Source organism: Python bivittatus, unplaced genomic scaffold (assembly GCF_059951505.1).
Source record: "Python bivittatus isolate LINGU-HERP-01145 unplaced genomic scaffold, Pbiv_v1 ctg000480_np1212, whole genome shotgun sequence".
NCBI lineage: Eukaryota > Metazoa > Chordata > Lepidosauria > Squamata > Pythonidae > Python > Python bivittatus.
This window is the reverse complement of record NW_028277075.1, coordinates 50,914,945-51,059,123: the sequence shown is the minus strand read 5'-3', so window position 1 is coordinate 51,059,123 and position 144,179 is coordinate 50,914,945. Positions and strand designations below refer to the sequence as shown.

At 36.5% G+C, this 144,179-nt stretch overlaps 2 protein-coding genes across 2 annotated transcripts; one reads left to right on the top strand and one right to left on the bottom strand.

Annotated features, from left to right (window-relative positions):
• The first annotated feature begins 7,806 nt into the window (after positions 1-7,806).
• CUNH11orf91 (chromosome unknown C11orf91 homolog) lies at positions 7,807-11,243 on the top strand. The gene is made up of 2 exons (XM_007442693.1): positions 7,807-8,212; positions 11,158-11,243. The coding sequence occupies exons 1-2, from the start codon at positions 7,807-7,809 to the stop codon at positions 11,241-11,243; spliced, it is 492 nt and encodes a 163-aa protein (XP_007442755.1).
• A 13,348-nt stretch (positions 11,244-24,591) lies between these two features.
• Positions 24,592-139,041, bottom strand: KIAA1549L (KIAA1549 like). Its single transcript, XM_088145092.1, has 20 exons — positions 138,699-139,041; positions 135,273-135,869; positions 133,398-133,510; positions 127,185-127,404; positions 125,336-125,469; positions 120,711-120,873; positions 115,050-115,109; positions 113,048-113,199; positions 111,706-111,877; positions 105,084-105,247; positions 94,255-94,445; positions 90,667-90,794; positions 74,831-75,009; positions 69,991-70,205; positions 58,707-58,836; positions 48,737-49,087; positions 46,424-46,521; positions 44,955-45,103; positions 36,050-36,201; positions 24,592-26,247 (listed from the first exon to the last, which is right to left on the bottom strand). Exons 1-20 carry the CDS (start codon positions 139,039-139,041, stop codon positions 25,966-25,968), a joined length of 3,993 nt encoding a protein of 1,330 aa, XP_088001218.1. The 3' UTR covers positions 24,592-25,965.
• Positions 139,042-144,179: the final 5,138 nt, after the last annotated feature.

Below are 144,179 nucleotides of genomic sequence, written 5' to 3'. Positions count from 1 at the left end.
ATCCCACCCTTCCTCCAAGGAGCTCAGGGAAGTATAGATGGATATTCTCTTCCTTCATTTGTTATCACCACAGCCTTGTGAGATAGAATGAGTGGTAATGTCATCTGCTAATTTCATGTTTAGATAGATAAATAGATAACTTTATTTCAGTCAATGACCAGCTTGAAACAAGGTATAGGAAGATCCAGCCAGAATGAAATAACGTGCTTAAGTATAAATAAAATAATGAAGCATTGAACTCTATTAAGACTAAATTTAAAACCTAAAAGTAAAGTTTAGAGCTAGCTAAGAAGGGAAGGAAAAAAACATAACATTAATTATAGGTGAAGTCTAAAACTAGATGCTCGATCAATATTACAACTGGTTAACTATGTGCTATAGTATCTAATAAACTAAAATACTGATAATAAGTTACCATTTATTTTTCAAAACAGATCCTTTTGAAGTCCTAACCCAGCACTCTAAGTCTGAGAGCTCTACGTCCAAAGCCAAACCTTCCGTATCAGCCAACCCTGTTCAGCTTCTCAGCCTAACACTTCTCACCACAGAAAACTGCTCTGCACTCATGGAGTATGTGATGTCACCAGCATGACTTAGAGAGGGAAGGGGCTGCCCAGGGCTACCAGACCATGCTTTTTACACTTCTCATGGCAAAAGGTACCTAACAATGCTAGTCTTCAGGATGTCCCTGAACTCTTCATTGGCTAAAATAGTAAGCAAGCCAAAACAGGGAAGGAGGAGGAGGAGGAGGAGGAGGAGGAGGAGGAGGAGGAGGAGGAGGAGGAGAAGGAGGAGGAGAAGGAGAAGGAGAAGGAGAAGGAGAAGGAGAAGGAGAAGGAGAAGGAGAAGGAGAAGGAGAAGGAGAAGGAGAAGGAGAAGGAGAAGGAGAAGGAGAAGAAGAAGAAGAAGAAGAAGAAGAAGAAGAAGAAGAAGAAGAAGAAGAAGAAGAAGAAGAAGAAGAAGAAGAAGAAGAAGAAGAAGAAGAAGAAGAAGAAGAAGAAGAAATAATAATTACTTTCTGGCACATAGTAAGGTGATTTTAGGTAGTATCTAAGATTCTTCCCAAGGGCTGCCCAGGTGAACAAACATAGGTTGATCCCTTCTTCTTTTGAAAATAGAAATGAAGCTGTTACTTGAACCCATCTACATCCATCTAATATTTCTAGTTTCCATTACAGTGTGATACCTCCAGGTGTTACTTCCAATCTGCCTGCAAATTTGAATTGAGGGACTCCCTTAGGCTGGCATATTTTAATTCTAGCTATTCTCAGTTCCAGTGAATCATTTGATTAAAGAAGAAAAAGAGAAAGAACTGAAGTTTTTTGATGATTTTTTAAAAAGTATTATTACGTCCTCTCATCTTTCAAATTTCTGCTGGTACACCAGGTTCTTCAGCTAGAACTACATTTCAAATAAAGACATATCTTTTTAAACTGATTTTAATTAGCTTTCTCTTTAACCAGCATAGTTTTAATTAGTTCCTCACTGCTGATTTTAAGTTCACTAGCATTGTGCTTAGAGACTCTGTAAACAGCCTCAACTACATTGTTCCACATCATTCTATTACAATAATAAAATTAACATACAAGGGTAGCAAATCTCAACTCACATGTTCCAGAAGTAGCTTAATCCCAATGAAAATTACAGGAACATGAATGCCTTTCATGTGCTGCAACATGCCATTGCACATGACAATACAGCTAGAATGTAGTCATGTTCCAACAGAAAGCCAGCTGATGCTTGCAGAAGAGTAAAAAGCAAGCACAGCTTCCTGGAGATTCTGGGTATTGTTATTCCAGTACATCTGGAAAGCACTAGGTAGGAAAGACTGTGAAAGACCAGAGTTGTGATTTTCAAACCATATCATTTGATCAAAGAAAGTCATCTAGCAGATAAACACTCACAGCATTCAGGCCATTCTGAAAAAATTACTTCCTCTGGAACTGCATCAACATGCATTACCATAGTTTTCTCAAGTAAAGGTATTACAACATAGAAGAGTTATTGTTAGCTCCTTCAGTGATGAGGACCAAGAACCTTACCACTTTGATCAGGAATTATGGTTTTGAAATGTCTCAGCTGGGGCCAGCAATAGGCCAGACTCTTCTGAGCTTGGAAACTACGTGAGGCTGCACCTGAGTAGCAGTTAGAGGGAGACTATCAGGAATGCCAGGGCTGTGGGCTAGTCTGAAATGTTGACAATGGCTGGTTATCACCTTTAAAGCCCTACATGGCATGGGACCAGGTTATTTGCAGGACCGCCTCTCCCTGAGAGAGTATCTGCCCATCCTACTAGCTCAGATAGGGTAGGCACGCTCCAGGTCCCTCCCCTGGAATCTTGCCATCTAGAGGGACCTCGGAAGCATGCCTTTTCTGTGAAGCATTGCCTTTTCTAGAGGGACCTCGGAAGCATGCCTTTTCCCCTACCTTATGGAACACCCTCCCCCCAGTGATTTGTCAGGCCCCTGCTCTTTTAGCTTTCTGGAAGGCATCAAGACTTGGTGTTTCACCCAGGCGCTGGGATAGAATGGGAATATCTGGAGCTGGTTGTGGGGTATCCCAAAGGGATGATTGAAGTGCCAGGTTCTTGTTTTTGTTCTTGGTTTTTTTTGTTTTGTTTTATGGTTTATGATTTTATAGTTATTGGATTTATTGTTGTGAGCCACCCAGAGTTGTGTTTAAGAAGGCCAACCATACAAATCTTTTAAATAAATAAATTAATAAATAAATTTATCTTGGAAGAGGGCAGTGGCAAACCAAGAAAAGGGACATGTGTGTTCATGAAGTCATCAGGAATTGAGCTTGTCTGAAGGACATCGTCACCTTATTTTGTTATTAAAATGTTCAAGGGGAATATGGTGAATAACACCAGCTACCCTGGAAGGCATTTTCACACAAGGACTCTGTTCCATTTCAAAAACAGCTCTGCATTTCTGGGATCCCATTTGGCTGGTTGTATTTGATGCCAAGCTAAATTTCTGACCTCAGCTGCAATGTATTTGAAGCTGCAGCCCTTTTTAAAAAGCTCGACAGCCTTGTGAAGTTTGTGGGCAATCCATTTTTCTATTACCAGAAATTCCTGCTAAACCACATCTTTTGGCTCCTAGATATAAGAGCTAGTTCTCACATGGCCAAAAATAAACAGCCTGATACCAGATCTGTCTGTTACTAAAAGAAGAGGTAGATGAAAATCTGTAATCCAGAAGAGAGGGGTGTCCAGCCAGTTGTACAAACAGGCATAAGAATTCTGAACCTTGATTTCAACATAAGTTGTAAGTTTTAGTTTTGTGCACTGCCCAGAGCCCACTGAAGATGGGTTGCCAGTAAATTTAAAATCATCTACTTGGAACAGCTTACATCCTGCAACGATACCTTTAACATCATCAAACAACAACTTCTGCCTACCCCAGGTCCTTGGGAAGGACTCGATAGGTGGATAAAAATGCCAAATCCAGTCTAAACATCTGGCTGACTGTGCGACCAAAATAATAAAAAGTAAGGGTCACATTTGATATTCAGCAGACTCTGGAATTATTCTGTAATAGTTTCTTACTTACGTATCAGTAGTTGTAGTTGTATCTTGAGCGTGTATTTATCTGTTTTCAGTCTAGTTTTTTTTTTTTTTTTTGACTTGTATGCTGCCTCAGTTGGGAAGTGACAGTTTGCTGGGAGGAGCCTGCTACTCAAGGAAAAGTGATTTGATAGTTTTTCAACTTACTATCACAAAAACTTCTATTTTGGGCAATGTGAAATATGAATTTTATTTTCCTTTTCTATGGACAAGGAGAATGTTTATTTGTGTGGAACATGGAGCAGTTCATGATGGAACAGTCATTTCTGTTCCTGGTTCTCAGTGTTTCAAGGTTGGCAAGTTTGATCCCAACCAGCATTAAGCTTGTTCTGAGAATTTTGGATCCCAACACATCTGGAGAGCATTAGGTTGGGGAAGGCTATCTTAAAAATATCCTTCTACATGTATTTCACTCATGCCCTTTATTCTATGAAGGAAGGATAACAGATACAAACATTCTTTAAAATTCAACATTAGAGCAGATTCATTCTTTTTCCCAGAAATAATCCTTCCCAGGAGTGCCATGGCTTTGCAGAGCAACTCCCACCTTGTTTCAGACCACAAAAGACCACATCTAAGCTAATGATGTCTTTGATTCTAACTATGAATATTTGCTTGTCCTTATAGACATCCTGACACTGAACGTTAATATTAGGTCTTCTGGTGGAAATATCTAAATAGCTTGCCAAAGCACAAACATTTTGCCTGGTCTGATATCACAATGCTACCTTCAGTATGAAAATGTACACTGAAAGGTATCTCCTACCAAGTGTGTTACAAAAAGAGGCTGAATTTATCTCCAAATGACATAATTTCTTGTAACCTTCCTTCCAATCTTACAGACCACTGTGGTTTTTAAAATTTTTTTCAAGTTGGCAAGAACTGGTACGTCTTACACGAAATGCAGAGAGAAAAGTGACAGCCAACAGCTTCATATGCTGGTGATTGATGAGTGCTCCATTTATCTTGTTGGCATTTCAAATAAAAACAGGTAGATTTGACACTTCACTTTAAACAAGTAAGATTAATATATTTCTTAAAGAATATGCAGTCATAGACCCCAAAATAAGTAGGATTTATGCATTCCTGAGCAATTATTTCATAGTGGTTTTTTGCATATTAATTTATAAGAAACTACAAATGCTTTAGAAATAACATGTTTTGTAGCTATTGATAAGTCAGCCAGTTATGCAAATAGATTCAGCACTCTATTTAATGTCCATTGAAAAAGTAGAAAATAAACCAAATTAAAAAATTAAAGAATAATAGAAATAGAAATACCAAAAGACCAGATATGTCTTGCTAAACACTACTCACATAAAGCAATTTATCATTGTTCTATTGTAAGTAGATTAATGACCCTCTCACACATAGTCCCAATATTACCACAATCCAACAGTTCAGCTACGATGTCATGATATCACCAGGTTAGGCGTGGCTAATTTTTTTTGACCCAACTGTTTGCATTTTTAGGAAGTTAGAGGATTCAAGGAACAAAAGTCTTCTGATTTTGAGAGATTTTATGAACTCATCTTTCTTGCCTGAACAGGAACATTTCTTCTGATGCTTTGTAGAGGGCTCAGCATTTAACCAATTACTTGTAATTTTTTAAAACTATGCCCCTATTCCAAAATAAGCACTTTTGGGGTGCCTCAGGCTCTCACTCCTTCTGTTTAAGATCTACAGGAAACCACTGGATGAGGTCATCCATCAGTATGCTGATGATGCCAAATTATACCTCTTGCTCCCAGGCTGACCAAGTGATGCTGTCAAAGTTCTTTCTCAGTGTCCTGAGATTGTGCAGGTCCAGATGGGGAGGAACAGGCTCAGTCTTGACAAGATTGAGTGGCTGCAAATATTTAGGCCTGCTGGCTCTGGGGATCTTCCATCCTTGGTCTTGGATGGGGTTCACTTCCCCATTCAAGGCCGGTGTGCAACTTGGGGATCATCTTGGATTCACAGCTCCTGCTCAAAGATCAGGTGGCAACTGTGCACCAGCTGCACCAGGTTGCTGTTCAGACAGTCATTCAATACCATTGGCACGTCACACGTGGATTACTGTAATGTGCTATACATAGTACAACCCAGTGTTAGGCATGTCTCATTAAGCCTGTGTAACCTCACTGCTCTGCAAGCTTCACTGATTAACAGTTGGCTTCCAGGTGCAATTCAAGATACTAGTTTTTACCTATAAAGCTGTCGATGGCATAGGGCCTGGTGATTTGAGGGACTGCCTGTCTCTGTTGCTTCTGCTTGTCCAGTGTGAGGCCCAGAGCGGCATTCTCCAGGTCCCACTGATTAAGCAGTGTCACCTTGTGGGACCCAGGAAGTGTGCCTTCTCTGCCTCAGCATTTACCCTCTGGAATGATATCCCCCCAGAGATCTGGATCGCTCCAATCCTGATGATGTTCAGGAAGCTATTAAAGACCCAACTATTCTCCCAGGCTCTGGGACAGAGTAAAGGTTGAGCTGCTGCTGGATGGGTTTTCTTTGTTTATATGTTGTTTTGGCACCATCCATGGTTCTTTTTTCTGCTTTGTATTTTGTTGTTGTTATTATAATAATAATAATAATTATTATTAACTGTAAGCTGTCCAGAGTTGTTGGAAGTCAATAAATAAATAAGATGTTACAAGCCCATAGCTTCTGTTATTTTCTGAAGAATCCTAGCTGATTCTTGCCAAAGAATGGGGAGTCTACAAGCAGAATAATGAAGGTAACTTCTTTCTTCTGGTAAATAAATATGTCTCTGAAAATAGAGGCAGTGTATAACCACCATGACCATAGTGATTAATAGCTTTATCCTCCATGAATTTCCCAAAGTGAATTCCACAGTGTTACTGTGCAATGCCTGCAAGAGCTACAGCAAACTATGTAAAACCTTAAGCAATCTCCCACTTAACACACCACCATACAATTCCCCAAACAATATATGTTTAAAATCCCAGTAGCACATCAGTATCAAAGTAGCCTAACTGTCTCACTTCCCACAAACAGTTATACTTAATTTAAGTCAGTTAAAACAATGATTAACCAATGAAAGCCTTTTGTTACTTAATTTCCTGATTAAAAAGTTACTGCCCTACTTCACATATTATTTTTCCCCAAAAATCAACTTGAGAAAAAATATTGGACGTTCTTCAGGCATGTTATGCCCATATTTTTTTCCTACAATAGAGATTATGTACTAGTGGGAGAAAATAGGTAGCATATTAAATACAATGAGCAAGCACAGATATAAATACATACACGCAGATGGCCAGATTGTAAGTGTTTGATTCCCTCTGCTGGATGAAAATCAGTTCTGCAAGTTACTCTCAAACCTGTATCATCTAAAAGTACTTTTTTCTGCAATAAAAATTTTGCTCCTGAGAATGCTAGCAAAACTAGTGTTGGTGACTCTGTTGGATGAGGAGTGCTTAAAAAGATTATTTATATTTTTTATGGGCTTCTTGTGTGCAGTGACATATATTTCTATGTGCTTTGCACACTAACACATTCCACCTTCTCACTATTAGTCTAATGCTAAAAGTAAAAAAATATGGAAGAAAAGTAATTACAGCCTAAAAGAAAACCATAATCCCCATGCCTGATTCTCCAATAATTTTGGCAACAGCAATCACATGCTTTTCTCACAGAATGTTTTGAAATCCATCACTGCTAAAAGAATTGGGGAAAGATAAGGTAAAAAAATAAGATAAAAAGATGAGCTGAGACCTCCTTTGTAATTAACCACTGTCAGAAGGTGTATTTCAGTTTTCTCCACTGTGATAAAAAGTAAAGGGGAAGACCTGGGAGAACAATACTTTGTAGTCTATGCCTACTCCTTATATCCAGGGACTCCAGTTCCATTCTGGATTCTGTTCTTTAATGCTTCAAGAGAGGCATAGAATCTGAGAATGGTCCAACAGAGAAGATAAGTGGATGCAGATACAGATAATGACTATAACAAATCAACCTTGTCTATTTTATTAAAAGTGAACATAAACCATCTTCTAGTTTAAAACTTAATTGCTCAAGCCTGCTATGAAATTAAAGCCTGCAGAAATATGAAAGATGCCTGCCACCAAGGCAAAAGTGGAGCAGAGGAATTCTGGAAGTTGAAGTCCACACATCTTAAAGTTGCTGAGGTTGAGAAACACTGCTCTAGAACACTAAAACTCCATGACTCCTTCTAGATTCTGGGGTTTCCATGGCAGCAGCAGTGTAGTTGCTGAGCCATCAGGAGCAGCTCCATGAGCCACCAGCAACAGCCCCCTCCACCCCCTCAGCCACCACCCCCTGTATTCTTCCCTTCCCTCTATGACCGAACTACCCACAGCACTAACCTAGCCGATTGCGCCCTCTGGCGGAAGCTTTTTGTGCCATTGCGAGGAGGGGAAGCAGCACCAGCTGGGCCTCAGCGCCCTCCCCCTGGACTTGGGCTCCTTCCACTCACAAGTGAGCGTTGCTGCCCCCCTCCCTGGCCAGCTGGCCTGGCTCCCATTCCCTATGAGCCCTTGCGCTTCTTCTGTCCTGCTTCAGAGAGCACTGAGGCACACCAGCAACAACAGCCAGATGGGGAAATCTGTGAGCTTGGCATCCGTCTGAAGGAGCTGGAACTGCTGGCCCTCACGGGGGATGGCTCAGACCCACAGCAGTGTGAGTAACTGAAGTCTGGCTCCTCAAACTCTTGCTTGCTAACAACTTTGCTACCTCAAAGTATGGAAAGGTGCAATTCAAATGGCCCATTATACTACCAGAAGACCCTTGTCTTCCAAACAGTCCAATAAGTCAATTTATATATTTAGCATCTCTTTCCTGAACCTAATACTTTGGCTTGAAAACTTCGGTATTTCTCCTATAAGTACCAGAAAAACCTTCCCCACAAGATTACCAGATTACATTTGTGACCTTTTTTTTTTCACAAATAAGAAAACCTTCTTGTTCAAAAGCAATACCATTTAAAGAGGAGACACAATTATCTACATTTTCTCTCCTATATAAATTATTAAAAGTCCTACATTTTTATTCAAGAAACTTGGCAGTTCCAATCCCAGTACTTTCACATAACAATTTTATAAATTCAACAAATCATTTCTATTAAAATGACGGTGTTAATCTGCCAGCCCCAGATCTGCCCAGCTGTAATCCCAAATTAGTCTTGAGTATATGGTGGAGAGGAGGGTGACCTGCACACACAGATTCTCCTGGCCATTATTTTCCCAGTTATGTCCTGTCATTCAGAATTGTCACAGAACACCAAGTTTACCCCAAAGTTTATCCCAAAGTAACAGAAAGCTAAAGTTCTGTAATAAGATAGTGAAGGGTTAGCACAATAGCTAATTTCTACTACAGGTAGTCCTCGCTTAACGACCATTCATTTACTGATGGTTCAAAGTTACAATGGTCTTGGAAAAAGTGCTTTATTTGTAAGTGTACTCACACTTACAACGGTTGCAAACCGTCACACCACCCCCACAGTCATGTGATCATGATTTGTGACTTTTACAACAGTCATTAAGTGAATCACTGTGGTTGTTAAGCAGATCACCATGGTCATTAAGCAAATCACATGGTCATTAAGTGAATTCCAGCAAAAAGGTCCATTGGAGAAGCTGGCTTTGTTTGATGATCATGTGATTTGCTTAACAACCAAGTGATTCGCTTAATGACTGTCATGAAACAGATCATAAAATCAGGTCTGGTCACATGATGACTTGCTTAACTACCACCCCACTTAACAAGCAATTTTCTGGTTCCTACTGTAGTCATTAAGACTACCTGTACTGGTTTACAGATTTTGAATACACAGGGCAGTTCTCTGGATTGTGACCTAGCAGTCCTTTCAGCAATTGATCCAAGGCCCAAAATCTAGAGTCATCCTACCCTGAAGATATTTACATCTTAATAAGCTTTGCAGACTAGAAATACCACTCTAGAGTCTCCAATATCCAAGCATATTTGAAACTTCAACGATGTTACAAATAACATCTCACATTTTTCATCCTTATGTCTATGGATTTATTAATGAATATCCAGATTGAATGTTTCCACTTTTTCCCTCCTTTCTAATATTATATAATCAATCAATAAAGAGATGCTTGAAGTTGTGGCCACAGCTGGATTTGAAGAACCATTTGTTTAAAGTAAATGCAATATGTGGTCCATGTATACACATGTCTGTGGATAGAGTTAAAGGTTTGTTATATAGTTATAACGGATATAGTTAAAGGCAAACTTTCCAATACAACATCTGAATATTTTGACTGAGAAATCATATATTCCATTGTGAGTATACGCTCCTTAGTGGGAGCACCTTTTAAAGTAAGTTCTACTCATGGATACTCCAAGTGTAAAGGGGGAGGCAATTTTCATAATTTTTCTTTCCCCTTGCAGGCTTTTGTGATCTTACAAATTTGTTTTAGGCAGCTAGCAGACCACATGGGAAACAGACGTCAAGAACCCCCCCCCCCTTCCATTAACAAGATCTTCTGCTGGATCTTGACAATTCATAAACATAGCTTGCTTAGAATCCAGACCATGCGCTTTGAAACCGGGGAAGGAAGAAATGTCTTTAAAGTAATTTACTTTTTATAAAAGTGATGCTTCTATGGTGGGAAAGTATTTCTAAAATAACTTCTAATCTTTGTGATCTTCTTAATCAGCCTCCTCTACTGATGTATTCCAGAAATCTTGCAATGCTACTCCCATCTGTCCTGGCTGAGCAAAGTGGAGTTTATAGTCCAACACTCCTGGCGGCATCATGCTGGGGCAGGGCTGTTTTGATCATTCTTAATGCAAATAGATAACAGGTTTACTCCAACAAATTTGAACCAGTCATTTGGAAGTTCATCCGGGGTAAAATACCAATGCCTAAACTGATGGATAAAAAATAAAATGACATTTTACAAAGTAAATCTTCATCAAAATGATCGAAGGCAGATTACTTGAAAGAAAGGAATTATTTGTATCAGTAGAAGATTGCATACTGAGTGGGCAGCTATAAATGTATATTTCTGCCAGAATTGTGGAGGAAAGGTAGACACTTGATTTTATTTTATTTATTTATTGGGGGGGGTTTTGTTTGTTTGTTTGCTTGCACTTATTGGTGATCCTTTGGGAGATTTAAGCTGTTAAGACATATTTCTAAGGTCAATCCTGTTCCATTTGTAGTAAAGGAAGCAGGATATAATCACTCATCTTGGAAATTTGTGAACTGCAAAAAGCTCCAGCAAACATCAGCAGTCATAAGGATACCTTGGGGAAAAATACTGTGTAATTTTGATGTAACATGCAAAAGCATGACACCATCACTGGGCAAATGAGCTATAGAACAATACAGCCACCACCAACAACAACAACAACCTGGAAAAAGGTATGAGAGGTCTAAAATCTGTTCTGTCACAATTCTTGTGTGTGTTGCAAGGTACAACAACCTATTCCTGTTAATAAAGCCACTTTTCCAAACATTAACTTTGAATAAGCTCACCTTTTCCAAAATCATTTTCAGTGTAGTTGTGACTTGCTGTTTGCTATTATTAGAGAATCACATGCCTTTGCATTAGTATCTGTACATTGCTAATGTTAAATTCCACACTTTTCAGATAAGCTTCTGAAGGCACTAAAAGATGAAAAGACACAAGATGTAATGACAGGACTGACCCTGAAGAAACATTCGCCTGCATCATGAGAGTTATTTACGTCTGAGCTGGGAAATTTGGTGGTGTGGCAAAGCTATAGGGAGAGACACAGGGCCCATAGTCTGCTGATTGCCTCCTCATGGATTGTTTCTACAATATTTTCAGTTTGACAATAAAAGTATTTTCATCCACACTTCTTGGAGATGGTTAATCCTGAACTGGAAATCCCCAGCTCCTTTCAACTTTTCTCCAATGTTCATCTTGATGCCTGGTCTAGACCTTCTTTCCTGTATCATCATCTATGTCAGCCTGGCCCTGGGCATGGATCAGATATCAATACCATTACAGAAAAAATTGCCTTGGAGTTCCTCACCTATTCCTATGCCATATTTCTCCTCCAATTTTCTGCTTTATTAGAAGAACTGCAAATGTATTGTGCAGTTCTGAAAAATAATAAAGTTTGTAGAGAATTATCATTTTTTAAAAAAATGATTTCATCCCACAAGATGGCAGTATGCAACAGAACTTCTACCTTTGAAAGTTTAAATTCTCTTTTAAAAAAAAAAAAACCTTCCTACCCAGCCACTGAAGTTAGGACTCATTTGCCACAAATATTTGACATACTATGCCCTATTTTTCATTGGCCACTTACCGCCTGCCAAACCATTGGAATCAGAGGCTTCACAGTTACATCAACCGCTCCTCAGCACCATAGTTTTCATTCAGAATCACTAGATCGTGGAAGAAGTTCAGCACAATAAGTATCCAATTCTGGAATCACATTAAGCATTCTAGTAGCTGCCTTAGACAAGGTCAGGCTAATTGTTGGGCACTTCATGGATTGCCTTCATCCCAGAAGCTAATCTATTGCTAATAGGTGTAATAAAGGGTGGAGGTTGTGTGTGTGTTTGTGTGTGCATGCCTTTGAGTTAGTGTTGACTCCTGGCAACTGCCTGGACAAGTCCCTGCAGCTTTCTTGGCAAGATTTTTGGGAGTGGTTTGCTATTGCCTTCTTTCTAGGGCTGAGAGAGAGTGACTGGCCCAAGGTCACCCAGCTGGCTTTGTGCCTAAGACAGGACTAGAGCTCACAGTCTCCCAGTTTCTAGCTTGATGCCTTAACCACTACACCAAAGTGGCTCATGATAAAGTATTACCCTCCCAATTCTGATCATGTAGACTGTTTCACTTGCAGATTTTATTGGGTTTCTTTGATATTAGAATAGAAATTGGTACTTTTTTGTGTTGTGGTGCTTTACCTCAAGTAACCAAGTGCCTTGGTCCTGAGGACATATACAGAATCTAAACTGGGATTAATCTGTTTGAACCCAGATAAAAAAAACCCAATTAATCATAGAATCATAGGTTTGGAAGGGAACTTGGAGGTCTTCTAATCCAACACTCTGTCCAGGTATGAAACCTTCAAGGAAGATCAGACTAGGAATCCAATGCCATGTAGGTCAGTACTACTTTTATGGTAAAGCAATAGTAACAGAATGTTGTAAGTCTGAATGCCCTACTCCCCCCCCCCCCTTTTATCTTCATGAGAACTAGGGAGGGGCTAGTCTGAGACGCTTACTCAGACTATTACTATTTCTGCCCTGGACTCAGACCCCTTTTACATGACTGTTGCTTGGTAGCGGCTCTTCTTCCTGTCACTCAAGGCCATTATTTCTGCCCCACACACCAGGACAAGAATCCTCAGACCACCCCAGGCAAATGGCCATCCAACCTTTATCTGATAACCTCCAGTGATGGAGCACTCATGACTCCAGGAGAAAGGCTGTTCCACTGCTTAATAGTGTAATAGCTGTAATGATTATTCCCCATGGCCTTTCACTCAGTCCCTAATTTTAAGAGAATGATACATAACTGCTCAGGAAGGAGAAGAGAAATATCCACTCTCTTCCTACACTCCCCCTCCCTCCAGGGTCAATTGATCCACATCCTGATACACAATTTTCTGAAACAACCCATCAATCTGCACTGTAATTGAAGGAAAGGCTTTTGCAGAAGATTAAGTGTAACATTTTAAAAAATGTCTGGGACCTACTTGCTTCATTTCAGGATGCCTCATAATTCCTATTCTTTTTTAAGTCCTATACAAAGCTATCACTGTAACAGACACTGAGATTAATACCTTCAGGTATAGTATGTCTATAGTGATATTCATGCCTTCCCTCCATGGAATGCAATAAATTATTCTACTTCAGAAATCTAATACTATTTTGGCTCCTTGTTGATGGGAACAACTAGATTTGAAAACTTTTAGAGGCAAAGTCTTTGAATTCAGTTTGTTGCCAGAAAAATGGATGGGCTTTGCTAATTGGATTGTTCTACTGTCCATATTCCTGCTTTTTTTAAAAAAAACATGCTTTTAAAATTATTATGTTTTTTGAAGGTTATAACATATTAACTCAACATTACTTCTGTTAATAAAAGAAATTTCACAGGAGGATATACAGTATATTTGACTGTGAAGATAATAACATGACAATTTATCTCCTGTAAAAAACATTAAGGTTATTTCATAGTCAAAAACTACCACAAATATTTTAGAAAAATGAATATGCAGTCTTCATTATGTCCAATATTCTCAAATAATGTACAGTCTTTTGAGTGCCAGAAAAGTGCGCATGCTCTCTCTCTCCCTCTCTTTAAGTATATCTGGAAAGAAAGATATCAACAGATCTAACTGCATTTTTTTTCATTTACAACCACTTGGGATCTACTGAATTTGCACTGTTTCTTCTGGAACAGCCTTAAAGTAAACATGCTGGACAGACTATTCATTTTAACATAATTCTGAGTTCACTTCCAGGTAAATGAAAAATTCAATGCCTTTGAAGGTGCAAGACTTTATAAATAACATTTTCAGATACGACAAAACCCAAAAATAGAAGAAAAACTACCTCTAGGGAAGCCAACTATATTCACGATATGTATTATTTAAGAATTCAGCAGTAGGCAACTTGATGTCCTCAAGTTATTTTGTCCCACAAAACCTGGGTTGCTTGGTGCCTGGGTTGCTTGGTGCTGAAATCCAATACAAACAAAGGACACCAGACTACCCTTTCATGAACTGAACAGTGCAGAGTGGTAAAAAGATGTTGCCTTTTTAATGAAACTCCTATAATCTTGTAATTTTATCCATAAACCTAGTAATATAGGAGGCTAAATGAATGACTCATGTGCCTTAATGAATGGCTTATTGGTTGGATTTCAATTTTGTTGTTGTTACCAATCTGTTCTTTGTGTTTTGTAAATAAATATCCAATATAGTAGTGCACAGACACATAGACAATAAATGCAGCTGAGATAGACAAGCTGGTTCCTCCAGCTGTTTTGGAGAATTTTCAGCATCCCAAGCCATTCTAGCACTGATAAGAAAAACACAGGCAAAATGTATCCCCTGTTGATCAGCTGGAAGTTCCTACCATCTAGAAATCAGATAATCCAAGAGTGCTAGGAGATACAATCTCTTGAGTCACAAAACATTGCACCTGCCATCACTAGGCATGGTATAGAATTTGCAACCAGACACATATCCAACAATCACCTTGCAGAGCCTCTTGCTTCTGTCTGGGTCTTAAACTCTGATCTGAGGCAAAGGATAAAGGAAACTGAAGTTTGAGGCAGTGAGGGAAAAGGAAGAGATGCAATCTCCAGGTGCTAGGTATAAACAATTTTTAACCTGAAACCATCTGGGCTTCTTTCTCTCAAGTGAAAGTCCTTGATTGCCTAGACCAGAACTCCAAGAGGAGAAAAGACAGCATATTTGTCCTTTCTGCAGACAAGTTAGTATGATAGCTTCTTCTTGCACTCCACCTAAAGAGAATCCACACTTTCTCCTTGCCCTGGCACATGGACAGCCCATTAACCATTTCTTGACATGCCTCTGTCTGTATCTCTGTCTGCTAAGGCTGAGGCAAACTGATGACCTTAAGATGTCCTATGATCTAGAAGTGGTGTTTTTCCCTTAATATCCTGCTTCAAGAAGCTGGATGCAATCAATATAGGGCACATTGGTGTACATCAGAGAAGCAGCGTAAATGATATGCTTTTATGCCAGCAATCTTGTGGCTCCAGTTCATTCTGCGTTTCTTGTGGGATTCCTCCCTTCAGGGTGGTCTCTACTTCTTCACTCATGCCTTGGTCTTTGTTTGCGACAGATGGGGGCTGGATCCCTGATGCCTACAGCTCCCCTCCCCCCTTTTGTAAATAGGTTATTCAAGTAGTCATCCATTTAAAGTGCAGAGCTCACATCTCTGGCACTGACTACAATGAGCCCAGTTTCACAAACACTATGGACTGAAAAACTTAATTCTTTAAGGTCCTTCATATCTTCTCTGTTTCATTGTAGAGGTGACTACAAAGAGATACAAAACCTCCAGCTGCCACTTAATGATCAAAAAGTCAAACTGTCAACCAGTCTACCTACAATACAGAGTCCAAACCCCTGAAACTGATTTTCCCATCCTTGGTTTAAGGCATGTAACTGAAAAGGACCCAGCTGTTGTACTTCTGTAGTCAGTGAGGTGGGGAATTCCCTTCCCAATGGCCAGTGCTCACTTCTGTTCATGCATTATTCTTGCAGTGCCCACATTGATCTCCATAGCAAAACCCATTTTTCAAACTCCAACATTTATCCAGCAGCTGCATTTCATCTGCACTGGATGACTACTAGATGGCAGCCAACTGGTACAATGAATGACAAATCTTTGCCACCACCTGTTTGGAAAGTTGAACAATCAACCCACAATCACAAGGAATTGTAAACATTCAGTGGATAGTACCACAGGAAAAAACAAAGGAAAAAATGCAGTGCATGGAGTAACCTGAGCATGGTGTGTGTGTTGTACCTGGTGTATCTTGATCAGGGCTGGAATTTCAGCTGAGGGAACCCCAGTCACAAACCTTGGGATACTGTGTGTTAAGGCTGTATCAACAGAGGTATTATATTATGGAATCTCCTGCATAATACTTTTGTCATATGTATAGTACTGCAAGCCTGCTGTTGAAAGAATAGCCAACTACACCTTCTACAGACTGAATCATGCTTGTGACATGATGAAAACCACTCCCTGGGGCAGTTTTGCAAAATTTGAAATTGAATCACATGTATTGAAATTGTAATTATTTAAAAGCACAACCTGCTACAGTACTTTAAGAAAAATTAAAAAATAAATTTGCATTAATTTCAGCTGAAATAAATGCAAACAGGGACAGACTAATGAGACTTATCTTTAAGCATGAACTCTAGATGAGGTATGAAAATAGAGGAAATATAGGCTGACCCTGCAAGTTATCTGGAATGAATTCTCTGGAAAACTCTTTGTTGCAAAACTCTACCAAATGTTCAGTTTTTGATTCAATTCAAACAGCCTCAGTTAAAAAGAAACTTACTGTATTAGAGAAGATGCAGTGTTCCAAATCTGAAAGTATATTGTCGGCCATTTCAGCTTAAACACATGATCATGTTTTAACAATGGAAAACCCAAATAGATGCTGGGTATGAGAAAATATTAATGTAGGTTGTAAACTTTAAGTAAAACAGTACTTCTAGAAAAGATTTGCAGTCTTTAAAACAAATAGCTAATAGATTTACTCAAGGTAAGTTTAAGACATGGAAGTCATATATAGATATTTTAATATTAAATGTAAATCCTCTATTTTTTAATAGAGACAGGATGAAACATATGTTGGCTGCAAAGAGAAAAGGCTATGACTTATACAAGTTTTTTTATATAAATTGTATTCCACTGTCTAAAGCTAAGACAGAAGATAGAAAAAGCTGAATGAAATTGATTACAATGGATGCAGATAAGACTGTTTTTGGAAAATCAGGTTTTTATCTAATCCAATAGACCATTTACAGAATTTGAACACATGTTTAATATATGCTTTAAAGGTACAAAGGGATATTCTTGAAAATGTATAAAGTATTAATGCAATCAGACATTAGGAGATACACAGTCTTTGAATAAAATAGGGGAAATAGATTTTGAGAGAAAAATATAAGATTAATGGAAATATGCATGGAAAACCCCATTCCTAGGTCCCCCCTCAACAACTTTGCAGGAAACATAATAGAAGAGAATATGTGTAGCTCAGGGTTGAACTGTGGAGTTCTTGGGGTTCTCTGAGCTTGTTTTCTTGCAAACGTTTTGTTACCCAGCTAGGTAACATCTTCATTGCTAGAGTGGAATGGGGTTTGTTCTCTGTTTATATACTGTGGTATGCCCTGCCAGTGTTGGTGGGGGTGTGGGTTTTGTTTTGTTTTATTTTTAACTCTGGTAGTTCCTTGATTAAGGTATTGTTTACTGCTTGATTGTATGTCTGGTGGTAATCTTGATGTTAATCTCTGCTTATCTGAGTGATGATTGCTGGTGAGGAGATGTTCTGGTCTTTTCTTTTCCTTGTTATTGTCTCTTTCGAATAGCATGTAGATGTTGTTTATCTCTATGTGCCTGTTGATGGCTGCCTTGTCTGAATACCAAGCTTCCAGGAATTCCCTCGCGTTTTTGGATTTAGCTTGGTCTAAGATGCTGACAGTTTCCCAGTTGAAACTATGGTTAAGTCTGTCCATGTGTTGTGAGATTAAGGAGTTTTCATCGTGTCTTCTGACTGCTAGTTGGTGCTCATGGATGTGCTCTGCTAGCCTTCTGCCTGTCTGTCCTACATAGTGGTTGTTACAGTCCTTATACTGTATGTTGTAGATGACTCTTTTTTTTCTTCTTGGGCTACTGGGTCTTTTGATTTGCTTAAGTTATTTTGGAGGGCTTTAGTTGGTTTGTGTGCTACGGAGATGCCATATGGTTGTAATAGTCTGTTGGTAGTTTCTGAGACATTTCTGATATATGGCAGTGTTATCCTTTTCATAGCTTGTGTTGGTTTGTTGTAGTAGGTTGAGTGGTCAGACACTTTTTGATAAAGTTGTGTGGGTATCCATTTTGTTGGAAAATGTTGTATAGGTGGTTTGTTTCCTATTTCTGCTGTTCTGGGTTGCTACAGTATGTTTATGCTCATTTGAATAATGTTCTTACACAGCTTCTCTTGTGGGAGGTTGGGTTGTTACTTTGGTAATGGACTACTTGATTAGTGTGGGTTGTCTTCTGATAGACTTGGGTTTCTAATTTGCTGTTGTTTCCTCTGCTGATGAGGATATCCAGGAAGGGTAGTGTGTTGTTGTTTTCTTCCTCTCTGGTGAATTTTATTTCTTTGAAGATGTTGTTGATAGTTTCATGTGTCTTCTCTAGTTGTTCCTTTTTTATTATAACAAAGGTGTCATCTACATACCAGATCCATACTTTAGGTTGTATGTGTGGAAGTGCTAGAGTTTCTAGGCATTGCATTACAATCTCTGCTATGAGTCCTGACAGTGGTGATCCCATGGGTGTGCCTCTGATTTGTTGGTATATTTGTCCATCAAACTGGAAATAGGATGGCTGGTGTGGGTCTTCCGGGCTGTGTGGCCGTGGTCTTGAAGTCACACAGCCCGGAAGACCCACACCAGCCATCGTATGCCGGCCGTGAAAGCCTTCGACAATACAAATTGGAAATAGATAGTGAGGCAGAATCATGGACCTCATCAACCTCTGCCTCCCCAGATAAGCAGAGATTACCGCCAGGCACACAATCAAGCAGTGAACAATACCCTAATCAAGGAACTACCAGAGGAACAAAAACCCCACCCCCACCAACACTGGCAGGGCATGCCACGGTATATAAACAGAGAGTAAACCCCATTCCATTCTAGCACTGAAGATGTTACCTAGCCAGGTAACAAAATGTTTGCAAGAAAACAACCAAGCTCAGGGAAGCATATTACCCCAATAAAAATGTCATGCATAATAAAAGCAAATACAAATGAATATTGGAGGGGTTATCAGGACGGTGATATCTTTTTACATACCTGCTGACCATGCCCAAAAATACGTTCTGGGATGTAGCATTTCATTTATTACTAATCAAAGAATATAGAAACATCATATTTAGGTCTTTTGTCATTTGCCGATAAAAATACAAATTTGAAATGGCACTATTTTTTTTTTTATTATTATTAATGACTACTAGTTTAGTTATAGCAAAATATTGGAAACATCTAGAAAGAGCATCTAAGAATAAATTGATATCCTCAAGTATGGTATATGGCTTTACATTAACATATAAATTGAAATTGGTTTAAGAAAATAAGGGAGAAAATTAATTTTTATGTATATGGTTATATACAAATCATAAATTGAGTTGTGTGTATAGTTAGATAGCATATTAACATTATTAATGCCTTTCTTTTGTAACATGTTAAAATGAATTGATCTGAATTTCTGTTCTGTAATATTATATCTACAGCCGCTAACTTAAAATTTAAAGAAGAACATCTCTAATTGCAGTGGAAACGTGATGACAAGAGCATTTTTAGTTATGGGTATACATCTTCAATTCTTGAAAGGTTCAAATTCTATAGCATCGAGGTACTCAAAGTCTATGTAAGAAAGCCAAAGTTAGCAACCCAGGGTGTATTGGAGTATAGCCACCCTCTTCTGTATAGGACTAGCTTACTCTCTGACTCTACCCAGACAATGCAATGGGACAATTCACAACACGTATCTTTATTTTGCTATCAAGGTTTAACATTATTTTCTTTATGAGTCTGTCAAAAATTCTGACACGCACATACCGCATAGAAAAATTACTCAGAGGCCTGAGTAACTGGCATCAGAAAGGATGTGCAGTCATGTGCACAGTTCAAAGGCCACACATTTTACAGTCCTGTGCATTTTATTTCTTCTTTATTGCAGTGCTGCAACGTATAAAAGCCAGGAGGCGGGTGCTTGCAACACACAGGGAGATACAACTCTTTTTATTTGAGAGAGAGAGAGAGAGAGAGAGAGAGAGAGAATAGAGCTGATGTGAATAGAAAGGAGATTGAGATCTTTGAGAGGTCTGCAGTATATCAGCAAAGATGTATGAGCTCAGTTGTATACAAAACCTAAAATGCACTTCCTAGCCTGAATCATGGGCCAGTTTTACCTTTCTAAGCTTCATTGTCCTCCAACTGTTAAACGAGATTAGGTGCTTAAGAATGCAAATATAGGTGGTTCCTTATAGGTGGTTCCTTAAATAGCTAAAAAGAGATTCATTTTGGCAGTTGTTTATCACACAGTCTTTGTGTTTCTCACCTGAAAAATGTATTCATTATTTCCTTAGGCAGGTCATTGTGAAGTTCTCCTGATCAAATTTAGTGTTAGAATCCCTACATTATAATGTTATGTTATATACATAATAAAAACTCAAGATGTAGATATGAACTTATATATAAAAGCTGTACCAGAGAGTAGGTTATTGGGTGTCTTGACTCCTCCCTGAAATCTTATCCTAGATCTCAGGATCTTTCTTCTTAGGGTCTCTATATGACTGAGGCCTGACTATTTCTGCAAGATCACTTAGTTCTTCTCTATTCAGAGAATGATGGAAATAAGTTCAATTGCTATGAAGCCAGTGGAAATTCAATTTAAAGAAAAATCTCTTTCTTGGGAGGCATTAAGATATAAAGGGCTGGAAACAAGTGAGCTGGAGGCATAAGCTAGCTAAGGAAGAATGATACAGAACACTGGTGCAGCGGAAAGTGACAGAAAAAAGGGTATCATTAATATTGCTTTTTTGCAGCATTATTTAAATGACTGTTGACTAATTATATACTAGTTGACAACTAATGCAATTCACAAAGTTAAAACACTTGTTGCTAATCGTTACTGTGTGCATAATTTCAGGGAGGATTTTTTATTTGTTGATTTTTGACAATTTTTGCTTAACTTTATGAAATAGATCAATACATTTTTACCTTCATTAACAATATTAACTTATGGAATATGTGAGGAATAAAGGAATTTCCAATGTTGTTCTACAGTAGAATGTGCTTCCAGAAAGATTGCTTTTTTTGGAGGATGGTGGTGATACATTAACTCTTTTAAACAATCCAAACTGAAAAAATGTTACAATAATTTCTGGACAAAATATTTAATATATGGTTATTTGTATGTGTCTTTTTTTACTACGCAACTTCATTGTGTTCATGGATTCTACATGTAAGAATATGGTTTCTCTTTCCAGAATTTTCTTCCTTAGTTTCAAACCAAATTTCTTATTTACAACTTCTGCAAGCATATTATAAAGAAAATCAACTGCTGAAATTAGGGAATCAGAACACTGCTGTCTATATGGTGTACCACAGAGGTCGTCCTTATGGCATGTTAGAGAATTCCAACATATGATGCTACATGAAATATAAAGCATAGAGACACTATGAGCTAAAAAAAGGCTTCCCTTACTTGTCCTCCAAATATGTTGAATTTCAACATCTATTCTCTCAACAAGTTAGGAAAAGGCTTTTCCTTTACAAGCAACTATATGAATCAGAAACCAGTGTAACTTGTGTCTCCCACTGAAATTATCGGGAACTCAATATATTACTCTGAATCTGTAACCATTTACCTAGTGAGGAAGCCGAAGTCTTTTAAACATGAAAAGATTCACTTAAAAATGTGCATGCCTGAGGTTCAAGATCCCAAAATGTAATAGTGATGTAACATTTCTACAGGCATTCTATTACTTGTGATTAATTAAAAATACCTTTAAGTCAGTATAACTGAAAGATTCCCAGCCTGGGATTCTTACTTTAGGGCATGCAGAGAAAGAGGATGAAACACAAACAAGCGTGGCATTAAGACATGCCTAGGAAGAAGGCCTTCAATTCTACTGAGTTTGTCTTTTAGAAACGCCGGCTCTGATTGCCCACTTCCTTTGAATGATATGGCAGTGGCTTCAGTGATAATAGGAATCTGCATGAATTGCCACTAAGCTTTATACATTATAGTTCAATATTGATGGCTGCTGGATTTTTACATACACACATACATTCATACAGCCATACATATTCATTTAACATTTTTGCAGCCCAAATACCATAGCTCTATTTTATAGAACCTTCAATCATAAAATTGGTATTTAATTATTTTTTGAAGTTCATTTATGATTATCTACTATTCTTGTAGGTTGAATATTTACATACTATTTACATAGTGATTAGAAAAATACATTTTATTTTGATTATATTTGTAAGATAATAAAAAGCAAGTACAGTGAAAGGTTTTGCAATTATTAAGACTTTTGATGAGAACATAATGTGTATCAACATAATAAGCAATCTTGAGAATATATATATTTTTTAAATTTCTAATTGCTTTGCTTAAAAATATGTGCCTATGAATTTTGAGCTTCCTGGCTCCCTAGCTTGTAAAACTGGTTTTTGAACCATACATTACATTTGTGTCCTGAGTGTCACTAACTGCATATATCTATTTGGTGGAATGCAGAATGTATGTTGGCTTGCAAGTGGTCAATAAACTAGAGTTGGGAAAAACTGGGCTTTGATTGCATTAATGACATATGGCCAAAATATGTCTAAACTAATACTGAGCATACCATTAGCAGAGCATGCTGCATGTGGTATGGATGCAATTATGGCTGATAACATAGTCTATATCACAGCACACAGAACACTGTAACTTGAAATGTAAGAGGAGTAAATATTCAAGAACATGAAATGTAAGAAAAAAAAATAGGTGTGTTATTTGTCTGTAAAACTAAGAGGGGGAATAATGAATGAAGATGGACTGATCTTGTGGAATGGAGTTGATGAATACACGTAGGGAAATGAAAGAGACTGAAGATGAATTAAAGCAATATTCATTGAAATAAAAATGTGTTTTGGAAATGAGTGAAAAGGACTAAACAAGGCATATATACCAAATGTTTGCCCTTCAGCAGCTTATATGAATGTAAAAGGGATGTTTATTGTACATTTGTTTATTTAGAGAATGCTTATAATAAAGTGTATAGTTTTGAATTATTGAGTTTTCTATGAGTATGGTTACCAAAGGTGATTACGGTTGTTTATGATGGATGTAAAGCATGTGTGAGAAGAATTGGACTGCTTACTGAATAGTTCAAAATTGAGCAGGGAGGAACACAATGATGAAGGTATTCAGCCATGTTATCAACTGAAAACATGAATGATTTGCAGCAAATAGATAAATTGTATGACGGAACAAATATAGATTTGAAAATTAAGGCATTTGAGCCTAAAGTATTGGTGTCTGCAAAGAAAAAATGAAGACTTGCAATTTATGCATAAATGGCAAAAAAGTAGAGCAGGTAAATCAATTATAGGTAGTCCTTGTTTAGCGACCACAATTGGAACTGGCAACTCAGTTGTTAAGTGAAGCAGTTGCTAAGTTTGGAATGCTCACCTGGTGCTGAGATAATTCCCAAGAGAATTGATGTATTTACATTCATTGGAGAGGAAGGGATTACAAGAGAGTAAGCAGGCACACAATGGGGAATACACATCAAAAGGAATGTGCTAGCACCAATCTTTGCCTAGTCATCTGCTTAGGAGGCAAAAAGCCTTTAGTTGAAATTGATTAAGGTCTGGTCAATTTCAGGCAGCAGCTGTGAGCATGGGAGGGTTCTAATCAACTAATTTAAGGTCACAGAGCTGAGCTTGTTAACTTCCAGTTAGTGCTTTTTAGAGAAGCAGTGCAGTGTGCTGCAGAGAAAAGCAACTCAGGAAAAGATACCATGTTTAGGGAATCTCTCTGCTCTGTGGGGGAGGGGGAGAAAAAAAAGGGTCAGGCACAGGACAACACATTACTAATTGACTGTAATGGTGAACATGTGATTGAGAGAGACTGCAAAGGTCATAAATATGGGCATTGGTCACAAAGTTACTTTTTCATCACTGTAGTAACTGAGAACAGTCACTGTCCGTGGCAGTCACTAAAAAAGGACTACCTGTATGCACCTTGGTTGAATGTTTGCTAAAGATGGGGAAAATGGAGACATTTTAAGATGTGCAAATACTGGTAGAATGGGTATTATGTGATCTGTTCCCCCCACCCCTAATAAAAAGCAAAAATAGCTATGTTTAGGAGTATGCTTTTCCTTGGTTTATTCTATGGAAGTCAGCTGGGTATGTCAGAAGAAAGATAAAAGTTAAGTCCAGTGGCAATGGGATACTTAAGTACATGTTAAAACAAGAATAGGCAGGGTCAAGCTCTATTTCCCTTTCTGTTGACTTACTATTTCTTAAACATTTGAGCTTACAATTTCTTATTCCTCTTCTATGCTTTGCATAATACTGCTTACCCCAAAAGAGAATAGTGTGATGGTTATGTTTGTAATGTTATGTACAACTACATTACCCCTTTACCTGCTTTAGTAAAGGTCAAAGAAAATAACAGAAAATGAAATGATCACAAGACACTACAAAGTGGAAACTGAAGAAATGAGTTGGCTAAAACGTATGTTTTATTCAACAAAAATCTGTTTATCCATATTGTTATCCCATAAGCAATCTCAGTTCTTTATAAGATTGCATTATAAATAACTTTTTTTCTGTAACAGTCTGCCATTTTTGCAGCTACCCTAAATGAATCAGCATATAGTTGCATTCTACTTTCATTCCACGCGTTGTTTTCATCACACTGCAGTAAAACAGTGAATTACATTTATCTTTCAAAATATATAACTCTAGATTTGGCAAAATCATTTTTAATATCAACAGTTTCAGCAGAATGATTTGTTGAAATCATTCAGCAAAATATGTACAGCATATTATTTTGTTCAACCAATAGACTTGTTTACTTATTCACACCTTAATATTGTCATCAGGCTATAAAGGTAAAGTTCCCTTGAGTCATGCTCAGTGACTACATGGCCAACGCTATGGCCATGTTTTCTTGGTCACAATACAAACACGGTTTGCATAGCCTTGTCTTTATTCAAGAAAAAAGAATAGAGCTCTGTGTTAAACAGAGATTTTCTCATAAAAGGAAGTACATTCATTATTCCCAATGAGTCAGACTCAAGGTTCTCAAATTCACCATTTTCACTTTGTTCAGAATGAAATCCTTTTTGAATATAGGGCACACACAGTATTTGCTTTCATTGGAAGATTCCAAGAGCTTTTAACACCTGTTTTCTTGTCAAGTTTCTTTTCCTTTTGACAGTCAACAGAGACACTATTGAAAACCCTTCTGTGCAACTCAAAAGTAACATTACACCAGCACTTTAGTCACTAATTATGCTAGTATACTTCTTACCGGTTCTCTTTTTTCTGGTTTGTGGATTATAAACAAAGATCAGGCATTTGAGGACATTTGTAAAGCACTCTGTGAAGTTCATTCATATCAAATTCTTGTGGTCCAAATGTGGTTTCTAGAAAAAACTGAGCTCTATTGCTTTGTTGTATTCAGTCTTTATACTGTGTTCCAAAACGTAACTTACTTGACTACTAATGAAATAATACATGGCCCTTAATTATCACAGTATTAGTTTCCTCTTGACCCAGAAAGATAAAACTTACTTTTTACATGCACGTGTTGCTACAGAGTGATCTAGATTTGTGCTTCCCCAGCTCCTAGTATATTGGAACAATAAACAGGCAAATGGTTTAACTAATGTTTCCAGTGGTAGAGACATCATCAAACAAGAGATATGTGATGGACAATTGCTTATAATATAGCAATGTTTCACAAAGATTGCCAGGGAATACTTGTCATAACAGGCATGGGACTGATGTTATATTTGCTATCATTTTAAAAGGTCCAGTATTGACTCTGTCAGAATTGGAAAAATAGGGCATTCCTTTGACAAGTCTAATTTAAAAGCTAGAAGCTTCCTAGTGATGAAAACCTACAGAGCACAAACCCATCAGACCTGAAACTCAAACACGTCGGTCTGCTTCTTGGCTAGCTTTGCTACTTCTTCTCTTATTGCCTTCACCAGGGCAGTTGTAGAAAGGTTGGGGAGAGGGTTGTCTGAAGCATCGTTTCCTATTATGCTTTGCCGAGATGCAGCTGCAGCAGGACGCAGAGCTTGCTCCAGGCTTGGGTGCATATCTGCTGGTTCACCATACTGAGGAGGAAGCCTCGAAGGACAGTTGTACTGATAGCGTGGACGTGAATATGCTTCTATGTAGCCAGGGAGTGGAACCTACAGAAGATTTTAAGTAGAACATGAACTCCTCTCACTTAAACAACAACACAGAACAGCTGCAATGCCTGCCTCAGAAATAAATCACTTGGGAAGAAAGTTGTAAAATAATCGGTTTAATTGTTCAAAATAAAAAGCCATTTTTGAGTGGAAATTATTGAAGGCATTTGTTTTTGTTAGAAATCAGTACCTTCCTTGTCAAAACAATGCTTTTCTGTGACTGAATGATGTGATGGGAACATGGTGATGTATTCTGAGCCACACACATAGAGGTACTAACTTCTCTAATTGCAATGAAGGAAAGGAGACTTCTCCAGATCTCTGATCTTTGGACATCAAGGAACATGCCCCACCCTCAAAACAGAAAAGATCTCTCATTTCATTACCAATATAGGGAATCCTCTTTCACTAAATTAAAACAGATATATCTTTTCCCAAAACATGAGACTATCCAAAGATAATAAGGCTTTGAATTCCTTTCAAAGTAGAACTGATATTCTGGGTATTGTTCTGTCAGATTGTTGTTGTTAATTTTTAAAATCTCGGCATGCTGCAGAGGCTGTGTTCAAGTAGAATTTGAAGACATTAATATCTATTTTTAAAAATAAATTTACTTCCATTTTAATAATTTTAAAAATAGGGTATATCATCAAATCCCACTGGTGCAAATATTCTGCATATACTTCTAGTTCCAGATAGAAAGTATCTGCTTCATTATCCTTTATATATCTCTATATTTCATTAACTCCATGTGAGAAAAGATGTTTAAGACATGGGTTCCTATCATCTAGATTCTGGTTTTGCTTTTAAATGATGTTCCTCAGATTTCTCAATGTGTGGCTTCTTTATCATTCTTATGAGCCAACTTCTTTGGCACTATAGCAATTGACTGTAATGGGGATTCCCACATTTAACATGGTTACTCCACTATTCTCTCAGTGGAGGTTAACTTGATTGCTCTGCATTTTGTCCTGTATAAAGTTTGTATAATAGTAAATGACTACCCATTTAATAACCCCAAAGCTAAAGCTTGAAACTAGCAATAGATTATACCCTCAAAAATAAAACTGTCCATCTTTTCCTAATAATCTTACTAGTGAAGTCAACAGTTCCTATACATGACAATTTTGAGGGATATTTTATTGGAAAGATATTAAGTTATCTTTTCTCAAAAATTATAGAACAGCATTGTCTTTCAAAGCTGATGTTCCACTCCATTGATATAATACACATAAAAGAGGACATAATATTTGTTTAAAGTCCAAAGCAAGCTAGGCTTCTTCATAGATTCTGTAGCTCTCTATGATTTTTTTTTCCCAAAGCAACCAAATCTGAATCTGGACCTTCCCAAAACCTTTTAAGTGACTTGGAGAATGGTAGAAAGGCAAACACAGCATCCGCAAAAATTAGCTTATATGCTTTTTCAAATAAGGAAATTGCAGAAAGAGGAGAATTGATAGAACAAAAGGTTTATTTTCTATTGACATGATATTAAAAAGTATGCAAGGAAATCTTCACACTAGTTTGGAGAAGAAATACTGCTTACAATAGGGCTACTGGATATGGACTATAAAATCTGGAAAACTACTAGATGATACACAGACAACTCCACCTCTCTGCTGTAATCTAGTGGTCATCCTGGTGTTTGCAGCACAGATGTGGTAGCCACTAACTTAGAGCAGTTCACTTTTCTATCTCATACATGAGTCAATATTTGAAAAGCTTAAGAAAAGTTATTTGTTAAAAGTGTGTATGTATATGATTTCTTATCCTTTCAATCAAGGATTTCAATCAATTTTCATTTTTCCAAACAATTTTTTCCCCAGCTTTCCAATCCTTTGACAGCTATCTTCCTTTTCCATTATACAACAATTTGGACAATTTAAAGTATTAATTTCATTAACTCCAATAACAGATTGGAAGCAGTGACTCTGTTATATTTTCCTTCTCTATTCTAAAAGGATTCTTGGCGATGCTTAGCACAATAAGCATCCTCCTGAAATTTTGTAAAGAGAGCTTCACAAAGTCTGCTATTTTCATAGAAACTGCCAAAACTAAGAATATTTATTTACTTTTATTTATTATTTGTTACTTCAATTTTGAGGCCACCTGACTCTGGGTGGCTTACAAATAAAAAGAAAAAAAATACAAAATATATCAAGAGAAGAAGACAACTGATTGGAAACAACCCCCCCAAAAGATAAATAGCAAAAACAAACAAACCAAACCAAACCAAACAATGGGGTTCAACCACCATCCTAGCCTGCAGTCTGGGAGAATAACCAGGTCTTAAGCAGTTTGCAGAAAGTCAAAAAGGCATAACTAACAACCACAACATACATGTACATATATGTCTAAAACTGGAGGCATGATCCCCACAGAAGGAGTAACTATGCTTACAACTGTTATCCATCCATCCATCCATCCATCCATCCATCCATCCATCCATCCATCCATCCATGTAAAGACTAACTTTATTTCAATTTTTGAAATAAAAGTTTTCAATAACTTCCTTAACTGATTGTGAGAAAGCTAGACATCCTCATCCAACTGGAGAAAAATATTGATTGTGTACAAGAAGATGCAGTCCTGGACCTTTCAATGTTTTTAATAGTGACTCAGATGAAGAAGTAAAAGGAATGGCCAAATATACAAATGACACAAAATAGAGTCGGATAGCTAATACCTTAGAAGGCAAAAATAGCATTAAAATGATCTTGATTGTTTAGAAAGATGGGCTGAAGTAACACATAATTTTAACTTAGATTTAGATGAATGCAATGTTTTTAACTTAAAAATCAAGATACAATACGGGAGACACTTGGCTTGGCAACAATAGTTGTGAGAAAGAATGTGGTTGCAAACTGACTCATGAGAATCAGCACTGTGATGTGGCTGTGGAAAAGAGAAATGTTATTTTACACTGCATCAACAAAAGTACAGTTTCCAAATAATGGGAAGTAACTATTCCAACTGATTCTGCTTTGATCAGATCCCCCCTAGAATAGTGTGTCCCGTTCTTGTATTACACTTTTAAGAAGAACTCAGAGAAACTTGAATGGGATTAGTGATGCAACAAGGATGACAAGAGGAACAGAAATGAAATCCTGTGAAGAGAGATTGAAGAAACTGGGCATATTTAGCCTTCAAAAGAGAAGACTAAGGGAAGATGTAGTAGCTCTCTTCAAGTACCCAAGAAGCCATAACCTCTCTTCCCATGTAATAATCTATTCCTCTTATTGTGTTGTTTCATTTTTTAAGTATTAAAAGTATTTTAATTTATTTTTATTGGTTTCTCTTATATATTTTAATAATTGTAATTTGCCCTAAGATTCCTAGATAGTGAGTGGAATATAAATGCTTTAATAAATACACAACTATCAAAAAATCTTCATTCTGTTTGCAGTTTTGTGTTGGATATTAATTTAGAACTCTCATCTTTTATTAAACTATTATTTGAAACTTAAGGGACACCTTTTAAAAACATAGTTCGAAACAATGAAAAGCAGTTGCAAGATACTTTGGAACTTTATTTCTATTTAAATCACACAGAATCATGTCATTTTATTATTCAACCTTGCTCAAGACTGCAACTTAAAGTTAAAATTTACAAGATACCTAATTTTTTTAAAGATAAAATCCAACTACACTCGTATTACTCAGCTAACTGCAAGTCAAACTCATAAAAAATCTAAGTGTTAGAATAAAGCACTAGAGGCCAGTATTTCTCTAGTTTAGGTTCCTAAAAAAAATGGTAAAGCAGAACTACAGTGCTGAGAAATCCAGAGATTCAAACTCTTTTACCAACCAAAGCATCTGCAAATCCACATTCTCTCATAAGATCATTATTGCCATTGTAAAAAAAGCCCTCTATTTTTTCTAAATGTGAATGGTGGTGATAACATGGCTTCCACAGGACAAACAGTATTTTCCAAAGGAAGGTTACCTGATTTGAAACTGTATTTTGCAGCTTGTTGTTTGATTTGAATAAAAGAATGGGTGTAGTTGAGAAATAGAAGATTCTTAGAGTTAGAAGAATATGACCTGAGATTTGGGTGGCATGGATATTTGTGATAAGATAAAGTCGAGGTTAATGTAGATTTCAAAAATCATTATGTTAGACGTGCCGTATTGAGAATATGGAATAGATACAAATCCAGGCTGTGCCCGAAAACACCTTTATGGTTCTCAGCATAAGAAGTATTCTAAAGATGAGAAATAATAGGCAAACACAAATGGTTAACATATCATGGGATATTAGAATTCTTTTAAGGAGGATATAAAATAAAATCAAGAGAACAATTGATGGCAGAGGGACACAGTTGTAAATGTTTTTCTTATTTACAGTTATCAGAAAGATTTCCCCTTCATGGATCACTGCCTTGTCGTGGCGAAGGGGCTTGCGTAACTCAGTGAAGCCATGAGCTATACCGTGCAGGGCCACCCAAGACAGACAGGTCATGACAGAGAGTTCTGACAAAATGTGGTCCACTGGAGAAGGAAATGGCAACCCACTCCAGTATCCTTGCCAAGAAAACCCCATGGACAATGTTAAAAGGCTAAAAGATATGATGCCGGAAGATGAGCCCCTCAGGTCGGAAGGTGCCCAATATGCTACTGGGGAAGAGCGGAGGGCAATTCCAAGTAGCTCCAGAAAGAGTGAAGCGGCTGGGCCAAAGCCGAAAGGACGTTCAGCTGTGGATGTATCTGGAAGCGAAAAGAAGGTCCGATGCTGTAAAGAACAATATTGTATAGGTACCTGGAATGTATTAGGCTTAAATTGAAGAATGTAAGGAAAACCACTAGACCACTCAGGTATGACTTAGATCATATTCCTTGTGAGTACACACTGAAGGTGATGAATAGATTTAGAGGATTAGATTTGGTAGACAGAGTGCCTGAAGAACTATGGACGGAGGTCCGTAACATTGTACAGGAGGCAGCAACTAAAACCATCCCAAAGAAAAAGAAATGCAAGAAAGCAAAATGGCTGTCTGATGAGGCTTTACAAATAGCTGTGGAAAGAAGGAATGCGAAAAGCAAGGGTGAAAGGGAAAGATATAAGCAACTGAATGCAGATTTCCAGAGAATAGCAAGGAGAGATAAGAAGGCCTTCTTAAATGAACAATGCAAAGAAATCGAGGAAAACAATAGAATGGGGAAGAATAGAGATCTCTTCAAGAAAATTGGAGATATGAAAGGAACGTTTAGTGCAAAGATGGGCATGATAAAGGACAAAAAAGGCAGGGACCTAACAGAAGCAGAAGAGATTAAGAAGAGGTGGCAAGAATACACAGAAGAACTATACAAGAAAGATCTTAATGTCCCTGATGTCCACGCTGGTGTGATCACTGACCTTGAGCCAGACATCCTAGAGAGTGAAGTCAAGTGGGCCTTAGGAAGCATTGCTAACAACAAAGCTAGTGGAGATGACAGTATTCCAGCTGAGTTATTTAAAATACTAAAAGACAATGGTGTTAAAGTGCTGCACTCAATATGCCAGCAAGTGTGGAAAACGCAACAGTGGCCACGGGATTGGAAAAGGTCAGTTTATGTTCCAATTCCAAAGAAGGGCAATGCCAAAGAATGTTCAAACTATCGCACAATTGCACTCATTTCACATGCTAGCAAGGTTATGCTCAAAATCCTACAAGCTAGGCTTCAGCAATACATGAACCGAGAACTACCGGATGTACAAGCTGGGTTTCGAAGAGGCAGAGGAACTAGAGATCAAATCGCCAACATTCGCTGGATCATGGAGAAAGCACGAGAGTTCCAGAAAAATATCTACTTCTGCTTCATTGACTATGCAAAAGCCTTTGATTGTGTGGATCACAACAAACTGTGGCAAATTCTTAAAGAGATGGGAGTACCAGACCACCTTACCTGTCTCCTGAGAAATCTGTATGCGGGCCAAGAAGCAACAGTTAGAACCGGTCATGGAACAACCGATTGGTTCAAAATAGGGAAAGGTGTACGACAAGGCTGTATACTGTCACCCTGCTTATTTAACCTATATGCAGAGTACATCATGAGAAATGCCAGGCTGGAAGAATCACAAGCCAGAATTAAGATTGCAGGGAGAATCATCAACAACCTCAGATATGCGGACGATACCACCCTAATGGCAGAAAGTGAAGAAGAACTAAAGAGCCTCTTGATGAGGGTGAAAGAGGAGAGTGCAAAAGCTGGCTTGAAACTCAACATTAAAAAAACTAAGATCATGGCATCTGGACCCATCAATTCCTGGCAAATAGAAGGGGTAGAAATGGAAGCAGTAACAGACTTCATTTATTTGGGCTCCAAGATCACCGCAGACGGAGACTCCAGCCATGAAATTAAAAGACACTTGCTCCTTGGGAGGAAAGCTATGGCAAGCCTAGATAGCATATTAAAAAGCAGAGACGTCACCTTGCCGACAAAGATCCGCATAGTCAAAGCTATGGTTTTTCCAGTAGTAATGTATGGCTGTGAGAGCTGGACCATAAAAAAGGCCGAGCGCCGAAGAATTGATGCCTTTGAACTGTGGTGCTGGAGAAGACTCTTGAGAGTCCCCTGGACTGCTAGGAGGTCAAACCAGTCAATCTTAAAGGAAATCAACCCTGATTGCTCATTGGAAGGATCGATAATGAAGCTCAAGCTCAGATATTTTGGTCACCTAATGCGAAGAGAGATCTCTTTGGAAAAGACCCTGATGCTGGGAAAGATTGAAGGCAAAAGGAGAAGAGGACGGCAGAGGATGAGATGGTTAGATAGCATCACTGAAGCAATGAGCATGAAACTGAGCAAACTCAGGGAGGCAGTGAAGGACAGGAAGGCCTGGCGCAATATGGTTCATGGGGTCACGAAGAGTCGGACACGACTTAACGACTAAACAACAACAACATCAGAAAGATTTAAAGTATATAAAATTCATGGTACTGAACATTGTAAGACTGTTTTCGAAACAGAATTGTGTACAGATGATGAACATGTGATCCTAAAATGTATAAAATTTTATTGAAATTTGAACAGAAGAACAAGTTAAAGAATGTATGATAAAGTGGATAACAATTTTGGATATAATGTAGATGAAACAACAGGAAAATATGTGGTTGAAAGGACAGAAATGTACACTATGTTATAATCTTACAGAGAATTTTTATAAAACGATGTACTATTGGCATATGAAACCAGAAAAATTATCTAGAATGTATGAAAGTACTTCAAATTTATGTTGGAAATGTGAACAACAAGAAGGGTCATTTTATCATGCCTGGTGGATGTGCAAAAAAGCTAGAAAAGTTTGGGTTCAAATACATACAGTGATTCCGAGGATTTTAAAGATTAATATTCAATTGAAACCAGAACTTTTCCTCTAGGGACTGATGGATAAGCAGCTGGAAAAAAGTCATGGAACATTGTTTTTATATATGATAAGTGCAGCAAGATTCTTGCACGCACAAAGATGGAAAGATTTGGCAATACCTATGACAGGGGAATGGTTGGTGAAGATGACAGAACTTGCTGAAATAGCCAAACTGACTTGTTTGATTAAAGAAAAGACACTATCTATGTATATTGGTGACTGACAACCCCTTATGGACTTTTTGCATAAAAAAGAAAAAAAATGAGCTTATGATTTATGGTTTTGATAATTAGGATAGATTATAGAAAGAAGAAAGTCATGATGTAACATTAGTGAGTGAGGCCAATTTATAATTGTACTTATAACTGCTGTAAAGAAGATTGCAAGCACTTCTTTATATCTTTTTTCTATTTTTCTGCTACTCTTTTTCTTTTTGCACCTTTAGTTTTTCTTTTCTTTTTTCCTTTTTCTCTTTTCTTTTTCAGTCTATTTTAGTTTGTATTAGTCTTATTCTTGTGTTTAAAATTTTCAATAAAATTATACAAAGGGAAGGTTAATATAATTATTAAAATGCTTTTATTGTATCTTTCATCCACAGATACCAGGAGGATGTACAAACATATAATTAAGCACTAGTGAAGGTAGAGGATCAAACATTCATAAAGCATTAGTGAAATTTGGCTAATAGGGAGGGACTTTAAGAAACAGGAATAATTCTCATAATGCTTAAATTTGTAGTAATGAGTTTTTATACCCTATTGCAATAATTTTTATTGGTGAAAACATCTGTTTTATCACTTTTTGTTGATTTTTGCTTTTATAGCCACTCCTCATTTAGCAGCTACCTCATTTAGTGACCGTACATAAATACAACAGTAATAATAATAAATCATTTTCTGACCAATGTGCACATTTATGACCAAAACTTCATGCGCCTAACAACAAAAACCTTCAGTGTAAAACTGAATAAGGTCTGACCAGTTTCAGGCAGCAGCGCCAGTGGAGGGTACTAGTCAACTAATTAAGGTCACAGAGCTGCACTTGTTAACTTGTAGTTAGCACTTTTTAGGGAAGTGCTGCACTGAAGGGAAAAGCAGATCAGGAAGAGATAGCTTGTTTAAGCAGTCTTTCCACCCTGCGAAGAGGGGGGAAAAGGAAACAAAAACAAAAACAGGCACAGGATGCTGTACAAGAGAACTTTATCTGAATGAGACGGCAGCAACCAGTGATCTTCCCAGCATCTCTCTTTCAGTCACATGTTCACTTAGCGACCATTTCTGGAGGCTGGCTGAAAACGTCCTATGACAAAACCCTGTTTGGATTCTGCACGAGCTCTAAGCTAGCCCCCAGAGACAAGAGGGAGCCCTTTTGGCAGCGGCAGCAGCTTGCAAGCTTCCCTGCCAGTTTTCCCATTGAATTCCTGGGGAAGCCAGCTGGGAAGATTGCAAACGGCGATCACATGATCGCAGGGCACTTGGCAACTGGTTGTTAAGTGCGAACCAATTGCCAAAGGCCCAGATTGCAATCACGTGACCACAGGGGTGCTCAACGGCCATAACTTCAGGAATGGGTCGTAAGTCCCTTCATTCAGTATCATCATAAATTCAAAGGTTTTCTGAACAAATGGTCGTTAAGCAAGGACTACCTGTACTGGAAAATTTGAGCAATGTATGTAGGAACCATTTATTACTTTACATTAATGAAGTTTTATAAAAGGACCCTGAATTTAGCAAAGCAAACTTCCTGTTATCCAACTCTAACATCATATTCTAAGTTCTCTTCTGGACATGGCCAGATAGCTGAGTAATACAATCAGCAATTGCACAACAGTCAATTGCACAATCAGTCACATTCCATTATGTATGTGAAAGTGCTCTTTTCTTCACCAGATTATTTGAAAGCAAATCTTTGAAAAACATACTAGCTTATTCAATTGTGCCAAACCCTAAATTTGGGGTCTAGAGTATATCTTTAATCAGACACATAGTCTATACATTATTTACAGTATTCTCTTAATGTATTGTTTACTATTTACTTTTCTTCTCTCATTGATTTTAGTTGTATTAAAAATATTTTAATTGTGTTAAATTAAACACAATTTTTTATTGTACAGCAGAGTATTTTTATAGTTCAGCAGAGATCACTTTTGACCAGAAATTGGTTATATGTCTTATACTACTCTAAGTTGTTAATGGTGAACTAGAATATATCAGCCATATAATATCTTCAATCTGCTGGTTAATTGGAGGTTGTTGACCATCCACCTGTACTCTATTGTTTATATTTTTTTTTCCCTTCCTTATTATATTTTTATCACAATGTATTTAGTGTATTTCTTTCAGGTTTATTCCTTTTTCTTGAAATAATAATAATGGCAATAACAAAATGGATAAAAAGAAAAATATACTGGTCTATTTAGAGATTCAAATAGTTAAATAAAATCTGCTCAATTACCGAGTCAGCCCATTGTCCTGGTAAATCATGCTCTCCAGCATAAGACATCCAAGCCTGATTTCTGTATGCTGTAGGTGGTGCTGGGATGAAATAACCTGTGAACCCAGGTCGGTTTGCTGCTGGGATGGCAAATACTGCTGGAACTGTATTTCCTATCAAAAAATAGGGAAGATAGTTAGTAATCAAAACACATTTTATAAATATAGAGGAACATTTTAAAGGACATCTGAGATGTTCCAAATAGAAGATCCCATTTTCTAATTGGCGATGGAGAGTCTCTTGCCAAAAGCAGATCCCGTATATTACAGCATCTGCACCTAGTGCCATGTTGCCACTGTTGTAGGACACACCATTCCAAAACAGAATACACCTGTATAAAGAAGACAGATCAGCACCGACATTGCTTTTGATACAGTGGAGACAGCAGCACTATGTTCATGCAACTAGTGGCGGTACTTGTTTATTGTCCAAATGAAATTAGCAGCGTTTAATTCATCATTTCAAGCAATCAGATTGGAAGATGCAGATTCTTGGATTTAGGCAGAGTAGAAAGAGAAGGAGATGTTGCTGGGCATGTTTCAAATAGACTTGTGAGTTTACATAAGGAGTATATGTGATATGAAAAACAAATAGATTCTAGTGTTTCTCTAAAAGCGTTGCTTCTTTTGTACAAATTATTAGCAGAAACACCGACATGGTTATTTTTCAACAGAGTATTACTGAACAATGAGCAATCACAACAGGATTAAGAGTTTCTGGAAAGCACTGTAACCATTTGTTTCAACTCTGTGAAGTATGTTTGTGTGCAAGAGTGCTTTTGTACCTTTGCAAAAGGGAGCAGAATCTTTCAAATTCTCCTGAGTGAAAATCTGTGTTTAGACAAGTTTTGAGCAAAACTGTTTTGAGTTGGATTATTGGAAAAGAGTAAGGGAATAACATTAAATATAGATGTGACTTTCTTATGTTCTGTGCTTCAGACTTTAGGTAGCTCAAATGAACCTAGTATTTAATGTTATTTAAATCTTCAACTCCATTGAAAGATCCAATTGTCTGAGTAATTTTAAATTAATATATATTGTCACTTAGTCACAACCTTGCTGTTTCCTGATGCTTTCTAGCATATCATCATGAACAGTTTACTTGTCCACAGGGATGATCTTCTTGACCAGCTGACAAATGGATTTTTCAGTGACTGTCACTGGTATCTTCTGGGACCCACTTGTCAAACTGCTGATATCACATCGCTGCTTTCAGCAAAAATGTTGCAAAATATTTTTTAAAAATGAACTCATCTTTATCTTCTGGTCAGTGAAGCACTGCTCTTACAGACTGCGGATATCAGCTGTTCACATGTAAGAGTGTATTAAATGTCACAAGTATCTACACTATCTCATCATCTTTTTTGGAACTCCAATCTTAAATAATTAAGTGTGGAAGCATTATAGAGACTTGTTTTCATGTTTTGTTCATTGCTGAAAAGAGAGTACCTCTGTTGCAAGCCCATGCTCAGGAGACAGCCAGCAGTATGTGCTGTTAGCATCTTACTTATTTATTATCTGAGTCTAAAGATATTGTTTGGTCATTGCTCTGGCATACTACTAGCACCTTTTTTGGTTGCAATTCATAGAACTTATTGGACCCTGATCCTGTCCATATAAACTAACTGAATTCAGTGGAACTTATTCTTATGTATACAAAGGCCTACAGTTTCAGACTTTCTTCCCAAGGAAGATCCCTCAAGAGTAATGTTAATTTTGAAACTGTCTCCATATGTTACCTTTGTTACAGCTATCTTCATTATGCAAAACATACCTCTCTCGTTGAAAGAATATTTCACTTCTACATTCATGTTACAGAATTTGAGTAAAATTTATTATAAGCTTCCTTTGAAAACTTGTCAAGTGAAGGACAAAATCAAGCATTAGACAGTCATTTTAAGTTCTAAGTTCAGTGTCATATTTATGACTACTATAACTTCATTTTCATTCTTTCTTCAGTTCATTAACTCATAGCATCTAGGTAAAACTTCCTGACGCCAATATGGTTCTCATAAGATCCTCTACTGAATAGTGGAACTTGTGTGTCTTGTACCTCTTACTTCCATTTAACTTTTACTTAGGGATTTACACAAATTACAACTTAACAAGTCACTTAAAACCTGCCACGATTGTTACATTATTGTCATCAGTTGCTATTTCCTTTGCAAGACCCTGTTTATTAAACAAAACTACTCTCTCCTTGTGTGTTATTGACAAATATATTTGAGTACCTCAAAACAAAACACTTCACACACACAGGATGTTAAACAGAAACAATGTATTTTAATAAGACAAAGTTCCATTTTTCCATTTCAATTTACAGCACAGTTTCCAGCCTCCTTTGTCTACAATGGGCTTCTCAAAATTGCGTAAATGTTGCTTATGGGTTTACAAGTTATAAATGGAACCAAGGATACCAACCAAGCAACCTTCATTTGGGAGAGAATATTAGAAGTTAGCCCCATATGTTTCTTGAGTTATGTCTCTTTAATGATCTCTCTGGGGTGAGACCTTGAACTCTGAATTTGAAAGGTTTCAGGAAATTATTTCTTTTGTCGATGAATACACCCCTGAATGGGCATAGCGTAAGGTATATTTAACCTTATGGGCCTCAACAACAATTCTAAAAACAGCCATTCCAATAATAGTAGTAGTAGTAGTAGTAGTAGTAGTAGTAGTAGTAATAATAATAATAATAATAATAATAATAATAATAAAACAGAGATATCATATTACAAACAGAGTCCCTTGAATTCATAGGTTGGGATGATTAGATGTAACACAAATAAATTATGAAATTAGAAAGTATTTTACTGCTTAAAGGCATTTCCAGTAGCAATATTTATATCACAACTGTATATTTACACCACACTTTACAATCACAGAGATGGCTTGAAACATTAAATCCAGGATAAGGTTAGTGAGGATCTGCTATCCTGCCTGGGGAAATTGTAATTTTCCCTTGAGTAGCCACAATTACCAATATGCACCTCCCAGAACTAGAATGATGCAAATCAGAAACTTCAGCAAAAAAAAGAGCAGGATTAACCTTTAATCCATGACTGGGGAGTGGGGAGAAGGGGAATAGAAACTTTACTACATCTTCTCCACCATTCTGACCTTGAGCAGAAGAACGGCGGCGAGCATACCTTCTAACCTCAAGTTAAACAAAGAAAAGCAACAGGGAATGGACAGCTGCTCTAGTGTTAATATGAAAACATCACTCAGAACGAGGACCCGTATAAGAATTCACCATTAGTACAAATGTGTAGCTTACATTTCAAACTTTTTCTCCTGAAAAAGGGAAGAACTGTGATCATGATTGTGCAGACCACTCAAACCAGACTCATGTGGCCAAGAAGAAATCTCAAAACACCAGGAGTAGTAGCAGGCAATTTTAAAATGGTAAAGCTGCCATAGATGGTTTATCCTCATACAAGCAACTGGATGAAAGTTGCTTATACTTTGGGGATTTCATGCTAACATTTTGAATCCCTGATAGTTAAGAATCACTGTAAAAGTGATGTTACAAGAAAGCATGTAAATTGGCTCAAGAGAAAGCAACCCTAATCCCTAGGCCAACTGCAGGGTATTACCTGTTCAATCCAGAATAAATGGCTCAATGACCGTTTATTCATCCAATGTTTCCTAATAGGGCTAGAGATCAAGATGCAGCTCATTGCCTTTCACAGATTCTTTTTTTTTGAGGTAGTCAGAATGGACAGAGAATCCCAAACTACTTCTTGTACTAAATGATGCCAGTTGAACTGCTTATCTTTATTTCGGTGTGCACGTTCTTGTTATTTTTGGTGATTTCAAAAAAGTGTGATGACCTTCTGGTCTGATGAAAACACACATATATTCTTGCAAGTTCCAATTATAAATGAAACCAGATAATTAAAGGATACTTCTTGAAACCCCTTGTCTGTCTTAGAAGCTCTACAGGATCTAGTGGGATGGGACTCTAGGATTGGAATAATTCCTCTGAATATTACAGCTCCATGATTTCTTGAAAGCTACATGCACTACCATAGTGCTTCCCTCTGGTTTTTTTTTAAAAAGCTGAGAACTGCCTTGGTATTACAAATTCATATACATGAAAATCTTTAACCCAACTTTCAAAACATCAGAAATGAGTATGTTAAAATGGAAATATTAGCCAATTATCTTCCAACCACCCCATCCCTGTTAGCTTCCAGTATTCATTTAAACTATGCTCAAGCTACAAAGTTTCCATAGGAAAAAAATTCCTGTTGAAAACCAACACTGATTGAAATTACAATTTTCTCTATTTTGATGTTTTTATATGAAATATGTGTCTAAAGAACCCAAGTCAACGTATGAATCAGTGTATGGATGTGGTGGAAGCAAGGATGGTTTTGCAAAGATCAAAAGGTATAATAAATTAGGTTAAATTATAGTTTATTTTCTTTTTTTATCTTGTGAATTTAATTTCTTTGGCTTACTATTTCTCCTTTTCTGTGTTCTGCTTACCCTGAAAGAAAATAGTATGATGACTATGTCAGCATGCCTAGTGCTCAAATAGAAGGCAGTGTAAAATATCTCTGGGATTCTCAAAATAAGCCTCTTTTTTATTCCCTTTTTAGGGGCATGTTAACCTTATTCATTATAAACCAACACTGATAAAGTGGAATTTGGTATAAACATTTAGAGGGCCATTGTATTTCTTCCCAGAAAATAAGAAGCATAGAATATTTTTGCAAATTTGAAGTAATGCTGAAATATCTACATACTTTTTTTAAAAAATAATTGTTCCTAAGGAAACTGGCAAAACTCAATACAGGTAGTCCTCATTTAGCGACTGCCTCATTTAATGACCATTCGCAGTTATGATGGTGATGAAGAAGTAACTTTACAACCAATCCTTACATTTATGACCTTCGCAGGTCTATAAAGCAAAGGAAAGCTGAATGAAGATAATAAGCACAGTCACAGTTTCACTTAGTGATTGCTTCATTTAATGACCGAGTTGCTGGTCATTAATTGTGGTGGCTAAATGGGAACTACCTGCATAATGAAAGATTTTTCAAATGTCCAGGAGTCAGTAAGGTTGCTATTCAACTCAATTAAATCTGAGCTTTAATTTGAGTTGGAAGCAAATTTATTCATGCTTGGAATATGCTCACTAAAATCAAATGGAGCATATTAGTAATGACTAACTTAAGTTCTCTGATTTCAGTAGGTCTACTTGAAACATTACTCGTTCATCATATCAGTTCTTTTCTCCCATAAAACTCTAGGTGTCAACATTCTACCTTAGTGACAATACCTTACATTCTATCTTTTCCAGACAGGGGTAAAAAAAATCTCAATTTGTTCTATTATCAGCAAACTACTGACAATATATAAATATGTCATGGCAGTAATACTTTACAAATGACTCACACACAGATACCTCTGCGTCAAAAATATCCATTTTGAAGAATCAATCTTGAAATTCTAAACTGACCAACATTTAAATATTTAAACAAGCATGTAATATGCATTATTCTACACTATTTTTAAAAACAAACCAAAACCAAGCAGTTACTAGCACATGGTTTCTGAAATATTGTGTGACATTCAAAGAGGAATATTCTGGGTTGAGTCACCTAGCTTTCAGGCAGTAAAAATTAGAACTGAGAATAAAGTAGCAAGAGGAAAAGAAGGAGCTGAATGGGCAAATTATTTTAGAGGTTGGGATAAAGTGATATATCCTAAAATGTAGATTTAAAATTATTGTGCTAGGCAACTAGGTAGTGTCTAAATCTGTAACAGTTTTGTACAATCCCGTTACAGATCAGTTCCAGAAATGTTCAGCTAGAGACCACTTTTCAAAAGCAACCTATGACATGTTACCTATGGCAGTAGACTGCCCAGAAGGACTATATCTGATGAATGTCTATTTCAATAAAGAAAAAAGCCTTCAAAGCTAATGAGACCCGTGCATAAAAGAGCACACAAGCATTAAACATCTCTTGACAACATGCAAACTGTGCCGAGTGGCCCCACTGAGACTATTTACATGCCTAAAGTTAAGTAAAATTCTTCAATGAGCCACTGGATCATAACCTAAGGCAATATAGTGAAACTTCTTTCAAGCCCTTTATTCTTAAAGATGTAAAGGTGGGGGAGGGAGGGAGAGAGAGAGAGAGAGAGAGAGAGAGGGAAAGAGAGGGAAAGGAAGGAAGGAAGGAAGGAAGGAAGGAAGGAAGGAAGGAAGGAAGGAAGGAAGGAAGGAAGGAAGGAAGGAAGGAAGGAAGGAAGGAAGAAAGAAAGAAAGAAAGAAAGAAAGAAAGAAAGAAAGAAAGAAAGAAAGAAAGAAAGAAAGAAAGAAAGCGCTTATCCCAATCATTACAACATTGCAAGTTCTATTGGTTTCCATGAAAGTATACGTAGTATAAATATACTATATTATACCAAGTATAGTTGTATGTAGTATAACCATAATGCTATACAAGTATATAATTATACTTGAGTACATAATTATACTCATTGCTTCCATGTAAGCACACCTAAGAGTGTGGCCCAAGCTGCTTTTATTTATGTTATACTTTTTAGGGCATCTGTTTAAGAGAAAACTATCATCTGTTGATGCATTATTAAATGTTGATCTTACAAAGAATATTAGGTTAGATTTTTAAAAATATATTACATATATAGGAAAACATTATAATAGCTTCCATCCTCATGTCTTCAGATTAAAAAAAATTAAGGGACACATTTGTCAAATCCAGCAGTTCATTCAGCCAGTGTCACCTCTCTAAGATGTTTCCAAATTTTAACAACTAGAATACTCCATTCCTCCTCTTTAATAAAAATTTCAAGAAATTTAAAGTAGTGGCATATCTCATCACCAGAATAGATATGTACAGTCCATGTAGTTAAGTATTTCATAAACTTTCTAAATACACTGCTGACTTTTTTTTTATTGTGGCAATCAGGCAAATGGCTAGAGATGCAATTTTACTCCACTGACATTTACTGCTATTAATGTCACCTAAAGAGATACCAGCAGAAGAGAAATATTTGGGAAGAGGGAAGGGCAAACATTACAATAGCAGGTAGAAAAGAGGAACTTCAGTCTACGGCAGAAGGATTTGGAAAACACAGACAACAGCCATTGCCTGCCTTTGGATCGGCACCCACGGTATTTGAACACAGTATGTATTAAAACCGCAAAATATAAGGAAAGAAAATCCAAAGAAAAATTGTGGTATCAAGTAATACCGTTTAATCAATAAGCAAGTCAGCATTTTCCCCTATACATCTTTTCCATTCAGATTTTATTTACCCAAATTGGCCATTGAAAGTAGAAACAATCTTTTCTTTTCAAAGCTAATGTCTAATTTACAAAGTGGCTTTTCAAGAAACACTTCAAAGAAAATTATTCCAAAACTTTGGGAGATATTTACTGTTTTTGTCTACTGATGAGGGTAGGATAGGGAAAAAAAGCAATTTAGTAAAAGAAAATAAAAAATCTTCACCAAGCCTTTTGCACATGATGAAACAGCTAGTTGGCTTACCTTCCTTTTGTTATACAGGCTGTATCAGTCAGGTTAAGAATAAATATTTAGTAGCAGCATCCTTTAAAAAATCTGCTTCTTCTAAGCTTCTTTATTATCCAAGAAAGCACATGAAGCAAACTAGCAACACAACTATTCTTTCTTTGAAAACAATACATTTTTCATTGGGTGACTTACTGACCAATCAGAATAATTTTCCTCTAAAATCTTAAATCATGAGCTTCAGTAATATGTAATATTAGGAACATCATAGGAACATCAACAAAATGGGAGCTTTACAATGTGAAACAGGATATATTCCCAACTCATTCAAACATAGGCATATACAAACATTTAGGATGTAGAAATTCAAAGTATCTGATAGACTGCAGTGTGTTTTTTTAATGTAAGAAGGATTTTGATCAGTTGGTTAAGAATTCTACTGAATCAAAGAAAAGTCTTGGCGTTACAAGTCAATGGTAGAATACAACCACTAATCTCATCCTCCCAAAGTCTTCTGCAAATGATAATATAAGGTTTTGGGGTCAGTCATTACCATCTCCAATTTAAAGGGTCTCAGGCAGCATGAAAAAATATGTCTGTCTGAGATCCTGAAAAGCTGCTGCCAATTATAACTGGTGATAGTAGACTAGGTGAACTGATCTAACCCAATGTGAGGAAGTTTCATATGTTAATATCATCTGGTGAAGCTTCTTGTGGCAAATATGTTTGCATGTATAATCATATTCAGCTTATTAATGACAAATGAAGTTAATCTGAATTGATTTGCCATATTGGAAACTTCTAAATCACCAATTGGGATACCATCACCAAATTCACTTTTGTACACTTTGCAAGGACATACAGCTTGCAAGTTGGAGACACAATGAAACAACCACATGACATTTACCATCAGTTCAGATTGGCTTCAACACACTATGCTGAGAACAGCAATTTGCACTAGCTTTTTCTAAAAAGAGTGCCTGGTCTTTGAATCTACACACAGTGCATTCAGCTCAAGAGTAATCACTGCAAGGAAAATAGACTACATTACATGGCCATCTGTTTTCTGTACTACAACACACCAGCAATTCCAAGATCCTGTCTTAGAAAGATGCTAATTCCAGGTGCTTCAAATAGAGAGACCATGTCCTTTCTCTCCATTCCTCTCCTACATGTTAGAAATATACTCCATGTGATAAATGAAGGTATGTGTAGGGATCCTTTTATCAATCCTCCTCAAGCCTTCAAGAGAACCATTAACACAGTTCTAAACAAAGGTATTTGTTAGACCTCATACACTTGTCTCTATGCCATACAGACTTAGATGTGGTCTCTGTTTGTACCGCATGCGTTTTTCACCTGAGTAATTCAAAGCTGATTGATCCAATGGAGCCACAGTTACTGGGGCTTTTGACACTGGGACAAAAGGGACATGATCATGTGGCTGTATCTGTTCAGTCCCACTGGACTCTGATACTCTTGTCTTGCTGCCAATATCGGAAGTTGACCTGTATAATACATATTGGAAACATTAGTCATGTCAATATCAAATCTACCTTGGCCAAAGTCTAGAACCCATTTATTCTGGAGCAGAACATTTAAGTAATTTGAAGTAAATTCATCAAAGAGTAAAACCATATCATCCAGAGCAGTAGGACTGCTTTAAGTATTTGTAAAAGAAGGTAGAGAAAATATTATCATTTTGACATTTTTCATTAATGGTTAAGTCATAGCAGCTTTGCTGACCACTGCCTCAAACCAAGTTTGCTTTAGGTAATTGTTTATATATTTTTTATCCTGTCCTGCATTTGGGTATGGTAATGTAAACACCAAAAAATGCAAATTAGTAAGGCTTTAAATCTGCCTATATTGTTTATACATTTAATAATGTTATTAAATTATAATAACATTTAAAAACACTAATGTTAATAAAGACATACCTTTTGTTAGATAATTGCTAGATATATGCTAAGCTTACTCTTATTATCATACTATCTGACAATGAAGGAGAAGTCTGTTGCCAGTGCTCTACAATTCACTGATAGTTTTGCAGAACTATTATGACATCACTGACAGCCAATGAGGACAGCTCAGCTGCTTCTGTATTCTTATATCAATGCACTATGAAATACATCATTCATACTATGTGGTGACTTTGCAGTATATTCCAATGTGTTAAAAAAACAAACAAACACTGTTTAACAGACCAAAGTGATTTCATAAGACTGAACCATGCAACAGTAATCAGCTATTCATGCATGAGATACATTATTAAGTTAATTTGATGTGAGAATATAAAATTTAAAAGGCACTGTCCACCAGATTAAAATGAATAGAGAATTGTGCAGTAAATATTTAAAGCATGTTAAAACTTGTCTACATTTATTATGGTTATAAGATTTACATAAGTAATATTATAGTAAAAATGTTCTAAATTTCTCTTGAGTGCCCCCCAAAATTATCAAATCATCAACTGATCTTGTGCTGCCTGTATCTGGTTATTTCAGAAAAATAAAACAGGGTGTTTTATGAATTATTCAGTTCTTTTATAGCACAGTCACCCTGATATTATACCTTTATAATCAAGGATTTAAATCATGGTTTAGATAATACCAGAGCATAGATTTTGCATAATGTTGCTTATCTAAGGAGTTTGCATCTGAATAAAGATTTATAGTTTTAAAATATTTAATCATAACATTATACCTGAAATTACACCATTTGATTGAATTTCAAAAGTATATGTTAAATATAAGGAGACAGCTTAGCATTGTAATGTAGTAGAGTTTCAGCATTAGTTACTAAGAGACTTAGAAATTCTGTAGTACCTCTTGAGAGAAGTTATAGCAACAGGTCCTGTCCTGGGAGGCACAGGAGGAGGTGGAGAACCCATCACCATTTCAGGTAGTGGAGAAAACCTGTATGCCTGTGAAGAAATCAGGGAGGCATTTCCTCAAAAAAAAAATTCAATTATTAAAATACTACTACATTATGTTTTTCTGCATTACAGAAGAAATACGCTTTACAAAGACTATTTGATTGAACGCCACAACATACTCTATTCAGAAGTGGTGGTCTCAAAGGACTAATATAGAGCGCCTATCTTCAAATTATACAAAGTAGGCCTTTCGATGTGTACAAAAGCCCTCACTTATTAATTTTGTAAAATGTTATAGTTATGCTCATTTTACCAAGAGCGATTTTTTTTTTTTAAATAAGAACATTTAACAAATATAAAAATTAGGTATAGCTCAATTTGGGGATCTCCCATTTTCATTCCTATTCTTTGTCAGAAGTGTTGCACAGAATCTCAAATTAAATTATGTTTCTTGAGGAAAAAACACGAAACTTTCTGAGTAAGTTATATTTGTCTTAAGTTGCTCATGGCAACTCAGAATAAATGAGTATGCACTCCTTTATTTTTATTATTCTTTTACACCAAATCTTATGTAACAGTCATAAATATTCTCAATATTTACTCATATTACATCTTGTTTGGTGAATAGTTTTTTGTGTAGGGTGCTCTGATCTGAAGAGGCGAGAGATCACGATAAGTATTTATTTTCCCATTCCAAGCATACACTGTTGTGAGAATAGACTGTCATATGGACATAAGTTGAACTGATTTCAATACTCATTCCCAGTAAGCAAGTTTAGGATCATGTTGCCTAACAACTGGAACCTGAAAATAACATATGCAATAGATTAAATCAATGGTGAGTAGAAGGAAGCTCTATTGATAGGTCATTGAGTGATTTGCAGTCACCTGGCAAAGACTGCTGATTCTCAGATGTTTAACCATCACAATAAAATGAACCAGCACCAGCAACACTACTTTTATATTGCTGAAAAATAATGAAACAATGTGGTAAATAGGAGTGATTTTGGTTTGGAGGGACTAAGAGCTCCATTTACTTCCATACCCTGGACTTGAAATTATTTAATTCTAAGTATATTCCTTTTGTGCCATACTGTATTTTATCATAGATCTTAACATTTATGTCTTTTCATAAAACAGTAATACTATCTATATTAGGATATGAAACAAGAAGTTTTTCTTAAATCAAATTCCAAAACTTCTTTCACTTCACAATTTCACAACCTATTTTTAAACAGATGCAGAGAAGAGTCTCTCATTCTTTCTTTGTCAGAAAAGGAAAAGGTCTGGTTTATAATTGCATATCTATAACTTGGTTGCTAATCATTCAGGATTAACGGGTCTTGAAATTAATGCCACACGAGAGATGCTGAAAGTGCTACACACATACAAAGTCACGGAGAAAATGCCAGTTTGTAATATTCCTATCTCTTTTTTTAAAAAAACTGATCATTTGCATCCCAACCCACATCCCACAAATTTGGACAAATAACCATATTTCCCCAGTATCGTAAGGGAAATTTCTGGCATAAAAATATGGCAGGATGAACTCTTTCTGTTTTCTGAATGAAGGTGAAAGACAGTGTAACTGTTTCAAATACATAATTAAAATATTTCAGGATTTTACTCATAAGGCCATATTTTCTTGAACATAATTAGAAATAAAACGGAGTATGAGTCTTAAGTCCTTTAATACAAAACACGCTGCAAGCATAGACTCTACCTGTCTAATTTTCATAGTGTTGGTTTAATATGAGGTATTTTGTCTCTGGGCTCTTGTTCTGGCAGTACATATCCACAAACCCAGGCCATGCCACTAGAAATACTGCACAAGTCTTTGTGAATGAGTCTGTCAGACTATCCCCCTTGCTCCCTCCAACCCGGGATTACTGATATTCTAACCTCAGTTACGGGTACCAGAACAATGACAGGAAGCATACAACTTCCAATATAATCACATTATCTATACCTTGAAAATTGCTGCTTACTTTTAATGTGCTTGTGCTGTTACCTCATACTGGGTTAATTGTCAAGTTTGGTCATTCATCTTGCACTAATATGTAACCCCAAAATCACACACATAACCCTACATGAAATATACAATGTGACTTTAAAAACAAGCTTCTCAAAATACAAGTAAAATACTGTATAGGAGGCTCTGCAATGAAATGGGCACATATTTAACCGACAGGGATTTTCCCTGAAAACATATGAAACAAGCCCACAATAGCTCTTTATGTATCATATGTAAGTGGTCACTTACAGGTCGTGGTAAACTGTATTGATACACTTCTGGTCTATATGTTGGCACCCACTGTATTCCACCTCTAGGCCGAGACATGGTACCAGGAGCACTGGTCACAACTTCAGAGTATGGCAAATTCTGTGCAGAATTGTAAGTGTCTTGTTGCCTGCTCTGTCCTCCATGACCTGCTGAAGCCAAACTAAAGGCTTCCTCTAGTAACATGTGCATCTGTTGCCTGACTTCATCAATAGATGGCTGAGAACTCAGAGTTGAAGTCTCTGAATGGCCTTTTGCTTGATGGGCTCTGGTATAATTTCGAGGTTCATTGACACGGTCAACATTTGTTTCTTCTATCATTTCAGGCTCAGTCTGTTGGATAAAATATAAGTATTTAATGGAGACTGTTGCAATCACTTTTTATGATAGTGTTCATACACATGTACAATGAGGAGATACGTTCACTCATTATCCTAAACCCCTTTTATGATCTTTGTTATTTGACGGATAGCAGAAGAATAGCTATGTCCTGTTAGAAAAACACTAGTACAGCGTCCCAAGGAAGCAAGGAAATCAACAGGTACAAGAGATCCCAAGCTTGCTTGCATTTCTTCCTGTCCAATTCTTCATCTCCCCCCTGCCCACTATAGTCATTTAATTAGAGAAGTGAAGTAACGGAAAGGTGTTGGATCAGGTTCATATTTTCATTCAACCACAGAGCTTCCTGAGTGATTTTCACCTAGTTATCCTCTCTCAACACAGCCTTCTTCACGGGGTTCCAGTTGTGAACATAAAATAAGGGTGCTTAACAGGTCTGTGCTGCTTGTGCTCCCAGAAAAAAGATGGGATATAAATGCAGTGAATATATAATGCAGACATTTCCCCAGAAAGCAGACTGTGAATTCACTTGTTTCTGAGCAAACTACAACTTCCATGGTAGCTTTTACAGTGGCAACAGATCTTTTTACCTTTCCCCAGTCTTAGTAAGTCTCTTTACATTTTTATAAATGCCACAATCATTGTTATTCACTATTTGGTTTAAATAAAAAAAAATACTTAAATTATAATAAGAGAAAAAATGAATTTAGGCTATTATTAACTATTCTACATTTTGCACAACTAAGAATTTTCTACTGAAAGAAAAAGAGAATAGCTAGCTAGCTCTGATTTCAATGAATTACTAGCTACTTAAGAAATCCATATTCTATAAAGATTATATATGCTACAAGTATCTGATAAAAATACCTGTTTTATATATATTAATATTCTCTACACTGAGAGTCACAAGTATTGTCAACCAATCTGCAGATATGAATAGACATAAATATTTAAAAAGTTTGCAAACAATTTTTAAAAATCATCTCTCCCCTAAACATTCCACATAACACTATATTTCATTTTATGTTTATATTCCATTTTTCCTTTTAAAAGGAAAGCTCAAATTGACTAACATCAACATCCAAAAGTCAATGAATAGCAAAATCAAATAACATACAACTTTCTTATCTAGTAACTAGAAAAGTGCTTTCCAACTTGGAGAGTCTCATCATCTTGAAACCAATTGGAACTAAATGTTTCATTCAATTTTCTTAGCAATAACACAGAAGTGGTTTGCCTTTGCCTTTTTCTAGATTTAATTTTGGAATTTCTTCTCCTAGGTGTATTGATTTCCTACATACCTGCACAAACCTACTTGCCTTCACTCCCACTAGATTACTCTTAGTTTCATCTCTTCCTTTGTATTTTACAAGCAAAGGTGACCCTAACAGGAGTTCCTGCTTCTACCCACATTATTCTCAAAATCACTAAAGGTAATGAGTCTTCCTATCAGATCAAAGTGGTAATTCCTAGGAGAGATAAAAATTAAACCAAATTCTTTAAAGGGGTTCATTAAATAACCAGTTGACATTAATTACTTTGTAGAGTCCTCTTTGTAAGCATAAATAGAGTAATATAGGAAGCAGACACAGGATTACCCAAAGCCATCAGATCCCCTAAAAGCCCACAGAGGCAAGGGAAAAAAGGTTGCTTCCATGTTGCTGCTGGAACATATATTTCTTTGATGTGAGTTAAACTGATCATATTGTACCTAGTATTTAATTTATCTGGATTTCTAATGATTTTTTTTTCAGTGATTGATTGGGACCAATGAGTCATGGATTTATATCCATTCAGTGATGAAGATGATTTGGTAATTGTGGTCTAGTCATTATTTCTTAATCAGTTCTGCCCCACATAACCACTGTAAAAAGAAAATGGAGAGGGGTGGAAAGATGACATAAAAGCAATGGCACAAACCAGTGTCCATAAGATCTTAAATTAGACTTTATAACAATTTTTTTTAATCCATTCAATTGTTTCCAGTTCTTGGAGACTGCCTGGACAAGTCCCTGCAGTTTTCTTGGCAAGATTTTTCAGAAGTGGTTTGTCATTGCCTCCTTCCTAAGGCTGAGAGAGAGTGACTGGCCCAAGGTCACCTAGTTGGCTTTGTGCCTCAGTGGGACTAGAACTCATGGTCTCCCAGTTTCTAGCCTGATGCTTTAACCAGTACACCAAACTGACTCCCATTTTATAACAATAATGTGACAAAAATACACAATGACCTAATTGCAAAGCAAAAGACACACAAGGAAATGCTGCAGTCAGGGAAAGACTGTGTATGAATAACTACAGCAAAGCCAGCTTTATCTCATACTGTAGATTGTTCCTTTACATTGCTGCTGCAATGAAGCATACTGAAGCATAGCACACTATAATCCTAGATGCATTTTATATTATGATTTATGTACTGTGACAGATAATGTCAAAACACAGACAATCCTTTCACAGTTGATGTTGCAGTTTCCTGAATCCTGACAAATATTACAGCAAAGAATCACTATACTTCAATGGACAGCAAGATTATTTATTACCTCACAAGTACTACAATTTTTGTTTTTTTGTATTTGGGTTCTGGCACTCAAAGAAATATGGTCAATGTACAGCAATATAAAAGGCAAAAACCAAATATAAATCAGCCCATACTGAAGAAACTGGCTGGTCAAGGCTGGAGACAACTAAATAGATCCATGGTCTGATTTCTTGACATAGTTCCAAATACATCTGTGGTCTGATCTTGACATAAATCCAAATCAACTTACAAATTGGGAAGAAAAAAAACCTTCCCTAGATTTCCTTCTACTGCAAGCAAAATCTTTAATTAATTTTATCTGCCATTAAATCATTGTAGCAGTGCTTATACTACAGTGAAACTTTGATTTACTAGTTCTCAATAAATGGACTTTGTATGAAATGGACCTTGCATGTGATGGACACAATTTCCCTGGTGATTTACATCATTTGTGTAATAATATCATTAGCGAATGATGCAAATTATGTCTATTGTGCCAATTTATGGCTTTTACATAATGACATCATTACTCAAATGTAATAACTTGCATCATTTGGATAATGATGTCATCATGCAAATGACATAAATCACTGTGATGATATCCTTCCTTATTTAATAGACAGTCCCTGCAATTAGTCCATGAAATGTCATTGTACATTTAAACAGAAAAGGTAATCCAAAAAAAGAAAGGGATATTTTACTATTTCACAGGACTATAGCACAGCAATTTTGAAGACTATAGCTGATGGGGCTTTACATTCTGGCCTCTTCCGTACAACAATCTTTAATAGTTTCATACCAGTTTATTTATCAAAATTTGTGACAAAAGACCTTAAATTCTGATACTGAAAATTTTCCTTCAGAAATAACTCACTCCCATTTTCACTTGTTCTTTCCCCAAACTTCCCCATGATTTAGATCAGTGTTTCTTTTTTTTTTCCCCCCAAACCCTTTATTTTATTTCAAGCAATATCCGGTAACTACATTAACATAAATCCAAGATACATATAAAGAAAAAAATATAGAAAATACAAAAAAGATCTACTACAATGTGGATAAAGACACAGGTACAGGTTTCACATACATGTGAAAAATACTATATACATGTGAAAGTTTACCATATATAAAGAATACACCAAATTATAATCTATTACTATTAAGGTAAACCATAAAATCCAACCAAATCTGATAAAATTTGGTTCCTGCTTCTGAAGTCTCATTACTTTATCTATGATTTTTTCTAATATGGCAATTGAAGAGACCTTGCTAATCCACAACTCAATTGTTATATTATCTAGAGTTTTCTAATGTTGCACAATTATTGTTTTGGCTGCTAAAATTAAATGGTTAATCAATTCTTTATTTTAAGCTTGTGGTTTGGTCCTGTAAATAAATGCAATAAGCCTAACTCTGGAGAGCATTCAATTCTTCATTTAGTAATAATACTTACCTCTCCAAAAAATTTTCGCCAAAAGGGTATAACTTTATCACATGACCACCACAAATGAAAAATATGACCCTTAGATAAGTGTTTCTTAATTTTTTTTTCTCTCAGGACCCCTCCCTCTTTTAAAAATTATGGAATACCCCAAAAGAGCTTTTGTTTGCATAGGTTATATCTATCAATATTTACCATATTAAAAATTAAAGTTGATGCATTCGGTGCCACTACCACTTCTCATGATTATTTGATGGGATTTTAATATTGTATTATTTTTCAACATAAGCTGGCAAATAATTTTGATTTTGCAGACCCCTGAGAGTCCAGTGTTTAAGAAACACTGATTTAGATGATCCTTTGAAGAAGCAGAATAGGAAGAGTATTGACCCCTTTGAACTTTGGTGTTGGAGAAGACTCCTGAGAATACCATGGACAGCCAAGAAAATAAACTAATGGATTATCAAACAAATCAACTCACAAATCACCAAACTCAAATTATCCTACTTCAGACACATTATACAAAGACCCAGCTCTCTGGAAAAGGCTCTAATGCTGGGAAAGGTGGAAGGAAAGGAAAGAAGAGGATGACCAGCATCAAGGTGAATCGACTCAGTTAGGGTGACAATGAGTGCATTGGAAGACCTGAAAGATAGGATAAGGGATAGATCATTATAGAGAAAATGTATCTATGTGGTCATTAGGAGTCGAAAACAACCTGATGATCAAAATCAATCAAAATCATCAGATCAGATTCTGAGAGTGTATGAGGGGTTTCAAGGAGGAAAAAAAATGGTCCTTCTATTCTATCGATGAAAAAAGATCTCTCAGTGAAGTGGATCACTAGATTCCACATGACACTACCATGTCTTGTGTCCTCCTAGAAGAAGTTATACTTAGCAACATGGTTAAGCACTATTAAGCAGTCAGATTCACTTTGATCTGAAAGCTCTTCATTTTACTACACAGCCTATTCTTTTTTGACATCTTTTTTTTTAACCTCACTAAATATAATTATTTTATTGCTCCACTGGATTCTTTACTATACATCATAATGCTGATTCTATGGAGTTTTACAGTTAGAAGCATCTCCAGAGAATTACTCTGAACTGTTATTCACTCATTTTGCTCTCCCATTATTTTTCCACCATATAAACATGATGTGGTGAGCCAGATAAGAGTGGATGAAATTCCATTTATGGCTTCTTTATGTGATGTAAAAAGAGCTTTTGTATGGTATCATTTCTGCCATAATACTTGAAAATTTCATCAGCAAGTCCCCTCTCCTTTTTTTAATAGTTAGGATTATGACTGAAAGAATTTTGGTTACACATTAAATGAGGAAGTAAAACATAGTGAAAAGGAGGAAATAATAATGTTATCTAAAAATAAAGTATTATCTTATAGGTTGCCATATGAATATTAGGTGTTCTTTTCACCTCTCCATGTGCAATATAAATTGGTATCAAGATACACAGACACAAATTACTTATATAATTAACATAAGATATAGTTGCATCCATTTAGTCCACACATCTGTTATAAGAAAGAACAAATAACTGGGGCACTGAAGTACCATTATGTAAGAACCTGAAATTTAGTCTATAACCCTGTAATGCAGCTTGCCTAACATCATGCCCTGTGTTGTATTAGGATTCCAATGCCCTGACCAGGATGACTACTAGTACTGGAGTGTAAGGAAAATACTCCAGGCCTGCACAAATCATAGAGGGGAAAGGGCCTCACTGATACATTAAAAATAATTGTGGGCCACAAATAAATTGTTTTGGGAAAAACAGGTTATTTTATTACTAGAAAATATGAAGAATATGACACAAACATGAACAAATCAATGCAATATATTGCATTTTTTTCAACAACAGTTTTTTTTGTATTGTGAGAAGTTGATATTCTTAAACTGTCTTGCAAATGTTCATTAACGATGGAAGAATACTCTTTGTTTTTATTCATGTTCATGATTGAAAATGTTTGTTATATATAAATATGCTTCCAAAAATACAAAAAGTTTTCCAAGTTTAAATCAGCTTTCTAAATTCTTCCTTCTCTAAACATTTGTAAAAATCAAACTGCTTTCCTTAAATTTTGATTTATAAGTTCCTGAACATTGCAACTCAATTATTTCTATTTGGAAATCTAGTGGTACAGTATTTCTTCTGGATTTATAGAAAATGGATTTACAATCATATTTAATTGAATCTTTTCTTCTTTGGTCAAAGCAAACTTTTTGTCAAATTCCTCAATCAGAAAACTAACATGCTCTCCATTTTTTTCCTAGCTCAGTGCTCTTGCATTTGAGGAATATGCTGAGCACAAGTAGGAAAATGATCCAGTTCTCCTTTCTTGAGTTGGTCCCTTAAAAAGATGTAATTTCATTTTAAATGCTTTTATTGAATTATACATTTTAAAGATCAGTCGATCTTTTCCTTGAAACTACAGATTCATATTATTTAGATGAGTTTTGGTATCACGAGCAGGATCCAGTGACAATGCCCAGTGGCTCGAATGTTGAACTAGTTGACCCCACCGGTGTCATGTGATTCTGAGCAGGCAGGATTTGGAGGCTCAACAACCAATGCAGTGCTTAAATGCATGCAGCTATTGGGAATGGGAAAGAAAGGGGGGCAGAAAGCAGTGACGGAGCTTGGCTGAGTCCTTCTTACTGAGCTCCGTAACGTGTGTGAACTGTTAGAAGCCACTCGGAGGAAGGTGCAACAGCAAACTGATGAGATGACTGCTTATGAAGATCAGCAGGCTCTTCTGAGGGAGGCACTGGAAGGTGCCCAAGGAAGAGTGGATTTAGTAGAGGACCGAGTTACAACCATAGTTATTCAGTTTGCAAAATTAAAACATTGCAAGCAGGGAAAGAGAGGGTGCACACCCAACCCTCGCAAAGTTAGAGCTCTCATCTTGTCCCAGGAGTGGAATCCAGAAACCTAGGATGGAGACGTGTGGAATTCTGATGATGAGGAATCAGGATGGACAGAAGGGGAGGATGAAGGAGATGAGAGTGCTTGGGTGGCTGAGGCAGGATCTTTTAGTCATCAATAAAACCAAGGGGCCACCTGGCAACCCATAGGCTGCTCAGGCCATACATGTTGTAAGGGATGATACTCAGCAGGAATTAGCTGACCTGTCCAAGACTAATAGGCAGAAGCCAGGGGAGAGGCTGAGTCAGTGGTTAGTAAGACTGTGGGACCAAGGAACTAGCAGCCTTTACTTAACTGGAGAGGAATTAGTTAAATTGGGGACATTATCTAAAGACACCTTGATTAATCAATATTTGAGACTGCCTAACGCTGCTGCAGTACAGCCTTTATTCGATTGGTATGTGCTGGCTATATAAGCCAGATACCCTGCTGCTATGGATTGGGAAAGAAGACAATATACCTTTCAGGTCTTGTCACAAGGTTATCTTCATAGCCCATCTTATGCCATGGAGTGGTGGCAAGAGTCTTGAAACAAGTCACTCTACATCCTGCTTTGTTTCTTGCTCATTACATTGATGATATTTTATTAACAGGTCCAACAGAGGATGAGGTGCAGCAAGGGTTAACCATTTGGTTGAACACATGAGATCCCGGGGTTGGGAGATTAATCCAAAGAAAATTCAGGGACGAGCTCAACAGGTGCAGTTTCTGGGGGTGGTTTGAGCATGACCTGTGAGGCACATTCCTGAAAAAGTTCTTACTGTGATTGCTACTTTACAAGCCCCAACATCAAAAGCTGAAGCTCAACATTTAGACGGCTTAATCGGCTTTTGGAGACAGCATATTCCCCACTTGGCTCAGACCTATTTATAATGTAACTCGGAAGAAAGCCCAATTTGAGTGGGGAGAAGAGCAGCAAAAGATTTTGTTTGATGCCAAAGCAGCAGTTGTGCCATTAGGACCTTATACTAAAGGGCAGCCTTTTGAGCTACAGGTGTCAGCAAATGAAGAAATAGCTGTATGAAGTTTATGGCAGAAAGGGCTTATAGGAAAGCAAGTTCCTTTAGGGTTTTGGTTTCAAAGATTGCTTAATGTACACACCTTTTAAGAGTCAGCTCCTGGCATTCTGCTCCTTGAAGAAATATTTGGAAGGTTCTGAGCTTCAGTCCATTACTGCCAAGATAGTTAACAATGGAGGCAACCCCCAACATCACATGATCACATTTTAAAACTACTGCACAAAACTTACAGATGAATAATGCAGTGGTGTTTGGTTTTTCTTGTCTGATATAGTGCTCAAGAAGAGCAACTGCTCCAATCTTTTTGCCATTCATGGCTGGTGCCCGATCAGTGCAAATCCCCATCAAATTCTTCAGATCAAGTTTCAATGTTTCTTTAAGACATTTTATGACTTCATCACAACATTATTTTCCAGTTATATGACTAGTTATAGAGCACATTCTGGCAAGCTCCTCAGTAATTTCATAGTTTGAACTGATTCATTTTATTAAAATGAGTAATTTTGCCATGTCTTTCAAATCGGTGCTTATATCAAAAGTTAATGAATAAAAGAGAAATTATGTAGACTTCTCAGATAACTGATCACTAAGATTGGAAGAAATGTCAGCTATTCTTCTTTGAACAGTCATTCATTATCAAATATTGCTTTCTTTTTTTGGGCAAAAACTGGACACAGCAATCTGCATACACTTCTTTAAAAAATCTGCCGTCTGTAAAACATTTTCCAGCAACAATGATTTCCCTTGCAATTTTAAAGCTTACTTTAGTAACAGTCTCAATTTCAGTGTTTATACCCTTGAAAATCTGTTTTTCTCTAGGGAGATTTTTCAGTAAACTAGTAACTTTAATTTTTTTCTCATTATAGTCTAATTTAGCAAGGGCATGATGTTTGCCTCAAAATGTCATTGCAGATTATATTCTTTTGGGATATTTCATGACACACAAGACATACAGTAAGGTTCATTTCCAAAAAAAAAAGTACACTTAACATTTGTTGAGCTGTCAAAAAACGCTGGGTGGCTGCACAAGGCTGCATGGCAGGCCACATGCAGACTGCAGGCCATATGTTGTACAGGCCTGTTATAATCTAATCCATTTTAAGGTCACCAGACTGGGGAAGGCTGCCTAAAGCTTTAGCAACTTACTTAAAAGAAACAAGGTAAGCAAACTGAGATTCTTAGGAAGTAGCTTCTTAGCTCCAGTACAAAAATCTCAATGTTCTTGTTATGACTCTTGTGGTAGAGTGTTAGAGCTACCCTTATAGTACAATAAAATAGTAACCATAATTTATGTATTTATTTTTTTATTGGGGTTTTTGTTAAATTTATATTAAGTATCCTGACAGTAATAACAATCAAGGTATAACTAACAATGCACAGACTATTCTGTAGAACAACATTATCCAAATGGTAGTCATTTTAAACTTTTGGAATGAGTATGTGCATGCACAAATCTTTTAAATCCATAAAAATGAACATATAAAATTCAATCTGATTTCAGGGGTTAATTTTCTACACCTTCTGCTGAATTCATTCATCCTGGAAATGCAAAATATTGATTTCCATTGTGAACTCAAAGCTGCAAGTATGTAAATACATAAATTTGTTAAGATAAGTTTAATGTGTACTATAATTCTTCTAAAGCAAATTATTAATGGTGAAATACGCTCAATAAATGCATTCTCCATACACTTACATCATATCCACTATTGCGGATACCACGTCTCTGTCTTTCACGTGTAACTAGAAGATCCATTTCAGTTTCTCCTGGACTAGGGCTATTCAAAGACTGTCTGCTTCGGTAAACTGAGCTCTTCATTTGTTGCCTAGAGAAGAAGGAAGTATTTACATGTGGACAAAATAGGACAAAACATTAGTAGATCACTCTGGAAGTTAGCCTGCACTGATTTATGAAAACGTATTATTGACATACAGTATTTTACTCAGCTATTTAGTCCTATATGTATCAATACAAATAGTATAGCTACGTCTAAGCAATCTTTGAATCAAATTATGTATTATGTGTGATGGTAGAGACCTAGGTGTGAACTGGAAATTGCTTTGTGAATATTTGTATACAAATCTACATTTTTAAACTGACATGACCATCTAGATTTTCATTCACTAGTAGGATCAATAACAATGGATTAACCCAAACAACCTTTAAACTAAATTAGCTGACCATTCAGCTAAGTGACAACTCAATTCAAAATCCCAGTCTAGAACTGAATATATAGGACTGGATCTGGTTATGTCCATCAACTGATGGAATGGAGTCCACCACTCCAGAGCACTTTGGACTTCCTCAGGCAGATCTGAGGAGGTGCAAGAGATCTCCTTTTGAGTAGAAATCCATTCAAAAAATGTTGGATACAGCCTGCTATCCCAATTTAAATTGGCATCTGATAAACAAATAAGATATTAATCCAGTAAACAACACAACACAAAATTAATTGAACTGTGGTTTATCCTCATTCTGCCTATCAGATTTGCTGATTGCTCATGTGAGCCTCAAACTGATCTGAAGTATATCTTTTCCAGTACACAATAATCATATCAAAATATTCAATATAAACAATGCTTTAAAAAGTCATATAAATATATTGTATACTCCTGAAAGAATTGAAGCCCATTAAGGAATTTATTTCTAACAAAATTACTCCTGTATAGTTTAAACTTCAAATATTGGAAGAATTTAACAGATTGTGTATGTTACTACACAGATTGTACGTTCTTCTCCCAGGCATTTCTCTGGTTTTCTGTTTAGTTTGATTGCATGTCCTTCCTCTACACTTAAAACAGAGAAATATGTATGCTTTATATTTTTATTTATTTGCTCACTGTTTTCATTATCTTTCTGATTTTAGAAAAGTGTTTTTAGAAACCATTAAAGTTCTAAGTACATGTGTAATATTTGAGAATTGGTTGGATCAGAAGTAACATAACCAAATAAATAGTTCTATTTAATACGGTCAAAATGTAAATAATCTTGAGTCACTCTTTGAGTGAGATGGGCAGTGACTAAATTTAAAATATAAATCAATAAATAATCTGCAACTTTTAAGCTGATTTCAAAAAAGTTAGGCAAGGGACCTACAAAAGAATAAGGTTAACTAATCCAACAAGTAAAACTCACCCATGCTCAGAAGGAAGAAGACAGGATGGCTATCTGCCATCATAGCTTTTGTGTGTGTCTGAGATTCTCAGAAGCACCTTTCCTAACTTAAAAGATACTGAACTTGATGGAATTTTATTTGATAGTGTCAGGTGTGGGATTAATCCACATTTGATTTTGTTCAGTATCAAAATACAATCAAATTGTGAATAATCTAGAACATTATGAACCACATCCAAAATAAAAACAACTATTGATCAAGCTATGAAAGGAAATTATAACTGAAATATTCTATGAAAACCCACAGATTAAATTCAAAATGGAAGACATGATTTCTAGTCCACACCTGAGCTGAAGACCAGCATGGGATATCCAAACAGCTTTGAAATAAAGTCTCCTTATATCTTTTTTGGTGAGAAGGCTTACTCTAGTTTTTCCCTGCCTACATGCAAGGGGGAAAGTTTACTTTTGTTTTTTCTGAAGAAAGCATGCTTTTCATCCAATCAATGCTACTTATATTCATAAAAGGGAAAGAGGTTTACACCCCATTATCAGCTCAAGTCAGTAATTGCGAGTCTAGAGACAGTGTCTACCAGGGTTCTACATCTATTAAAATATGTGCTGAGAGACTTACTTCCCCCCATAGAATAGTTTATGGCAGCAGTGAGCAACTTTCTTGTGGCCAGGAGTTATGCTTTTTTTTTTTTTTTTTTAAAAGAGTCTGCCTCCAAGAAATTCAGGGTGTTGCTAGTGATGTCATAAAGTTACCCATTCACCCCTTATTTACTTCCAAAGCCTCCTAAAACACAAAAAGGGCTTGGTCCTGGTCTGGAGGCTGAAATGAGTTGACAGAGGTCGTACAACTGATGGGTTGCCCTTCTTTCATTTATGAACTGCCAGCTATGCTGCTCCTAATATCACTTCTCTACCAGTGCCTTCCTTAACTTTTTAAAAAGTTTGTTGTATTGTGCACATCACATTTAATTACAAAATCTACCTAAAACCATACAGACCCTATTTATTTCTGGAGACACATTTAGCCGAGAACTGAGATAAAATGATTAATAATGAGACAAAAAAGTATTTTTCTGGATTATTTCACATAAAGACTATTGCTTTTTGTACTTCAACTTAGGGTTTTGTTTTGTTTTTTAATTTCAGGATTAGAATTCAGCATGAATGTTTTTGTCCTGAAGCATTCATCTCATTAGAGAAAAAGAATATATGGTGTAAGTAGTGGGATCAATTATTCCATAGCATGCTTCAGACAACATTTTCCCTTACAGAGGCAACCACTGACTAACTTGCTACTATGGCTAAATAATACATTAGTAACATATTTATTACTGCTTTATTCTCTTGGGGAAAAAGTAAATCAACTAAAGTAATGAACTCATAGTTGGCTAATAAAATTGAAACACTGACATAATGAAACCATCTAGATCCTCTTATTACAAATGAAGTATCAGTAGACATTCATGAGAAATTAAAATTAAGATTTATCATGCCTATGGCTCAGACAGACTATAATAAGTTTATTTATATAGCATGTGTTGCACACATACTTTTGTTCCCTTTCTTCCAATGGCCCCCTGCACCCCTAAAAATCTACTCTGGATGGTCCTTCAATCCACATTACATTTAGGGCAGAGACTGGGCACCACATGTTAAGAGTAAGAAAGATGGATATTTTGTGATCAAAGTGTTTCACAAAATAGACAATTTAATTACAGTAGCTACAATAAATATATATTATATTAAACCATTATGCAACAGTTTAAATAATGAACAGTTGATGCTAGTGTTATTTGGAATGTAACATTTAACTGGGCATAAAATGTATCAACAAATCTGTTTGGTATCAGTAAAATTAACAACATAATTACATTAAGCAATATATTATTGTTAGCATAAGACTTGATAATAACATACTTTATTGCCATAAAATATAATAGCAAAATAGTGAAAGACAAAACTGTATTACCTTGGAGAACTAGATATAGGCAGAGTTTGAAATTCTACACTATATTCATGGGTAGAGAAAATGGGTGGGTAATTTCTTGGGGGGAGGGGGAGACAGATAAATTCTCCAATAATTTAATAAAAGCAGGATTCCCCTTATTAGTGACAATACCCCAAAATATCAATAGGAGGAGCTCTATTATTGTGTCTTCTGGGCATTTAATTGAAGCATAGTTCATAAGGAGGTTGTAAATCTCTGGAGAAATATTATACAATAAAAGATAGAAAATTTACAAATGGTCACCTTGTAACAAAGTATTTATGCCAACTCCACCCATTCAACTTTCTCTGAAAGCCTCTTTTCCTTTGAAACAATTTCTCAAGCAAATTAAATTAAAAGAGAACTTGTAGGGGGAAAATGCAAGGTAATTTCTCACTTTGTTATGATTACGATTTTTCATTTTCTTTGAGGCCAGAACAAACATTTGGGACAAATAAATGAGGAAATGAAAGAATTGTGAAATTTCCTTTTACACATTAATAATAATATTTTACATGTTATGGAAACTAGTACGGATGCTTTCTTGCTTAAAAGTAAGTTTGGTAACTTAATATGATAAAGTGGCAAAAAACAAGCATGTGCCATGCACACTGGAAATGATGTCACTTATTACTGGCCTTAGAATACTAGAACTATGTAATTTTTCATTACAACTTTGATCAAAACTCCTGTTTGAAACTAATCAATCAATCAAATAAATTTTAATTATACTCAGTGACTACTGCTGTTTGCAATTTCAAAACATAATAGAAAAAAAACCTTCAAATACTATGTATAAATGGGAAGTAAACTATTAAAAAAATCCAAGAACCAGAATAATTTGCTCTGCTCTGAAGACTGTTAATCAAATGAATGCAAAATTACCAAAACAGCTAAAATACACAGGTTCTAAAATGTCTGAACTATCATTCAATTGTTATTGAAATTTTAAACTAGACACTGTAAATATAATTTCATTGCTAAAAATAAGAGTCCTGGGAACAGATGAGTGCAAATTTATTTGCTTTCATGACTGCTGCTTCAAGCTCATAGTGTAACCAAATTGGAATTTAACACTATAAAATTCTGGACAGCAGCAGAGACTATGCTAACACCCACTGAACAGCAATGGTGATCAAACAGAATTCTGCTATTTTCCTGGAGGTCATCTCTGAAGTATCTGTTAAAGGCAGAGAATAAGATTATTGTCTGTTTTGTGATGCCTGGAGGTTAAAAGTAGTATACTTAAACTTTGCACCACATGTGAATAAAAAGGACATTAGAAAATGCGTACAGTCAATTCAATTTCTCCCAGTGGACGAGGTTCGGTACTCTCTTATATGGGTGTACCACTGAATTTCTCTTTCAGAAGGACAGAAGGCAAGGTATGAAATCTGCCTAAAATAAAAGCTCAACTATGTGTTGTACAATATATATTTCTGAGTACCTGACTATTAAAAATGGAGTAGTTCCTAACATACCTACGCTGTACATTTTTGAAGTATGGAGTCACTTTGGAGTCGGGCAGCATCTAAATTGAATTAATAAATAAGTAGCAGAACAAACATTGCCTTGTTTCCTCTTCATCAAGAAGAAGCAGTCATTTCACTTCATATCTGCACATGCAAAATTATGTGCTTCACAAGTCAAACTGCCTCACTCAAGTGGAACATGGATCACTTGCATACCCAAGGAAATACAAGAATGATGTTGCTATGCTAACTTCATATTTCACTATAATTTTACTTTATAGCATCTTCACAACAAAGCAAAGAGATCTAAATAAAAACTCAACAAAAATGGCTATTGAGTAGATTTTAATTTGGATTTTTATTTCTAAGTAACTGATTCTTGTAGAAAACTCAGAGGAATGTCTGATACCATGACAGATAATGTGTGTGGATGGGATATCAGCACATTAAAACGACTGTAATAGTAAATGTATCTGTTCTGAAAGGTCTAGAAAAGGCCAGTAGAAATCATTAGAGAAAGAAGCGCTTCCATTTAGAAGGACTGAGAGGATTATAGGGTTCAAAGTGCAAGAAAAGATGAGCAAGACAAATGCTCCTATTTGCCAGTTTTTCTCATATTACAAAACAGAGTCAATATGCAAAATAATTAAGCGGAAAGTCAGATATTAGAACACACTACTAGCTATCTATATGCATGTGTGTGTGTGTGTGTGTGTGTGTGTGTAAGCATGTAATATAATATTTTAATATTATTTTTTTAAATGATACTTTCCCACTAAAAATATTTGATGTTTCCATACACCACTCTTCTTCATTTCCGAATCCAGGGTTGTTTATAATACAGAAGCAACGAAAGATGGGAACTGTCTTCAAGTATTGTATATCCTCATTATCTAGTGTAAGTCAGATTTAGCAGGTTGATAACCCACATTTGGATTATTCTTCTTGTAGTATCATGGTCTTTATACTACATCTTTTAAAATCTTTTGATCTGTATTTTTATTACAAATTTCTATTTGTTACCTGCTCTGAGAAATGAAATTATCTTTGGCATTAAGGGACAGAAAGTATACGGACTATTTTTGCAAAATATAATAGATAATGGCATTTAAAGTAAAAGAAGTGTGGGAAAGGTATTCTTTTTTGCCTGAAACTGTTTTGCTCTCTACCCCTTTCTCCTCTGATAGAGGTGTATTCTATGGGATGATAGAAGATGGCAGTCAAAAATGACCATGGTACTAAAAAGTTTCAACTATACTATATCTCCTCAGTGGGTTAAAGTTAGAAATCCACAGTCAGCAAAATGCATATACAGCTACTAGATAGCCTACAGTCCCCAAGAACAATTTACAATCCCCAAGAGAAGAAAGAATGAATACACAAATGAACAAACAACTTAACCCCAAATATTACTGAATGTGGTAGTAGTTATACATGCAGGTGTATCCTCATTTTACACATATTTAGAGGTACATCTTTATGTTAAAACAAAACAGTTTGCAACAAATAAAAGCAGATTGTAGATTGAGTTTGGGCTCCAATCCCAAAACAAATATCCCACTGAAGAAGATATTTCATTTCTTCTACAGTACTTTCCTCCCAGGTAGGATGAGAAGAAGCAAAAAAGAAAAGAAGTATTTTGTGATGAGGCCATTGTGGAATAAGTGTAATCAGTATATTACTACATATGACAGAAATCAGCTCCAATCTATATTCTTTAAACCCTTTCTCAGACTATCATCCCATATCCCACAAGAGAAATTGGATAGAACGCTGTTTAAACATTACTTCCAATAAAAGTGATTGAAATTTTCCTTTCATAAGAATTCAGAGAGGTGGACTGGCGCCTTAATAACTGTTAGTCCTGAAAGTGCTGCACGACTTTTGCTGCAAAACAAAATTGCCTCTTTTTGGGAAAACCTAGTTTAAACATTGACACACACCATTTATCAGCAGTGCATTACTGCAAATCAGGTATACATTTATGCTTCTAGAGTTGTATAGTAATTCTTTCGATAAGCTGTCATACATAATAGGTCCACAGTTCTTGATGATTTGACAGATTCAAAATACTGTGGATCTAGCCAAAAAGAATGTATGCAATCTTTACACACAGTGAACAGTATATAATTATGTTAACAATTTTGTGAACATCAGCTTCAACTGTGGCAATGATAGGATGCTCATAGATCATATAAGTTACTGTTTCAAATTTTGTATTGCATACTGCAATTTTGTACAGTCAGGACCAGAAATATTGGAACCAGGATAACTGTTTTGGCATTTGGCCTCTGTACATCACCACACTGAAGTTGAAAGGAAACACACCCAGATGGGAGCGAAGTCAGGACTTTCAGCTGTAAATCAAGGGGTTTGACAAAAGTGGGGCACTAACCATTCAGGAAATACAGCAAAGGGCATACACACACACCCTTTTTGTTGGTGGCTCATAAGTAATGGAACAAACAGCTGACAAGCAGCTGCATGGCCAAGTGTGGCCTGTTTCCTGGATACCCCATGACCAGTCAAACAGATAAAGGCCTGGAGGTGGTTCTGTGTGTTACATTTGCATTTGGTAGCTGTTCACTGGAACTCTCAACATGAGGTCCAAAGAGGTGTCCATGCGAGTGAAGGAGGCAATCATTAGGCTGAGAAAACAAAATAAACCTATCAGAGAGATAGCAAAAACATTGGGAGTGGCTAATACAACAGTTTGGAGCATCCTGAAAAAGAAGGAATTAACTGGCAAGCTCAGCAACAGCAAAAGGCCTGGAAGATCACGGAAGACAACTAAAGTGGATGACCACAGAATTCTGCTGATGGGAGGAACACTTTCACAACATCTAGCCAGGTCAAGAATGCTCTTGAGGGGGTAGGCATGTCATTGTCAACATCTACAGTCAAGAGACGGCTTTATGAATGTAAATACAGAGGCTTTACAACAAGGTGCAAGCCGCTGGTAATGCTCAAGAACGGAAAGGCCAGATTAGACTTTGCCAGCAAACACCTCAAAAAGCCTGCCCAGTTCTGAAATAAGTTCCTTTGGACTGATGAAACCAAGATTAACTTGCACCAGAATGATGGGAAGAGAAAAGTATGGAGAAGGAAAGGAACAGCTCGCGATCCAAAACGTACCACATCATCTGTCAAACATGGTGGAGGCAGTGTTATGACATGGGCATGTATGGCTGCCAATGGAACCAGGTCACTGGTGATTATTGATGACCTGGTTGCTGATAAAAGCAGCAGGATGAATTCTGGAGTATATAGGGCTATACTTTCTGCTCAGATTCAGCCAAATGCTGCCAATCTGATAGGATGCCGCTTCATATTGCAGATGGATAATAGCCCAAAGCATACAGCAAAAACTACCCAAGAGTTTCTCAAGGCAAAGAAGTGGGATGTTCTTCAATGGCCAAGTCATTCACCTGATCTCAACCCAATACAGCATGCTTTTCACTTACTGAAGACAAGACTGAAGGCAGAAAGACCCACAAACAAGCAGCAGCTGAAGGCAGCTGCAGTAAAGGCCTGGCAAAGCATCTCAAGGGAGGAAACTCAGTATTTGGTCATGTCCATGGGTTCCAGACTTCAGGCAGTCATTGACTGCAAAGGATTTTCATCCAGGTATTAGATCCTTTTGTTTGTAATGATGTTGGTTTGTTCCATTATTTATGAGCCACCAATAAGTAATGATGGGGGGGGGGTGTATGTCACTGGCTGTACTTCCTGAATGGTTAGTGTCCCACTTTTCTCAAACCCCTTGAATTACAGCTGAAAGTCCTGATTTCGCTCCCATCTGGATGTGTTTCTTTCCAACTTCAATGTGGTGGTGTACAGAGGCCAAATGCCAAAACAGTTATCCTTGTTCCAATATTTCTGGTCCTGACTGTATAAGCAATAACAACCACCTTTTATTAGAATTCTCTTAAAATTCTTCTCCTAAAAACGGATTACTATGTTTGGAGCCTCAACTGATTCCTCTAAAATCTCTAACAGATCATAGAACTTCAGGAAAGGCAAGAACAGCGGGACCAAATTATTTCCAATAACAAAAGCTTAAAATCAATAAAGTACCAAGAAGATTTGTCCAATTAAGTCCTATAAACTTAGTTCTGTTTGATCAGAACTAAGTTGATCAATAATAATACTATGAGAAGCCCAGATAACTCCAAAATCGATTTTCTAGCTATTTTTAAACTGTTATTAACCACAGTGTGAGCTTTTAATGGATGAAAGGATTAAAATTCTATCTATCTAAAGTATAGACTAATATATTCTTTATGCATCTTGCAGCACTAAGGGCAGGTACTAGAATTAATTCTCAAACAAATAAGGATGATATCAGTGCTGGGGCAGGATTTCAATGAAATCAAATAATAGTTTCAAGTGGAAACAGAGAGAGGCTAAATTTTGAAATTCATTGTTCCAACCATGAAACCAAAATAAATGCCCAATGATAAAAATTCCTGAAAGTGCTTCTTTACTATAAGCAAGATACGAGACCAAAAAGCTGGGACGAAAGAACAACATGTGAAGCAGACCCAAATTCTTCATAGTGCATTTTGAGTAAACCATTATGAGCCTCCTTCATCTTCCTTTGCAAATAATTATTTGGCAAATGGGGATAGGCTATTAAAATACTTTCCAGTTATATGTACATATAAGACAGCAGACAGCAGCTGACACCAGCTGCACACCTAAGTGATTAAATAATGGTATTGTTTTCAGACAGATTATTAGGCATTCCTTGACCTAATTGTGAAACTATTAAGGGGAAGGTGGGGTTGGGGTGAATCACAACACTGATTACAATGAGCAACCTTTGCGAAATTGCTCTGAGATTATAATTAACTGAAATAGGGAAGGTTTACTAATGAGAAAGAAGTATCAGTATTAACAACAGGCACAAGTAGAGGGCTGGTCAGGATCAACATGGAACATAACATCAGGAATTAAAGAATTGAACATGCTCAGAGGAATGTAAAGGACCTGAGACCTGGTCTCATACAATCTAGATTATGTAGTGCTACCAATTTGTTAATGTTTTTGGTGCTATACAAAATATTAATTTACAAAGGTCTGCCTCCAAAATGCATTTTGTTGATGATAATTACAATTCAGAGCAAGCTGAAGGAAATATGGAACAAGAAAGGGACAAAACACTCCCTTTCAAGACTGCTAAACTGAACTATAACTAAGCAATTTTAGGAACAGCAAAACTTTAAAATTTATTTAATTCTGAACATCAGTGTTCAGTAAGCAGAACACATACTCATCTACAGTATCTACCTACCTACCTACCTACCTACCTACCTACCTACCTATCTATCTGGAAAAGAAAGGACTCATGTCAACTTCAGTTCCTGAGGATTATTAAGTTTTTTTTACAATTCAGTCTAAGAAATACAAATGACTGTAGGCTCATTTATATTAGCACCCGAAACTGACTTTAATTCTTAATTTGCCTATAATAATAGACACAAAATTAATTCAAATGTATTTGGGACTGAAACACTGGGAAAAACATTGACTGTAGCAATCTATTTCTCTAAAATAACAAATAAATCATTAAAACATACAGTATCTTAAAAAATATTTCCTATGGTCTTTTTTTATACGAGCAAATAAATCTCCCCATAGGTAATAACATAATATTAAAAACTTATGCAGAACATATTGGAGGATTCTTACACTTTTGATTCTTTCTAACCTAGTCATGATTCCAGTACATTACATTCTATACATAGATTACTATGAATCCATTCTTAGTTCATTTATATTTCTAAAGTAGTCTGTATTAATTTTTAAAAAGCCTTCTATAAATTTCAGGAATTATTTTATCTTTTGCTGTGCATGTCAGGTCTAACTCACAAGCCGTTAAGCAAATCCCTGTAACAGTACTTTGCGGCATTTTCACTGCATTTGAAATGCAGACCTCTATTGACAAATGCATTGAAAATTGACTTTGCTTTTATTTTATTTTTTTGCATCCTGTTTTCACCCACTACTCAATGCTGTAACAGAATAGCAGAGAACAGCACTCTTTGGTCCTTATTCTAGGAGATAACTAATTTCCAGTCATAATCAACAGAAAAGATAGAATACTATTCCATTTAAACATACTGCTTTTCAACTTTTTAAAATTATCATCTTATTACAGTTTTATTCCTTCAAAAATGAAGCACCCATCAACTAAAAAATATGACAACTCATTCAGCAAAAGAAAGATGGCACACCATGAAAACATTATTCATATGCAAATAAACTTGTCACTTCATGTTAGCACCTACCAGATGACACCAAGACAGCAATTTGCACATTTTATCTTTTTTGTGATACATGAAGATTGGTATGACAGTCTACAAATATACATACAAAAACCACTCACCTGTTTTTGGGCTCTACAAATGGAGAGGATCCATCTGTATCAGGATCCAGAATATGGTCTATTTCACTTTGTGCTTTTTCATACATCTTTTTTCTGTCTGCCAAACCCTTGTTATCAATTTGAGGAAAATCATAATAGCCTTTCCGCTTAGCTTTCAGTCGCAATTTGTTGCGATAATGTTCTATATCAGACTTCTGTTTCAAGGCTTTGTTAATCTGACAATAAAATTTAAAAGGGAAAATATACAAATTAATAAAATTACACTATCAGTTTTAAGGTGACTAATTCTCTGAAACAAGGAACATAATTTTAATTCATTCAGCCACACTACTGAGAACTTAACAATTATTTTTAAACCTTTCAGATAAAGTGTGATGCTCCACATAAATGTGGAGATCACTCAATCCTAATGAAGGCTGTAATGTGAGATCCATTGCTTATAATGATTATTAAAAATGGAAAACAATATCAAACCAGTTACAGCTTAATGCAAACATTTAGGCACCCTTGGTTAATTTATATGTTTCAATGTATTCCTAATTGAACAGGCACAACCTCCATGTGGTACACAGTTGAACATGACATCTTTCTGCAAATTTGAATGCAGGTTTACTATTTCTGTGCAGTTATCTACATATTCAAAATAAAAAAGTGAATATGGCAGATGCAGGGCATTTTGACACCCTTCTAGTTGATTCAAGTGCTTTAAAAAACAAACTACAAAGTTGGTAGCAGGGCCCAAAATGGTGATTAACTGATTAGGCCTACAATTAGCCAGGTGAAGACAATAGCACAGACGAACAAATGCTCTGACCTGACCTCTTGTTCTTCTCTACTTTCAGCAACATGGACTCCTTTGTCTGAAGAGCATTTGAACTGTCAGAGTATTTGAAAATAAAGACAATTTACTCTTACAAAGCCAGGGAAGGCTATTAAAAAACTCTAAATACTTCCAGCTGGCAATTTCAATTTTGAGAAACATTATTAAGAAATGGAAGTTATATGCAGAACAGAATCTTTTCTCTGATCTTACCACAAAAGTCAATTAAAGTATGCAAAGAAAACCCTGATAAGCATGGAACATTTGTTTATTTTATTCTATTGATTAATTCAATTTATATAGCCACCCACTCAGCAAGAGACTCAGGATGGCACATTTAGAAACAAAGAGCTCTGGGCTTACTTGGAAACAAAAATTGTACTGTTCAGCCTCAATCACATATTTGTTGAGTGAAGCATTTGGAAAAAAACACTCCAACCAGAAGCTATACACAAAGGTGGCTCTATGTTATACCTCTGGCAGCTGTCTGAACCAAAAGTAATTATTTTTCAAGCACAATTCTCACAGAATTCTCTTTGATAAGAATTATTAAGATGAAAGGAACAGTAGTAGAAGAATTCCAGCTAAGTCTTATGAACTATTTTCCATTTAGAACCAATATATCTCAATGTACATTATGGTGATTCCAAAGAAGGGCAATGCCAAAGAATGTTCAAACTATCGCACAATTGCACTCATTTCACATGCTAGCAAGGTTATGCTCAAAATCCTACAAGCTAGGCTTCAGCAATACATGAACCGAGAACTACCAAATGTACAAGCTGGGTTTCGAAGAGGCAGAGGAACTAGAGATCAAATCGCCAACATTCGCTGGATCATGGAGAAAGCACGAGAGTTCCAGAAAAATATCTACTTCTGCTTCATTGACTATGCAAAAGCCTTTGATTGTGTGGATCACAACAAACTGTGGCAAATTCTTAAAGAGATGGGAGTACCAGACCACCTTACCTGTCTCCTGAGAAATCTGTATGCGGGCCAAGAAGCAACAGTTAGAACCGGTCATGGAACAACCGATTGGTTCAAAATAGGGAAAGGTGTACGACAAGGCTGTATACTGTCACCCTGCTTATTTAACCTATATGCAGAGTACATCATGAGAAATGCCAGGCTGGAAGAATCACAAGCCGGAATTAAGATTGCAGGGAGAATCATCAACAACCTCAGATATGCGGACGATACCACCCTAATGGCAGAAAGTGAAGAAGAACTAAAGAGCCTCTTGATGAGGGTGAAAGAGGAGAGTGCAAAAGCTGGCTTGAAACTCAACATTAAAAAAACTAAGATCATGGCATCTGGACCCATCAATTCCTGGCAAATAGAAGGGGTAGAAATGGAAGCAGTAACAGACTTCATTTACTTGGGCTCCAAGATCACCGCAGATGGAGACTGCAGCCATGAAATTAAAAGATGCTTGCTCCTTGGGAGGAAAGCTATGGCAAGCCTAGATAGCATATTAAAAAGCAGAGACGTCACCTTGCCGACAAAGATTCGCATAGTCAAAGCTATGGTTTTTCCAGTAGTAATGTATGGCTGTGAGAGCTGGACCATAAAGAAGGCTGAGCGCCGAAGAATTGATGCCTTTGAACTGTGGTGCTGGAGAAGACTCTTGAGAGTCCCCTGGACTGCTAGGAGGTCAAACCAGTCAATCTTAAAGGAAATCAACCCTGATTGCTCATTGGAAGGATCGATAATGAAGCTCAAGCTCAGATACTTTGGTCACCTAATGCGAAGAGAGATCTCTTTGGAGAAGACCCTGATGCTGGGAAATATTGAAGGCAAAAGGAGAAGAGGACGGCAGAGGATGAGATGGTTAGATAGCATCACTGAAGCAATGAGCATGAAACTGAGCAAACTCAGGGAGGCAGTGAAGGACAGGAAGGCCTGGCGCAATATGGTTCATGGGGTCACGAAGAGTCGGACATGACTTAACGACTAAACAACAACATTATGAAGAAGATAAGAGTCCTTTTCTCATGATTCTTATGACCTTAGGTATATCAGAGAGAAGGCAGCTCTCTTCACAAATAATGGAAAAGTTTGCAGATGACTGTTTACATAACAGTCACTTGAATTTCTATCAGTCCAAAAATCAACTCTTACATTCTGTTATGCTTGGGGGTTATGGGGCAGCCCACGGCACAGGAAATATTGTGCAGGTAGAAGGAATAACAGATTCAGCTAAATACCATAGCCTAGAAGCTAATGTCCTACGATCAGTGAAACTAAAAATAATAATAAAAGATCTTGGATAGTTCAGCAAGACAAGTCTGAAACATATCTACAAATAAACTACAAAGTACTTACAAAAAAGCAGGATAAAAGTTTGGAATAACATTCACAGTCCCGATTTGTACATTAATTTAAATCTGTAGAAGAATTCAAACACACAATACATGCAAGGAGACCTAAGAATATTTCTGAGCTAAAAGAATTTTGCAAGGAAAAGTGGGAGAAAATTCCAAAAGCAAGAATTTGACTTGGAATAACAAAACTTTTGCATGAAACTATATGTCAAAACTCAGTATCAGGTAAATAACACTAGTGTCTATTGTATGTCCCAACATGGATGCTGAATGGAACGCACTGTGTAATATAACCACAGTCTAAACCATGTAATGTATAACTAAGTAACTATGTAACTTTTTGTGTAAACTTCGGGCTACAAAGATACTGATTAAAGATTGTGAAATCACCTCATCATATCAGAGATGAAAAGAATGAATTTCAATATAGATTTGCAAGATTGTTTATGAATAAAGAAGAATCTTGTTACATTTTCACGGATCAAGGTGTAGTTGAAGGGAATATAGATTTTAAGGTTGACAGTTTAGGACAAGAATAGATGTTTACTACACAGTATAAATACAAGCTCAACACTCCCCTTGATATGTCCTCTTAAGCAGAATGCCTTGATATATGTACATAACCTGTAGTAAGCCTCATTATCCCTTATCCTCTAGTTTTCTTTCAAGTTCCACACAGGAGAGTATGTTCACAGTTATATGCGATGATATACTCAGTCTTTCCTTTGTAACTTAGGATATGAGATCTATAGAAATTCCCATAATCATAATCTTGAGTCAGAATTTTATATTTATCATCAAAAAGCTCTTTACATAAAAGCTGCATATTGATAGGGCAGTTGTATGAGAATGAAAGAAGTTTTTTGCCAACTTTCCATTTCATCATCCTTCAAAACTTGTTTTCCTTCTAGCTGATCTTCTTTGTTAAAGTCAAAACTTAACTATATGTGTAAATGTATACAAAGAAAAATAATGCTACTTTTCATCACCTGTTTGATGAAAATCTTAAGATTAATCTGTGATGACATATATTTTTCCTTCCATTTGACACTATTTGTCAAGCTCTTGGCAACAAAAAACAAGATTCTCACAAAGTCTTTTTTTTAAATCAGATTTATTGAAAGAGAAAAGGAAATATGTTACAGAAAAATTTAGATAACTGGATACTTTCATTTTAGCTCACAATTTATCTCTAAACTTGCTTGGTCAGGGACTTCTTAATCATCTTGCTAACAACTGTTTGATGGACAAGGAGATCCTAACTGTTTTCCTGATAACAGGAGAATGTGCCGTTGTTCTGAGCTAAGAGTGTATTACAAAATATTATCTACTTTCCCAGGCTCTGAGAAGCCTCTAACATTGTGTTTGTACATGCAATATAAATGGAGGGGGGAAAAAAAGTTAAGGAATTTTTCCTCTAAGAATTGTACATACTTATATCATTTCAAAAAGATAACAGAGGAAATCATATTCAGTAGAAAGGACAGTGTGAAGTTTAATTTCTTTGGTTTGCCTCCCCAGAATTGGTAGCCAAAGTCATTGGACAACTCCACACACAATCTTTTGTATTTGCTGCCACCAGTCACCAATTGGCTCAGTAGCCACGTTATTTAGCATTCCCTCCTTAGAGCACTTCTTTACAGACCTACCGAAGCTCAACGTATAACAGAAAAACAATTATAGGATGCATTCTTACCTCCCCATTAAGGACAGCTGTTTCTTGGCTCCTGTCTGTTGCTGGGTGTGCAGGAGGCAAAGCTACAGGTTTTATCGCAATCAACTGTACAGATCCGGAAGACGTGTCAAAGGGGTCAATGGCAGATTTAGTCACATTATCAAACAGCATGCTTCCATCCTCTTCATCACTTAGAGGCACTAAAATAAGTTAAAATGTAGTCAACATATTATTTTGGCATTTCATGTGTGGGTCAATGTGGAAAAAAGTAAAAGTAAACTACACTAGATACACTATACTGGAAAGCTAATTCTTCTAGCTAGAATCACCACAGAAATGAAATATATATTTAAGGTAGCTATTCATTTTAAAATAAAGGGCAATGAAACATAGGGTATCCTCTACCATATTTTGTGAGATTTAGGTATCAAAAATTACAACAATTTATAACAATTATAGGATTGTCAGTTGCCAAATGAAACCATTTGCAGTTCTGCTTTGCATGCTATAATCAACAGTTGTTTTTTCAATGTGGCTGGGGGGTGTCTCATCCAAATTTGTTCATGGATTTTTAAACCATGGCAAGGCTTAGAAGATTTATTTATTAGATTTATGTCTCACCTTTATTAGTAAACTCAAGGGGGTTTACATCATGTTCCCCCTTCCTATTTTCCTCACAACAACCCTGTGATGTGGGCTGGGCTGAGAGAGTGTGAGTGATTGGCCCAAAGTCACCCGCTGCCTTCCATGCTAAGGGAGAACTAGAATTCATGGTCTCTAGTTCTATGATCTGAGCCACCTGTTAAGTAGGCCATAATTTCAGGGGGATTACTGTTTTTTATTACTACAACACACAGTTATCATTCAAAATCAGCTCACTAACAATAAATACACTCTAGAACCATTTACTAAATTCAGGACGAAGCTTCTACATATACGTCCTGCTTATGTCCCTTTACCACCATAGGTTGGTCCTCCCCTCCCCTCCCCTCCTCCCCTCCCTCCTTCCTTCCCTATATATCTATCTCGCCCAAATTGCAAATTGTGACTCACTGTGACTTAAGTAAACCTTCATAGGTCATTAATATTTTGATCCCTAACCTAACCTTTCAGAGATTGCTCCAATCCCAGAAGAGCTCTGTTGAGATACTCTGTTCCCTTTCCTTCAGCATATTCAACTGGGGACTGGCTGCTCTGCTTTTGTTTCTCTCATGTGGGCTCTTTTCTAGTTTTGTCGTACCTAAACTATTCCTGCATACCACAAATTCAGTAACACTGGACTACAGTACATCCCGTTAAAGGTAGAAAGGAATGTTTATAAAATATTCATAAACATGACTCTTCATCAACAGCTACATTATAGGAGAATATTTAAAATAATCAATCTGAGGGGCTGAAAACTGATAAATTTAAGGTAAAGGTTTTCTCTCATTGAGTTTGGCTCCTGGTAAATACATGGACATGGCTATATAGCTTCTTGGCAACAACATGGAAGTGCTATGCCACTGCTTTTTTACAGGAAGTTTTTCCAATTCCCGACACTGAAATTTCCTGGTGGACTTCCATTAATAAAATAACCAGTTCTGACGAGCTTCCGGTGAGATGGCAACGCAGAAGCCTGCATGTATGTGAGCACCACCTGATAAATTTTAATTTTATTTTATAAACATTGGGAAGGAGTTTAAATGAAGTATACAGCATTAATATCAGTTGGGGCTTCACTGAGACAAGCCAGGTTTTTGTAGAAGTGCGGTATCCTGATAACAAAGAATGTAAACTAAAAGTGGAATTCAAAGCATCCTATCCCATAAACCTTATTTTAGCTCTCCCAACTATAACACAGATAAATAATTAGTAAAATTGAGAACACTCACTACAGGAGGATGGATGAATGATTGAGAAACTAAGGAGGACTATTATTACTATCTGCTAAATATTAAAGTGGTACTTACAAGAGGTGGCTATCGTCGACTAGGATTAGAGCCAGAGACTGGAGCGGTAGAAGGTTGTAAAGAGGGAGGCAGTCAAGCTAAGATCACAGACTTTTTTCCCCCAACAAGGCCGTCTCTTAACCCTGTGTTAGACAACGGCTTAACTACCCCAAATGACAGTCCTATAGTAGAGCCAATTCATGACTGGTCTTTAGGGCCTCATTGTATGTTTACAACAGAGCCGGTTGAAACTGGAGTAGATCTAGCCAAAGAATTTGCCCTTATGGATCAACAAACTTACACGTTGTCAATGCATTATACTCCCACAGAGAGGAATTGGTCGATACAGGGAGGTGAGGAGACTGAAGATATAAATGACTCCTCAACTCCAGGTGTTACAACTGGAAACACTAATGAATCACTAAGATTAGGTCTGCTAACATTAACAGACATTTTTAGCAAACAACAACAGAATTTAAATAGTCTAGCTCATTCATGGGCGCAAGACATATCCATGATGAAATCCTTTTTAGCAGAGTGTAAAGACCTACTGCAAACTTTGACAGAACTGATAATAAATGGAAAAGATCATAAACTAGAAGAAACCCTTGTGGAACCATCATCGGCCACAATAGGCCACATTTCTAACCTTCAAGAAGAGATAGAAATAATAACTGTGAAACAAAAAATAAAAACTCCCAAGGAAGGTGTTAAACTAAGAAAGAAGGCTAATAAAAAGGGAAATCAAGTCTAGAAAAGTAAAAACATTAAAAACCTGGAGTGTCACAGAACAACAAAGAAATTCAAGCCAAATAAATTGTGGCAAATCATTGAGACTAAATGCAAAAAGAGCAAACAATTAAGAAAATATTTGAATAACCCAGGGAGAAAAAAAGCATAAACATAAGAAAGGTAAAGAAAACCAGATATCACAAAACAAATCAAATGAAAAGAGCCAGAGGAGCAAACAAGTAAACCCCACCCAATTAGAAGCAGATAGTAAATGTACTCAATTTGACAAACTTATTACATAAGTTGATTTCGGCATGACTACCTTACCCAAGAACCAACCAAGAAATAATGATATTAAACAAAATACTTGGCATTTAGAACTGATCCCTAACAAACTGACTTTCATTAACTACCCCAAACCTAGTGGTTTACAGACTCAGTTTGATAGGAAAATATATTTTGTTCATCTGATGCAATCCCTAGACGTAATCGACCTCTCAATGAAAGATATAAATAAAGTTGAATACCTATTTTATAACTATATAAATGCCAGAGTAATTGTAACGTTTGAGTCTATAGCAACGGCCGGTTTGGTGATGAAGAAAAAGAGATTGCTGAATAAATTTTCGATAGGGGTATCCAGAAATTTCCAGAACAACATACTTTATGAAGCTTATAAAAACAACATGAACCAATTAACATTGGAAACACAAAGAACTGAGGTACTACATGCATTACAAGTGGAAGAAAAGGAATATAACAACTTGATTAGGGATAGTGAAAGAATAGAGATGGGGAAAAACCCAAACAATACAGAAACGAACTTTACAATATCATGTGCGTTACCAAAAGACAGTGCTCTGGCAAAACAACATATAGTAAACACTGCTAATGATCATGAAAGGAATTATATAAAAGAGCATAACCTGGTACAGCAGGCATCTCATAGAGCATTACAAAATTGGTTGTCATCTGAGATGGATAAGATAATGAAAATAAATAGTGCAGGAGTTTATAAGACTACCACAGAAGTGCACAGAATAAAGCAATCAGATTTAAATCCGAATTTGAGATTCTCCGAGAAAGCCCAGGATGTAACACATAAGTCTACATCAAATATCCCTGGGACTAAAAATAATTGTGTTTACGAAGATATCCAAGGAACTCTGAATTCAATAGAACAAGTGACACAGCCAGGAGAAGTTTATAACATCTCAAAGGAAGAAAGGATCAGAGGCCAACAGCTAGGTCATACGTCAACACAACAACAATTACTCAGGAAAAGTAAACAAAATAATCATCAGAGTCAAATCCAAAACAAGGATAAGCAACAGAATTGACAAGAAAACAATATGAAGACATCTACAATTAAATGTATATCTCGGAACATTGCTGGATGGGCCAACAAATGTAGAGATGGGGAATTCTTTCATTTTTTACAAGATTATAACATGATTTTTCTCCAAGAAACCTGGTTGGTGGAAAATAATGTAACAGTTTTACCTGGTTATATGTGTTTTTATAAATGGGCCAAGAGGGATCAAAGGATGGGGTGTGCCAAAAAGGGTTTAATGAGCCTAATTGCAGTACATCTGGATGTGAGAATAGAAGAAATAACTCTTGGAAATTATGATATAGATGAAATCCAAATACTGAGGCTGAAATTTAAAGGGAGAATGTTAATATGTGTTAACATTTATGCCCCACCCAGACAACAGGATAATTGGGATAAACTGGAACAGTCTTTAGTTGATATGTTACAGTATTCCACAAGTGTAGATTTAATTATTTGTGGGGATTTTAACAGTAGAATTGGCCCAGGTTTGGAAATATTGAACTTAAAAGATAAAGGCCTATTTGAAATGGAGGCCATTTTCCCCCTGGGCCATATGTCATATGATAAGATTCAGAATAAGCATGGTTTAGAACTACTCAAAGTATTGTATAAGTTACAAATGGTCAATTTACATGGATCACAATGGGATCAATCCCGGGGCTCATGTACATCAATCAGTCATAGAGGGAGAGCTGTTGTTGATTATATATTTATATCACCCTCATTGATCCCACTAGTACAGTGTTTTAATATTATAGATAGACCTGAGAGTGAACATTTACCAATTGGCCTGGATTTAACGTGGGTTTGTGGAAATAATGTAACACAAAAGAACCATAATATAGACAGTACTATAAAAAATCAGAAATGATTAAAGTGGACTCTCCCCTTGGCCAAAGTTGTAAGATCAACATTATACAGTCCAACAATGTTACAACAGAGGCTTACACTTATTCAAAATACTGGAAATGCAAATAGCATATATATGAGGAGGTGGCTGGCAACCTTAAACCACTGGTGTGTAAAACATGGCAAGGGAAAATGAATAAAACCAGAATTTCATGGTTTAACCATGAATGTAGACATGAAAGAAAGGAATCAGCCAGACTTATCAGACAAATTAAGAAGGATAAATCATTTGATACGGTAGAGGCAGTGAGGGATAAACACCGAAAATATCAAGCATTGATTAGGAGGAGTAAACAAGATTATTATAAAACACAGCAGCAAGAACTAAGACTGTTATGTTTGCAAAATAATGATACGAAATTCTGGGAACTTGTTTCCCAAGCCCAGAGAGAAATAAAAGTAATGATAGAAGCTCAGATTACATCTGAAGATTGGATAGCTTATTTTAAAAATAAATTTGAGGATACTAATATATCAAACCAACAGCTAATGGGTATTGATATATTAAAAACATCTCCAAAGTGGCCCCCTGTAACTGTGGCAGAAGTTAAAAGAATAATTGCACAATGGACAGCTGGTAAAGCCCCAGGAGAGGACATGTTACCTCCAGAAATCTTTACGGCATTTCCCAATTGGTGGGCCCCTATAATCGCCTCTTTGTTTACCTGTATCAACGCCACTGGTCAATTACCCGTAGGTTGGAATAATAGTGTAGCAATCCCAATATATAAAAAGGGAGATACTACAAATCCAGCTAATTTTCGACCTATAAGTCTTATTGACATAGGGTGCAAGCTATATACAAGATATCTTTTAAAGAGACTGATTCATTGGGCAGATACCAGGCAGATTATAGCAGAAGAACAGGCAGGTTTTAGAAAGGGACATAGTACTATAGATCAATGTTTCATTTTACAACACCTGATCCACAAATCAATGAATGGACCTTCAAAATGCCTGTATGCAATATAGATAGAAGATTACTTCATTTTATTTATATTTATATTTATATTTATATTTTATATATATATATATATATATATATATATATATATATATATTTTATATGAAGACACCTACATACAAGTAAGGATAAATCAGAGCGGCTCTTTAACAAAGCAGATTAAAACCTCAAAAGGTGTCCACCAGGGCTGTCTACTGGCCCCTTTCCTTTTTAACTTTTATATAAACAATATTGTAGAAGACTTAAATAATCCTTCTTTCCATGTTCCATCTATTGGAAGTAGAAAGGTCCCTATATTACTGTAAGCAGATGATATGGTACTTATATCGACTACATTAATTGAAATGAGAAGAATTCTGACAGAATTTGGCATGTATTGTAAGAAAGACCACTTGCAGATAAATTATTCTAAAACCAGGGTGGTAGTATTTGCCAAAAGACCATAGAGACATAGATGAACTCTAGACGGTAAGGAGACAGAACAAGTGAGGTCATTTAAGTATTTGGGTATCCAGTTTACTGAAACATTGTCTTGGAACTCACATAGCATCAACAAGAATAACAGCCATGAGATCTATGAGGGCTATTTGTTCCTTCTTCTATTCAAAAGGAGGACACTTAGTTCAACCTGCACTTAAGATCTTCCAGGGGAAAAGAATATCACAGTTGATATATGGGCCCCAGTTTGGGGGTTTAGTAAATTAGAAGAATTAGAAGTGGTCCAGAATAAATTTGTGAGATCAATCCTAGCCTTACCTTCATGTACTGTATACCAGCAGCAATTAGAAGTCAGTCTTCCATCGATTAATATAAGAGTAAAGAAGGCAATAATCCTATATTATAGGAAATTAGTTCTTATGCCCAATAATTATCTGGCAAAAAAAAAATGTCTTTATGAATATTTTAATAGCAACAGATGGGCTATTTTGTGTCAAAAACTATTTTTTCAATTATCCTTAGATCAGGAACTGTTTAACGACATAAACTATCATACACTACTTATTTATTTTTTAAAGATTTTAGACAGGATAGAGATCAGGTATGCAGGCTTAAGTTGGCCAAGTGGTATTGTCTTCTTAAAAATGGACAAGGAAAGTCATATTACTTACATTATTCCATACCCCAGTCCCCGAGACTAGCTTTTACAGAACTTCTTTTTCAAACAATGTCAACAGCCTATTTAGATGGAAGATATAAAGGGTTACCAACTACACACCTTTTATGTATTTGTAATACCTCACAGGTGGAAGATCTGACTCATTATCAAGAATCAAGAGCTAGATTATAACTTTGCTAAATCAATTGAATCAGACTAATCTAGAAAAAATCTATTTTTTGTTGTCTGATGAAAACGAATATGTAACAAATCAAGTTGCATTTTTCGCAATGGCTGCAAGAAAGATACGGAAGCAAATGTTGATAAATAGTGTGGCAAATACTAGAGGGGATGGACTGAATTGATATGGATTGCTATAATTTTAAATGAATTTTGCTCAAACCTAAGGTTGCAAATAAATGTATGTAAACAAAAAAACAGTTCTTACTCTGCTCAGTTTTTTTCAAGATTCTCTATGTTGGGCTACCAATGGACATAGCAAATTTGGTATTTTCAAAACAAGGTTGCCTGCCATTCTTGAGGCCCTTTAGAGAATTGTTTAAAACTGGCTATCCTTCAAAGATTAACAGCCATTTTAAGTCTTGTGTCATTGGTGATATTATTTTTATTTTGTATTTTATTGTATAATTATTGTGCTGTATTATGAACTCATTTTGTATACTGTGTAGAGCCTCTGGAGTGAGGCTGCTTATCAATCATACACAGAGAGAAAGAGAGAGAGAGAAAAAAATCTAAATATATAGATTTCATAGCCACAAATTCTCAAATACTTGTTCTGCAATTGTGGCTCTTCTGTTGATTTTGAGATTGTATCTAATAAAATTTTGTCAAAGACGTAACAGGAGGGGTATTCTCCTCTGTCTTCTGCAGTTTTCCATCTGCCTCAGATGAGCTAAGGTATAGATTTCTGGGTGCAGGGAAAAGAGCGAAATCTGTCCACTGTTTTATGATTAGGGCTTAAACAAGGATTCACAGCTTCCATGCAATACAGCAGCATTGTTTCATTTTGTTTTCATTCTGTTAAGAAGATACCTAAAGCCAAAACATACGACATCTAATAAAGTAATAGCAACTCATCAGAACAGCTAGAGTAGCAGCAGTAATTTGTATAAATGTGTCAGGCATATGCTGATAACAAGAAAGCTTCCTCAAAGATCATCCTTTGGGTTTTGAAAGCAGGGTAAATGTAAGTGCTAATACAATGTGCTAATAAAATGACAAAAACCCATTATTTTCTACCTTAAAGCCATGTAGGCAAAATAACAGCATTATACACATCAGAGATGCTACATGCTCAGAAATCAAGATGGATTGGAACATTGGAAATGAATTATTTCTCATTTTTTATTTTATTTTCACTGGAAGTTCTTGATGATTTTGATGATGTGATGGGTGAGCTTAATCAGAGTCTTTGAAACAGTTTTTGTGAATTTATTGGGAAAGACATAGGTTAAAACATACAGTTTGTTGTCCATTGAAATGACAGCCTCAGTTTGCCATCATATAAAAATCTTGATTTGATTATTCATGCTCCATTGAGATGGGACACAAGCAGAATTCATTAGTAATTTGAGTTGTATTTATAAATGGGTTTGAGAGGAAATCAGTTGCACCTACAGAATGTGGTTTCTTACAAATCATTGAAATTTATTGCAAAGGATTATGGCAAACTTTTCTCACTGCTAGAACAACAGCTGTTGAACCAAGCTGTGCATTCTGATAAATATTAAGGGGAAGGAAAATTAGCCTAGCCTTTAACTAAAGCTATTGTTTTACCTTTTACTTGTAGACACCTCTACAGCCATTTTTATACTCATTACATCCGACTACTCTTTCCAAAGCTCAGGTACACTAAGCACTTACTAGAAAATAGGATAGTTACTATAGAAACTGCAGTTCATTTAAAAAAAAGATTCTGCATATTTGTACTGACACTCTTATGCTGCCAAGATTAATGATGTTTACAGGAAAGCAGTATCACTTGGGATTGCACAAAATCATATGTAGACCACCTCATCCCACCTCCAACTTATAGAACAAACATTTTGAGTCCAAGTTTACACATGCTTATTGGGAGATAAAAGATGCTAAATTGGAAAGGCAAGAAAACCCTCACATAAATTTATGGATCTTTCAGGTTAGATAGGGTTTGAGATTGCATGTTATGAACACAAATCCAGAACTATGGCTTCCTCTTCAGGAAAGTTGTCTCTGTTCTAATATGTGGTAATGTAACCAGTTATAAAAACAGTAGATAATATAGGTAGTTCTCGAAGTACCAACCTCTTGCTCCTTGAAGTTCCGGCCATCACACCACCCCCACAGTCACGTGATCACAATTTGGGCACTTGGCAACCAGCTCACACGACAGTTGCAGCAGTCCATGGTCATGTGATCACCATTTGTGACCTTCCCTGCTGGCTTCCCACAAGCAAGGTCTAAGGGAAAGCTGGCAGGGAAGGTCACAAATCCCTCTGGTAAGTTCCCCTGGCTCCCTGCACTCACGCAGCACCATGCCCTGCTTCCCCCAGCCTCCCTGTGCTCTCACATGGCCTGCGTCAGGCCTCCCAGGGCCACTCCCACTCCCCCACGGTACTCCCATGCTCCTTACCTGGGACTCTTACCAATTCCCACTTAATAACCCATGCATCTTGCAGTTGTGACGGCAACTGGGACTGCCAGGATTGTCATTGCTAAGCATTGCGGTCACATGATGTCACGCTTTATGACTGCATCACTTAGTGACAGAAATCCCGGTCCCAATTGCTGTTGTAATCCAAGGACTACCTGTAGTAGATACAAATCCAGCTACAACTGACCCATGCCAGTGAATGAATGCAAGTTAGTGCATAAGTTTTAAATGAGCATACATACTCCTCATCTTAAAGTCCATTAGGTGATATTTTCTTGTTAAATTATTTTGTTTATCTATATTCTGTACAGAAATAGTGGGCAGGGCATTCACCAAATAGAGTGCAAAATATTTTTCAAATATCTGATAATAAATAAAAAGAGAGATCATCAGGTATGTGCATTGTTTTCTTCACAATTTGCTGGCCTCCAGATCAAGGTGCAAGGATAGAGAATAAGCTCTAGTATGTCACAATCCGAGGTCAGCTGATAGCCCCTATTCTCAGAGATTATGTAGTTAGAGATAAGCAAGTTACAATGGGCATAGGCAGATATCTACAATTTAATATACTACTTACAAAACATACACATTTTTATCCGTATCCTTTTCTAAAGTAGATCTAAGCCATTACATTGTACAGGTTCATGATGTACCTTATATTTCTAATATGCAATGAATCAAATCTAACATACTTTTTAAATTTCTTAGCAAACTTATTATATGTGATTACTTACCATTTTATCTCCTTCTACCGCCTTCTACTAGGTAAACCTCCTTCTACTATTTACCTTCTACTAGATAAACCTTGCATACAGTCTTTGACCAACATGTGTACATATATATATACACATAATATATAAAATACATAAAATATAGATTAAAAATGGCAATTAAAAGAAGTTAAATGAGTTAAAGAGGAAGAAGGAGGGGAGGGGAAAAAATTTAAAGGTATCAAAGAAATGCAGTTTTATTGGACAATATTTGTTGCCTCAATCTTCTAACAGTGAGGCAAATTTTGGCTACATTATGGGTGGTAGTGGTGTTATGCTCTGCTAAAAGATAGATGTACTATTGGTCATCTCTCCATTGGTCATCTCTCCATGGGAATTCTTTTATGAGGGGCTGAATTAGTATCTCACACAGGGGCAGTTTCTGGAAGGGAATTTTTTGGTATTTACCATTAATAACTGCTGAAGGGTGTACATTGAATCTAGCCAGAACAAATGCTCTGCAAAGTCTATTGTTTATTAAAGATTGATAATAATCAGCTGGCTTGATGGTAAAAGGCAGTCTCTAAGGACTTATGTAGTTCATCTAACTTGCATTTGATGGAGTGACTCTTAGATCACAAAAGTTCATGCCATTCATCTTTAAGCTGCCACAAAAGTCTCTGAAAGTAATAATACTTACTGACCATTTGTAACACAAATAAATAACTAAACTTCATATAAACTATTTCCATAATCGTGGATTTTTATAAATTGTTTGTATAAGCTATTCCATCACTCTAAAACAAAATAATTATTTAAAAACTTCCCAAGTATACCAGAATACAAATCATACAATCATCTAATTACATTAAAGGGATTAGTCTAGTTATGCAGTCCAGTTCTACATATAGTATAACAACAGCAACAACAACGTATGTAGAACCAAAGGATTCTGCATATTAAAAAAAAAATAAAAATGGAGATATGAAATTTTGTAACCTCCCCAATTTTATCTGAATCATTTTATTGAGTCAAGTTCCACTAAATTCTTCCCAGTGCGATAATTCAGGAGCTGGTTGCCCACCCATTTTTAAATGAGAGGAAAATGACACACAATGAGGTCTGAATATGATAAAGCATCAAATGAAGTGCCCTGCTCATATATTAGCTCATATGTCTATTAGCACAGAGAAGGATGAGTCTTACATGAACTTGGCAAGTCTTAGAAGCTCTGAAGACTGCCTAAATTAAATTCAGGAAAATTAGTACTATAGGATATCACCATGAAAATGGAACAGCATTAAAAAATATGCTACTACTTACTGAATACTTTGGTAAGGAAATGACTGCCCAATGACCCATGAAAAACTTTTCTTCATAATTAAACTGACAAGGACAGAGTTTAAATTAGTTTCCCACTATTAAATCCAATTCCCAATCCTAGTAACAAGTTCTAGAGTCAAGTCTTTCTGCTTCTGCTAGTTCTTCAAATGCCAATTTCTTCATTCACACATCTGGATAAGATGTTGTATGCCTAAATTAGAGAAAGTTTTAAGAAGATTAAAGCTTATCCTTTAATAGTAACCATGAGATGTCGCTTTCCCCTTAATCAAAAAAATAGGATCGAAAATTGGTTTGTTACTATGGCAACCAACGAACCAGTCTTATATTTGATCCCCTAAATAAACCAATGTAAACAGTAAAGACAGTCTTCCTCATTTTCAAAGCCTGTTTTTTTTTTCTTAAGAGAAAATATGTGTTTAATCCATGCATTAAAAGCTTGCTCAGCTAATCTATCAGAATATTCATAAATCCACAGCCTTTATTTCTTAGAGCTTGTAGCTTACTAGTTGTATTTATAAAGCATCTTCTGGAAGTAAAATACTATACCAACTAGCTTTGTTTGAGTTGCTTTAATTGTTCTTATCATTCAGTGCTCTAATAGGAAAGGTTTTCTGTGTATACATGAAAAAACACTCACTTCAAAGGCAAGGAGCACCATAGATTTGGCACACTGAGTATGTTCAGCTCATTTTTCATTAGAAGTATGCCATGACACTCTGAAACTAAGCACATGCTACTGGCAGAAGCTGCTGGTTTAGACTGAAAAACACACAAAGTGAATTCATCTGGTTTAACCAGAGGAGGCTAGAACTTGAACAAGAAGATCTTCCTGATCCTGATGTCTTCTCTTAACTCTGATTCCCTTTCTCAGTATTTGGTTTCTATCTGCCTATAATTCAGAACTGAAACTATATTTGAATTTAGTTCTTCTGCAATAGACTTTCAGGAGAAGTATTTTGCTTCTATGCTGCTTGCTTAATCTTTATGAAATTTACTGAAGTCATATTAGGTCTCTCAAATCCTCTCTTAAACTTTTATCAAGGAGAAAAGATGAGTTTCTTTAAATAGTTAGCTAAGAGAACTTGGGGGAAAGTCAAAAGGTACTGACTGTTGCCAAATACATAAAGCCACTATTACTCCTATCTTTCTTGCCCCAAGCTGCAACGAAACTTGAGACAAGCAAACAAAAATTCATCCAAATTCTCATTTTTAGTCAAGCACCTTTTCCATGGCATCTTGTAAGCCTTTTCCTCTGAGGATTGGACTGGTTTATAACCTTAATTAATTATTTATGCTCACTAGGTATCTAGTTAGTGTCTCTTCACTTAATGAATGTATGAATAAATCAATTCATCAGTAAAATAGGGATGAAAGCAGCCATCATGAAGGAAACTTGGTAGCAGACTGGGAGGGGCAGGACATGAAGGGGAAAGGGGCCTGAAAGTGAACCCCCGTCCTTTCCTTCTATCAGCAGAGGAACATTAGTTGAAATACCATTGAGCAAGAGGATTGATAATTTCCAAGTAAAATGTTTATACTTACTGGGTTAAATTCAGGATTAGCAATGCTTACAACAGATTTATGTAGGGTTTTTTTTAATGTTTTGTATTATATTAACAATCACGAAGGCTGGGATGACCCAACAGATATTGTATGTTGTATATCTGAACCGATTCTGCAATTACCTTTCTCTTGTTAGGAGATCATGCTGAATATATTGTACTGTTTTATATGACTAATTTAACAAAGCATTTGTTTTTGCAATAAAGCTGAGTTGAGAGCCAGTCTGACGTGGGCCTCTCCTTGAAATTATGCCTATAAGGCCAGTAAAAACATTACATTGTATGCTTGTTTTTTCAAAAGCCTTTGACAAAGTTCTTCTTGAAAAACCACTGAACAAATCCAGCTGCCATGGGGTACATCGATAGATGCTCTTATGGATTGGCAACTGGTAAGAACAACAACAAAAGAGCAGAAAACAGACAATAGGGAAAAAGTTGCCAATTTTAATACTGGCGAAATCCACAAAGTGAGGCCCCATAGAGATTTGCGTAGGGACTGGTGATGCTTTTTAACCTGTACATAAATGATCTGGAGTTGGGGCTGAGCAACGAAATGACCATGTTGCCTGATGATAAAAAACTGTTCAGAGTGGCAAAATTGAAATGGGATTGTGAAGAACTCCCAAAGGATCTCTCTAAAATTAGTAAATAGTCCCTTATATAATGTCATTATTAAAAAAAAACCCTATGGTAAGAATACACTTGGAATAGTGTGTACATTTCTAGTCAACGCACCTTAAAAAGATTACTGTAAGCTATAAAACATGCAAAAAAACAAAACAAAACCAAAATGATTGGGGGTCAGGGCAGCTGCCCTAAAAGGAAAGACTACAGCTACTGAAGCTCTTTAACATGAGAAGCAGGGTAATGGGAGGTTTGATAGAGTTTATAAAATTGTGCATGTCCTAGATAATGTAGACAGAGAGATTCAGGACCATATATGCCACATGATTAAAATGGAATTTAATGTCAGCAGTTGTGGCAATGGCAACCATTTTGGATTGTATTAAATGAGGACTAGATGGGCTCCCAGGTGTAATTAATATTTATTTAGTATCTCCTAAAAGAGGCAGTACAGCTAACATACTGGTTGCCAGGAAGTAGCAATGGAAGGGGGCTATCATCCTTCAGTTCAGGCTAATAAGCTCCCCAGGTGCTTCTAGCTGGATGCTCTGTGATCCAGAAGACTGGATCCAGCATGGCTTAATGGCCTGATCCTGCAGGGCTCTTCTTATATATTGGCTGTAAATCTCTTACTCTCATGGTTTCAATAGCTTTGATCTAAGTAAGTTTACATGTGGGTGCAACCTAATGAAAGTATTTTTTTATTAAATAAGAATCTCGGCGTGAATAAATTTCAATAACAATTATCCATATTGTAAAGATTGATTAGAATTATGGTGAGCATTGATCAAATGAGTACAATTTTACTTAAAATACTAAAACTAATTTTCCTTGAGGACTTGAAACTGAAAGGTAAGTAAAAAAACAGACACACAGAAAACAACACAACCTTACTAATATATGTAATATAGAACAAATAAGATGGCATTTTTGAATGATTCAAGAAAGGACTTTTGAAATATAGCCTTTTAGCACATTAAAATATCATGAATGGAAAGTAACATGCAGTTCTTTTTTCACAAAATCATTAAAGACTTGAACTTTATGAGAATTACTACCAGAGGTCACTTATTGTGAACAGTTAGTATACGTATCTGGAAATACAGAAATTTGTGGACACTTTTCTAGTAATCATAAATGTAGGAATTTATGCACAATGCCACTGGACTATCCACATTTAACAGCACCACTTTCAACCAATTTATTCAGAAAAATATTCTATAATACCATGCACTTTTTCCATATCAAGCAGTTTGAGAATCAATCCTAAGACTTTAAGATTATATTAATACAACCATATACTGCTTCTCACATATAAGTTTAATGCAGAAGTTCTTTCTGCACATTTTTAAGAAAGGGTGTGAATTTTCAGATTAAGTCATTTTCATCAGCCAAAGAAATTATTTTTTTAGAGTTCAGAGAAAAGAAGCAACAGTTTACTCAACCTGAACAACATCACATAGAAGACTGAAAATTACTATCCAGGTATTGTTAAATATAGCTGGTAACTATTAAATCAGAAAGCCTATTTCTCTTCTTAGGATCATAGAGAAAGACAGAACAAAAGGGACAATGTTTAAGAAAAAAATAGCATGCTACAACTTGGTACCACAATTTTTATACTCAATTAGCATAATTAAGGGACATTAACAAATTTGGTTCAATTAAACAACATCAAAATAGAAATGAAAGACCATGTGCCACAAATCAAATTTAGATTCAGACCATGATGCCCTATTTTTCCTAATGCACCAGGAAACCCAGCAGTGATCAAAGTTGAAATAAATTGAGATCATACTGAAGTGGTGGTCTACAGAATCCAAAAAATGTGCATAAGCAAAAAAAGAAAGAGGAAATACTATGGTGAAGTACATAGTAGATAGGTACAGGGCATTAATTCTAATTAATTGCAATGTTATATTTTCTAGAGTAGTCTATCTCCATGGGAGAAATGAAAGGTATGTTAGTAGATCATTCACAGGGGCACATTTCTCACCATTTCTCTTTCTTCCCTCCTCTTTTGTCACTTTCTGCTGTGCCGTTACTTTCTGTGGAGAGCCTCGGCCTGAATTGGGCTTCCCTGATTCGTTGCTGATGACAGAACCATTCTCACTCAGCGACCGGCTGCAAGTAACCATAGCAACAAGGAAGAAGACTAAGTTTTTCCTGCATATTCCTCATTTCAAGGTTATTGCATTTGCTTGGCCTGCATCACTGACTGTTCAAGTCTGATTTTTATAGACAAATATTTATAGTATGTTGCGATGAAGAAACATAATAACAGCAGGAAGGCATTCACAATATTTCCAGGGGAAGGGGGAGGGATTGTTATAACAACCGGAAGTCGGAACAATGTCTATGCATGACTATTGTTTTCTTTATAAACTCACAATAATAAAGGGAAAATCTTGCAACAATAAAAAGACAAAGGCTTTTTCCCCTCACAGAGAGGCCATTAAATAAATAATTCTCAATACATCCATCTTTATTCTAATACTGGATTAGAATATTGCTATAGAGTCATTCCATGCCTTTTCACACAATCTGAAATAAGAGTACTTTCAGGTAAGGAATTAATTTTTAGTCATATTTCAGAGTCACTGGTTTGAGATGGGCGGCTATATAAATTAAATTAAATTAAATTAAATTAAATTAAATTAATAAATAAATAAATAAATAAAATAGCATTAGGATAAAGGGTTGTATAATCTAAAATGTTCAATAGCCTCTGGAAAGGCACTTGTACTTTTTAGCAACTGCAAGATTTCCTTTTATGAATTTATAAAGAAGAGATATTCGGACGGGGATTCATATTCACTATACAGTTTCACAGCCTGTGTGAATGTTATGCACAAATATTTTAAAACTGTAAAGCAAACAATAGAGCATAGCTGGTTCAGTAGTCAAAACTGCAAGAAAATGGGAACTATCTGCTTATATTTTAAAAATAGCCATAAGGCTTATAATGCCCAAATCAAATATCACACTCCCTACAGCTTATTAAAACAAGCCATGAGTATTAACTGTATTTTGAACAGAACTTATTCCACTAATCCTTATTTAGTGTTGTTCACCCGACGTCCAGGTCTGAGCATAACAGCAAACTAGTTAGCTGGAGATGAAGTAAAAGTTTGTAATCTCTTCTGTGTGACTGTGCATATGTCAGGTGAACAAACCTAAGGCATGCATAGTGTGCTAAACTATGGTATATATCTACCTCTGAACCCCAGATGCTTCAAAGAAATACCAAGTGACACAACCATTTCTTTAAGTTTTCTGAGGTATTACTCTGATTATTCTCTACCCCTGTTCTGCTAAGAGTGTAACTGGGGAAAAAACAGAATATGTTTTGTTTGATGTATTCTATGCTCTGATTTTCCCAGCAGAGGGAAGATCACGTGTTTATCTGAAACTAGGATCTCTCATGATCTTAGCAAAATATCCTGCTCCTAATCTATTCCAAGATATACTGTGTTGTATCTGTGTACTTGTATGAGAATAGCTCTTTGTTCACTATGTCCACATGTAACAGTAAGACAAACCTAACAATCTTCCAGTCTTAAAGTGTTCTTCCTGGCTTCTTGCATCCAGAAATGCATGTTTTTGATGCCTGGGTTTTTGTTTGTTTTGCTTTGTTTTTTGATTAATGAAACCTGGGGCTGGGGAGGGAGGCAGTAAGCTAGGTTCAGACTCTATGATAAATTATACAGTATGGTTCCAGGTAGTCTGAGCGATTTGGACAAAGAATGTGCAAAGAAGTTCTGTGAGGAGTATATTGATCATTCAAAGTAAACCAGTTAAGTTGGGAATTTTAACCTGTTGCTTGTGCAAATGGTATCAATGTATTGGACTGGTTGATCCAACTACAGTGGTACCTCTACTTACGAACGCCCCTACTTATGAAATTTTCGAGATACGATCAACTCCAGCCCCAAAAATTTACCTCTACTTACGAATTCGCCTCGACTTACAAGCCATTTTCCGCCCGTTCCACGTGGTCCGCGGCCATTTTTCTGCCCGTTCCACGTGGCCTGCGGCCATTTTTCCGCCCGTGCCACGTGGTCCACGGCCATTTTTCCGCCCGTTCCACGTGGTCCACAGCCATTTTCCACCCGTTCCACATGGTCTGCGGCCATTTTTCGCCCGTTCCACGTGGTCCGTGGCCATTTTTCCCCGTTCCACGTGGTCCGCGGCCATTTTTCCGCCCCTGACACATGGTCCGCGGCCATTTTTTCCGCCCTGCCGCGTGGTCAGCGGCCATTTTTCCACCCCTGACGCGTGGTCCACGGACGCCGGAACGGATTAACGGTAATTACATTGAACCTTATGGGAAAATTTACTTCAACTTGCGACCAACTCGACTTGCGATCAGAGTCACGGAACGGATTAAGTTCGTAAGTAGAGGTATCACTGTATTCTTACTTTCTTATACAGGCTGTTTTGAGCTCGAAACACTTCAAAGGTGGTTAAAATAGCCATTTCTGAATAAGAAAATACAGTTTTGGATGCAAAACAGAGCACGCTGATTTTGAAACGGTTTGAATTCCAATTGTTCATTCTCAAGGCAAAATTGCATTATTTTCACAACACACGTTATCAGATTTTAATTTCAGAACAATTACACAATGTAGTCATGATTATATGCATTATCATGTTGATGTCATCATGGCTTATTATGTATGACTTTTCATGCTACATCATGTATCATGCTGGGAAATGTACTTCAACAATATCTGAGGTCTACAAGTTCCCTGTCTGTGATGGAAGACTTGAGTGAGGAGGTCCAAGGTCACTGGGAATCAGAGAGGCATCTCAAGCATATCCTCAGCCCACAGCCTGAGCCTGTGAAAACTAAGAGGATGAGACTGGTACCACCCTAAGGAATTCAGAGTGTTTAGTTGCGGTCGTTGGGGGTTAGAGTCAGTTTGGTGAGATTCTGTCTAGTAGGTGTAAGCTAATAAAGTAACTGAACTGTTCCTGAATTGTTCCGCTAAGTTTCTTGGGCTGAACCTGACACTATCCTTGATATACTGACAGACTTGTTGGGGGAAAAAAGCAGTTCTTAAAGGGCACCATCCCATTTGGGTTTTAAAAACAAACCTAGTACATATATTAAACTGTGCCAGGAAATTGGCCAGAAGACCATAGAATGATATACTCCATTCCAAAAAGCAATTTAGCATTTATAATGTGAACTAATTAAAGTTCTATGAATAATACCTTATGGTAGTAATTTTTGGAAATAACAGAAATTGGGTAACAACTGCTGGCTTGTCTTTGTTCAGAAGGGTTTGGATCTAGCCATTTGGGCATCTAGGGGCACCCCAAAACTATGAACCAGATCCTTTAAACAACCTATAATTCCACTCAGACCAGGCTGAACAGATCTCACATGGGCAGATATTGCAACAATGGATTATTTTATCAACTTTTTTCTTGATACCATTTATGTACTGAGTACCATATTGTACCACAGAGGGTTGAGCAGACTTTTTTTGTGAAAAGTCTCAAGTTGTAAGCATAGAAATAATTACCAAAATCTGTCAGCCATCTAAGTCCTAGTCTTTCTGCAGGTATTGCTCACCTCTTTCTTATGTCATTGAACTTGGCAGTTTTTGCTGTGTTCCCATCCTGAACAATTTCCCTTTCCTGGGATGCAGGAGCATCTCTCACAGGAAGAGGCAATACTACTGTCTCTTGGGTGACAGGCAAAACATCATCTTCAGCCCCTTGTTGGCCTAAATGTTGCTTGGCGTAGTCAAAGCCTTGAACTGGCTAAAAAAAAAAAAGGAGGGGGAGAACCTTGCATCAATGATGTACGTTGCATGCATCTAACAGTGATGAAAACCTGTACTTATTAAATGTAGCATTGCTTTTAAAATGAATATGTATTCATTTTTAAGTATTTTAAGGTTGAACGTAGAACTATATTCTTTCCACAAAGTAGAATATCTACCTGTTTAAACAAAATAACATTACTCCAATTTCATGCCTCCTTCTTTGGCTGATGTGATTGATGTGGTTCTACTTCTTGGCATCCCTAACGTATGAGCTACAGCAACAAAGGCAAGGGATTCCAAGAACAGGGATGGTAGAAAAGAAAAGAAAACAACAGCAACAACAAGCAAGCCTTTGAAAAGGATCACAGGATGATATTCTATTTGGCACAATTTTACTTTTAAACAGACTACTGAGTTACTGGAACAAAATCAGTAAAAAGAATCAGGCAAGAAGAAAAGAAAAGAGAAAATTTAGGAGGACATACTTTGACCTTGCAAAAATCATTTGTTTTGAAATACTAAAATATATCTTGTGAACTCCAAAATAGAAACCAATGTGGCAAGAAACAATATCTTAAATCATAAACCAGACATTTCACACTTTTTAACTGCATCCTGGAACATACCCATTTTTAAACTTTACCAATGGGACACAATTGTCTGTTATCCACAATACCATCTGCTTTGTGTAAATATTAACTTCTCTTATGACAGTAAATTACATAACAGATGCATTAAACATTACACAGGCACACTAGTTCTAAAATTATACATTATTTTAAAATACATGCATTCTAATGTTTAAGCTGAATCTTTACAATTTGTAGCTCATGGTTTAAAACAAATGGAAACAGAATTCTTATTTCATGTTTTTCAAAACAAATACTGATCTGTAACTATCACACTTGTCTTAAATATGAACAAAAGGTAGATAATTTAGGTACTTAACTTAAACTTTATGGCTTTCCCTTTTCCTGACTCTTGGTAATCTTGAGAAACAGGGTGGCAGGACAGGTTCACAGAAGGGAGATAAAATAGATCCAAGGGACAGAACTATAACATCCAATGTCCAAACATACTATCATACTTTTGGAATTGGAGTGAAAAAATGTTCAGAATCCCTTAGCATCCAGTGCCAGAACTATACAGGTATATAATTTTAGTGAGAAGCCTTCTCCCATCTCCATCTCTAAGTGATATGGTTTTACCAGGATAAGTAGCTGAATGTGGTTTATGTGTGTAGCAGGAAGATAGGATAATCCTGGAACTGGTTCTGAAAAGAAGGCAGAAACCTGATTTTGCTGTTTATCTACGATCCTCTAGCACTCCAAATGTGGAACAAAAATTGACAGAAATAATGCTATGAATCTGTATGTTCAACCTGTGTATAATATGCATGTATATATAAATCCTATATTATAAAAATAATTTAATTCTCCACTGATGTTCTTCTATAGAAACTGAACCCTGAGTATTAGCACGTTTGAAACTTGTCACTGTTCATACATGGGTGAGACTATAGAAAACAGCAGAAAACAAACCAGAAAAAAAAAAGGGAAAACTTCCATTATTATTTTACTGAACAAAATCCTAGGAGGAATAGAAATGTTATCAGCACCACAGCCTCTTCTTCAGTTTTAACAATTAATGCTTGTAGGGCCAATAAAGTCTAAATCTGATGATTCTAGGGCGAATGAAATCAGCGATGCTTTAAAATTATTTTTTATCATAAGCACAACTTCTCCACTGAACTCAAACATCCTTTAAAAGAAAACTGGACATCTTGATGTTCAAAAAGATGGTTCATCAAACTCTTCTCCTCTTCCAACTTGAAATTATTCATTAAATTACTTTGTCAAAATAAACTGTTGGAATCACCCAGAACACCATATAATTTTTGGTTCATTATTTTTAAAAAGAAAAATATAACAGATTGAACAAATACAAGCAAAGGTTTCTCATCTTTTCTCAATTTTTAACATACGTGTTTTATTTTTTTAATACAAACAAGATGTGTCAAGTCAATCAATTAATTATCAAAATATTACCATACACAAAACTTTTATTTTATTTATTTTACTTCTATCCTGCTGCAATCAAACAATTCTTGACAGTTTAGAGGTTATATAAACAAAAGTTAAAACATCCATGGTGAGTTAAAACCAATCAAAACAAAAAGAACAATTAGGATGATAACCCTATCAGCCTCACATAGTAACATAAAAGACACAAGAACAACAAAAAAACAAAAAATAAAACAAGAAACAGAAATCAAGATGGTATCAGGCTCCAAGCTTTACTAGGCTCAAAAAAAAGGCCCTCCAAAATAACTTTTTTTTTTAAAAAAGTTTTCAGAAAAACTGACAAGGAGGGTGCCAGCCTGATCTCCACCAGCTGCCTGGTCTAAAGCATCATCACTGTCATAGGAAAGCAGCATTATCTAACCTCAGTCCCATAAACCTCTTGGAAATGTGAAATTACAAGAAGTGTCTCCCTAGCTGTTCTAATTGGTTCAGCTCCAGCCACTGGAGCAGATGGACCTGAAGGTATTCAGATACAAACCACAAATGGATATATAGATCAATATCAGCACCTTAAATTGTACCTAGAAATTAACTGGTAGCCAGTGCAGGGCCTGCAAAATCAGTGTTATATGCCCCCAGCTACAAATGCCAATAAACACACAGGCCGCTGCATTCTGGACCAGTTGCAGGTGCTGGCTGCAAATTACATGAACCAGTCTTTTAAGTGCAGCTTCATGTAAAGTTCATTGCAGTAGGCAAGATGAGTGGTGAGGAGGGGATAAGTTAGTGTAGATGAGTCCTCTCGCCTCAGGTACAGCTGCAACTGGCATACTAGTCGTAATCTCTGGCCACGCACTCCACTTGCTGATAAGCAGGAACCCTGAATCCCCAAGGAAAGGGACCTGCTCAACACTTTCTCTGTATTTTCAATAGCAAGTCAGTGTTGACTCATAGAGACTACATAGATAAACCTTTTCCAGGATAATCTGTCCCCAACCTGGCACTTCCAATGGTGCATCCATTACCACTGTAACTAAGTCCACTCACCTGGCTATTGGTTACCCTTCTTTTTTCTTCCACTTTTCCCAGCATTATAGACTTCTCAACAGAGATAGGTATTTGCATAATGTGTTCAAAATATGATAATGTGAGCCTAGTAATAAACAAAAGAACACTGTATTGATTTGTTCTATGATCAATTTATTTGTTTTCTTGGCTATCCATATTTTCAGGAGTCTTCTCCAACACCAAAGTTCTAAGGCATCAATATTCTTTCTATCCTGCTTCTTCAACTTTCACTTCCACAGAGTGTCCCAGGGAAAACCACTGCCTGCACAGTTCTAATCTTTGTAGCTGTAGATGCATCATGTCATCTGAAAAGACATTCAGATAAAGGCCTTCAGTGCTACCCTACCATGTGCTAGTCTGTGGCATACTTCTTGACTGCTGGTTCCTTTAGTCAATCCTAAAGGGCAGAAATTATTCACCACTTTCGTATCTTCACTGTAAATTCTAAGACTGGTTGCTGTACTTGTCATTAGTTTGGTCTTCTTTATATTTAAATTTAGTCCCATGTTTTCATTGTGCTCCTTGACTTTCATTACTAGAGCTTCCAGATCATTTGCATTTTCAGCTATCAGCAGAGTGTCATTAACAAAGCAGCTTATTGACGTTTCTTCCTCCATTTTAAAACAGTCTTGTATTGTTCTAATCCAGCTTCCCTCAGTATATATTCATCTTATAAGTTGAATACATAAGGGGAGAATATACAGCCTTGTTTCACTCCTTTGCTAGTCTGTTTCACTGTGTTCTGTCCAGACTCTGGCTTTCTGTCCTATTTTTGTATGAGAATTGTGACTTCTTGTGCTATGTATAGATTTTGCATGAATTGTTTTGGGATTCCCATTTTCCTAAGGACATTCCACACCTTGACATGCATGACACAACTGAAGGCCTTAATAATCAATGAATAATAATAATAATAATAATAATAATATAATAATCTATAATCAGTGAAGTACATATTAACTTATCTTTGATGTTCCTTGGCTTTCTTAATTATCCAGCATACACTGGCAAATAATGGCTCGTTTCTCAGCCTTTTCTAAAGCCATCTTGAACAGGTGGTGTCTCCCTTCCATGTAGGACTCTAATGTGTGTGAGATGATCCTAAGCATGTGAAATTACAGGTACTATCCAACAGTTTGCACAGTCTGTTAAGTCTCCTTTCTTTGGCATGGGTATGCAGACTAACCTCTTCCAATCTGTTGGCCACTGTATTGTTCTCCAGATCAGCGGGCATAGTTTAGTTAGAACTTTTCTACTTCTACTTCTATTGCTTGCTATATTTACAGATATTCCATTAGTTCCTATAACCTTCTGACTTGTTAATGACCAGAGTGCTGATCTAACTTCATCTTCTAGTACTAGAGGTTCATGGTAGTAGGAAATACTCTCTAAGATATCTTGGATATTGACATCTTTATTGTACAGAATTCCAGTATACTCTTTCCATCTTTCTTTGATCTTCTTTGAATCAGTTAGTATGCCTCCATTGGAATACTTTAACATGCTAATTCCAGATAAAAATCTCTTTCTGAGTTTGGAAATGTTTTGGTAGACTTTTCTTGTTTTTCTGTGTCAATTTCCACCTACATCTTTACAGTCAGCCTTAGCCACATCTTTCCTGTTATAACTGAGCTCTTCCACTTCCATGTACCAATAATACAGTCAATTTGACTTTTATGTACTCTATGTGCTGATGTCCATATACATGGGAAACATTTTAGTTGCTGGAAGACCAAATTAGTAATGAAGAAATCATTGGATTGGCAGAAACTGTTAAATCATTCTCCTGCTTCATTTCTGTTTCCTAGGCCATACAGTCCAACTACATTTTCCTCTATACTATTTCCAATTTTGGCACTGCAATCTCCAATCGCAAGCAGCACATCTTGCTTGCATTTCAAATTGAACTTGACCATAAAACTCAACTTCCTCTTTTTCTGCATCAGTGGCTGGAGCATAAACTTGGATAATTGTCATATTAAAGGATTGTCCCTGAAGTCTAATTGATATTATTCCAACTACATTGGAATATGGGTATAAGAGCTGTTTTAGCAGTATCCTTCCTAACTATGAAACCAACACTGTTCCTTCTTTGTTTTTCCTGCCCTGAGTAGTTAACAGTGTGATCTTCTGACTGAAAGCATCCAATTCCAGCCCATTTCAATTTGCTGATGTCTAAGATATCAATTTTAGTTGATTCATTTCATCTTTTACTATGTCAAGCTTTCCCATGTTCATGCTTCTTAAGTTCATTGTTCCACTGTTATTCTGTCTTTGCAGCTTTCCATTTTCTTTTTCTGTATGCCAACATCCGCAAGAAAACATCTCAAAGGCTTTAATCTAGCCATATCATAAACACCATTAGTACTATGAAAGATCCTCAGCTCTTTCTCAGTAGCAAGTTGAGTGCTGTCCAATTTGAGGGACTCATTATTTGGCTTAATATCATCACTCACTTTATCTTGTCTATCCATGTGGTTTTCTTGGTAAAATAAAAGAGTGGTTTACCATTGCCTTTTCCACACAGTATATCATTAAAGTGATATTCCATCTCCAGCATCTTCCTAAATTCCACCTTCCTAAAATCCACCTGCCCAATACAGGTCCCTGCTTGCTTTAGCTACAAAGCTGGGAGTCCTTCATGTTTTGGGTGACCCTGTTGGAATTATACAGTTTTGGCATACATTCCCAGTGATCTTTGCTCATTCTTCCCAGGAACATCCCTTCCCCACCACAATGAAGCAGCACAGCAGGATATGTCTAATGGACTGATAGATAAATTATTAATTGGCAGAACCTGCTCTATTTCTTGTTTCAAAAGAGGCTTTTTAACCCTGGTTTTTAATTTCATTCCAACTTCCAACTGTTGCAGCCATTTCTATCTGGCCATTTTGAAATGGGATTTTTCTTGGCTTTAAATTGAAAATTGGAATAAGTTTATCGACTTGGCAGAAAGTCAGGCATTACCTCTCAAGTTTCAAATTTAAAACCATTATTTGCAAATTGATGTTATTAATTAAAAGGAATAAAGGACGCACTACTGTAGTAATGAAGTCAAAACATTAAAAAATAAAAAGACCTCTAGTGCACTCAGATTAAATAATTCATTATTTTAACATATTCAGGTTGTATCAGGCGAAAACTAAATTTGGCTATCCTCATTTTCAAATATAAAAATAAGAGAAATGCATATATGCATTGATTCTTGTATGAAAAAAACCCTCACCTTTTCCCCATTCTGTAGTTAAGTAATTTGAAGCAAAATCAAAAAAGATAGTAAAAAAATTAAAGTACTCTCAAGAAGCTGCACTCTTTTTAAAAAGCCACTGATCTTTCTCAAATGGCAGCCATTTGTCTGGATTCCTTTAAAGAGCTGTTCTTACAGTGCAGCCTCAGAGGTGCAGCAAAATCTTTCTTCTCTTGGTTGCTATGCACCGCAGTATTTAATCTACAGGATTAATGAACTGCTTACATCCATTCACTGAGGGAGGATTTTTATGAAATGGTCCAGTAGGCAGACCTTCTGTGCAAAGAGCTGCTGTGCACAGAACGCTGTTAGCAGCAGGAATACAGGACTGATTACGCAGCTCTGTGCTCCCTGTTCCCCTCTGAGACCTGAAATCAGAGCAAGCCGGGCAAGGAAAAGAGAGACACTATGCAGCACTGCAAGCAACACAAACTAAGGAGATTTCTCATCATAGAGCTTGAATCTTGCATTCTTAAAAATACAGCACCCAAAATGTTCTCAACAGCCTTATTTAAAATGCAAGCAGCAATATATATTTTAAACAGAATTTTAAAATAATAAAGTAATTCCACCACAAACCAGATTTTTAATCCAGAAGGGTTGCGAGTGGTTTCAGGCATTTAAAAAAAAATAACTAGAGAAATAATACATAATATTAAAATACACTATGCACTATTATTAACAACTATTTACACTGCAAAACTTTTATACAGGCATACCTCTTTTTACTGTGCCTTGCTTTATTGTGCTTTGCAAATATTGTGTTTATCAAACAGCATTGCATGCTACAGAGAAATCTTTCGTGAAAGGAAGAGTCAATCGATGTGGCAAACTTCACTGTTGTCTTAAGAAATTTTTAAATTAAGGCATGTGCATTGTTTTTTCAGACATAATGCTACTGCACATTTAATAAATTACAGTATAGTGTAAACATAACTTTTATATGCACTGGGAAACCAAACAAATTTGTGTGACTCGCTTTATTGCGATATTCGCTTTATTGCGGTGGTCTGGAACCAAACCCACAATATCTCCGAGGTATGCCTGTATTTAACAATTGGGTAGCAATTACTTTTATGATGAGAGGCCAATGTTCTAAGCAGGTTAAAATGAAAAGAAGACGTAACTCTAATTTCATTAATCAAACATTCAAAACTACAGCACAGAAATCAGAAGAATCTATAAGATAATGATTCAGATGGGAGTCATTTTCCTGAATGAAAGGATTCCTCCTACTCAGAGTTACTGTATACTGCCTGTGGGGCAATGCCATTCAGGAATAGTGCAGGAATAAGTAGTTAAGGCATGCCAAACACAATCTGAATTTTTGCTCACATACATGAACACAGTTGCTACTAACAGTTTTAAAACAATAGGGAAGCTATAACTAACTCGCATTGGAGAGGAGAGCTGCAATTTGTCAAAAATTACTTATTCTAATAAACTATTGATCTATCTTGGACTCTAGGTTTGTCAGAGCTATAACATCCTCCAAAGACAATGTGCTTTGATGCTCACAGATAATATTAAATAGATCACTGTAAAGTCGCGGGGGGGGGGGGCAGGGGAATTACTGAAGATCTCTCCAGCATTTGTTCAGATGTCATGTTTCTGAAACTTTATAACAAAGAATATCATCCTAAGATAGCAATAACTAAAAATAGTTTTGACCTAATTAAGCTACTGGCCTCCTACTAAATACTCCTACTATTTTCTTACTAAAATAAAAACTGTATTGCCTGCTGTTAACATCAATTTTTGTTTTATACCTAAATTATTTGTAAGTACTATTATGACAGAGAAGGTTTAAAGTTTTTTTTTTTAATAACTATTGAGGAGTATCTGGAAAATATTTTCAGAAAACAAAATCTTTGTTTAGAAAATTTCTATGGGATTCTTCAATTCCGAAAATATCTTTACAGAAAATGCAATTATCAATTAATGAGGGAGGATTTGGTCTTCCAAATCTGGAGCTACATCATCATGCTTATCTGTTGTCAAGTATTAAATGCTGGGAGGCAACATTTAATTATTGTTTAATTAACACCAATTCTGATTTGGGCAACTTTGGAATATACATATATAACACCTTTGGTCGGATGGAAAATATTAGGATTGAAATACACTAAAACTCTAATATCTCTGGAAACAACTCCGTCAGTTAGAAAGCTATGGAACATAAGGTCTAATAAAAAAAGATTTGACCCTTTTTCCCATGCCAAATTGACTTTATGGGGAAACCCAACTTTAAAAATTGGAAAAAAGATGGTGATATGGAAAAATTGGATGGAAGCAGGGATATTGACTTTGTACCAACTGATAGATGATGAAGATGAATTTTTAATGTACTGTGTCTTAAGAGATAAATATCATCTTTCAGATGTAACCCAGTGGCAATATTTCTGATTACACCATTCGTTAACAACATTGTTTGGTCCAGCAGCATTTTCAGCTTCTGAGATGTTAGAACAACCTGTTAAATCCTTTAAAACTAAAAAAACTACTATTAGTTTGTATAGATATTTGTTATCAATAAATCAGTTTGATATGCAGATGTTAAGGGATGAGTGGAATAAAGAATTAGAGGTTCCTATGTTGCTTAGACAATGGGAGAGCGTCTTAACTTCTATACCAAGAGTGTCAATGAACTTTAAATTACGATTTATACAACAAAAAATAATATTTAGAATGTATTGGACTCCACTACGTCTGTATAGAAAAGGACTGTCAAAAACAGCATTTTGTTGGAGAGGTCGTAAGGACAATGCTTCTTTAAAACATATGTTTTTACAAAGTCCTATACTTATCAAGTTCTAGGAGAAAGTACTGGACTGCATAAATATGATTGTGTGACAAAAGCTAAAATTTTCAGAGGATAATATTCTTCTGAACTATATACCTAGTACATGGAACTTGACAACAGGACAATGTAAATGGATTCTCTGTGCCCTCACTTTGGCCAAAAGACTGATACTGCAAAGAGTCACCCTTTGGGGGAGATGGGCAGCATATAAATGTAATAATAAATAAAATAAATTGAAAAGATAAATGTATGGTCCCATTTACTCAATGGATTGGAGACCTGATTAAACTTGCTACTTATGAGCAGATTGCCTATAGAAGTAGACTTTGTATGGACAGGCATAATGAAATATGGGACTCATTTATATAAAATACATTGGGTTTTATGTATTTTTTTTTCCTTTTTTGTTTTGAAGAAAATTAGTTCAATTGCCCTAACTTCAATTAGGACAGATATTAAAAATCACTTACTTGGGAATCTGAAATCCACAATATGAATTTAGATATTGACCAGCAGATTTTATTCATTATTTTGACATGGTGGAACCAGCTTGGTTTCACATGCTGACTCAATAAATGAATAAAAGTCTGTATCTCATTACAACCACACTATCCTAATATTCTGAGTGCATCTGTAGTCTTTAGATTACGGGCACTAATACATTTTTAGGTTGCTCCAAATAAGTGACATGCTGTTTTAGGGAATTAGAAAGGCAAAGAGAAAAGCATCCACCCGACATTTTGTGGGAGGTGGACTGAAAGTCATGTATGCTGCACAGCATCCATTCTTCTACATACGCACATTATCTGCCAAACTCTTAAACACTGAAATGATAGCACCAGTTTAGTATGCTGACAGTTTGCTTCTGTCAGCATACTAAACTCAACTATAATTTTGATGCAGAAATAATGAAACAAGCATCCGATGCCATGTACATGTCTGGCTGACTATCTCCTTATTACAAAATATGCTTTTAAAGTAAAAAAAGAATGAAAAGATGCTGTAATGAGTAGAGTAAATCTCAGTAGTCTTGACATACATGGTCCATTTGATATTGCTCCTTACTTGCAATTCTCTGAGTTGACCACTGGTGGGGAGTGGGCTTCAGAATTGGGGAATTCTGAAGTTCAGCACTGCTTCCAGTTCTAACTATATGGAAATTATCTAAAAATTACTTTTCACTTTCTATGATTTGGAACAAAAAGACACAGAACAAAATACAGACTTCTTACTATGAATCAGGAAGACTTAACAAGCCTATATTTACTTCATTTTCATCCAATTATCAAAAACAAGTGGAGCTTCTTCAGATCTCAATCATGTTAATTCCTGTCAGTAGGAATGGTTTCCATCTGTCTTTGAACACAGATTACTGCCTTGGTAAAACTTGTCTAAACAAAGCACGATTAACACATCTTGCACAGATGGATGAAGAACATAAGTCTGAAGAAACAAATTCATATCTCAGAGCCTAGGATGAAAATTGCCTACCTTGGCTCTTTGTGGCAAGTTCATCATGGTGTCTGCCTTGAAGTCATTTTTGTTCTTCCTGCATAGAACAGCTGTGATGATAAGGATGATGACTGTAACAACTGCTATGGGAGCCAACACTGCTGCAATGATCCATAAATTGTTGGGTGGATTTTTAACTACAGCTGCATACATCAAGAAAAAGGAAAAAAATAAACTTATAAAGCTTCTTTGCAATGAATCAGACCAATGATCCACCTGACTGGATAAAATTTTCTCTAGCCTTCTCCAACCTAGTATCCCTCCAGGTGAACTGGGACAGAAATTCTTGGTGCTAAGGTCCCAACACATCAGGAAGAATATCAATTTAGAAAAGGCTGGTCTAGTTAGTGACAGTTTAGTCAGAATTTTTTTCTAGTTCTATGTTTACTGAAAATATTCTGACAGGAACTGGACCTCTAAGCATACAAATTATGCTCTATCATCAAGAAATAGATTGCCTCTCACACACAATTATATTCATCAACATAAATTTTATTTAGTCATTCAAACAGAAAGCACAAAAATAATAAATTATAAATATAGAATACATTACAGGAATATGCACATATGAATCCTCCATTGTTAGAGGCCAACAATAAAATTTATAATGTAACTTAAAATGTGTCTGCCACTTTAAATTTATCTCAATTCTATAGCACATCTTACACTGCTAAAAAATTAAACAAATTGCTAATAGATGAATATACTTCCAAGAAACTGACTAAATGTTGCAGAGTTGGGCACCACACAAAATTTGTCCTATCTATTAAAAAGTTCAGTCAGTCCTAGTCACTCAGGAGATACTCCAATTTAACATATTCTTTAGAAACAGAGATAATATAAGTAAATAATACTTTATTATAAAAAGAGCAACGTGACAATACATGTTGTACCAAGTCAAACTGTAATGCTCCACAAGGCAAAGGTTCTGCTCATACAGAATTTTCAAGTATTTACATGATAAAATAATTGATGGCATAAAATTAACTCTGCCCAGAGTAAAGGTTGTTGCTGCTTCAGTATGAAGATATCTGGGAAATAAGCAACCAATCTGAAAGTGTTCTTAACACCTAAAAAGGGGGAATATTGTACAGTGATACTCAAGACAAATCTTTGGTCTTCTTTTAGACCTAAAGTGGTCATAAATGCTAGAAAAAATTAGTTTTAGTACCAAGTTTCTCTTCCACTATTTTTAAAAATTTCTTTTGGAACAAATGGGATTAGCTTGATGGGGGGGAAAATCCAATTTTAGCTAATTATTAAAACAGTACAGTTCTACATCCTCCACCGTCACTAACATGACTTCTAAAGGCAAAGCAGCATTGCACATGCGTATGGACATGGCCAAAATTGATTGCAAAATTCATCTTTTAAGATGTAAATTGAAACACATGTAGCAGCTGTACTAGTGCCCTGGCTTCAAAAACAAAAATATAAACTGTCCAGCAGCATTCCTTTATACATTTTCAGTTGGATAGCTAATGTGTGCTTTCCATGGCTTCATAGTATGGAAAACAACTTGAAGGTACCTGTTCAAGCTGAGTTACCAACTATATGTTTTGCTTTTTTTTTTACTAAGACTACAGCTGAAATCCAGATAGAATGAGGGCAGGCAACTGTGATGGCTATATATAAAAAAGGAAAAAATATGGATCCTAAACATTACAGACTGATTAACTTGCTAAACGTCAGCAGAAAATTCTGTTTCAGTCATCTGTCTGGAAATTTACAGATTGCTTAGAACAGCAGAACTTTATGGTTGTTAAGGAAACAGTTTAGCAAAATTTGGGAGTCTAAAGATCATTGAGATTAAGGCATTTTATGGAGAAATACAGATAGAACTAAGGGATCTCTATACTCAGTGGTCTGTAAAACAGGGGTGCACATTGGCTCCTTTTATTCAACTTATGTATTCCAAAATCAACAGTTGTAAGCTAAAAAAATTATTGCTATACTATTACAGGATCTCACAATGTTTCTATCCCCCAATTGGTTTGAAATGGGTTTTACCTGCATTTAACATCTATAGGGAAGTACAACATATTAGTATTCTAATCATTTTTATTATCTTACTATTTTCAACTATTATTAATACCAACCCAAAACCTTTGAAAATGTAATAGCCCTAATTACATAAAAAAACATAAATACATAAAAATACCACACAAATGCAGTTGTAATCAAGTATTACACTTGATCCGTACACAGGTAGGCAAGAAGAATCCAGGTGAGATATTATCAGTCTGCATGAATAACACTGAGCTCAGTAGTCTACTTTATACAGTATAAGGCAGTTCCTATTTCCACTGGATCCAATGTAAGAATAGTTTACAATTGTTGGGCAATTGTTTAATTCTCATTTGTGATAGAGGTTACTATTTTTCCCCGGTACAAACTTGGCACAATACTAATTGAATGTGCTATTTTCTTTTAGAACATTCAAGCAATAATATTTATGAATGTTTAGCAGTATAGCTAATGTAATGCAAGGACAAAGTGGGTTTATGTATGTGAAGATTCCAGAGCCGCTGAACATCTTGCAGATAAATTCAGGCATATTCACACAGAGTTAGATACTGGCTAGTTGAAGTTCAAGGAAGTGAAAGGACTAACATCTGGCAGTATCACTGGGGATTCACTGGATCCAAAGAAATGAACAGTGTTATTTGTGAGATGAATTCTGCCCCTGTGGGCTAGATCCTTGCCCTTCTAGACTTTATGAGCTTCCAAGGAAAAGACAAGGGACTGGGTTTGAGCTGTAATGAATGTTTCTTTGAGTGAAGGGGAAAAGCTATCAGCCTCTCTTCAAGAAGTCTTCCTCAACCCAGTAGTGCTAGACAATGATGGCACTGTCTCCAACCTCCCCTTCCTGGGGAAGTTTATTGTAAATGTGGTGAGGCAGCAGTTACAGGGGTCCCTGGATGATTATTATGTCCCTTCAAATCAGGTCTGGCACAGGATAGAAATTACATCAGTTGTTCTTGTGGATGACCTGTCAGAGGACTTGGATAGGGGTAATATGACCTCTTGGTCTTGCTGGATCTCTCAGCAGCCTTGGATGCTATCACTCATGGAATACTTCTGGCTACCTACAATGTGGAGTAGAGGCACAGTTTTGCAATGGCTCGACTTAACTTGGTAAATGGGGGAGAAATGTTCAAGCCTTCGGCCACTCCAATATGGGTGCCTCAGGGCTTGACCCTCTCCCCTATACTGTTCAACCTCTACAGAAGTCCCTGGAAGAGATCACCCACTGGCATTATGTGAGGTAGCATCAATATGTACATCTCTAATCCAGTCTGAGTAGAAGTCTTGACTCATTGCCTAGACAATGTTAGTGGGTCAATGAGAGAAACAGGCTCAGTCCTGGTAAGACAGAATGGCTTTTGCTTCAAAAGCTATCCAATTCCAAAATATTTCCATATTTGGCTTTTGGTGAGGTTTCATTCCCACAAAGGAGGAGGTATGCAATCTGAGGATGCTTCTGGTCTCACAGTTCCTGCTACAAGAACAGAACAAAATGGGAGAGCCTATGTTCCATTTGTAGCCCTTCTCAAAATGGGATATGCTAACAATGGTCACTTGTTTTCTCACAAGTAACTGATTTTTCATGGAGCTGCCTCTAAAGATTATATGAGAAGATGCAACTAGTACAAAATGAAGTGGCCTGCTTGATAATGGGTGACAGCCATTACAGTCATGTAACTCCTCTAATGCAGGAGCTCTACTGTTTGCCAATTTGCTTCCGGGTGCAATTTAAAATGCTAGTTATCCCCATATGGCTTGGGAACTAAGTCTATTCCAAACAGAATCTGTCTGCCCAATACTATTCAGCAGAGAAAGCATACTGTAACTCCCCACCCAATGGAAGGTAAGATAGGTAGGGGCTGGGAAGTGATGGTTTTCTGTTATGGCCCCTGTTCTTTGGAACAGCTTGATCTGAGATGAGGATGATCCCTTCCCTGATGATCTTTAAGAAATCTTGAAAACATTGTTTTTGGGACTTTGGGACTGAACAGTGGAGTTTGGAGCTCTGTGAGGGTGTTTTCTTGGTAACAAAGAGGAAGGTGCTGTTGTTTCAAATGGCATATTATTCAGTATTGTTATATTTATTCATGTGATAATTCTATTTTTGTTACATGTGATATTGTCAAATTATAAACTACTTTTCCAGCCTTTTTTTTCAAATTTACTGGTGGACTTCTGAAGACCACAGCTTCTGCTTCTTTTAGCCTGCCCTAGCTAAATGCAGTGATAATCCTTTGCAACAGGGATCCATTTGGGCTGTTAGGGAGCTGACTGAAATTGACAAGAATTTGCTAGTTTCCATTTCTACCTCAAGCAAGGGCAAAAAGAAGTTCAATCGTCCATTGGAAAATTGATTAGAAACGTAACAAAGGAGCTGTAAATTGAGCAGCTCAAAGAAAAAAGAGTAACTGTTTCTGCTCAGTGTCAGATCAAGGAACCCTCACATGTCAAGCAAATGCAATGACCATTATAGTACTACAGCAGAAGCTGCAGCAGCAATTAGGAAGCCAAAGCTAGGAAAATGTAAAAAAGGAACTTTTTTTTAAAGCTGGTTTCTTTGCATCCATGTTTGTGCATTTTAATGTTTTAGCTTTGTAAATACCATTTTTTGCAAAATGTATATATAAATGATAAACAAAGGACTATTTTGAGGGCGTGTAACCACCAGCATGAATAAGAGGGTTTATTTACTCCATATATGCATCAAGATCAATTAAAAACCAAACGGGTTATGTCAGTTCGGACCCTTCAGGAAAGTTAAGAGTTCAGCATATTAAACCATTCTGAGAGGGACATTCAGTTTGGCAGCCAAAGATTAAATGGCTGTAGAGGACAGCAGCAAGAAACTGAACAGAAGAGGGAGTTCTCACCACTGTGCACACTATCCCAGTGTTTTTCAACCTTGGCAATTTTAAGATATGTGGACTTCAAGTCCCAGAATTCCCCAGCCAGCAAAGCTGGCTGGGGAATTCTGGGAGTTGAAGTCCACACATCTTAAAGTTACCAAGGTTGAGAAACACTGCACTACCTAATCAAATCAGAGGCATTTGCCTATGATGCAAAAAAAAAAAAAAAAAAACAACACCTCAGCAGGCAAATAGGTCATCAGTTTTGAGAAGATGCAGAAAACATGGGCAGAGGTTGCATTTACTGCAGGCTGGGGGTGGATGACATAAAGTGTTCCTGCCCGCTTTGAAATGATCAGTGGCTCATGTTCATGATGGGGGAAGTAGGAAGAGTGGCTCTGTCCTTAAAATCAGTTATGTAACATAAGTGTGTCTACAGCAACCCTGAATACACTGTAATGAGTGGAAATAATTCAACATAGAGATAATCTCCAATGTCAGAATAATTTATCACAAGCTTATTTTATCTACAATTAATATACATAATTTCAGTCTTGACAAAACTATAGACAAACAGCGAGTGTTTAACTGCAATTTAGAAATCACTTGCTCTGTAGAGGATATCTTGACCTACTTCAGAGTATCAGGATCTTAGCTTAACAAGTTCAGATATTGATTAGTTTTATGCAGCCACTTTGGACTTCCTTTGTACCAGCAAATATTGTGTACTAGCTTATTGGAACTAGCTTATTCAGTTATCTATATATTCCTCTTATGTTCCAAACAGGAACTGTTGGTAAATAAACCAACCAAGAAACAAAATGTGGTTAACAGCTTCCAAATGAGCAAGGACAATTCAAACAATTTCACATTTTAGCTTATCTGAACCATTCACTTATACTTTTTTCCTTTTTACATAACAAAAAGCTATAGAAAAGTCTAGATAAATGTTGTGGTTAAGGGTAGATATACAGTAGATGGCTTGCTTTCTTGTTTGCTGAAACAAAGGAAGGAACAAAGCAGGTACATACAGGTTCTTGAAGTTATTCATCTCTTGCTTCAGTCAGCCAAGATACTGACAGTCCAAACACAAAAACTGACTTCTAAGAAATGAGCAGGATATGGAATTCAGCATTTTGTTGTTATATAAACCACATATCTTTTACTACCAACTATAAAGCATGCTTTATAGCATGCAGCTTCCCATCTATCAATTTCTTTAAAATTAAATAAATTTTAAAAATCATGTCAGAGGAGGCAAGAAGACACTAAGGCAGTTTGAAAGTACAGTATGGGAATCCAGAACTAAGACTAAAAAGTGTTTAAAGTTCATGACATATTTACTGCGTTTGAGACAGACTACATCCTAGATTTCTTTTAATTCTTCACCTAGGATAACATTATGGCACGCTTGCACTTCTTTTAATATAAAAGGTCAATATGAATGATGATCTCACATATACAAACACTCACACACTCACAAGTACATATTTATGGATACATCCCATATGTGTATAAATTCTCAGAAAGCTCTTCCATATGTTATTGTTGGAATGAATGTGATATAGTATTCTAAGAGAAAAAAGCAACTAATAAGCAACTACAGAAGATAACATTTTTAATAAGCTACCGCACTGGAAGGTTTTTGTTACATTTTCATAACAATCATAATAATTATAATGAAATATTTAAAAGGGGGAGAGGGAAGCACAAAAAATAATTCTTACGATCAGCTTGTACTTGAACAACATATCCTAGGGTCAAGGCCATCCGTTGTGAATCAACTGTGCTCAAACGTTTGGCAGCTATTGTGCCCAACAAAGGTTTCCCATTGTATAAAGTATAATAAGTCAATTCAGCAGGCTCCCTGGGACCTGGAATTCGTTGCATTTTTACCATCTTATTAAAAAAAAAAGACAATAGAAAACAATTACAGCTATAATGTTAATACGCTCATTTCTGTGTCCCCAAAAGACAACATTAGTTTGTAAATTTAATTTACATTTTCAATTAAATTTGCAGTATTCATAAATATTCAGAAGGAGTATTACTTAGTGCAAAAATACTAGTGGGAACTTGTTTGTATTGCATATTGACAGGTCTTACACAGACAGGGCTGCAAATCTCAGCTTTCCAGGCATTAACTCTTTGTTCAGGAATTGATTTCCTTGGCAGAAGGCTCACATGACTAGACTAGTTTGTTTATTGCAGATATGAATGAACCCATACAAACATACAAAATTTGTCTTCTATAGAACATAGGAGTCTAAACCTACTATACTCCAGGATTTGCATTCTAGGCCTTCTCTTTCCACCTTTCAGTGTCAGCAGAACTTTGGCTGTTTTCCTGCTATCTGTGAAAGGCACCCGATCTATCCTGACATAATGGTTCTCTCTTATCTGGGAACTGTTTGTTCCTGCCTTGCCAGTTTAATTTCTTGCAAACTTCTTTGCATTCCTCTCACATTTCCAACTTCTACTTACTTAGCTACTCTGCGTGATTCCAGCTTCTAGGTGCTTCATAAACTGTGCTCCAAACAAAAGAGGTCTGACACTTATAAAATGCTACCCCAGGGAGATACCTAGGTTCACACACCTAATAACAAGATCCTCAGTCCTGCTCTTAGATTCTTTATGCAACCCTTTGCAAATCAGATAACCAACTAATGGGAAGGGAGGAGTAACTGGGGGTGGGGGTGGGACCCAATCTGGAATACCTTTATTTACATGTGCTATAGATGCATTAAGATGTTGCAGTGCAACATTTCATATTTCCTGCATGATACAGAAAACTTTTGTTTTGGGTAAAAATCTCTCCATTAGCTACCATGCTAATAATACAAGCTTTCAATGGAACAGATATAGGTACAGTCTGAAATACTTCTATTTGTCTCATTCTTCATCAAAGAGTGAGAGAAAAAATAAATTGTGAGTTCTAATTTTAAACTACCAAAATTTGTAATAAAAATGAACAGATAAACCTTAATTTGTCATAATCTTCACTACTATATGGCCCCATACATAAATATTGTAAAAGAAGGAGAAATTTAAAAATTATCTTTTCTCTACCTGCACAGTGTAGCTGCCAACAGTAGTGGCTCGTTTAAATCGTCTTCCCTGTTGATGAGACATCATGAACAGTGATGCTAAACGTTGCTCCATGAGTCTTGTAAAACTCTGGTTATTCACCCCCAGCAATGTAATGTCAACTCCCAGTATAACTGCAAAAATAGAAGGGAAAAACATGCTGCAGTAGTGGGTTAAAGATATATAAACATGTATGCTAAAGAAAATTTACCATAGGGAGGAACAAACTGGATCTTTAAAATATGTCCTAATCCTGCAACATACCCATAAAACATTTTTTCTTGAAAAGCATCTAGGAGGCGAGTTCCACAAATCCAAATGTGGATAGCAACTATTTTAGAGCTGATCTTATTGTTAGAAGATTATATAGGATTTAACCTACACTTGCCCTCTAAAAGGTTAAATAGTTGTTTTATTGGCATCCCTTCTCTTTGTAAATTCTTGTTAAATATATGGTTAAAATATTGATTTCCATGTGGAGACCACCCTTATAAATTATGAACAGATGACAATTACAGTAAAAAATGAATCACCATATCCAAATGATCATAAAAATAAATAAAACTAATAAAACACAAACAGTAAAAATAGCCAACTAGAAATACAATGCTCACAGTTACCAGGATCATCCTTAAAACCTTTTTTTTAAAAACTAACAACTAGCATACTTGTATATTGTTCTTTACCAGTGATAACTGAAATGACTGTGTACAACTTTGCATGCTCAAGCATTCATATCCATGAAAAAAGAGGAGTGGAGCCTGGTCAACATCTCTTTACAGAATCCAAGTGGATAACTTAAAGCAACACCAAACCAAAAAGGATAAAACAAGTTTCGAATTGAAAGTTTTCATGACAATCACAACTGTTAAAGGTCGTTGTGAGATAACAGTACCTGTACATATGTATAAGTCCTGTGCTGTACTGAATATTGTACATAAAAGACATGCATACACACTTGGAGGTGCTGAAAGAGAAAAATCCCTAAAAGGCCAGAGAAATAGAGTGGTAGCTTACTTACTGAGAAATGGAGAACTGGGATTCAGTTAGATTTGCACTGGGAATCATAGAAACACAAGAAAAACTTGTCCCTCCAAGAAATTATTGAGTTCTACTTATGTTGTAGGCCAAACGAATTGAAAGTAATCACGCTGCATAACAAAGTATTTGTTTTAATTCAAGAGACTGATAAATGTTCTCTGTGGAAGTAATTTAAACCAAGGCACAGCTTTTCCAAGAAGAACAAAACTTGCAGATTTAGAAAGTTTCATTCCTCTACAAAACTGCAACATGAGTGAAGTGTGCCAAATCATAGCTGCATTACAGAAAAAATTATTGTTCCATATTCTTACTTTCTAAAGCACAGAAAATATGCAACTTGCATACTTAACCTTGTATACTGAAAATGTTCATGTTTCCTTAACTACTGTGTTCTAAGATTTAGCAAAAACAGAAACAAAAGAACCCAAACAAATCCCACCTGTATTTTTCCAAGAATGTGGCTTTTATTCAGTTAGACAAATTGGACTTTCTCAGGAAATCAACCACTGGGGGAGTTATGGGGGGGGCGATTATTGGAAAAAAGCGATCTAGCAGTAGGGAAAATCACCCCTCTCATATGCACGCTGAGAAGAATAGTGTAAGCATGTTGCTCTGAGACAAGGTGTATATATGACTAATGTATTTATAAACCAACACAATAATTATAATACCTTGTTACTTTTATTAAAGTTCTGAAACTTATGGACCTTGGGCATACTATTTTTGGATATGGAATTCATAGTTGGGTTGTTTTTTTTTTAAGAACTAATCAAATTAGGCAACAATCTGCAGAAGTCTCAGATATTCAATATTTTACTAGCTAACTAAAAATGGCAGATATCCCACTCATTTTAACAGTTCTCAGTGTCAAAGTTCTCTTATGTCAAAAGAAATCAAAATTAAGAAAATTGGGAAAATACTTCCTTAAAAAATAAAACTTTACCTGTAATCACCCAGTAATCTCTAGTTGCTTCTGAAGTATCGAGATTTGGGTATTCCAATGCTTTAAAAATAAAACAAGAAGGACAAGCAATCAAACACTCAACTTGCTTTACATTTCTCTGTCTTTTTTTTACTTGTGCTGTGTCAAAAATTTCTTCTGAAAAATGTCCGTTTTGTTTTCTTATCAGGAATGTTTGCATAGTAAATATTCCTTATTTTTAAATGCCTCAATAAGCTCTAGAATCAGGCAGGTATGCTCACATACAAAGGGAAAATCACACAGAAGATCATCCATACTTTCCCGGTAAGTTTTATTAAGATGACATTATAAATTGTGGACTGGAGAAGATATCTGAGTTGGTTTTCTTCAAGAATCAAGCTCCTCATGTAATTTATTGCTAATCCTATCTGGCATATAAACTGGAGTCATACTTCCTTTCAGAATTTGTTAACCAGGTTTTGAGTCACTGTAAGTAATAAAAGACCATTCAAATGTTATTATAGTGAATGTGGGAAAATTCCACTTCAAAACCAGTTTAAAGGGTTAAAGGAAAGTTAGCTGACCTGTCCATCAAGGTGATGGGCAGAGACAAGAGAAGCCAGGGAAAATCAAATGCCCAGGGGCCAATCAGGTTTCTCCTCTCAGGTTGGCTTTTTTTTTTTAAGGAGTCTTCGGGGGTTTGAGTTTTCTCCTCCAAACCGGACTGAAAGCAAGATAAGGGGGAAAGTATATTCTTCCCAAATCAGAAGCAATAGGGCTTGCTCCTATAATTTAGGCACAAGCTAGGATCAGTAAAACGTGCTGCAATATTCCTTATTACATTCATTGAGATCTTGATTCTGTGAAGTTGTGCTAGTACACATTTGAGAGATTCTGGAGCTGAGGGAGCAATTAGCTCTTGAATTAAGGGTGACTAAGATCAACCTCTCCAGAAAGCAATTGTTCATTCCTTCTTCCTTTCCTTTTTCCTTTTTTTCTTTCCTTTCAACTTCTTCTAGGTCACTGAGCTTACTGTCTACAATAAAGAATTAAATTATTTCTTCTTCCTGAGAAAGAAATATTTCTTTCTTTACTACACGCCTTCTTGCCAGGTCAAACTACTCAAGGAAGGGGACTGTCACATGCCTCTTCTCTGGAAAATGAGTGGCCAAGAGGGTTTCTCTGGAGAAAAGTGGCTGGGGGTTTGTGGGAAGAAAATTTGAAGACCCCCTTCTAGATTGCAGTAGGGGGTCCCATGGCACCACCTCCTGTGTCTACATGAACCCCATTATTGTCATTTCAAAAGTATGGATTCAGAAGTACAAATTATGTGTACATACATAATAAGGTCATTTTTCTCAAGCTCCAGAATACATGTTTGTCAAAATAAGAGCTATTTATTTCTCCCCACATTGTTATAGTTGTTGTTTTATCTGATCTTTTTATATATAATTCAAGGCAGCAAACATACCTGATACTCCTGTCTCCTATTTTCCCCACATGCTTTGTAAATACCTCTTGAAATGACAAAAATACATTATAAAACTGATCTGAAAAATGCTGACACAGACCAGAACTGAATCTCCCCATCCAGGCAGCTCTTCTAGAGAAGGCCTATTGAAAGTCCCCATCCTTGCAAGGTTCATGAGGTACAGCCACTCCTTGTTTCATGGCTACCTCATTTAGCAACAGTTCACAAATACGATGGTAATTTTTTGAAAAATTATTTTCTGACCATTGTACACATTTACAACCAAATTTTATGTGCATGACAACAAAAGCCTTCAGTGTGAAACTGATTAAGGTCTGATCCGTTTCAGGGATGGTTCTAATCAACTAATTAAGGTCACGGTGCTGAGCCTGCTAACTTGTGGTTAGCACTTTTTAGGGAAGCGCTTGGGCTGCACAGAAAAGCAGCTCAGAAAGAGATAGCCAGTTTAAGCAATCTCTCTGCCCTGCAAGGGGGCAAAAAAAAAGGGGGGGGGAGACAGAAAATGGGTCAGATATAGGACACGGTAGCATAGGACGCTCTACAAGAGAACTTTAAATGAGACAGCAGCAGTGACCTTTGCAGCATCTCTCTCTCTCTCTCTCTCTCTCTCTGAGATACATATTCATTTAGTGACCATTCTGCTTAGCAACATTTCACTTCTGATTTAAGGAACAGGTTGCAGTTACTAAACAAGGAGGGGGTGTATAGGCTAAACAACAGACCTCCTCTGTAGCAGCAGCTCCACTTTCACAAACTCTTTTTCTTTGGAGGTTCATGTAGCCCCTACCTTGTTAATATTCTGCCAAAAAATTAAAACTGTATTGTTCCTGTGAGCTTTAACCCCTGACTGTGAGAGCATCTATCTTATTTTGTGGTTGTGGCTGTTTTTCTTTGTTGCTATAAACCACGTAGAGCCCTTCAAGATTGGAGCAGGTTATAATATGCAAACAAACAAACAAACAAATGTCTTCTCCAAATTGGTACCACCCACATATTTTGGCCATGCTGGGGATGATGAAAATTGCAATCTGGATTGGTTAAAACTGGTGTACACAGTCAACAGTCCCACTATTTGTATGTGAGTAACTATACATATCCACACAGATAATATGTCCAAAATAAATACTAATGTATTAATACATTAATGCAACATTAATAGCATTTTAATTTAAAAGACATGTACACTGATTTGCCAACATTCACATATGCCATGTAAGAACAAACATACTGTTTGAACCAACAATTCTCAGAAATAAATTTCATTGCAACAATTTTACTCTATTTCTGATTTTTTTTAAATTGTCTATGAAGGAGATTTTACAGCCTAAAGGCAAATAACATAGTTTGAAAACGCTCAGTGCATTTACCCAATAAAATAAAATTATATAGTAGCATATTAATAGGCTCTTTCTAGATTAATATTTACAGAAGAGAAATCATGAACCTTGTATGCTCTGCAGATTTACTAGACAACATAGCAAGAAAGCAAAAAAATGTAAATAATTCTGTGAAAAAACAGGAGAGGCCTGCAATATAACGAAGAGAAACATGAAAAGGTGAAATTTCTGAAAGATTCTTCCTCAGTGCCAAGGTTAAGCTAAAACCACTCTTACATTTTTAAAACTTGTTTATTATTCTCCCTAAAACTTCAGCTTTTCCCATTACATTGAATGTGGTCAAGAAGTTATACCTCATAGAATTTTGCATGAGGCCTTATAAGATGTGGTGACTTGCATACTTTGCAACAAAGAAAAACAGCATTTGTGCAATACCACTCACATGCTTTATCTGGAGTTCAACAAATGCAGCCTCTGAGTCTCATGTACCAGCTCTATTCATCCCCAGTTCACCTGTTCCAAAAACATTTGGTTCCCTGATTTCCCTTTCACTCTTTCCCAACACTTTGCAACTGCTTTCTTTCTTTCTATGCCTTTTACCAGTTTTTTTTCCACTGTCTCTCCATCTGATTACTCCCCATCCTTCCGTTTCTCCCAACTCACTTTGATGCTCCTTTTTTTACCCATTTTTCTCTGCTTCATTTCTTACCTGCATTGTTGATTCTAGCTTATTTTTGACCATTCAGTTCCAAAAGAAAGAAAAAAAATGCAGTGAACTTTTTTTTTCTTCAGTAGATGGAGCTATGATAGTGTTCAGAAGCAGAGCATGGATGTAAGGGCTGAAAGAGTAGGACAAATTTGTTCCATCAACAGATGGACAGAAATGGATCCAACTCACAGTTTATTTTGTAACAAAGTAACTCACTTGATTACAGTTTACAGACAGGTAGTCCTCACTTAATGACCATTCATTCAGCAGCCATTCAAAATTACAACAGCGCTGAAAAAATGGACTTATGACCTGTGCCCAAAATTACGACCATTGCAGCACCCCCACAATCACATAATTAAAATTAGGGGGCTTGGCAACCCACCTGCACTTACAACTGCAGGGGCACTTCAACTCCCCCCACCTATCTTTCTGCCATCTCTGCCCTTTTGGCCCCCTGCTGCCCTGCACTCCATCACCCCAGCTGATCTTCACTGCCGTCTTCTTGTTCCTGCTGCTGACAAGGCGTACCCGACCTAGCTGCTGGGCCCTATGGGGCTGGCTCTGCACTGCGAAGGGGAAAAGAGCCAAAAGCAGCCTTTTCCCCTCCTTCTTTGCGATGCAAAGCCAGCCCTGCCTCCCCAGGAGCTCCAAAGAGGGCTTCATAGCACTCCCTCTCATCCCTGGGGGCTGGCTGAAAATGCTCCGTGCCAAAATCCAAGTAGGATTTTGGCACGGGGCATTTTCAGCCAGCTTCCAGAGTTGAGAGGGAGTCCTCTCAGCAGGCGGCAGCAGCTTGCGACCTTCCCTGCCTGCTTCCCCATTGACTTTCTGGGGAAGCCAGTAAGGAAGATTAAAAATGGCAATCACATGATTGCAGGGCGCTTGGCAATTGCAAGCCAGTGCCACCTGCCCAGAGGACTCCCTCTTGTCTCTGGGGCCTGGCTGAAAAAGTTCCATACCAAAATCCAAGCAGGATTTTCAGCCATGGCAGATTTCCAGCCCCGGAATGGAGAGGCTTCGGAAGCCTCTCGACTCTGGGGCTGAAAATCCAAGAGGTTCTGAAGCCCTTGCACACCCAACCTGCATCGCGCCCCTGTGCACCTCACCAATCCTCCCACATACACCCTTGCTCTCTCCCCCACCCGGCAGTGCCTGGGGCTTGCAACTCCCTGCCTGCTTCCACATGGATCTGACTGTGGGAAGCCGGCAGGAAGTTGCCTCGCCTAATGACCAGGGCATTCACTTAACAATGGCAACCAGGACTCCCAGGATTGCAGTCACTAAGTGAAGCAGTCATGTGATAATTTGCTTAACAACCGCATCATTTAGCAACCTAAATTCCAGTCCCAATTGTGGTCATTAAGCGAGGACTACCTGTATTGCCATTTTAAATCATATTGTTTATAAAAATTGGTTGCAGGCAAAGATCACTAAACTGAGTAGTCATTTAATGACCTCATGACATACTTTGGAAGCCAGTTCCGTAGACTGGTACTACTTAATTTTATGAAGCCCCTTCAACCTTTCTTCTCAGGGAGACCATTAACAAATACTAGGGCTTCAGGCTAGATTGTTAAAAAGGTATACAGGGAAAAGGAGCAAACTATTTCCATACGCTGCCAAAAAAACTACATGGACAAAACCAAAAGGTCACTAAGAAGTGATTTCACCTCAAGAACATCTTTACTAGTAACTGACAGGTTATTTGGAAATAAACAGATTTTCCCCATATTCCCTTTTTAGGAAAGATGGTTGTCAAAGTAAATTAAAGGAGCACTTGTCATCTGAAGCACCATAAAACAGTGGTCCTTAAATATTAATGGAAATATTTCCAAATAACCTGTCAGTTACTAGTAAAGATGTTCTTGAGCTGAAATCACTTCTTAGTGACCTTTTGGTTTTGTCCATGTAGTTTTTTTGGCAGCATATGGAAATGGTTTGCTCTTTTTCCCTGTATACCTTTTTAACAATCTAGCCTGAAGCCCTAGTATTTGTTAATGGTCTCCCTTTGAGGAGCAAATGAGGTCTTGACCTCCTTAGCTTTACAGGATCAGCCAAGGCCAGCAAAGGGCTATCACCTCCTGCAAGTTCATTCAATATGAATGATTAGCAAGTATTAAGAGAATGCAAAGAAGTCTTACCTTCAGCAATAGTTAAAGGTGGGTAAGTGAGATAGAATCCCACCAGTTCTGCTGAAAGCTGATTAAGAAGGTTGCTTGACACTGTGCCATTTAAGACTGTACTTTCATTTCTCACCACATAAAACAGAGTGACAGCCTGAGAAACGTTTGATGTGTTCAGGATCTGGAAAAAATAAAACAAAACAATTACAATAAAGAAAGAGTGGATAGATTCATTTTTGTTTACTGCTATTTCCGTGTATTATTATATTAGTGCAAACATCAAGGGTAAATGTTAATCATGCCATTATTGTAAAAGACACATGCTCCTGGGTATTTTCACTCTTTGGATAGACAACCCAACCAAACACAGGCAGGAGAAAAGAGCATTTCTGTTTCAAAAACAAGAACCCATCTTGGAAGCACATCCTTTATGTTCATAATGTTGGGTCATTTGGATGCCTGTAGGTCTGTAAGAAAATGGTAATGCTTCTATCATCATATTTGGTTCTGGTCCACTTTAAATTTTAAGAACTGAGCATTCAAAACATTCAAATCCCACTGCTTCTTATCGTTTCTCCCTCCTATCTAATTTGCAGGGCTGTCAACTGTGCAAATTATAAACAATACTAGCAGGAGTAACCTTACAGATTTTGTACCATGGAAAGTAGAATCGAGAAAAAAATGGGAGAGGGAGCAGGCAGAAGTAAAAATGGTATGTTCCATGCATGGGTGAGACAATATTTCATTTCAGAGATTTCTTCCATTAGAACAAATAGGGAGTGGAGAAAGTTCAGATGGGAAATGTGTCTTATCTTTATAGTAATGCCATTTTCAACAGAGTAATATTATGCCCACAAAGTTTCCCACATGCTTTCAGTGCATAGTATGCAGGTCTAATTGCACTGACCTGCAGCAAACATCTGGGGCAGACAAGACTGCCATCCTTTTTTGATGCTCAAAGAAGAAGCAAAAGAGCACCCATAACTCTTCCTCATTTCTATTATTTTAAAAAGTGCCAAAAATATGCTATGCATTATGCATGAATTAAAGAAACCAAACAGATCCTTGCTTACAGGCACATTCTAAATGTAATTAAACTCAAACTGATTTAACACAATGAGATAAAGATCTCATCTATGATAGGAAGATGCTATTACAAGATTCTGTACTGATGGACAAAAACACCATAAGGGAGGAACAGACTGGTATCAGGGCAAATCACTATATCCTTGTCCAGTGCTGGCTTCTTTTTCCTATCTGCTTTGAGGGTCTATTATACTAAAACAGTTTAATTATAAAACAAAGTATCATACATAATACCAAAAAATGTTAAAAGTACAAATTAATAATGATATAGATAAATTGCTTATATAAATGTTATTCAAATGCAAAATTAATTATTTCCTGTTCTTTTTCTTATTTTTTCTTAATGCAATTACAAGGTTCATACTCTTTCTATACAAGGTAAACAGTTCATACCTTCTGCCAGTCAAGCTTATCAAGCCAAAATTTTGACACTTCTTTCCTTCAGCATGCCCCTGTGGATTTCTGGCTTGACCACTCAACTAGAAAGGATCCTATCTAATTTTCTTTAGATTTTTACCACCCAGTATGTAGAATATGACTACATATCTGGAAGTGAGTATATAATTAACTGAATGTAAAACCTGGAAAAATGTTTGAAATGATTATTCTTTGCGTACTGCATTGCTCCATCTAGTAACACACACTGCTCTCTGAAGCCTTCATCAATCAGTAGATAGTTTTAGGAAAAATTATGATGATGATGCATTTATATGTATAGCTTTTAGTTAGTTACAGCATTTAAAAGATTTAGCTCTCCATAAAATAAAGGGTAACTGGTTTAGCTTTACAGCCTCTGAGAAATGCAGCCAATAAGTTTTACTCTCTGCTATTCTTAAGTAACCTTTCAATAATAACTACAAATAAGGGGCTAAGACCCCTTATTCATACACCTTAACTGCTTTTAAATGTGGAACCATATTATACTCACTTACTTTAATTGCTGCCCTCTGCTTTGTGAACCGGCTGGTTAACACAATTCTATGGTTTTTGCAGATACTGAAGAGGATTTTGGTCCCCATGTTCTCTTTCTGATTTGTATAGGAAGACCAGTTTGAGTTGAATTGTCATTGTTAATTACTGTACGTGGGAGTCCTACAATAATATAGTTTTGCTTGCTTGCTTGCTTGTTAGCTAGCTAGCTAGCTAGCCTGCTTATTTATTTATTTATTTATAATATTTATATGGCTGCCCATCTTGTGGAACACAATTCTGGGAGGCTAGCAAGTAATAAAAACACAAACAAGGGGGGGAAAACTCTACCTGTATGTAAACTGTAATCAAGTGAGTTACTTTGTTACATTATTTATGCTCTTATTTTGGATTAGTATTTGTCTGACTGCAATCATCTGGTTATTTATTCAGTATTCCACTACTGGAGAAACAATAAAACTATCCACTTTGCAATTTCTTCATTATTTTTATGTCACTCTATTTGAAAGCAATTTGCTCTTGAACTGTTTTCCTCTGTGAAATACAGAGGCTTGCTGTATTTCAACCAGAGAACTGCACCATCCTATAGGATCCTCACCAAATGTCTAATTTTACTGCTTGCAAGGAACTCCAAAAACAAAAAAGGGTGGTTATGTAGCACTTTGGAAAGGCAGAATTCAGATTTGATAGCCTATGGTTCATTTGGTGGAACATACATTGCACATGCCATGTATATGGTGAGATTAGAAGAGATGGAAATTTACCCACACAACTAGTATGTCCACAGGAAAAAAAAAAAGGGCAATCTCACAGATCTAGGGAATTTGTTGTTCAGCTGGCAAATCAGGACCACCACCCCAAAATGACTAAAGTGAAATTTGGAGGAGAACCAAAATGGGACTATCAGGAGAACTCAACTGCAGTTCAGTTCAGTGCAAAAATCAGATAATTTCTCTCAAATCCTCTTCTTCGCTATTCTTAGTTTTGTTTCTTGGTGAAAATGCTGACGGGGTAGACACAGGTGACTGATATACCTGCCTTAGAATCACCAATAATAGTTCATTATTGTTCTCCAGTTACAAGTTCTCCAATCATGGAAAGGAATGCTTGCTTGGAAATGTCACTTATTCTGTTATAAACAAAATTGTTATTGGATAGTTCTTCTTTTTTGAAAAAAAATCAAAACTTAAAGAAGCTTCATTCCAAAATTTCTGGATTGGTAATTGGATAGGCTTATAATCAAGAGGACTATTTCCACTATTATCAAAGACAGTGCCTATCAAACAGTAGGAAGTAATGAATTAACAAGCCCTTTCTTGAACCATTCTAAATTTGTGCAAGTTCTCATTGCACAAAAGTCCCTGTTCCTATATATTTAGAAACTCACAATTTTTACATCAATGAACATCTATTATTAAAGAATCTTATTCTCAATCCCCTATTTATCTAAAACTGGGGAGGCCTCATCCCTTCCAAAGAACGTGTCTAAAATTCATCCTATTATTTTAAGAAGTAAAAAAGTGACAGCTATTTGTTTGTTTCCCAAATCAGTGAAAAAACTTAAATAGTGTATTTCTTAGTCTTTTTTTTAATGCAGAATCCAGCTCAAATCTCAAACTCTTTGATCTGTCAGAGCAGACACACAGTATTCCTTATAGTCAATCAACAGTATTTCTTTGACTCCAAAAAAAAGTGGCATATTGAACTGAAAGCATGAGGGACATATAGAAATGAAATACAGTTTTCTATAAGAATGTCCAACTTATGTTTATATATATGTGGAAGTAAGATTCTATACATAAATGCCCCAATGCATTGAAAATCACATTTATGTGCCTCTGTATTTTTATTGGAGGCAATATATTTAAGTTACAACCTAAATACTGTGCTCTTCAATGAGAAGTGCCAATAAAATTATTTTTGCTATTTATAACAATACTATTTAGAAAATAAACTCGATCTATAAGGTCTCTCTTTCTAATGTGTACAGGCACCAAGAGAGAGATTTAGCAAGTAATTCTACAGAAGATTAACTTGTAACAAACATTCAGTGCTTTTAATGTACTGGAAGTGGCAGCCTGGTATAGTTGTTAAGGCGTTGGACAAGAAATAGAAATTAGCCCATTCTCAACCATGAGATTTCACTGGGTAACTCTGGGCTGGTCATGCTCTCTCAGCCCAACCTACCCCACAGAGTTGCTGTTGGGAAAAATAGGAAGAGGGAGCATTATGCATGCTGCCTTGAGCTCCTGTACAAAAAAAAGGGCAGGATATAAATCTAGTAAGAAAATGAATAATGATAATAAATGAATGATAATGAAATAAATGAATAATAAATGACAACTAAGCCATCATATGAAGCATGAATTTTCTCCTGATAAATGGTAATTATAAATGGGAGCATTGAAGATGTTACCTAGCTGGGTAACAAAACATTTGCAAGAAAACAACCAAGCTCAGAGAACCCCAAAGACTCCACAGTTCAACCCTGAGCCTCTATTGGTAATTATAAAATATATTTAGATTGGCCATCCAGTTATACTGATAACAATATGATCAAAATTAACCCTGCAAAAAAAATCATCTGTAATACACAGTAATCGTTTGATAAAGATAAGAACTTTTACCTGAACACTTAACTTGCTAGTGGTATTCAAGGCCTTCCTCTCAGCGTCTTGAAATGCTTTCTGCAATCTCTGTTCCATAGTCTGAACAAATCTGCATGACTGTATGTTGTCTGATTGATCCACAAACTGCAATTCTAGATGAAGAAGAGCCATTGTGTTTAGTGAATATGTATTTTCTATTTGCCTTGTCAAAACCTGAAACTGTACACATACCTAAAAGAATAAAGTTTCCTTCAAGTCAAACTCTACTCCTGGTGACTTCGTGGACACAACCAGCTAATTTTCTTGCAACAGTACAGAAGCAATTTGCCATTTCCTTCTCCTGGGATGATTTTTACTTCCCTGTGTAGCCTACACCCTGATTTTCCATCAAGATCTCCCAACCATGCTTAGCTTCCAAGCCCAGACAAGATCAGCTACATAACTGCCACCTATTAAAACACACTCACACTAATCAGGATTAAGCCCGCTGAATTCAAAACTTACTTCTAAATAAACATGCACATGAGAGCATTAAATAAATACAAGTACTCCTCACTTAATGACCATTCATTCAGCGACTGTTCAAAGTTAGGGCAGCGCTGAACAAACGGTAGTTATGGCTAGTCCTCAAAGTTCCATCCACTGTAGCACCCCCACAGTCACATGATCACAATCCTGGTGCTCAGGTGCCCAGCTCACAATTACAACGTCGCAGGGAGCCGGAGTCACGTGATCACTATTTTCAACCTTCCCTGCCAGCTTCCCACAGGTAAAGTCAATGGGGAAACTGGCAGGAAAGGTCACAATTTGCTCCTGCTGTTTCTCCTGCCTGCAGCATCCCTGCCCACGCACAGCTTCTATCAGCCCTCCCTGGCCTTCCCCCAACCTCCTGCAGCTCACGCAGTCTGCGCCACCCCTTCCTCAGCTTCTCACAACTTGCGTGCAACCTGTGCCAGCCCTCCCAGCCCCTCCCATGGCACCCCCGCACTCCTTACCTGGGACTCCTGCCTCTTTCTGCTTAATGACTTGTGCATCTTGGGGTTACAATGGCAACCAGGACTGCCCGGGATTGCTGTCACTAAGTGATGCAGTCACATGACATTGCGCTTTATAACTGTATCACTTAACGACAGCAATCCCAGTCCCAATTGCTGTCATAACCCAAGGACTACCTGTAATGCTAACAGTATGAGATACAATGTTTCTATTTAAAGTAAATCAATTCCAATCCAGCTAATTATGATAGACACATTCAGTACTATTGTCTGAATTTTTCTTTTTTCTTCCTTCCCCTCCAACTCTTTTGCTTTCTGTGTCATCTTTTTAAATGGTAAATGTAGAACAGAGACTCTTAATACTGGTATTTGTTAACTACTCTGCGAACCTTTTTGAAGAGTGGTTAACAAACTTTTTTAAAGAGTAGAACAAAAATGTTTGATATAATTAAGGTAATAACAAAAATCAAATGTTGTAACACATATAAAAACAGTGCTTTGTTGCTTCAGACCTATTATTTTAAAACAAATTTAAGCAAATTCTATTAGCTAATTCATTATTACAATTAAATTAGCTAATTTTATCTAATTAAACTCCACTCTCTTAATTTTCAAGGGGCAGATTGACCCAATTGTTCTCAAATACCAAGCCTCAAGAAGAACAAGCCTTAAACAGGGAAGGGAGGAATCTCCACTTCTAATACATTTCAACTACTGGAGCACAATCTATCCTTTGGGCCAAATTTAGTTCCCTGCTCCAATTTAGAAGAACCTGGGCTGTACAGAGACCCTGTTCTTATCACTGGAATTTGTAGCTGTATTAACAGATATAACCCTATTACCTCAGAGTTTGTACATTAGAGATGACTTGCCTGTTTTCAGCTGAAAATGGTACGCTGGCAGTGGGTTCCATGGCAAGGCTAACACAGCAACAGAATGAAGATTTGGCACATGTTTCCTAATATCTAAAGTGGCATTAGTAACACCATAAGCAATTAGCATTTCGATAACCACAGTAGGTATGAAAACCAGTCTGTCCTGAGTAACATAGTAACCAACTGTCACGTTGTTTGACTGTTCCAGAATTTCTATCTGAAAAAAAGAAGCAGATGGAAAAATGGCATTTCATCTTCTTCACAATGAATAGTTTTGATTCAGATAACTCAGAGAACTGTATGACTCTTCTGTTCAATGAAGTAAAAACATTAAAATGTTAGTCTCAAAGAAATGATCAAGACAAATTGCCCCTTCAATAAAATTATGAATAATTAAAAATGTTTTCTTAAAGTAACAGACTCACTGAAGAATGAGCATAAAGTGAAAAGAACTTGGCTTTATGGTGACCTGTCTTACTTTAAATGGATTATACTCTTTGTTGACCTAGTATGCATTAGTCCTATATTAATAAACTATACACCGGTTCCAGTGTCTTGGAAAAATGCAAGTTGCTATAGCAAAATATATATGACAAGTTCCTTGGTTCTATCTTATACCATATACAAATATGAAATTAGAGCTGGCCTTACTAAGGCAGTGGAACATTTTTTCTGATACATAATGAAATGTTAACTATGCAGTCCACAAATCAATTCAAACCACCACTTCTTTATAAGAAATGGAAGAGATTTTAAAATAAAGCCTTACAGTCACTTCCTCATCATTGAAAACACTGCTGGCTTGGACAACACCAACTTCACTGAGGCTAGATCAAGGAAAATTAACATTAAAACAATGGATTTTAGATTCAGAAGGTCACTTCGAATTTGCCATTTGTCCCCATGATACATTTACAAATAATCAACTTCCAGATTTCAAACCAGCTCCATATCTCTATCAAATTTCAGCATCCAAATCTAGAACAGTTCTCACTCTGCCCCATTTCAATGTGCAGTTTTGGATTGATTACTCTTCTCTAGGTAAGAGAATTCCTGGGCACTCTGATATGTTTTATTTGTACTATTTATTTATTTTTATTTATTTATGCATCACATTTATATAACCGCCCATCTCACAAAATGGCTCTGGGCAGTACAATAATTAAAATAAAATAACAAGTGAATAAAAACAGATATTATAAAAAGATAAAAAGTTATTATTAGAATAAAAAAAGTATCACAAATTTTTTAAAAATGTAAAAAGATTTAAAATATACAAACCCCACAGAAAGAGCAGGATATCAATTACAGTGGAGCCATCTAAGAATGTCTCTCGTTCCCAAAGACCCCAGGCCTGATGACACAACCAGGTCTTGAGGGACTTCCTAAGTGACAGCAGGGAAGAGGTGAGCCTAACTTCAGGGGAGAGAATGTTCCACAAGGAGGGGGCCATGGCAGAAAAGGCCCGCCTCTTGGGACCCACCAAATGCAAATCCCTGGCTGATGGAATGCGTAGCATACCTTCTCTGCTGGATCTAATGGAGCAGGCTGATGTAATCAGGGAGAGGGGGCCTCTCAGATAACCCGGCCCCATGCCATGAGGGGCTTTAAAGGTCAAAACCAGCACCTTGAATTGGACCCGGAAGCAAACTGGCAGCCAATGCAGCTCAAGAAGCAGAGGTGTAATGTGTGCTCTTCTAGGAACACACATAACTACCTGTGCTGCCACATTCTGCACCAATTGAAGCTTTACTCAATCACAATGATAATTTTATCTCCTAAAATGCTGCAAAATTCTGTTATATCACGTGTGAATTCTGCCCACAGATGGTCAGCAATTGTCAGTGATTATAGTTTTGGCTGCTTATTTTCAAGACTGAGTAAAGTAATCCATTCATTCATGGCTGTTAGAGCTAATAGATTAGATGAAGGTTATGCCTTTAAATGTTATTCCTGTTGATTTATTTCTACTTGTTTAGCCTTATAGTATTTATAGCCATCGTTTTTTATATAGTAACGTTTATATCACACTTTTTTATACTGCACTATATTACTGTTTACATTGTTGTAATATTAACATAAATTAGAATTTTACATGTAGATTTTGGTGATATAGTGATTTTATATTGTTGTGTTAATAATTCTGATTTTTAGCTGTTTTTCCATAGTTTTTATAAATTAACATTTATATCATCCAATTTTATTGTACTATATTACACTGTAGTTTCTATTACCTTTATCTTAGTATTTTAGCTATATTGTGATTTATAGTTTGTTTAAGTAAGTCTAAATCTGTTATTTTTCCACAGCATGTAAACGAGACTGTTCATATAGAGATGGTTGTAAATAGTAATCATTATTTTATGCTGGTCAATGACCAAACTAAAGATTGACTAATACCAGTTCCATTCCAAGGAGAAAATACATTATTTGATACAAGCATAATTCACTCTCCACAACTTTTTTATGGTGTCCTGTCTGTTTCATCAGATATAAGGCCAATTGTATTTCTCATCAGAATCAGGAATTTTTCCACTTAGCTTGCAGTGGTTTTGAAAATAAAAAAATCTCCCTCTAAAATTCACAACTCAACCACCTAACAATTGATCAGAGTTAAGAAGACATCAGCACCTCACAATGTCTTGTACCATTATTGACTGTTCCAATATAAAGATACAAATATTGGGGTGATGAGTTGTAGATCCTGAACATCACTATATCCTGAACAAACTTACTCAAATCCTGACTGTTCATCTGTTTCTGACTGTAAACCTGGTAACTCTAGCTGTTGTTATATCAAACAAGGAGTAAATATGATTGTTTTCATTTTTTCTTTTTTTCAAATGTTATTAAGAATTTTGATTACAATAGTAAAAACTAATACTTAGAGAAAGAGAAGAGCATAGAAATAAAAAATAAAAGGTGCAGGAACAAAGAAAAAGAGGAAAAAGAAAAGAAAGAATATAATAATAATAAAAAAGAAATGTATAAAGAAGTTACTTCCAACCTTCATCACAAGAAGTATAGACAAATTTAGTAACCCTTCGCCCCCTATAAGGTTACAGACATCTCTTCATCCCATATCCCATCCCTTATCTATAAGCAAATCCATAGAACATCAACTTTTCAATCCTGGCATCAGCAAAAAGTCCATAAAGGGTTGCCAGAACTTTGCCAAAAAAAAAAAAAAGTCTTATTTTAACCTTTATCAAATAAACAAACTTTATATTCCTTCCTTTTATTTTAACAGTCTTAAATCCAATCAAATACTGTCACAGGATTTGATTCTCTTAAATTCTTCTTTACCCCATTGCACAGATTTCTTCAAGGCTTTAACAAGCCTCTTTTGTAGATCCAATAAGAAAACATTTTCCAGGTCATTCTCTTGGTTTATCATTTGTATTTCCCTTTTAATTTTTAAAACTTCAGCTAGCTTCTTTTGTATATCCAGTAAAGTATCCTTTTCCAAATAATTCTCTTGGCCTGTCATTTTTAGTTCCACTTTCAGTACTTCTGTTAGTACTTCAGTTGTTCCACAACTGTTATTCCTTCATATCTTTTGGATATAATCTATCCATAGAACTAGACATCATTACTGACAATGTTGGTATTCTAGTTGCTAACCTCTAGCTCCATTCTTCAAAAATCTCTTTTAATGTTTGTGATGTTATAATATTTTGTGTCATTTTGTAAGTCCCAATATTAACTGACATCAAGATCAGGCTTGTATTTTTTTTTCTTTTGCTTAGAATCTTTAGTCCCCTGTATTGTCCAGTTTCTAAAATCATAAAGTAACTTATTTTTGTTATGACTTACAATAGCCAGGTTTCCCATGAGAAGCTATTTATTTTTTACAGTTAATTCTAAAATCTTACAGTAAAATATTCCAAATTTGTCTGGACCCTTAATCCATTTATAATTTTCTTAGATCAAAATCTTATTCAGTTTTTTGCTGCTTATTTCAAATTCTTTAAATTCTTAAGCTTATAATTAATTTTTCTTTCATTCAGAGTTGAAGATAAACTCTGTCTATGACATCACCTGATGTCATAGGCCACGATTCAGAGTCTGACTCTTACTCTGACGAAGTTGCTCCAGCTGAGCCTGTGGAATGTCAGCCTCAGGAATCATTAAACCATCAGGCATCTCCTGATCAGCTGTAGCAGTCAGTTGACAAGGCACAACCCCCAAACCCCAGATCCAGATTCATGCAGCGGCACGCAGAGCAGCATCAATCAATGAGACTCCTCACAAGGCAAAGGGCAAGGCCTGAGTAATTATAGCCAGCTACCAGCAGAGAGATTTATGTAACTGCTTTGGCTTCAGTCTCTGTTGGAAACAACTATTTGGAATCCTAGCTCGTGACTCGTGTTCCTGTGTATCCTGTTCTTCAATTCCCGACTTCTGGACTGACTGACTACCCAGTATGGCTTTGTGACTTTTGGCAATGTAGCTAGACCACTCTTTCACTATGTTGGCTGCAAACAGTACTTTTCAGGCAAACGTGCTTTGCTAGGTCTTTGATTTACATCCTGTCTGCTGTTATCTGTTTCTGCTCCTTAGCAACTGCGACTGCTGTTATCTGCCTGCTATGTTGAAACAGAACTCCTGATGACTTTTCAGACTTGTCAAGGACTCTAATAGCTTTAAGACAGTTAATAGGAAATTTCTGAAAGTGATTGGAAAGTGAAGCTTGCAAACTTAAGTGTCCTTTAAAAGGCTCCACCATGGTTGTGAACAAGATGGCTGATTCCTTCATCTCCTGGTGCTCAAACTCACGGAAAATCGCTGTCCTGCAGTCTCCTTGGGAGGAGCAGCCATGTGGGTGATCTCCTGTCTTCTCCTTATCTGGAGAGGTTCCAAGGAACCAGTCAACTCATCGGTTCCTTGGTCTTTGCTGCGGCTGTTGGCTCCACTTTTGTGGAGACATCTTCAGCTCGCCATACCTCCCCAGGAAGTCCCAATTGCTTTCACTTTTTTCAACCACAATTGCCTATCTTATTAATAGAAAACACTGTGGTTTCTAATTTGAATGACAAATCTAAATATGATCCTTTTGCCTTCCCTCCATTATTTCCTTCCTTGTTGGTTCTTGTGAAAATATGCTTTCCTTAGAACTTTACCCAGAATCTTATGGTCTATATTAAACTTCTCCTTCCAGGTGCTAACGTAACAGATTGTAGGGTTCTGTTTCCAGCAGTACTTACACTCTATGTAACTTTATTCTAAGTAATTAATATAGGCAGAGACTAATGTGGCCACTCAACCTCTCCGCACAAAAAAAAAAAAGAGTTGCTCTCTTCAGAAGGCATACTAAAGTTGCAGAAACCAGAATATTATGCAAGCTAGAGAACAGCTTAACAACAGTAATACAGGTAGTCCTTGCTTAACAGCCATTTGTTTAGCAATCATTCAAAGTTACGACAGTGCTAAAAAAGTGAATTATGACCAGTGCCCAAAGTTACACATGTTGCAGCGCCCCCATGGTCATATGCTTGTGATCCAGGCACTTGGCAACCAGCTCGCACTCACGACGGTTACAGCACCCTAGGGGCATGTGATTGCCATTGCAACCTTCCCAGCCAGCTTCCAGCAAGCAAAATCAATGGGGAACTGCATGACTAACTTAACAACCACATCATCCGCTTACAACCACAGTGATTCGCTTAACGACTGCCACAAAAAAGGACATAAAATCAGGTCTGGTCACGTGATGATTCACTTAATGACTGCATCACTTAGTGACCTAACTTCCAGTCCCAACTGTGGCCATTAAGTGATGACTATCTGTAGTTCTTTATTGGATCTCCTTGAATATTCTAAAACTAATTTTTGCATGCTGTTCCCTTTTTTCAAACTGATCTATTGTGTCACCCACAAGTTAGCTGAAAATATGTCTAAAATAATAGAAGTCCCATTTCACTGGAATGACTTGCATGTTCCATTCTAGACACTATATTTTCAAATGACATAGACATCTCACTGCAAACTGCCCAGATTTTTCAATCTTAATAATAAAAGCTCCTGCTCTGCTCTGCCTAAAATCAAGGAAATATATTAATTCTAAAAGTAACTGGTAAATAAAAGTAGTTCGTTTTCATATTTATAACTCACAATTCCACCAACTCTATACATTTTACAAACATGCTAAAAAGAACCCTTAGCTTGTGTTCTAAATCTGATTATAAAACAGAGATAAAACTTGCTTACTTGTGCATTGACATTTTGATTGAAAGCTTGTCGCAATGCCAGGGTGAGACCTTTAGTGACATTTTGTTTTAAGGAGCCACTCAGCAGCAGTCTTCTTGTATTCAGAAACAATACTAGAATGTAAACATGTATATTTATTTACAAATACTCTTTGTTCATTTACTCAGTATTTTTTTTCCAAATCATAATGGCTGGCCGTATAAGTTATAAACAAGCTGAATTTTGCAAGGGAATTTACATTCAGTATTGAAAATTTGAACTCAGGTGATTATTATTTATAGTCAAAGACCATTATTTGTTAGTTATTTAAACCCACAAGGGCAAAATGTATCATCATAATCATGGCATAATTAAATCATTATAAACCTTTACTGATACCCATTTCTCAGAGAAATATTTCTAGCCTACAAGGATCTGCAGCTTCTCATAAAATTTCCTAATTTGTTACTTGATGACAAAGTCTCTCCTTATTTTGGCATTTTAACAAAATTAGCTTTTATATGTGACCTCAATTTTGTCATTGTTCCGGATCAATGTACATAAATAGAATATCTGGTGGTGTGACCTCAGAACAATCTCTCCTATCCTGGAACTCTCCGAATGTACTGCAGCTTTCAGAAATCTAGAAGCCAGCCTGAGAAAGGCTGCCTTGGAGAGGACAAAGAGGACAATATTGTTTGTCCTTGTATACATAGGGGAATCAAGCAGACCTTGATATTGCCAGCTCCTTAGAAAATACCATTTGTGGAATCCGGAGGTTCAGGAAATCAATGTTTCCTAGCTGGTCCCATCCTTTATCTTCAGGCATAGATTACCCTTAGGAACAGAGGTAATAGTATGTTCAAACAGAAGCTTAGAATCAAAGACACAATGTTCCCAATTCCCAAATCCTACTTATAATCATGGGAAGGCATGCTTTTCATAGAGTCCGAATCAGGGTCTTCGTATACATTAGGAAGGTATAAGACCTAGTTCTGGCAAGGTCAGAACCAAACAGACTAAACTTAATGACAAATGAAAGCTGTTCCTTGAAAAAAGAGGCCTCAAGCACCACATGGGTGGGAGAAAGAATCAGAAAAATCAAATACTGAATTTACTAAAAATAGGGCTTACATTTTATATTGAGCAATTGCTGGAACTTACTATTAACTGCTTCTATAATTCCTTTATTAAAGACTTGGGTCCTTGAATTCTTGTCAGTATGTCCAGGTCTAGTATCAGCTAAAAGAAGGTTGATGGTAGGAATGAGGCAGTGACACCAGCTATAAAGCTCCTAAGCCTGCCTGATTAATGAACCACCACATTATCCCATTTTTGTTTGTGGCATATTTGCTGGACAGTTACCTTTCCATCTGATACAATGGGGGCAACCTGTGGCCTCAAATCATCTTTTTGCATCCTGTGGAGTGCAAAACTGCTAAAAACAGAGAGTAGTTTCCTGCTATTTTGAGGTGAGAAAATGAAGAAAATTGTAAGGGAATCTTTAAAATAAGTGTATCAGAATTAGAAAAAGGCTTCCCAAAACCTAGCCCTTCCTATATGTATAATATGGACCTATCCTTCCTGAGGTCCTTGGCTTCAAAGTGTGGCCCTTAACCATCACATGTGGCCCACCCATGTAATACATCAAGATTCTCAATCTAGTAGATATCTCTTGGCCTTGAGATTAAGCAGACTTTTCAGCCATCCAGCATCAGTGGAAACATCACTAGTTTTAGAAGTGTGCTATAAGAGCTATGCAGTGTAAAAAACCAAAAAGCATACTATTTATCCACCCAATCAATTACCCTTTTCACTTACTACACTAATTAAAAAAATAACTGAAATTAATATTACACTTTCATAATCAAAATCCAAATGTACACATATTCATACCTGTCTTAACAAGCAGGTTTCTGGACAGCTGGCATTCCAATGGGAGAACTGTTGTCACATTAACAAAAGCTGCAGTTGACACTGATGCAGTAACAGCAACAGAAGCATTTTCAGCAGATGTAGGGAGAAGTCTAGCTGTTTTCGCTGATGCTGTAATAGATGTCAAAGCTGCTGTCATTGTCAATGGGTATGCAGTTGATGTTTTAGTGATGTCTGGGCTTGTGGATTTCTTGGTGTCAAGTAAAGTTTCAGTTTGTCTTGGTACATGTGTTGTGGGCACTGAAACTGTACTAAATTTCTGAATTGGGGATGAACTAGTGATATATACAGGTATTGTAGAATCATCCCTCGATACAACTGGAAAGTTTGCATGTATTACTACTGGGCTTAAAGTTGGTGCCATTTTTGTGATAGTGTTATTTTTTGCTAATGTTGATTTTAACGTGCTTAATGCCATCACAGATGGTGAATTGTCAGTGCTCAGTGAGAACAAGGATGAAGTCAGCATTGGTGATGTTGGAGCTGATTTTCCTGTAACTGGTGTTGCTTCTGAAGTTGCTAGAGATGGTACTACACCAGGAGACACAGACGGTAACACTGTAATGACAGAATGGGTAAAGTTGGTTGTTGGCAACAAAGAAGTTAGTTGCGTTTGTGATGCATGGATAGAAGTTATGATGGTTGCAAAAGTGGTATGTGTTTGCAATGGAGTGATTGTAGTGACCTCATTTGGCATTTTAACTGTACCTTGGGTATTATTTGTATCATTTGTGTACAACATTCCTGTAGTTAATGCTGTAGATGGTTTGCTCAATTGATTATGTGTTTTTGAGTTAAAGTTATTTACAAACTCTGTTGTTTTTCTCAAAGTTGAGTATTCTTCAGTGACATTTAATGTTGGCACTGAGCTTACTACCAGGATAGGAGGAACTGTTACTTTTTTATTACTAATAGCACTAATTTCATTATTTACTGGAACAGTTAATTTAGCAATGAACTGAGAAGCCAATGAAAATGGAAGTGATGTATAAAAGATCTTTGTTGATGCAAAGAGCTTTTCAGAATTAGTTGTCTGAGGTTTGGGTATTGTGTGGATTTTGTCAGAAGAAACAAATAGCCATGAGTGAGAATGTGTTGACACAGCTGTAGAAAATGTATCCAGATTAGATGTTCTAGTGTTAGTAGCTGTGAAATCTTTAGATGTAGAATGGGACTGCTTTTCAGAGCCTGAAATGAAATCAGTATTCCCAACTGTGAAATTTTCCAGAAAACTTTGTGATGCATATATGTGTGGTTTTGACTGTAATGATGGCAGTTCTATGCTCTCTGACAGGGTGCTTTGGTTCTGAAAAGAGGATGAATAAGATGTTTCTATGGAAGATGAGGGTATGTTAAATTCTGAGAAACCTTTCGACTTCATTTTAGTGAAAGGCAAAATTGAAACATGCTGAGCAGATGTTGCAGTTACATTAATGGATGATACAGCAGAACTGGAAGGTTTGCTATTTACATAGCTTGTTGACTGCTCTGAGACTGGAATCTTTGAATATGTTCTTTCTAAAGCTGTGTGACTTGCATAATCTTTGGTAGTTAGGAATATTTGGGCTGTTTTCTTTCCTGAAGACAGACTGCCATCGCTAGTAGACTGCCAATCTCCATTGTCCAAGTGAGGAATTAAAGTCATATTTAACATATCTAAGTTGCTTTTTGAAACTGCACTAGAAAGTATCAAGGAAAATGTTGCCGGGGTCTTCAAATGTTCTTTTGATGAAATAATTGAGGCCAACTCATATATGCCTGAAGTTGCCATAGTAGTCTTGTACGTTGTATCAGCCATATGTGAATGTTCACGTATTTCAGCAGCAGAATTATTTAAAAGTGGTTGAGATAAATGTTTTGAATGTGAGGCTAAAGTGGTGAATACTGCTGATTTTTTCTCTTGTTTTATTAAACTAAGAGTTGTGTTTTGTTTTTTAGATTCTATTAGCTTTAGCTTTCTAGAAACATTAAGTGGAGATATAAATGTGGTAGTAGAATGAGATTTCAAAAGGTCTCTAAAAGAAGTTGGCAAAGAAACTGGAAAAGCTGTAAGGGTTGTCCTTTCTTGTGAAAAAACATTCTGAAGCATTTTTCGCCATGGTGTTTGTTTGCTGACAGGAATTTCTAGAGCAAAATTTGTGGACGGTGTCCCTAGGAACCAGTATGGAAGAATATTACTAGCACCATCAGTTGTGAACATTGTAGAATCCTTTGTGAAAGACTGTCGTTGCAATAATCTCTCCACAGAAAAATTAGGAGGCCCTATAGTAGCTTCATAATTTCTATCAGGAGTATCTTTTTTGAAAACCGGGGTTGATTCTGTGACATGAGAATTTGTTAAATTAATCTCCAAAACAACTTTAGGATTTGATGTTGAAACAGTAGAATGAGCTGCTATGTAAAATGGCCAATTTGTCCTCATAATTATGGAAGGAATGTCATCTGTTGAATAGGAGGTGGGAATGGTTGTTGATGCTGGTATTTGCGCTATTGCATTATCTTTTCTTATTGCTTCTGAAGTAACTAGAGTTGGCACTGTTGAGGAAGATACACTAGTCAATATATGAGAAAATCTTTGACTTTTGGGAGATGTTAATGCTCTCTCTCTTGTAGAATTTGACAGTAGCATAGAAGACACACCATTAATGGTTTTTGATAATGAAGACAGAGTGCCTGAAGTATGGAGAGCTGATGTAGAAATCCATGGAACTGTTTTCTTGTTTTTAAGAACTGGGTATGATGTGGTTACAAAGATGCTACTTTTTTTCAGAGATGTTGTGATATTCACTGGTTTAGTTGTGAGCACTGTGGTGGAAGATGCTTTATGAATTAATCCAGAAAAAGAATTTTTTCTAAAACTCAGTGCAGCTATCTGAGTAGGTGATACATGAAAAAACTGACTGGGTATTAATGCACGGAAAGCAAACGGATGCCATTTCCTATTCTTTGGATATATCTCTCTCTTGGTTGTTTCTATGGGATGCTTATTAATCAATCCAAAATTATAACTAGAGGAGGTAGCAATCAAAGATTCATTGCCAACCTTTCTGGATAACATATATTTTGTTGTGCTCGGTGAATTATCTGATTTTTTATTCAAGTTAGAATTAGTTCTGTTCATGCTGAATGAATGTTTCACATTTATGGACGAAGGCATTTTGGTGGATGGCACAGACAACTTGGAAACAACAATGATATGAGGTGTATCCTTTGTCAATGACAAAGGGGATGATAATGGAAAGTTTGGACGTATGTCTGATCTTAATGTGTTTTCATTTGAAATGGAAGGTGTTGTACATGGAATTATCTGAGATGACACAATAGTAGCTGGATGTGTCACTGATGGCGATGCAGACAATGCAGAGAGCACACTAATTTGAGGCAAACCTGATACAATAGTCATTTCATCAGCTTCCTGAGACTTCACTGGTGATTCAGTTGATACCTCTGAAGGCTCCTGGGATGCACTGTTGCCACTGCCTTGATAGAGACTTGGTAAAAACCTAGTTTGGTCCATAGTTCTGGTCCGAGTTCCTGCTAATGTACTTTTTATTATCTGAAGCAGATTAGCATTCTCCAAAGCTTGCCTCATTGAAATGTCACCCACTGAGGAAGACTCAAGTTCTTTAGAAGGCCATGTTGGTGATAATACAGATCTCCAGTTGGTAAAAGATTCTGAAGAAGGAGCAACATTTATCCGCTGTTGCTCAGTTCCTGAAAGATAATACATTTGTAATGAATACCTACCAAAATTCTTCTATTAAAACACAGAATATGCCCCCTGCATTTCCTTTAGAAAGGGACGTCCATACACTTCCACCTCTCTTGCAAACAGGAAACTTAATCTGGGTTCAGATAGGAGCACTGACCGGTCAAGGATGGATTATGTTGGTATAAAAATGCAGTTCCCTGGGTTTTCATCAGCATCTAGTCATTGCTGCAAATAAAACATACAGTTGGAAACAGGAGGCTCAAAGTATATCCACAATAGGTAGACAAAGTGATACGTTAAGTATTCCTATTCCTCAGGGAGACGAGAAAGGTTCTTCTCACAGAGAAGAGAAAGCTCCTGGAGGAAAAAATAATAAAGTTCTGGGCAACAGTTTCACTGGCACTGTAAATATAGAGAAAGGTAAAACATACAATAGCAAGGATAAACTACAGGTGAATTATAAGTGCAGTTAACATGCTGAAAATCATAGGGCAGGATGCCTAAAAGGCCTATGATTGTCAACCCTCCTACCTTTTACATAAACTACAAAGGCCTGACCAAGCTGCACTTGACAAAATTCCCAATGTTGTTATCAGCTACAGTATGCCAACATATTAAGAAAGTTGGAGTCAGAAGTTAAACAAATGAAAGAAATGCTGACAAGTATGTATCGGTGACTTGGCAAACAATGCTGCATAGGAATATTGTGAGCCTTGGCTAGATTCCTTCATGGAGCAGCTGTAGGTGTTATCTTGCCAGCAATAATTATGTATACAATTACACGCAGGAAATGAAAGCAAGAAAAATGTAGGAAACAAAATGAGAGAAAGGAGAATAAAGGTTAAAATGCACCATTAACTCTCTGTAAATGTAGGTGCGCATGTAAGGGCACACGCACATATACATCCCCAAACACAAACATAGAAATGAAAAACTACACAGACATTTTCAATTATAATAAATAAGTAGTTGCACTTTACTATATATCAGAAATGGCTACAAAATTATATTCAGATTTGCACAAATCCATTTTTTTAACATGAAAGTCAGCAAATAATTATAATATAGTTAATATGATATGCTAATTCAGTATATCAGAAATATTTTAAAAGTGTGATATATATTTGCATGTAGTGGTATGTTAAATAGAAACCGCTGTCCTGACCATTCCAAAAGCGTTTCAAGCTCAAAGGAATATTGTGAGCTTGGAATGCTTCTAGTATATTCAGAGCAGCATTAGAACACTTTCAGCAAGACAGGTTTTGAACTCAAACTAGGTGTCTCAAGCTTGAAATATTTCAAATTCAAAGCATTTTGTACACTACCATTTCTCTTATGGGATTCCTGATACTACAGAGTATGTCAGGGACCCCTCACATGTAGGCAGAAACAAATTCCACAGCATTTACAAACTAAGCCATTTTGGAGCTATTTAGTTATTCAAACTAGCCATTGTTCCTCAAAAGCATTAAAAGAATCCTGAATAAGTGTAGCTACTCCAAACTCTGTAATTTCTAGCACTTAGGCTCTTGCATTATCCAAAACAGAAATTTCAGGAGTGTTGCAGAAATCCATGTCTTCATCTCCATTTACACAACAGAAATACTTAATATTAACAAATGCCAGGCACTGATGAAATGTATTTTAAGGCACTGGGATCTTAGTACAACTATTATTATTTAGATCAGGGGTCAGCAAACTATTGTGCATGGGTCAAATCTGGCCTGCTGCCTGTTTTTATATGACCCACAAACTAAGAATGGACAGGTGAGCAGGTGGTAGATCACTAGGCCAAAGCCTCAGCTGAGCTCCTGGGGTGAGAGTTGAGGGGCAGGGCCAAGGGTTAGGTGTCCTGAGCAGTGGCCTATCAGGCCTGCAGATCTGCCAGCCACACCTGCTGAGGGAGAAAAGGGGCGGGATCTGGAAAAAGTTTGCTGACCCAGATTTAGATTATTTGCTGTCATCTAAAAAAAGTTTGCTGACCCAGAAAAAGTTTGCTGACCCAGATTTAGAAGAATTTCAGAAAGATCTACTATCAGAAAACAACGCATATGCAAGCATATATTCTGCCTACTTTAAACTACAAATTGGAAACATTCACAAAGTTCTGCTGCAGCATTAAAAAAAAAAACTGATTGAAAAAAAATCTTTGTCAAATCACCAGAAGCCCCCTCCTATGCCTGTTACTCAGATGACATGACTACAATATGTGAACTGTAAATTGGTAGAATACATACTTGTATGAAAGGTGAGCTTTTCACATAATTTTAAGCAAATACAAGTAGGAGTGTGTAATTTTTCCACGCAAACTAATATATAAAGAGTTATTTTTCTACTAAATATCATACTAAATATCCAGTACAACTACCACTTCATCTCAGGAAATGATGTTACATCATCAATGCAGTACATTAACTGCACCATAATATTTCTACAATAAGAAATAAAATAAAAAGCGGACATAGCAGAAAGTGACATGGCCCAGGCACAGAAAATTGAAACAGATCGTGAAATCAAAGAAAAATGAAATACAGGAGTAAGGGGAGGAATACAGAAGCAGAAGCAACACAAAATGTTGCCAATGTAATTGAAACCTTGCATGAATTAAAGTAGCTGTTTTAATGGATAACTCAAGTGAGTTAATATAAACTATCAACAGATAGCTAACTAGGAACTAATAATGAGATGCAGCATGGATACCATCACTCCCTCATGTGATCAAGAACAGCTCAAATTAAATTGCTACAGTGCACTCATGGCTTCAATTATTCAACACCAACCAACAGACACTGACCAATTAGATACTGCATATCAAGCCATTCTCAACAAACTACAGATGGAAAAAATGAAAATAACATTGGGTAAGAAGATAGCAATTGCCATTCTAAATGCAGTGACTGTTACCTGAGAACAACTGAATTGTATGCCTCCAAACTCTATTACCACAAACAGCAAATATGCCATATAAAAGCACAGGAGGACAAGTGGGGCATGTATGTCATGTCACCATGCAAAGCCCACAATGTGCATACTTGCATCTGATGCCAGAATATAAATAGAAAAACATGGGATGTGCATCATGACATGTCACCATTTCTTCATCATCATGATTACCTATGGATGCATATGCACATAAGGTTCTGTTGTATCAAGAACTCTGTGGGAATAAATTTACCTTCAGCCAAGAGTATTTCTGACAGAGACTTAAAATCATAAGGGCATCCATAAAAACATAAGAAAAACAAGGCAAAAATCAGCTGCACAGTACAAGAAAGATGTTGCAAACACCATAAGTCTCTTACTCTACTCGGAAGCTAGCAGAAAATCAATTCTCTTCCCATTGCTATATAAAGTACAGAAGGTGAATTGGTAAAGGGTGTCTATTCTACATTGACATTTCAGCTTTGGGTTATTCTTCACAATAATTTTTCTGGAACGGTCTCTGACATCCTTTTACATTTGATTAAAAAAAAACCATTTTTAATGGGCTGCTCTCCTTGTGCCTTTATATTCCATGGAGTGGAGATTTAAGTTTTTTTTTTTTTTAAATCTCAAATAAAAGCTCTTCAGAAAGATATATAGGAAAGAAATGGCTTTTTTTGCAATGGCCCCATGATAATGGAATACATTACCAACTAAAATTCATTCTAAGACCCAACCGCAAAAACCTTCAAAAAAGGTTTATTTGCCTTTATTATATGTTATTTCTTAAGGGACTGTTGATGGTTCTTTTGATTTTAGGACTTTTTAGGTAGATTGTCTATTTTGTCAGTGTCAGTGAGATTTATTTACTTTGCTGTTAGCACTGGGAACTACCAATGCTATCAAATTATTGTGGAGGCTTCATCCCTTCACAAAACCAATTCAAAAATATTTTAAATTAAAAAATATTTCATTTGTATCCTTTTGTGTGTTTTATTGTTTGCTAATCCATAAACCAAAGTAAACCAGCAGCTACAAATAAAAGGTATATTGAATTAATTGCTTCAGGTATTTACATAAACAAAAGGCACACTTTAAACATTAGCAATACTGACAAAAAAGAGAAACAGGAGCCAATGAGTTGCAGATTGCAGACAGTGTGTGCATACCATTTTTTTTAGCTTATTCTGCCAGCAGCACCTCCTACACACCTCAAAAGATGCTCAACAAGTTTAGAAAAGCTTTTATTTGATTAGGTTGCTTTCCCTGAAAGGAAATATCTTCTCTGCCCCATGTAGATCCAAAAATATTTTCTTTTTTTAATCATTTTTATTGAAGACGTTTTTGAACAGAATTAAAAACAGTACAAATTGTGAACTAAAGAAGAATAAAAAAAAGCAATAAGAAAGTAAAAAAGAAATAGAGAAAAAGAAAGAGGAAAGGAAAAGGAAAGGAAAAGGAAAGGAAAAGGAAAGAAAAGGAAAGAAAAGGAAAGGAAAGGGATTCTAAAGAAGTGACTTCCGATCTTCTTGGCAGCAGTTATAGATACATTTATATTTTACTCTCTAAGGTTACATCATAATTTCCTCATTTCCATAAACTACCCTTTCTAATCTTCAACTCCATAAATCACAAGTTCATTTTTCTCTTTTTTCAGCAAAAAGTCCATAAGCGGTTTCCAGGCACTAATAAATGTAGTTAGCTGTTGATCTTTCTCTAATCAAACAAGTAAATTTTACCATCTCTACTAGTTCTGTCGTTTTCACCATCCAATCCTCTGACATGAGTACTTCAGAGTCTTTCCATTTTTGCGCATATAATAGTCTCACAGCAGTAATCATATATAAAAAGAACCTTCTATGGCTTTTTTCTAATTGACTGTCCATTAATTCCAGTAAGAACAATTCTGGTTCCAGTTGAATGTTGATCTTCAAAATTCTTTGTATCATTATATTTATTTGAACCCAGAAATTTCTGGCTTTTTTACAAGTCCACCAGGCATGATAAAATGACAACTTCAGGTTGTCTACATTTCCAACATAAATTTGAAGTACCTCTATATATTCTAAACAATTCTTCTGGAGTAATATACCAACGGTTTTATAAAAATTCTTTTTTAAGTTATAAAAAGTAGTGTAAATTTCAATCCTTTTAACCACATATTTTCCCGTTGTTCCATCAATCTGTTATGTCCAAAGTTCTTAGCCCATTTTATCATACAGTCTTTCACTTGT

Coding starts and splice junctions, on each gene's coding strand:
- CUNH11orf91 (XM_007442693.1), top strand. CDS start 7,807: ATGAGCCACCAGCAACAGCCCCCTCCACCCCCTCAGCCACCACCCCCT. Junction 8,213..11,157: donor TGGCTCAGACCCACAGCAGT/GTGAGTAACTGA, acceptor CACACTTTTCAG/ATAAGCTTCTGAAGGCACTA.
- KIAA1549L (XM_088145092.1), bottom strand. CDS start 139,041: ATGTATTATCTTTCAGGAACTGAGCAACAGCGGATAAATGTTGCTCCT. Junction 135,870..138,698: donor TGAAATGACTATTGTATCAG/GTTTGCCTCAAA, acceptor CTGTCATTACAG/TGTTACCGTCTGTGTCTCCT. Junction 113,200..115,049: donor AGATTACTGGGTGATTACAG/GTAAAGTTTTAT, acceptor CTATTTTTGCAG/TTATACTGGGAGTTGACATT.